The sequence below is a fragment of the Podarcis erhardii genome (genome assembly GCF_964252035.2).
Source record: "Podarcis erhardii genome assembly, chromosome: 14".
NCBI classification, from domain to species: Eukaryota; Metazoa; Chordata; class Lepidosauria; order Squamata; family Lacertidae; genus Podarcis; species Podarcis erhardii.
In genome coordinates, this window is record NC_138503.1 from 29,754,215 (window position 1) to 29,898,393 (window position 144,179).

A 144,179-nucleotide genomic window follows, 5' to 3' on the forward strand; every position below is an offset into this window, starting at 1 on the left:
AGAGTCAGAGACTATAATGGATTAGCTCCTCAAGAGATAGGCAGACATGCAAGTCTTGAAGGCTTTCTTCAAAATGGGAACTGTCATTCCAAACAGAATCCAGTCTCTGTCATTTCCTCCTCTTCTCCCCCTTGGTTTGCAAGGCAATTTGGCCCGCAATTAACAAGTCCCAGACCCTGCCAAACTATCAGTGAAGAGAGGGGAGGTTTTGGCTCCTCCACTGCACACACAATTTAAGTGTGCAGTACTTCAGTTTCTACAGATTCACAGCTCATAAAAGAGGGACAGAAATCCATGATTGCAGTAGCAGGATAGGCAAGAGGCGCCACCTCCAACCCCCCATGCCATTCAGATTTGGGGAACATCAGACACAATTTATTTGCCAATACAGTGGTACCTCAGGTTACATACGCTTCAGGTTACAGACTCCGCTAACCCAGAAATAGTACCTCGGGTTAAGGACTTTGCTTCAGGATGAGAACAGAAATTGTGCTCCGGTGGCACAGTGGCAGCAGGAGGCCCCATTAGCTAAAGTGGTACTTCAGGTTAAGAACAGTTTCAGGTTAAGAATGGACCTCCAGAACAAATTAAGTACTTAACCCGAGGTACCACTCTACTATAGGCCAAGGGAAAATAATACCACAGTGCAAAATGTGAGTAAAGGCATCTGTTTTCTTTACCACTGTCAGGTCTCTAATTCAACCCCTGTGTTAGCAGCACAGGAATGTGGCCTACCTACCTACCTAATACACTCTCACACACATAATCATAGAAATGGAGTTGGAAGGGATCCCCTAGGGCCATCTAGTCCAAGCCCCTGCATTGCAGGAATCACAGTTAACAATAACAACAATAACAATAACAATAATTTATACCCCGCCCATCTGGCTGGGTTTCCCCAGCCACTCTGGGCGGCTTCCAACAGAATATCAAAATACAGTAGTTTATTAAACATTAAAAGCTCCCCTAAACAGGGCTGCCTTCAGATGTCTTCTGAAAGTCTGGTAGTTGTTGTTCTCTTTGACATCTGGTGGGAGGGCGTTCCACAGGGCGGGTGCCACTACCGAGAAGGCCCTCTGCCTGGTTCCCTGTAACTTGGCTTCTTGCAGTGAGGGAACTGCCAAAAGGCCCTCAGCGCTGGACCTCAGTGTCCGGGCAGAACGATGGGGGTGGAGACACTCCTTCAGGTATACTGGACCGAGGCCATTTAGGGCTTTAAAGGTCAGCACCAACACTGGCAGATGATCATCCAACCTCTGTTCAAAAGCCTTTAATGAAGGAGAGCCCACCACCTTCCGAGCAAGTCCATTCCTTTCTTAAACGACTCTTACCACCAGAAAATTCTTCATAATATTGATTCAGAATCTCCTTTCTTGCCATTTGAATCCATTGGTTTAGGTCCTCTACTCTGGAGCAGCAGAAAACAAGCTTGTTCCATCCTCCATCGGACAGCCCTTCAGATATTTGAAAATGGCTCTTCTATCCCCTCTCAGTTTTCCCTTCTCCAGGCTAAACACCCCCAGCTCCCTCAAAACACACACACCATTGAACTCCCACCGTTTTGCCCTACTTTTGTAGCAGGTATTGACGAGCGAGTGTTTCTCCTTCTTACAGTTTTGACTTTCATACTGTAAGGTGTTTTGGTCCCCCCCCCCCACGCCCAGTGTGCTTAAATCTGCTGGAGTTTAAAATTCAGCTCTGTTTGTAGGAATTCAATTATCCCTGAAGATTACACAAAGATTATCAAAGCTGTAAACAGCCGAAGATGCTCTAAGATCAATGAAGCACAACAAAGACCATATTTAACGGGAGGCATAAAAGTACGAACGTGCAGACAGACCCTGACAAGCGAGCAGAGCGCCTCACCATCACCAGGATGAAGGTTAGAGAGTCACAGAGATCTTGGCTGCAACCTAAGCCAGGACAGGGCACAGCACTGCTGCCTGGGAGCCCAGATTTCACCTTCATAGCTGAGCAACAAGTTTGCTCCAAGAAGGGGCACCCATTAGATTATTGTGCTCCTATTATTGAGCCTGAAAGGTGAGGTTCAGAGTTAGAGTTGCGCAGAAGCAGATGAGAGGAAGTGGCAGCTCACTCGAGGGGCAAATGTTAGAGAGGGAACCTGCAAGCAAAGTTTCTGCATTTGAGTTGAGGGAAAGCTCAGCTGGTAGAACATGAGACTCTTAATCTCAGGATTATGGGTTCACATTGGGTGAAAAATTACTGCATTGTTGAATTAGATGACCCTCATGGTCCCTTGCAACGCTATAGATATGTGAATCTGTGATTCATTATCTTCGCCACTGATTCATTAATCACGTTCTAAACCACAGTTATGGGACGCGGGTGGCACTGTGGGTTAAACCACAGAGCCTAGGACTTGCCGATCAGAAGGTCGGCAGTTTGAATCCCCGTGACGGGGTGAGCTCCCATTGCTCGGTCCCTGCTCCTGCCAACCTAGCTGTTCGAAAGCATGTCAAAGTGCAAGTAGCTAAATTGGTACCGCTCCGGCGGGAAGGTAAACGGTGTTTCCATGCACTGCTCTGGTTCGCCAGAAGCGGCTTGGTCATGCTGGCCACACCAGCTCCCTCGGCCAATAAAGCGAGATGAGCGCCGCAACCCCAGAGTCGGTCACGACTGGTCCTAATGGTCAGGGGTCCCTTTACCTTTAAAACACCGTTTCAATACATTTCAAACAGGACTAAAACTCTAACAAGAAGACACTCATGATAAAGACCTATTTGTCCAGCTGGGAGAGGCTCAGCCTACAGCCTCTCCCCTGTCATATCCCAGTTCAGAGGGATGATGGTCTTGGCATCATCCAGTCTTAGACAATGAGACTTATTCCTTTATTGGGATCACCGGGAGGTGCAGGGAACCCCAATTTCAGAGACAGAATCAGTTTTCCTTGCATGTCCTACTAGACATGGCACAGGGTGTTCCAGAAGAGAAGTTCTCATCTCATCGTTCTCATCTCATGTCCCAGGAACTGAGTTGAAACAACCCAAAGTCAGCTTTCCACATTGGAGTCTCAGTATTGCTTCTTCCACCTGTATACAGCAAACTGTTTACAATGGCAGCTTGGGCTGATCGAGTCTTCATATAGGTCCACTTTAGATGTTCTGTTGTGGGGGTGCTACTTATCTGTGAGCAACTCAACAGAGAGACTTGCACAAGAGATCCCCACCCCCATAGTTATGGCATTGTGGGATGGGGTGGGAAACACAGCCATATGAGAATGGCTCATTTTAAGCAAGTCCTGTGTGGATCAGAGAAGGCAACTGGAAGTCTGAGTGTTGGGGAAGGCTTAGAGTCATGGGTTGAGTGATGCTGTGTAATCGATGGCCTCAAAGGATCAAACTATTCAAAAAATGACCCAAACTGCAATTCTGGACTATTTGACAGGCATACGTTCTGCCTTCTGGAGTCAAGAAGCTTTGTTTGCTGGCCCCACAGACTGTGGGGTGGGTAATCTAGTCAGAACACTGCATGGTGCATCTCCCTACTGCCCCTGCACCAATATTTACCGGTACCTGCCGGCTATCCTTCTCCATCCCCAGTGTGATTGCCTCCCCCTAACACTTTTTGCCTTCCAAGTCCTCCCACTCTGAACAGGATCCAGCCAGCTGCTTCTCCTTCTCATAATATATTGTCGCTATAATACCAAGCCTACCAGAACAATGAACTTTACAGGATGGAAATACCGGCCTCCTGTTTTGCAAACTAAACATAATTTGTATTTGCAATCAGATTTGTGGTTGCTGCAGCTGGTGAGTGATGATGGAATCAGAGAGAGGAAAGGCGGGAGAACACTATGCAGGCAGGAGTGTGTGTGTGTGTGTGTGTGTGTGTGTGTGTGTGTGTGTGTAAACACAGCTTCCTGGGTGTAGTCACATCTTTGGGGGTATCTCAGGAGCACAGTATCCAGCAAACTGAACTGTCTGTGTTGAGCCTTAAGGAGAGGAGGGTGCCCAAGGCAAATGGTTGCAAAAAGTATTTGGGATGTATTGACAAAGTGGGGTGAATTGGAAATGGTTTTTCTCTTCCTTTCCCTAGTTCTAGTCCCCACCCCAGCAGGAGGGTGTGAGATGCTGCTGGGAGTTGTTAACTGATAATAAATTAGGCAAGCACCTTTTGCTAGCAATCAATGTAAAATCCCAGAGCCATGGCTTTTATTTCAGTATCTACACTCTGTCTTTCCCAACTTGGTGCCCTCCAGATGTTTTGAATGACAGCTCCCACCAGCCCCAGCGAGCACAGCTGTATGAGGCTGGTGCTAAAGGGAGCTGTAGCCCAAAACATCTGGCTGACACACAAGGCTTGGGAAAGCGGGCTGCACCCAGCCTCCTTTCTCATCTCTTTCCTGACATTGGCATTCCAGTGGTGTTTCCCTCTTTGTTTCCCTGCTAAGTGCCAGAAGTTATTTGGGAAGAGTCTCTTCCTGCTCCAGAAGACTCCTGCCTGCCTGACCCCCTTCCCCTTCCCCAGGCCTGTGGTCTCATTCTATTTCTCCCCCTACCAATGCCTTTCCCCTTTATTTACTTCTGCTTTAATCTGCATATTATCAGCCAGTGCAAAAGTCCTCCAGAGGAATGCCTGACAAATGATGCCGGTTTTTACAAAACCCTCCATACTCTCCTCTCTTGCTGCCTTCTAATTTGTGCTGGCATTATAACTATGCATCAATAGACAGGCAATATTATGTTAAGAACATGATAAAATGCCAGCAGCTTCATAATGGCACCAGCCAAATGGTAATTTCTGCTTCAGAAATTGGTCATTTATTTTGCCTGGTCCGTTCCTATGTTCAAATTAGATGAAGTTTAATATACTGTAAAATTGAATGTATTCTATCCTTTTCAACCAGCCTGGCATGTGTGCTGTGATTTATGGTCCCCACAAACCTTCAAATGTTAAATAACCTCCTTTTTGAGGTGTTGCCTCTCGTGCCAAACACTTTAAGTAACAGGCAGGCACAATTTTATGAGCTTCCTCTGCTCAGCCGCCACTTTCCTTGGCCCACATCTCAAACACCAACACCACCAGAAGCAGCATTTAACACACGAGATGGAGTTTTAAAAGCAGCTATATTAATTGGTACATTAATTTTCTCCTATTAACTGTAATTGGGAGGGAAGCAATTCTTTCCCAAGCAAGGGCTGTGATTTGTGATTTACATATTTAATGGTGTCACGAGAAAATGGAAAGTGCCTGGAATATGTGAGTTCTTTCCCCCAAGAACTGGGGGTGGGAAGTGGGGAGGGATGTGAGGCTTGTAGCACTTTCCCCAGGTGTGCCCTTTGAGCTTTCTTCACTCACTGTAGGTGGCACTACCTGCCCCTGGGCAACCGCTGCACTAGAAGTGCCATCTAGGAGAGGCAAGCGGGAGATTTAAATGGAAGCAAGTAGAAAGAGCATGTATGGGATAAAGTGGTGAGAAATAGCAACAGTGAGCATCCTGTCTCTCTTGCTTCCAGCAGAAGATGGCTGCAAGGAGATGGTGGGGAGGCTCCCTCTTCTTTTGTGGAGATGCTGTGCAGTCAACTCTCTTCTGCTGGACCAGGCAGGTTAGGGCTTGCGCTAAAAGGCTGTCTTTCCTTTCCCAGCAGGATGGGAGAGATTTGGGTGTATGCACAGTCCCTGCCACCCCTGTCAAAACTAACAAACAAACATCCAAGTCCACTTGGAGGAAACCCGAATGAAGCCTATAATTAACCCACCTGGTGTGCAGGAAGGCCTTACATTATGGCCTTCTTAGCAATGTGCTCCTCGACTTATTTTTTTAGCATCCCTTCTTGCCTTCTTGCATTGTGCTGGCTATAGATTGGGCAAAATGTCATTTGGACAAAATGAAGGAAGCCTTCTTGGCCCAAATAGCTTATTTGCCTCTGCTCATCAACCACACTGACGTCCTCTTGGCCCTGGTGGTACTTTTCCCAATCTGTTGTTTCCTTTCCCACTGAGCTGCTCTTATTGTGGTTTGATAAAACACCCAGGCATTTGGGAGAGATTTGTCTGTCTTTCTCTTTCAGTTTCCTTTTTTACCGATCCCCTCATTTCTTTCAAAGCAAAATGTAATGACATTGGATTTTCTTGGCAGTTGACATTTGCATATATTTTGGGTTTGATAGCAGTAAATATTGCCTATTCCCAATTGGTTCAACAACACTTACATCTTGCACCAGGTCCTGGGCACCACTTAAGATTAAGTCCAATGTTGGAAGAAAATGTTCCGTTTAACATTTGTTTAAAAACCTGAGGCATTTTTGTTGGGGGTTGTAGGGAAAGACCTGCCAAAAAAGTTGAAAAACATCTTCATGTATGCGACAACGGTCGCAAGAGTTCTGGTAGCAGAAGGATGGAAGACTGAAGAAACCCCAACTAAAGAATCATGGCAAGAAAAATTGATGGACTATGCAGAACTTGCAAAACTGACATATAAGCTATGGGACAAGGATGAATGGGAACCCTTTACAAAGTATCTGAAGATGCAACAAAGCGAACTGGACTCCTTGGTAGGTTTTGAATAAATATTCACAAACCTTTTATTGATAATAATCAGCTAAATAGTTTGAGGATCTATACAACTTTGTAACATGCAGAAAACAGCATTCTTAGAGAAACCAAAGGCTGGAACTGAGGTAAGTTGGGGGGTGGGGTGGGTGGGTTTTGTGTGGGAGGGGGGAAGGGAGGAAAAATGGGGGTGTGTGGAAACAAGGATGATATGTTTTTGGATAATATGTCGTTATAATTTTGAATATATATATATATATATATATATATATATATATATATATAGGTTAAGACCAATGTCATCCAGTGAGCTTCATGGCTAGAAGAGGATTTGAACTCTGATCCTTCCCAGGGTGGTCCTCAAGAGAGTGAAAAGACCATTGTCCACCCCGCCCCCCGTCTAAAACAGCAGAAAAATAGAACTCCCAGAAGTAGGCATTCAGAACAGTGCAGGAGAGTTACTAAATCAGCATTGCTCACAGGCCTGGGGGAGCGGGGAAAGAAAAGTCTTTGCCTGGCAATGCCATGGTGGCAAAGTGGGCATCAGGAGCAAGAAGGACATCACCACAGTTGGGAAACCATCACTGCAAAGTGTCTCTCCCTGTCTACCACCTGCTTTTTAAAGGTAAAGGGACCCCTGACCATTAGGTCCAGTCGTGGCCGACTTTAGGGTTGCGGCGCTCATCTTGCTTTATTGGCTGAGGGAGCCAGCATACAGCTTCTGGGTCATGTGGCCAGCATGACTAAGCTGCTTCCGGTGAACCAGAGCAGCGCACGGAAACACTGTTTACCTTCCCACCGGAGTGGTACCTATTTATCTACTTGCACTTTGAAGTGCTTTCGAACTGCTAGGTTGGCAGGAGCAGGGACCGAGCAATGGGAGTTCACCCCATCGCAGGGATTCAAACTGCCGACCTTCTGATCTGCAAGTCCTAGGCTCTGTGGTTTAACCCACAGTGCCACCCATGTCCCTCTACCTGCTTTTTAGGGACACCCTAAAAAGAGCCTCAGGTGTAGTTCTCCTTACACAGGGCAAGGCAGTCCATCACATACCTGATTCCTAAGCCAGGCCAGTCTTTAAAGGCAAGCAGAACCAATATCTTAAACTGAGCCATAGTTGATGGTGCTGAACTCAGCTGAAGGAGCCCCTGTGCTGCCCATAAGAACAGCGGAAAAACCTGGTCACAACTGGAACAGGCCAAAGAGGGAACCATTGATACCCTTATCCTCCTCCGTTGTCTAATTCATATTGGGCTAAGTTGGATCTTCCCTTCCCTTCCCTTGTCCTTGCACAGCCATCTCTAATTGACCAGATTTAAATGCCTTGAACTTACAAATTGCAGTATGCAAAATGTCCAGATAGGAATCTCTCTGCATGAGAGATTGAAACAAGACACCTCAGTCCAGCAGGAATTAACATGTGCATCAAGATAAAGACAGCACAGGCGTCAAATGGGGTTTCCGAGAAGACAAGGGGAAAGATGCAATGCCAAGAATTAAGCAATGCTGCAGCCTTCACCAAGCTGATCCCCAACCTGATACCAGTGGATTACTACAACTCCCATCAGCCACAACAAATAGGACTACATGATGCTGCAGCTGATGGGCACACCAGGTTGGGGGAGGCTGAAGTTGGTTTCCAAAGGGGTTCCTCAAAAAGCAAAGGCAGCCAAGTTGCTCCCTCAGAAGGGGTGTGTGTGTGTGTGTGTGTGTGTGTGTGTGTGTGTGTGTGTGAAACAAATCCATCTTCAGACAACATCTTTATTAGGACCATCTGAAATGTCCCAGAATAGTGAGCAAACTCTTTCAGTGACAGTTTCACAGTGATGCCTGCTGAGTGTATCAGTTCTCTGGGCCAGGTACACATTTAGAACAGGGGCCTTTCTCCTCCCTCCCTTGTTTGTTTTGAAAAATTGGATAATTGATTGGTGACCTTTACCTGCTTTTTGTTCTGTTTGTTCAGGCTCCTCATATTTCTGGCTGCCTGATTTGTATTTCTGGCCAGACTTGGCTGTGTAGCATGTGCCTGTATGTTGATTTCCACCTGAGTGCACTAGCAAATGCCCTTTTGGGTGCCCCAACCTGTCCCTGGGGACAGTTCCCCAATATACCATTCCATCCTAGAAACCAGAAACCAAACTCATTTGTGCACCTGAGATGGGCTCCTGTTACTTTATTGGTGCCCCTGGGACTCCCGGAGCTCTGGTTGTTGAGGGGCTCCTCCCTCACTCCTTGTCATAACAACCCAGGAGACCAGCAGTCACCAGGAGCCAGAGTCAGAGGCTACAGTGTTCCTGGCTAATGAGCTGGTTCCTGGCCCTGATCCTGATGCTCACAGCCTGAGGCTAGTAGACAGGACCCCACTTACATCAGACCCCACAGCACCCAGGCCCATAGAACTGGGGTACAGACACCTAGGGGGAACCTTTCCCTGGGCCTCAAGGTGCCAAGTACATCAACACTCCTGTGCCAGTCTAATGGTGCAGGGAACACACCAGACAAGAGGTCCTTGAGCACAGAAGTGACTGTCCTTAAGCCAGACTTTAGTTTGCCAAACGTGGTCAGAGCTTGAGGCTGAGGCTTAGAAGGGCTCAGTTCGCTTCCAACCCTTGTCAGAGGAAGTTGCTCTCTTGGAGCTCTCCAAGGTTCTGCTTTGCTGCTACTGCTGCTGCACTTCCTTGACTTTCTGCTGTTTCACTGGATTAGAACTGGGCACTCCTGTTGCATCCCTCTCATGTCTCCTTCTGCCTCTGCACAGGCAATGCCAGCAGGAACCCAGAACCACACATACCATTCAAAGTTCCAGTCCCAGAGCTTCCTTGGTCTCTCCTGTGTGTTCCCACGCCACCTGAGATTTTGGGCCAGCAGCTGCTTGTTCAACCTCTTCCTAGTTCTGTCCTGATGCTGCTTCTGTGCAGCTCCAGCAAATCTCACAAGATCTGGGGGCCACATATAGAAATGAACCACCAGGCAGGTATGATTCCCCCCACTCCCCTTATGGTGTTGGGCTTGCAGCCCCAGCATGGCTCCCTGGGTTCCCCCCTTCCCCCTCTGACCAGCAGAGTCACCCCTCATTTGTGAAGAGAGTCCACAAGACATTTCAAGAGAGCCAGTCAAGTATTGTGGTTGGACTAGAGTGTTAGACTTGGACCTCAAAGACCAGGTTCAAATCCTCTCCTAGCCATGAAGTTCACTGGATGATGTTGAGTCACTCACTGTCTCTCAGGCTAGCCTACTTCACAGTGTTGTTATAAAGGTAAAGGTAAAGGGACCCCTGACCATTAGGTCCAGTCGTGGCCGACTCTGGGGTTGCGGTGCTCATCTCGCTTTATTGGCCAAGGGAGCCGGCGTACAGCTTCCGGGTCATGTGGCCAGCATGACTAGGCTGCTTCTGCCGAACCAGAGCAGCGCACGGAAATGCCGTTTACCTCCCCGCGTGAGCGGTACCTATTTATCTACTTGCAGTTTGATGTGCTTTCGAACTGCTAGGTTGCAGGAGCAGGGACCAAGCAACGGGAGCTCACCCCGTTGTGGGGATTTGAACCGCTGACCTTCTGATTGGCAAGTCCTAGGCTCTGTGGTTTAACCCACAGCAGGGTAAATGAGGAGTGGGACCTCTAAAGAAAGTGGAGGGTGACTGTCTATAAATATATTGAGAGAAAAAGGAAGTTGTCCCAGAGCTTCCCTGGACAATCCTTCTGCTGCTGGGAAGAAACCAAATGAAATACAACCCAAGGGGAGCTTCTTCCCTAAGAGATATTTGGGGTGTGTGCATGGGATCTTCATTGGCATTATGGCTGGGGAGGAAGTGGGTAAACCTCCCCTCCCCCCTGGATGGTGGTCCCAATACAAATTGCCACCCTGCATCAAAAGGATCCTTTTCAGGTATGCCATGAAATTCATGCCCCTCCTTCTCTTGTTGTTGGTCCCACCAGGTTCCAGGACATCCATCTCCCCCACTCCCCCCACGGCCAGGTATAGGGCTGTCTGTGGGCCCTGAGCTGGAGCTGTGCTGGGTGCCTTCGCAACCATTCCACAGAAACATCTTGCATCCAGTTAGTAAAATATGCAGATTAGCTGCATAACTGAAAAGCTGCACATTAATTAATTCAGGAGGTTCACTGTTCCATAACATTAGAAAACCCACACGGCAAGACGGAGCTCAGAATTAGCTGGTGCCGAGAAGCTGGTGCCTGTGTTGTTCCTTGGGGGAAAGGAGACAGCGCGAATGGACTAAATATTTTACAAAAGATCAAATTTGTCCGTTGCTCATCTTGAAAACTTTCAAGTCTGTTGCAGCAGCTGGTTGAGTTCCTCCGCCCATCACCCCCCCCCCCTTACTGATGGGATAAAACTGCAGAAACCTCATGGGTGGAGAGAGCTGGCTGGGAGGAAGAGGGTTTTGACTGAAGAGCAAGCAGCCACCTCTTGAGGACCAGGAGGCTAAGAGGCACACTCCAGAAAATGATCCAGGGGCAGAGTTGGAAAAGAGTTTCCTCACACACACATACCCCCTAATAATAATAATAATAATAATAATAATAATAATAATAATAATAATAATTTATATCCCTCCCTCCCCAGCCGAAGCCGAGCTCAAAGTGGCTAACATCAAATGTATAACACATTAACATAAAATCAGACAATCAATTAAAATACATCCTCAAATCAGATCAGGATCAGAATAAAATCCAATCAGATGGCAACCCACAGATTAGGGTTGGGGACCTTAAATGCTCACCAGGTCCAACTGTTTGTGCTGAACTTATATGGGCCTGTGAGAAAAATTAGGAGGCCACTTTCATGCAAGTTCTTATGAAAGGGGAGAGGGAGTCAGACTGAACCCCGACCAAAGGCCTGGCAGAACAGCTCCGTCTTGCAGGCCCTGCGGAAGGATGTCAAGTCCCGCAGGGCCCTAGTCTCTTGTGACAGAGCGTTCCACCAGATTGGAGCCACAGCCGAAAAAGCCCTGGCTCTAGTTGAGGCCAGCCTAACCTCTCTGTGGCCTGGGACCTTCAGGATGTTTTTATTTGAAGACCGTAAGTTCCTCTGTGGGACATACCAGGAGAGGCGGTCCTGTAGGTACGAGGGTCCTAGGCCGTATAGGGCTTTAAAGGTTAAAACCAGCACCTTAAACCTGATCCTGTACTCCACCGGGAGCCAGTGCAGCTGGTATAGTACCAGGTGAATGTGATCTCGCAGCGAAGACCACGTAAGGAGTCTCGCTGCAGCATTCCGCACCCGCTGGAGTTTCTGGGTCAGTCTCAAGGGCAGACGCACATAGAGCGAGTTACAATAATCCAGTCTGGAGGTGACCATCGTGTGGATCACAGTGGCTAGGTCAGGGCGAGAGAGGTAAGGAGCCAACTACTTAGCTTGGCAGAGATGAAAAAATGCCGCCTTTGTTGTAGCTGCAATCTGCGCCTCCATGGAAAGGGAGGTGTTGAAGATTACACCCAAACTCTTAACGGACGGTGCTGGCACTAATTGCACCCACGCAAGAGATGGGAGTTGCCCCCCCAATCCCATATCGTCCCTTCCCAGCCAAAGGACCTCTGTCTTTGAAGGATTTAACTTCAACCGGCTCCCACGTAACCATCCAGCCACAGCTTCCAAACATCTGATCAGTGTGTCTGGGGCCGAGTCAGGATGGTCATTCATCAACAGATAGAGTTGGGTGTCATCAGCATACTGATGACAGCTCAGCCCAAAACTCCGGACAAGCTGGGCGAGGGGGTGCATAAAGATGTTGAAAAGCATCGGGGAGAGTATTGCACCCTGAGGCACTCCACACATCAAGGAGTGGCGCAATGCCAGTTCCCCCCCAAGTGCCACCCTCTGTCCCCGACCAGAGAGAAACGAGCGCAGCCATTGAAGGACTGTGCCCTGGATCCCCACGTTGGCCAGGCGGTGGTCCAGGAGTTCGTGATTGACCATGTCGAAGGCTGCTGACAGATCTAGAAGAATCAGCAGCCCCGACCCGCCTCGATCCAGCTGCCTACGGCGATCATCTGTTAGGGCGACCAGAGCCGTTTCGGTCCCATGACCAGCGCGGAAGCCGGACTGGAATGGATCCAGGGCCTGGGACCCCTTTGCTGCCTGTGTTGTCTCCTCCAAGCACTCTCCTGGATGGGTTTTTAAAAATGTTTTCATTGCAATAAAATATCCACGGGGTGATGGCAAGGATGAAGGGCAAGAACCCAGCTGCCTCTGACAGCTCAGCTACTAGAAGGCCAGGAAAAATAGTCTGCTGATAAACGGACATTTGGAGGGGCTGCCCTCAGGCACAGAGGGCCACATCTTGAGCAAGCCAAGGGGAGGCAAACCCAAAGCAACTAGGATGGGTTCAGGGGGTCAGCCAGACCAGTTCTAGGTAAAGCCTCTCTCTCTCTCATACCCCCCAACATGCCACAGAGGAAAATCACAACGTATGACTTTGGGGCTGTGCTCTTGCTGGAGCCAAGTGACTTGCACGAGAGTATACCCCCCCCAAACACACATGTCTTTTGGGACTGCACTCCCACATGAGTTATGTAACTTGCATGATGGCAAGACTCTAGCAGGGGCCAGGTGACTGGTCCATGAGCACAGACCAGAAATGGGCATCTTTGGGGGCTATCCCAGAATCCAGTCAGAAACTGGGATGGCTTCTGTAATTCTGGGATGACCTGTTTAAAGGAGGACATTTGAGGGGTATGCTCTCTTGACCTCTCTGCTAGCAGGCTGAAGGCAAGAGCTGTCCCTAAATTCTCACAAGCAGGAGGAGGCAGGAAGGAGACCCCCCCCAAAAAATATCAATATAACCCTGGGAGTGATGGAGCACAGATGAGGGGCACCGTATGCCCTCCTGAGCCAAGACCTCTTATTAATCGCTGGGCAACTCACTGGCAGGCCCTTCTCTAACAAGAGGAATCAACTTACTTTGTTCTGATCAGTAGCCACACCTTTCACTTTGAGTGCCGAGTTGCCCCTTTGGCCTCACTGAAGTGATCATCGTCGTGAAAATCCACCTGCTGATCATGCAAATACGGCCGATGATCAGCCTGGCACCCCCCCCCCCCAGTGGCCGGCGTTTGCACTTATGCAATCGGTGGTCAGATCTTCACGACTGGCAGGCAGTGAAGGCAATCTGCGGGCAAATCTGTTTTGCAGCCAACCCTCCCTAAAAAAGGTCAACAACTTTGGGTTAACCTAAAAAAAGCTCAACAACTCTGCAATGTGGAGGGCGGTGTGACAAAAACGTTTTTCGCACTGGGTACCACCTGACCTTGCTACGCCTCTGCCCAAATGGCAGAGGGGTTGGCTCCCATCAGACCACCGTCTGGTGCAGGACACACCTATCAGCTGCACTGGCTAGGAGCACCGGTCCATTTTCAGGCCCAGTTTAAAGTGCTGGTATAAACCTGCAACACCCTACCTGCACAGCTTTGAGGCCAGGGGATCTTCTCCTGAACCTAGCCAGATATTAAGATTCGCTGCAGAGGTCCTGCTCCAAGGGCCACAACTCAGTGAAGTAAGGCAGATAACCACCAGGAAGATGGCCTTTTCAGTACTGGATCCCAGTTATGGGACAGCTATCCCAGAGGCTGACCTGGCACCTTCCTTGGAGTCTTGTTGGCTCCAGGTGATAAAGACCTTTCTATTCACTCAGGCCTTTTATAAGGGTGGTATGTATATAGATGCAGGTATCATATTTTAATATAACTTCATCTTGCTGGGTGGTTGACAAAGGTCACAAATAAACAAACAAAAACTGGCCTTTCAGACTGCAGGAAAGGATGCCTGCCTCATAACAGTAACTTGGAGCTGGGCTTCCAACATCGACTTCCTCAGTTCTGTGGAATAGTGTTCCTGATGAGATGTGACAGGCGCCCACTGTCTGTACATTCTGGAAACAAGTGGAGACATTGATGTTTTGACAAGCTTTTCCATGTGGATGAAGGCACCTGCCATACCTGTTCATTTTTTATTGTTTAAAAACCCCATTGGTTATTTTCTCTACTGTTCTTATTGCACATTTGTTAATAGCCTTGAGATACATATAAAAGGGGATCTGTTGTTGTTGTTGTTGTTATCATCAGTGCTTTTTTTCTGGGGGTATGCAGGGGGACGCATACCCCTAAACATTTTGTGAATCTGTTTGGCCTCATTGAGGGGCAGTATTTCAATAAGAGTAGGAAAATGAGAGTACCCCTAAACATTTTTCTAGGAAAAAAAGCACTGATGATGTTGATGATTATATTATCTGCCTGCCTATCTAGGGAAAGAGGGTGAAGATTTCCATCTCTCCTCCTGCCTCATGGCTCCCTGCAACAAGCTTCCTGGTTGCTGGGGTTCCTGAAGGCAATGATAGCCCTAGGTAGTTCAGAGTGTCCTTTAGAAAAAGATGAAGGTATTGTAGGATCCCTTCTGGTGAAACCAAGGTGAAAGCCTTTCTGTTCCCTGAATGTAGGCACAAAACGGTTCTGCTCCTGTTGCTTCTGCTATGGTACTTAGAGCACAGAGAGCAGCTTGTTGGTGTTGCTGTACAGGCTTGCACCTGCTGCATATGCCCCCACCAGGGGCTGCATACATCTGGCCACTCATGTATGGACTCAATGGGTTTTTGAGGCTGGTGTGCCTGTCTGGGACTGCAAAAACTGAGCTGGGGGGGTGTGTGTCTCAGGATTCTGGCAGACCACATCCCATAGAGACAGGGAAGTATTCCATTTGGTGTATCACAAATTGTGCAGATCTGCTCTTTAAGGAAATCTGCTAAGATACTTGACACAACTCCCAGAATTATTTGCTTTTCTTTAATGCTGTACAGCAGCAGACAGCATTTTCCCTTAGGCTCAAGTTCAGGGGAGAGTGGAAATGCCCAATCAATCAATCATCATAGAGTAGGAAGAGACTTCAAAGTTCCTCCAGTCCAACCTTACCTGCTCAGTACTTGTGTATATCTGATGAAGCTGAGTATTATAAAATACAAGACAGACAAAAGGAAGTAGTTCTTTATGCAGTTCAGAGTTAAACTATGGATCTCGTTCCCACAGGAGGCACTGAAGACCAACAGCTTTAAAAGAGGATTAGACAAATTCATGGAGGGGAAGGCTATCCATGGTTATTGAGCCATGATGGCTGTGCTCTGCCTCCATGGTCAGAGGCAGCACTGCTTCTGATTACCAGTTGCTGAAAACCACAGGCAGGAGAAAAGCTCTTGTGCTTAGGTCTTGTTTGCTGGTTTCCCACAGGCAGCACGTTGGCCACTGTGAGAACAGGGATCTGGACTAGTTGGGCCATTGGTCTCATCCAACAGGCTTTTCTTGTGCTCTTAGTTCATGAGATCCACTTCCAACGCATTCCTGATAGAACACCTCTACTTACAACCTCTGAAGAGGGAGAACTGGCCAACTTCCCAGGCCTTCCCTGCTCCACTGCTCCACAGCTTGTACCATTAGGACTTCCTTCCTCATATTTTGCCTCAATCCCCTTCCTAGCAACTGGGACCCTCTAGATCAGGACCTGCCCTCTGGAGCAGTAGAAAACAAATTTGCTCCTTCAATTTCCTGACATCCCTTCAGATTTCTGAAGACGGCTATTGCACCTCTTAATCGCCTCTTTTCTGGGCTAAATATACCAAACTCTTTCAACCTTTTCTCATAGAACTCTGTCTCCAGATGAAAGGGAATAGAGAAGTCTTGTGACTCACTATCCTATTAAGGAGAAGAGGCACTATTTCTGAAAGGAATTCGTCATTTGAAAGCTTGTTAGGCAGGAAGCACGACCAGTCCTGCTCCATTTTTGCAAACTCTAAATCAGGGGTAGCCAACCAAGTGACTTCTAGATGTTTTGGACTACAACTCCCATCATCCCTCATACTTACTGAGGCTGATGGGAGTTGCAGCCAAACCTGCTCTAAATCAGAAGCAGATTTAGGGCAGTGTGAGCCCACACCAGGCGTGCAGCTGAGGAGGGTGCCTTCCTAAAGCCCAGTAAGTGCTTGTCTGGCTTTGAAAAGGAGGTATGATGGTTCTGACAGGGTCCTAAAGTCTTCCTTCCTCCTTTCCAAAGCCGGGCAAACACTTTCAGGCTTTGGGAAGGAGGTGTGAGGGCTCTAGGCCCCCGCCAGAGCCTCATGACTCATTCTCAAAGTCCAGCTTGGCTTAAGCCAGGGCTGCAATGGCTGTGGGGAGGGCATCAAATGGCCTTGCACTGGGTGGCATATTATAAAGGTCTGCCTCTGTTCCAAATGCTGCCATTGTGAAGAATGCCAACTCATGAGGGACTCATACCATTTCCATTCTACGCTTTTGCATTTGGCTCCAAGGCCAGAGATTCCTCCAATCCTGATCTATACTGAGCCCTCAGTTATCTGAGGCTTATACCATAAGCATCCGGCAACGCTCAAATGGAAAGAAAGAGATGGTGGTGATGTATCTGTAACGGATAGGACAAATATCACGGGAAACATCCATCCCAATCCTGAATGAGTGGCTGAGCAAGGACTGTACCTCTTCATAAGTGTGGTTCATGCCATGCATGAATCAATTCAACAGACATTCTGAGTCTTGTGGCCTTTGTCATTCAAGCTCAAATGTACACAGATTTCACTTTCCACTTCTCAGGACTCTGTTGCTGTCTCCCCCAAGGCTGGTGCTCTTTGTGGGGAGTGGGGGAGAAGCTTTCCTTTAATAGCAAGACCCACACTTTATTTTGGGCAGCGGCTCCAACTGTGGGGCACCAGCCTAGGCAGGAGGGGGAAGGGAGCCAGCTTTCTGCTTGGCACACTGATGGCAGAGCCCTGCAAAGCTTTCAAGGGAACAGCAGGTGGGCACAGCCCTCTGTCTGATTATCTAAAAGTACAATGGCCCTTGCATCTTCAAAGGGCACACAAAGAGAAACATTTTCTGCCTTTTCCTTGCTTTCATCTTAATTCTGGTGATTATTTTGTACAGCTGCAAGGATCTGTCTAACTGAAGCTGAAAACCTTACTCAAAATATTTGCCTGTTTGCCTAACACAACGCCACCACATCGTCATTTTTGAACCTCTGGTGACTTTTTAAATGTCTGGTGGAGGCGTGGAGTGGCTGCAAGGAGAGTGAGTGCCCTCAGAGATGCTTCCTGAGCAGGAAGGGCTTTGGCACCAAAACCTTTCTCTTTTGCCTAATGAATATTCCACCCTGCCTTGGTAACACCCACCGCTAATAGTGCTTAATGGTGCCTGTAATTGGTGTCTCAAGTTATTCAAAAGTAAATTTACTAGAAAATAATTAGCAATTTTATAGTTCACTACTTCTTCATTTTGTTGATTAAAAAAAAAGAGAGAGGGAAAAAACCCAGTTGTTTTTTATCAGATGACACAATAGCATGAGGTTGTGAAATAGCTAATCCCAGCTTCCTGAACCGGGATGCCAGACAGAAAACCTCCAAAGCTATTTCCCTTTGTGGTCATTATGCAGCACAACGGGAGGATTTAACAGACCTGACCTTACCCACTTTCCTTTTAGCCAGGAAGTCCAGGTAAAGGCATCGCCACAGCTGCATTCAGATGCCCTGCAAAACCCAGCTGTGGAATATCTTGCATGCCTGAACTTCCATCAGCTTCAAAGTGGACAGTTCATGAAGGACCTGCTAAACCACAATTCCGGAGCTGGTTGGCAGGTGGAGTCACAAGTCACCATTATGGCCATGGCTCCTCCTCACATGGATTTATGAAGCTGAACAGATGGAGAGCAAAAGCAGGCAAGCAGCCACCACCACCTACCCATTGCACTCTGGGAAGCTCAGATCATGCAGAACTGTGGTTAGTGCCAATCATAGCTTGGAGTGAAGTCAGAGTTGAGCCTCACTGAGATGAGGGGCCCTTTCCTGTGCAGGGCAAGGAGACAGGCTGCTTGCAACAGGAGTTGAAGAGGCAAGATAAGGCAGCTGAGAGGCTGGGGTGGCAGGGACTGGGTTCTGATCTCCACTTGGCAATGAAGCTCACAATGCTCCCCCTGGTTTCAAGGGAGTCCCAGTCTTTCATTCTTGCTGCCCTGTCTCACAGGGTTAGTGGCAAGAACGAAGAAGGAAACTTTCCTGAGCACTTTTAGAATGTAAAAAGAGCCTGCTGGATCAGGCCAAATGGGCCTATTTAGTCCAGCACTCTGTTCTCACAGTGACCAACTAGATTCCTGAATGGGAAACACTGTCTCCCCTCCTGTGGTTTCTAGCAACTGGCATTTAGAAGCACTGCAGACTTTGGGAGAAATAAGAGGATGGAGACATATGTGGGATAAGTGCCATGGTTCCTCCTTGGACCTCTCCCTCCTGCCTCTCCCCACACCTGTAGTTCTGCAATCAAGGTCCAGCTCTGTCTAGCAAAGAGGCAACAAGGCTTCCTTCTGTTGACACAAACAGCCCCAGCTAAATTTCAGAGGGTGTGTGTGTCTGTTGTGCTTTGTGCTCTTTCACTACCTCATATTTAATCCTCCTTTCTTCAGGTAAAACAGAGAGTGGCTTTGTCAGGTTTCCTGCTGGCTGATCAAATCCCACCCCTCCCTGGAGACAACAGTGGCAAATGCAGCAAGCCCAGCCCTCCCCCTCCCCCCTGCCCACCTCATAAAGGGAGCAGAGAAAAGCAACTGCCATGACAAGGTTTTTATTGTTTAGTCAGGTTTGGCTCCAGATTCACGCTTGGTATTTCCATATCTCTCAGGTAGAGGGTGATGACACAGAGGGGGGGAGGGGAGGCGTGAAGACAGCGGATGGATGGAAGAGGGAGGCAGCTTAAGCAATTTAGCTCCTGGGCGATGAATGCTCCCATTGTCAATCTCTGAACTCCCCCCTCCCCCAGCTTTCCAGGACAATGACTCATCCAGTCTCTGTGAGTAGAAAATTAAATATAATTTATGCTTTGCTAATTGAAATCAAATACAAAATTCAATCTTCTGTGTGCTGGGAATGCTGACATTTAAAGAGGGGAGGCAAAAGCCCAAATCCAAGGGAGCGCTTTCTGAGCTGGTGGCGAATGAGGAGGTCTTCTTGCGTAGCAAAAGCAGATGGGTGGAGCTGAGGACTTTCACCAGTGTGGCTGATGCCGGCCAACTGCCAGGAAGAATAAATCCCCCAGATGCCATCAGCTCTTTGCACTGGGAGCTCACCAGTATGCTGAGACTCCAGGCCAGCAACTTCTCCACAGAGGTGGAGGGTGGGTCACATGAACGGTAAAAAAACAACACACACGCACACACGTAAATAGCCCCACTTTTTTGTGCTTGGGAAGAACACTGGGATGCTAGTCAGATTTCCTGAATCTCTGGGTGGGCGAGACCCAGGCCTTCCCTTCCCTTTGGCCTTGTGGGGCCGCTCCCGAAGTCAGTCTCAGGGGTTCCACCCATATCAAAAATAAACATCTGAATGTATGGTGCAGGATGCAGGGTGTGTGTGGAATGGCTCTTGCCCTTCACTCGCATCAACTGGGCATTTCCCCAGCACAGTGGCCACCTCCTGGACAGGAAGAAGCTCCTAGCATCTCTTGCCAAGGTCTCAGTCAATCCTTCTTCCCCTCTGGATGCACAAAGAGGATCAGTTGACTCCACCAAGAGTAGCCAAAGAGGGTCTTCCCTTGGCGTGTCCTTTATGCTCAGGATCCTGCTGGTCTGGAAATGTGGGGCGGAAGGAGGCGATTGTCCAGGTGCAAAAGGGATGGTGTTGCCCCCATCTTTGTCCATTGAGCAAATTCCCTTCAATTGTGGTGGCCAGTTCTGGACCCAGATTTCAGGCTAGGCAAGTCCGGCCCTTTCCCCAACTCAGGCAGATTCTGTGTGGAGCAAGGAGGAGAAAGGCAGCAGTTAAAGACAGCCAAGACATAAAATCATAGAACTGTAGAGTCAGAAGGAATCTCAAGGGTCATCCAGGCTAACCTCACACAGTGCAGCAATCACAGCCAAAGAATCCCTGACAGGTGGCCATCCAAACTCTGTTGAAAAACCTCCAGTGAAGGAGAGCGTCCACCACCTCTTGAGCGAGTCCGTTCTACTGTCGAATAGCCCTTACTGTCAGAAAGTTCTTCCTAATGTCAGAAACGTCTTTCTTGTCATTCAGGCCCTAGCCCAGGCTTCCTCAACTTCGGCCCTCCAGATGTTTTGAGACTACAATTCCCATCATCCCTGACCACTGGTCCAGCTAGCTGGGGATCATGGGAGTTGTAGGCAAAAAACATCAGGAGGGCCGAGGTTGAGGAAGCCTGCCCTAGCCTCTGGAGCAGCAGAGAACAAGCTTGCTCCATCTTCTATGTGACAGCCTATCAGGTATTTGAAGATGGCTATCATACCATGCTCTCAGTCTTCTCTTAACCAGGCTGAACATCCCCAACTCCCCCAACCGCTTCTCATAAAGCTTGGTTTCCAGACCCTTTGTCATCTGGGTCACCCTCCTCTGCACACCTTCCAGCTTGTCTATGGCTCCAAAGTCCCACACATGAGGAGCTCTTTGGCTTTGCAAAGAGCTACGGCTACCTTGCTGTAGCTCGTGTGTGTGTTTAGTTTGAATAGCTGTGGCTGGCAGGCCACACCACTTTTTAAGTTATTCTCCTATTTGTTTTTCTTAATGGTCCTGATCTTGGCCTCTTGTAACCTGAATGTTCCCCCTCCATCAGCTGATCTCCAATTGCCATTTCTCACCTAGAGGAAGAACCAAAGAAACTTTGTCACTGTTTTGTTCTGGCTGGTGCAAGATGACAAAGGAGCAGCAAGTGAGTGCCATTGCTCCAATTTTACAGCAAAGTCCCAACTCCCACTTGACTAGCAAACTGCCTTGGTCCTGAGCAGAGGGGGTGGCTACACAACTCCCGTTGTATTTGCCCAACATGCTTGATTTTACCATGGGGTCAGGATTGTGGGGGTAGGGAATCATGCTGAGCTGCATGATGAGGGTGCAGCTGTGCCCAGTGATTCCCCCCCCCCACACTGAATACTGGTTTTTTTTCTCAATGAGGGGCATCCCCCAGCTAGTCAATGAGGAGCTCAAAAAACCTGGTAAGAGTTAAAAATGAGTCCTTCACCTGAATCCATTCATCACTGTGAATTAAATTGCACAACAACATAGCTCTCATTTAGCAGAGGAAATGACAGTTTAATAACATGTGAAACAATTTAAAGTCAGTCCCGGTGCAGATTTCCAATTTTCATGCAATAATAATTTGAGTGGGGGGTGGAGATTGCGGGGTGGGGGGGGGGAGGAAAGAATGTTTTATGTCAGATGCTGTTTTTACTCCTAATCGGGCTAATATGAACCGACATTTACTTGTGTGGAAACAAATGGTCCCATCCTGGAGCCCAGCCTCCTGCCAAAAGTTGACAAATGAATTTAGCACCTTTTTCCTGATCCCAAGCTTGGGGGCCACTTGACTGGGTAATGAAGCGCATGATGTGCTCTCAGCCCCGGGGTGGCTTTGCCTCGTTACGGAGCCATAGCTGCCTTCCGTGGCATTTCCAGTATTTAGCTTGATCAAGAGGGCGTCTGCATGCCAGAATCAAAGCTGAGCCTGGAGTTTGGCAACAGGCATCATGCACGTGCATCTGTGGCAACGAGGCCAGGCTGACAGATGCGGGGAAAGAAAAACAGCTGCGGAAATGGCTCTAACTCTCATTAAAAAAACCAGAGGGGGACTAAAATGGACTGATGTGGAAATGAACTGCCTCAAACTCCCCACCCCCCTAATTCATGAATGGCAGTGGAATGGACTCCTTCGGAAGGTGGTCAACTCTCCTTCCTTGGAGGTTTTTATATGGAGGTTGGATGGCAAGCTGTCATGGATTCTTAATAATAATAATAATAATAATAATAATAATAATAATAATAATATATTTATACCCTGCCCATCTGGCTGGGTTTCCCCAGCCAATCTGAGTGGCTCCCAACAGATTATTATTATTATTATTATTATTATTATTATTATTGCAGCAATAAAACATCAAACATTAACAACTTCCCTAAATAGGGCTGCCTTCAGATGTCTTCTAAAAGTCAGATAGCTGTTTATTTCCTTGACATCTGATGGGAGGGCATTCCACAGGGTGGGCACCACTACCGAGAAGGCCCTATGCCTGGTTCCCTGTAGCCTTACATCTTGCAGTGAGGAACTGCCAGAAGGCCCTCGGAGCTGGAACTCAGTGTCTGGGCTGAACGATGGAGGTAGAGATGCTCCTTCAGGTATACTAGGTCGAGGCCATTTAGGGCTTTAGAGGTCAGCACCAACAATTTGAACTGAGCTCGGAAACATACTGGGAGCCAATGTAGGTCTGTGATTCCTGTATGACAGGGGGTTGGACTTTGGGTCCCTACAGTTCCATAATTCTAAACTTTCTTCTTCACAAAGCTTTGTTTTCATCCCCACTTACATGGGCTGAGGAGAGACCAGGGAGGTAGCTTTGACAGGCAGGAAACTGGGCAGTCTGGCTTGAACTTAGGAAGGCTAAAGGAACCGGCCTTACACTAAGCCAGACCACTGGTCCATCACCATCAAGCTCAGTGTCGTCCACAATGACTAGCAGCAAAGGCTCTCCAGGGTTTCAGGCAGGGTGTCTCTTCCAGCCCTACCTGGAGATGCCACCAATGGCGATTGAACCAGGACCTTCTTCATGCCAAGCAGGTGCTCTACCTCTGAGCTATGGTGCGCCTTCCCCAGAAGTGGTGCAATTTCAACCCTAGCAAAAAAACTTTCTCCAAGGGAAGGAGAAATTCTCCAACTGTGTCCTGGAGCCCCTCCATTTTGTTGCAGTCAATAGAAAGTGAGTCACTGATGGAAGCCCTAAGGCAGGGGTAGCCAGCACAGTGATCCCCTTTAGACATTGCTGGACTCCCAACTCTCATAATCCCCAACCATTGCCCAAGCTGGCCACTGGGGCTGATGGGAACTGGAGTTCAACCACACCTAGAGTCCAACTACACCTGGAGAAACCCCAGGCAGAATCTTAGCGGTTCTTTTCCAATGGGAAAGCCTTCCAGGAACTCAAAGTCCAGTTTTGCGACCCTATCATGCCCTACAGAAGAGTTTCATCACACACACACACACACACACACACACACACACACACACACACACAGACACTGCTGATGACAATTCATTTACCTCTGGATAGGAGACAACTTCTTTCTGCCTGCCACATCATCACTTATCCCCCTCTTCCTGTTCCCATTGGAAATCCTGGCCCGTCATTTGGTAAAACATGACATTGAAGGGCTTGTAAAATTTCCGGAGCCTCTGGATTACATCCCGATCAATTTTGGGGTGAGTTCGGCCCTTGGACTTGCCCAGGCACCGGGGGGCACTGCTGTCCTCCGGCTTCTTCAGGCAAGGGAACCCCTTGGTCTTATTGAAATAGAAATATTTCTCTGACACCACCCTCTTGAGGCCCAGGAAATCCTGCACTTTGGCCATTTCTCCGGCAGGGTCCGTGATGAGCCGTTCCCCGCTGACAAAGTGGATCTGGGAGAGCGGGAAGTACTGGAGCCAGCTTTCCAGGTGCAGAGCATAGATCCCAATGCGGATGGCGCTCCAAGAGGCATCGATCAGCCCGAGAGTCCGGTTCTTGAAAGCCAGCACCTCAAAGGTGGGGATCTCCGGCTTCTTGGAGAGTGTCTGGGTGTAGTCGGAGATGGCCCTGGTGACGGGGTTCCTGACCACCACAATCAGCTTGGTGTCCTTGGCCATGGAATGGATGCGCTTGGGGGCCTCGTTGGTGACAAAATAGCTGGGTGTCTTCTCCATGGTGAGCTGGCCCTCCAGAGTCTTGGGCATCACATCCCTAGAGGGCAAGAGAAAGGAGGAGTTTTGTTGGCCACAGACAAAGGCAGTGCCTGGATGTCCCACCCACCTGCCAAAGGACCAGCATGAGCACATCAGAGTTGGAAGAACTTCAGAAAAGGGCAACTAAAATGATGAAGGGGATGGAATGGCTCCCCTATGAAGAAATGTTGCAGAATTTGGGGCTGTTTAGAGAAAAGACAAGTAAGCGGTGACATCATAGAGGTTTATACAGTTATGCAGGGCATATCTCATGACACTAGAACTCTTGGACATGCAATGAAGCTGAAGGTTCAGGACAGATAAAAGAAAGACCTTCTGACCACAGCACATAGTTAAATTGTAGAACTCAACCTTCCCCAGGAGGCAGTGGTGGCCACTAACTACTTGAATGGTTTTAAAAGAGCATTAGAGCAATTCATGGAGGAGAGGGCTATCAATGGCTACTAGCCATGATGGCCATGCTCTGGGTCCACAATCAGAGGCATTAATGCTTCTGAATCCCAGTTGTTGGAAACCACAGGAGAGGAGAGAGCTCTTGTGCTCAAATTCTGTTTGTGAGTTTCCCACGGGGGCATCTGGTTGGCCACAGTGAGAACAGAATGCTGGACTAGATGGGCCATTGATCCAACAGGCTCTTCTAATGCTCTCAGCCCTTCGCTGCAACAGAACGTAGAGCTTGGCCACCCCTTGCCTTTGAGCTCCAGGGCATGACAAGTGTTAAAAGTGGCCTCAGGAAGCCATTATACAGTCAATTTGCCATAGGCATATGTAGACAAAAGTTAATTGACAATAAACCTGTCCCATACCTGCCTGAGCAGCAAGCCATCTGCTCAATTAAGCCTATTCACTTCAGAGCCTTGTACCAAAGTGGTACATTTAGGATTACACAAGACCTTTTTGTTATGATGACATGCTTTTAAATGTCTCTGCTAATAAAACTTAATACAGACGAAGATCCCCTGCCTCTTGTCCCATAATTAAATTTATTTACTATCTTGCGTGCAAAGGAGGAACGACTTTTCTTTTATCTCTAATTCACATGCTCTGTCAATAATTAACTGCTGCTGGGTTTTGAGGTTCCTCTGCAAAGTGTTTTTTATGAGGCAGGAGGAACTTGCTTGCCACTTCACTAGTCGCAGAGCTGCATGGAGCTCCTTGGCAAGGCGGCTGCCTGCGCACCATGGCAGCTGCAAAGCAAAAGCTGACCCAGCCCACCAGGTAAGGGTAGAGCAGAAGGGGGTCCACCAGCATCCTAGATGCCCCTTTTGGCCCCAGCCCTGGAGCTCTGGAGGGTGCAGCAGACTGAAATGTTTATGATGACACTCTGTGGATTCCCATTTGGATCTAGCCAGCTGCTCAGACACAATTGGGCAGCAATCAGAGAAAATGGCTACTGGCATGGCCAGTTTGGTGTAGTGTCAGACTAGGACTTAGGAGAGACTGGGGTTTGAATCCCCAGCTCATGAAGCTCACTGAGGGCCAGCCACTGCCTCAAAGCCTAGCTTACTTCACAGGATTGTTGTGGGATTAAATGAGGAAGGGGAGAACTCCTTGGAGAAAAAGGTGGAATATACAGTAGTACCTCGGGTTACAGATGCTTCAGGTTACAGACTCGGGTTAAGAACTTTGCTTCAGGATGAGAACAGAAATCGTGCTCCAGCGGCGCAGCGGCAGCAGGAGGCCCCATTAGCTAAAGTGGTGCTTCATGTTAAGAGTGGACTTCCAAAATGAATCAAGTTCTTAACCCGAGGTACCACTGTAAATGGAAATAGATGGACGGGCGGAAGGACAGATGACAGACAGACAGACATCCCCCAGATTCAGCTCTGCTCTGGTAGCTTCTGGGGTTGGTTTTTTTGGGGTGAGAGGTGGGGGTGGGGAGCCTAAGCTGCAGGATAGGAGAACCCTCAGAACTTTCCTGAAAAGTGAGGAGTTATCTGGCTCTGAAATGCCCAGCCTTTTTTTGAGAGGAAGATGGTGTGGAGGCATCCATATGAAAGGCATTTGGCTACCAGGGGCTGCTTCTGCTGTCACCCATCAAGCTCTAGCACCCACCACAGCTGGCTCTTCCATGCTCCCCCCCCCTTTTCCTATCACTGCCTGATCCACCACCTTTTTGTCCACCTCAGTCTGAGGGTCCTTCCTCAGAGTGAGGCATTGTTGATCACATGTCTTTGCGCAGCACCTCTGCCATTTCCGCAGTGGCAAATACTGTTGGAGGTTGAATTAACTGTTTGGTTTTAGATTATTTATATACTGCTGGGAATTTCCAAAAGGAAAATCTCTAAGTGGTCTGGAGACATCACAGCCAGAAAGCAAAACCCCATAAATTAAAACCCCATCAAAAAATTACAGATAAAAATCAATGCCAGTCAATAAATAGCAGAAATCCCATCATTTAAATCAATGCAGTCAAGAACCACAACAAAGTGTGAAACTTTGAACAAGTGCTGTGGCCACCTCGCCTATAATGCCTTTTTTAGAGAAGAACCCTCGGTGTTAGGAGCACTGCAAGCATTTTACTGCAGTGACAAAGTGGCAGTGGTGCTCCTGGGGAGCCTCTGCTGGCCTGGGGCCTTGGTCCCTGGCTGACTGGGATATCAGCAGGGTCAGCAGCAGCAGCAGCAGCAGCAGCAGCAGCAGCAGCAGCAACCTCTAGCTGGGTACAATGGAATAGTGGCAGGCAGCAATGAAAGCATAGGAAGCAATAGGCCAGAGATAGCAGAGGGCACATCTAACAGGTGGTCCTGGAGGAGCCTTGCGAGCTCAGCATTTCCTCCCAGGAAAGCCCCCACTCTTCCTGCAGTCTGTGATGCAAAAAGAGGAAGGAGAGGGAAGGACCCTTGCCAACAGCAAGGGATGATGCTAATGCCAAAGACAAAATCATTTGAGTCAGCCGCTAAGCAACATTACTGTAGGGAAACATGGGCAGCAGCCATGTTTCAGTGAAATTAGCCGGAGGGCTTAGTTCCTTTCTATCACTATTCCTTTTTAATGTTGTGGAGGTCTGGATCCCATATCTGTTTGCAAACAGCAGAGCCACCCAAGTGAGGTCCAGCTTGCTCCCTTCTCCCCTAAATGAAGCCAGTGCTTCCGTGCAAAAGGGAGGGTGCCACCCAGGAGTGCCAGCTTGGCCCCATGACTGTGGGTGCCCAGGACCATGGGTGCCATGCAGTGTGCAGGGCCCTGCCACCAACATTTGTGGGTGCCCAGCCCTTTCATGGGGAATTTTGTGGGTGCTTGGGCACCCAGGGCCCCAGAAAGTTGGCACCTATGCTGCCACCTTTTCCAGAAAGGGAGCCACTGGCAAGGAGTGTGTGTGTGTATGCTGGGGAGGGCATTTTGGGGGCCCATCTCACAGTGTCCCACCAAGTCTGCCTCTCTCTCACTCCTGGGGCCACAGAGGCAGGGCTCATGAATAAAAGGGAGAGGCCAGAGGAGCAGAAAAAACCTCATGCTCTTCCCTTCTCACCGCATCCCTCCTTGTAATTTTCATGAGTTATTGGAGAAGGTCATTGGCTGCTCTGGTTGGCCAAATATTTGATTAGCTGGCACTGCAATCCAAATGCAGGACCTGGTGGGCACTCAAGCCTTCCCCTTGGCAATCAGACCTCCCCACAGCCCTCTAGGTCAGCTGCACCCATTGCTTTGGGCTCTGGGACGCCTGACGGTGGCCCCCAGACGCTGCTGCTCCTCTGCATCAAAATGGGGCCCAGAAGTCTCTTGGTATATTAGGGTGTTCCTGGGGTGCTGGAGTGATAGTGCCTCCATCCTCTATATGCGAAGCTCCAATATCCTCCCTGGATTATGACCCTGCCTCAGGCAGGAAAACTTGATGGGATAATTCCTCTCCTGTCGGAACAGCCCACCTCTCTGTTCCATTTAGGGCACATATTATTTATCTGCAAGCGGGAGGAAATTTGTCTCCCGTCCCTGGTTGCGGCAGTGAAGGCTGGCTCCGAAATGCCTTTGAGGGGGGGAAAGAAGGTGGCTGAATAATGGCTCTTAACTGCTGGCTTCAAACAAGCTCTTAACTCTGAAAGGATACATTTTATAAATTTGTGAATTTGCATGTTGCCAGCCCCCCCCACCCCTTTGTGACTTATTTAAATCCAGATTATCCTGTTTATTCCTTCAGTCACAGCTGTCATTTATCTCTGCGTAGGCTGCTTGTTCATTATACGGGCGGCGGCTTCCTGCAATCCTGCACGGAAAGGCACCTTTTGTTGGTTGTGTTTTAATGCTTTTGCTGCAGAAGTTTAACAGGAACTCCCACAGATCAGGACCACTGAAGCGAAGGTGTCTAATGGGTGCCTCGCCAGGGGTGGCCTCTGAGCAGCAACCGTCTCCTCTGAGTGGCATGGAGCCAGCTGCTTACCAACATAGCATGGGAGAAACATCTGTTTTCATCTTTAAACAAGAAGCTTGTGGCTTCCTCCTCCTCCTTCCCCATTTGTACATTAACACATCCGGCTGTAATTGCTTGGCCTCTCAACTGTGCCCTGTTAGTATCCCAGTCAGACAAGCTAGGAATTTTCAAGGGGATTGAGCCTGCCTGCCTGCCTGCCTGCCTGCCATTAAAGGCAGCAATCTGCATAAAAACCAAAGTCTATTTGCTGTAAGCCCCCAAGTCAAATCTCTTGTTGAATTTGCTCAACAAAAAAAGAAGAAAAAAGAAAGAAAGAAAGAAGGGAAAGGGGGGGGGACCCACCCTTGGTTTCTGCTGGAATTTGCATAGAAGTAATGTCTTGTAAATCTCTTTCTGCTCTCTGAATCCATATTCAAGACCAAAAGCATTAACTTTGAAATGTTGTGCTTAATGCTGAAAATAATTTTAATCTCTCCAAAGCCCCATCACCAAAGTGTGCCCTCCAATCCCTTTGAATAAGCAACGCAGACCCCACAGCTGCCACTCCATAATGGGGGCATATTGCTTTAATTCCCCGGGGGTTTTAACAAACCTTAAACACGGCTTGTAAAGAGCTTTACTGAGGAACATCCTGGTTGCCCATATGCTCCTCATGGAACAGGAACTAGCCCACACCAGGGAAATGTGGAAGCCATCTTCCGCAGGGTGTTGGTGTGTGCTGAAGTTGCTTGACGGGTTGAGGGCAGCAGAGGGGGGCCTGCAGATGTGGCAGGAAGGAGGGGTACAGTCTGGTCTCCAAGGAACTGCCATATGTAGACAGAAGGTGATCCAGGTTATATGGAGGTGACCTCAACACTGGAGGGCAGCAGAGGATGCCTTGTGTGAACCAGACCAATAGTTCAGTATTGTCTGCACTGACTGGCAGCAGCTCTCTGGGGTTTCAGAGAGGAATCTTCCTTGGAGATGCCATTGGGGATTGAATCTGGGACCTCCTGCACACAAAGAAGAGGCTATTCCTGCTACAGGTGAGAGCAAGGAACATCCCACAATGGAGAGAGGCTTTTGCAGTTCAACCACCACCCCTTGCAAGAGGGGCTGCCCTGTAAGTGAAAAGTCATTTCCCCTCTAGGTCTCTTTTGCTCTGCTTAAGGGAAGCATTCCTATGTTGGAAAGAAGTCTGTCCTGCTGCTCAGCAGGTGCTTCCAAGGAAGTTGACACAAAATAATAATCAATGCCTAACATTAAAACATTAAAGTATTTTTAAAACAGCACCATAATAACAAAAACAGCAGTAAGAGCAGCAATAAAGACCGAGAAACTACAGGAATAAAATTAACCATCCATGAAAAGCTATGGGGATTATCATTGTCTTCTTCACTATCCTCCCAAAGGCAGTCCATCACAGGGAACAGCACTTCTGAAGTCAGAGGAACCGAAAGCAAGATTCCTGCCACAGACCTTAAAATCTGGGCAGGGTCACACAGGAGTTCCAAACTGTGGAGGGCAGTTGTGCTTCCAAAACCCAAAGTAGGTAGTTCATGTCCCCTGAAACAGAATCAGTGGTGTACCATGTGTCGCCAGTGCCCAAGGCCGCACCGGGTGGAAATGGATGGAGTATGCATGCACATTCAACTGCCTAATGGTGTCAACACCACCCAGAAGACTGCAGTCACAGAGATAAGAAGAGTTGTTCCATTGCCAGGAGAGATCACTTCCTGGTTCACATGGAGAAGCTGTTTTCACCAGAGCCCAGTGATAGAAACATTCAGCTGTATTGAATGCATTGGGTGTTGAAATTTTGTGCACCTAACAATTTTGCACCTGAGGCAACTGCACCTGTGCCCCTCTCCCAGCTATGCCACTGCATAGAATAGAACATGGGTAGGCAAACTAAGGCCTGGGGGCTGGATCTGGCCCAATTGCCTTCTAAATCCGGCCCGCGGACGGTCTGGGAATCAGCATGTTTTTACATGAGTAGAATGTGTCCTTTTATTTAAAATGCATCTCTGGGTTATTTGTGGGACCTGCCTGGTGATTTTACATGAGTAGAATGTGTGCTTTTATTTAAAATGCATCTCTGGGTTATTTGTGGGGCATAGGAATTCGTTCATCCCCCCAAATATATATATATATATAGTCTGGCCCCCCACAAGGTCTGAGGGACAGTGGACTGGCCCCCTGCTGAAAAAGTTTGCTGACCTCTGGAATAGGACCTTACAACAAAATCATACATATCTTTACTCAGAAGTGATTCCCTTTCATATTGATGGGACACCCCTCCTAGGAAATCCTGTTTAGGAGTGCAGCCTCCAATCAGCCAAGGTCTCCTTGTCACTGCCACTCAGAACAAGCACCGCCTTATCCTCCTCCCCAAGCTCAGCAGTTGCAGCACTGGTGGGGGAAATAGGGACATTCCGGGATCAAATCTGTGTGCGGGTTTGATTTCTTTGGGAGGGCAAATATCCAATTTTCCCAGTTTTGAAAGGTGTCCACAGGCCTCTAAAGGCATGCACACCCACCCACCCACCCACCCACCTACCCACCATATCCAGCTGAAGGCAGGAATCTAAGCCTGGAGACCCTGCCCTGAGCAAGGGTTCCTTTTCAAACAAGGCAGCAGGGCAGCTTCTTTCTCTGTGACCACCTGAAACTTGCATTTGGTATCCTTCAGAAAAGTGTGGATGCTTCTCCTCGCCCCCCCCCCCAGCCCTTAATACCATGTCAATGGAATGTGTTTGTGAGTATTACCATAACAACCAAGGTGCCAACGTCAGCTACAACCTGATAGGATCAGGAGAAGCAGAGGATGGAAAGAAAGGAGTGAAGTTGCTACAGCAACCAGACCTTGGATTTGGAGACTGTGTCAACAGACAAGTTACAGAGGAAATCAAATGGTATCTCCACCCGCCACTATGTGAACAGCAGAGTTGCTGATCAGGCATTCAAAGAACATGGGCAGAGGGTGAAGAGGGTGCATGCGCTGTGGTGTGTTTTTGGCACCTCCCCACAATGGCCGGCTCCTGGCCTGCAATGACTTCCCCAAATTGAGCAGGAAAGGCTGAGGGCAGCTCACCAGTATATCCACCTGAAAATGCTTAGAAGCCCTGGCCAGGGTGGGGCTCATAATGCAAGGTTCCTGATTGTGTGCCGGTGTGCATGGGGCGTGTGTCTATACCTGCATTTGGCTTTCTCCAGACCTGCACTCTTGAATCCATTCATTCCCCTGCCCAAATATTATTCTTCCCCATACAACTTCCCCATCCCTGCCTCAACTCTGAGCAGATAGGTAGCCGTGTTGGTCTGCCATGGTCAAAACAAAATAAAAAAATTCCTTCCAGTAGCACCTTAAAGACCAACTGAGTTAGTTCTAGGTATGAGCTTTCGTGTGCATGCACACTTCTTCAGATACACAGTGTATCTGAAGAAGTGTGCATGCACACGAAAGCTCATACCTAGAACTAACTCAGTTGGTCTTTAAGGTGCTACTGGAAGGAATTTTTTTATTTTGTTTCAACTCTGAGCCTTTGTAATAGATGGATTTCCCTTAGCAATAAAGGCTGCACCCCATCCTCTAGGATAGCCCTGGAGCATGGTAGGCAAACTAAGGCCGGGGGGGGGCGGATCCGGCCCAATTGCCTTCTAAATCCAGCCTGCGGATGGTCCGGGAATCAGCATGTTTTTACATGAGTAGAATGTGTGTTTTTATTTAAAATGCATCTCTGGGTTATTTGTGGGGCCTGCTTGGTGTTTTTACATGGGTAGAATGTGTGCTTTTATTTAAAATGCATCTCTGGGATATTTGTGGGGCATAGGAATTTGTTCATTTTACTCCCTCCAAAATATAGTCTGGCCCCCCACAAGGTCTGAGGGACAGAGGACCGGCCCCCTGCTGAAAAAGTTTGCTGACCCCTGCCCTGGAGTATCCTTAGTGCTGGTGAGTTCCAGACAGGCATTTTCTGCAAGACCAGGATCAGGAATAGGCTCTAAAGTGCTTGAAGGCAGCCTGAACAATGTGCCCGATTGAGGACATCTAAAGTATCCTCCATCCCTTTTAATCTGGCTATGTGACAGAGACAGCATCCCCAGTCCAACACCCTATAACCTCTCACTAAGCGAGACAAAGAGGTCATTCCCAACCCCTCCCAATGGATGCCCGACTTTCCCAATCACTCTGGCTGCATCTTTCCCTCTCCCTGCCTGTTGCTTCTGCCAGCAAGGCAGGGGGACGATCTCAGCACAGCAATTCACCCAGATTGCAAAGAGGCCACTCAGAACTCCCCTGGGGTGGGGAAGGAGTTCATCAGTGGAGAGGAAATAAGGAGAGTGCATGTGTGTGAGAGAGACAGAGATGTGACCAGCCAATCTTAAGAAGTATCAGAGATAACAATCATCAGGGCCGCAGCAGACACTGTGGCTCCCTGTGAGGCAGCGCAAGGCCCAAAGGCTGCTCTCCACAGACAGAGCTCAAGAGGTCTCTGCTGCATGGCAGGAGGAAATAAAGGAATGTCTGGGAATCGGAAGGGGGCGTCTGGGTCAAGGAACTTTCCCCCCACCTGTCTCCTCTTCCCCTTACTTTGCTCCCAGGGATGTGGGTGGTGCTTTGGTCTAAATCACTGAGCCTCTTGAGCTTACTGATCAGAAGGTCAGCAGTTTGAATCCCCATGAGGGGTGAGCTCCCATTGCTCTGTCCCAGCTCCTGCCAACCTAGCAGTTTGAAAGCACACCAGTGCAAGTAGATAAATAGGTACTGCTGCGGTGGGAAGGTAAATGGTGTTTTTGTGCACTCTTGCACTCATCACAGTCCTCCGTGCACCAGTAGCAGTTTAGTCATGCTAGCCACATGACTTGGAAAACTGTCTGTGGACAAACGTCAGCTCCCTTGGCCTGAAAGTGAGATGAACGCCACAACCCCATAGTCACCTTTGACAGGACTTAACCATCCAGGGGTCCTTCACCTTTACCTTACTTTGCTTCCATCTCCAAGAGGAGAGAGGAGGTAAAGACTGTCCCCCACCCCAGTCAACAAGTCGAGTGAGGGATGGAATCAAACTCTGTGTTTGTGTGTGTGTTAGGGTTGCCATATTTCAAAAAGTGTTGAGCTTTTTTTTTTTTTACACTGCCAACGTGTGCCACCATATTTCTGGATTTTCCCGGACATTTCAGTGATTACTGCCCAGATGCTACTTAAGAATATCAGCTGTGCCCAGGAAATTCCAGATGTATGGCAACCCTAGGTGTGTTTGTGGGGGGTGGGGTGCATTCCCAAGCAAACCCTCCTCCCAGAAATCTGCTCCAGAAATCTGCTCCCAGAAATGATGCAGTGGTCATCTGAAATGTAGCCCTAGTTCTGGGCACCACCATCCATGTTCAGAGGAAAGTGCATAAATGGCCCAAAAGGATTTAGCAGAGCTGCTGACAAATGCCCCTCAAAATAATTTCAAAGTGGTCTTTTTTTAAACAAACCTTCAAGAACTTCCCCATTTGAGGGAAAGTGGAGACAAGCATGCTGAGTGCTACCTGTACCCCCTTTCGGGAGAACACCACAGTAGATCATCAGGGGGAGCACCCCAGGTTTAATCCCCATGGGTGTCATCTCCAGGCTGGTTGGGAAAAGACTCCTAGCTGAGAAACTTGATTGTAGGACAACCCTAAAGGCTCTCTATTCAGTCAGTTTTGGACACTTAGCTCTGTTCTCTCTCTCTCTCTCTCTCTCTCTCTCTCTCTCTCTCTCTCTCTCTCTGTGTGTGTGTGTGTTTATGTCTTGTGCTTGGGTCCTGCTAGCAGGTTTCGGACTGTATGAAAAATTGCCTGACCCAGCAGGCATCTTCTGTTCTTATATTTTGCTGGTGTGTTATATTTTTTTTTACATGCCTCACACTTTACATTACGAATTTATGATTTTTTTGTCTTTAATATTCTGGGTTTGAGTATGTTCTATTCTGCCTCAGAAGGGACCCTCTAAACAGTGAGATACAAAGTAAATCCAATAAGGAGGGTATTATGCTGAAAGTGGTTCACAGAAGACAGTAAGTCGAATAGCCATAACAGCTGAAAAAAGAGAAAGATGTCCTGCCATGTACCATTGACATTTCAACCATTACAATTCATTTAAAACATAACAACAGTTTAAACAAGGATGAAGCGATATCCTCAACACCAATAATATCAACATTATATCCACAAGGAGCAATTCATTTAGTGGTTCCTATTAAGAGACTGAACAATCAGACAACTCACCTACGCCAAACTACCAGCAAAAGAGACCCTCCTGCGGTTTCCAGCAACTGGGATTCAGAAGAATTGCTGCCTCCAGCTATGGAGGCAGAGCAAAGCCATCATGGCGAGGAGCCATCAGTAGCCCTCTCCCCCTAGTTCTAGTCTTTTGTGAGAGGGAGAAAAACTTTACTTCTATCCCCTTTCTCCATGCTTTGCATAATTTTATAAACAGAAGTTTACAGCCTCTCCCCACTAGGAATGCTGGAAAATTCCAAGAGAAATGGAAATGGGGGAAGGAATTGCAGGTGCTCACTTATTTTTTCCCCCATGCCCAGAATGGAAATTGATCCAGTGAGTAAGATTGGGATTTGCTGTTTTTCTTGTTTTCATTTTGTAAATCATACGCAATTTATGAAGTTTCCCCTCCCACATTTGCACTGTGTTTCCTTTGTGCCGAAATGGATAGTGTGGAGTGTAACAATAATGTAATTAGTAACATGAAATTCTACAACAACAGACAGCAAGATGAATAAAGTACATTTTGTCAGAAGCTGGACTGCAGAGGAAGAGAAACAGCGCTGCTTGCGATGGAGATGGATTTGAATGGAAACTGATACCTTCTCCCATCTCAATTTCTGACCCCACATTTTTACATCTGAGCAATGCAGGAGCCTCCCATTTCTGCCATCTCAGCCAGGCAGGCCTGCCCTGGGAGGTAGCCAAGAATGGCTCTGCAAAGCAGTACCCCCTGCAAGTGCCTCAAAGGCTTTGGGGGAAGAGAAAGACACTGTGGGGAGGGGAAAAGCAATAAAGCTCCAGGGGATTGGTAACTGCCAACCACTGTAGCTGTTGCACAAGCTTCCTCAAACTCAGCCCTCCCTACAACTCCCATGATCCCTAGCTAGCAACACCAATGGTCAGGGATGATGGGAATTGTAGTCTCAAAACATCTGGAGTTTGAGGAAGCCTGCTGTTGCAGCATAAGAATGTAAGACCCCTGCAGGGGGATCAGGACAAAGAGGGACCCCCAGTCGTCTGCTCTCACAGTGGCCAACCAGATGCCCCAAAGGGAAGCCCAAGCAGGATCTGAGAACAACAGCCTTCTTCTACTCTTGTTCTCCAGCATTCCAAAGCAGACTGGCTCTGTCCATGGAGGTTCCATTTAGGAATAATAAGAAACTAAGAAGAGCTCTGCAGCAGCTCAATCAGGCCAAAGGGTGTGCGTCTCATCCAGCATAGTCTTCTGCTCACAGTGGCCATCCAAAAGAAGCTCACAAACAGGGCCTGAGCACAAACAGCAGCAACTCTCCCCACTTGCAATACCCAGCAAGTGGTATTATTCAAAGGCATTCCCCGTTTCCAACAGCGGAGGTAGAGTACAGCCATCAGGCATGCCTCCCCTCAGTGAACAGAAAGAGAGGAGTTAGGGGAAGTCGCTCTTGGCCTCAAATAAGCTGTGCGGATCAGCTTGCATTGTGACTAAGGGTGTGTGTGGAATGCAGGGAATCCGGGCTAAGAGTTTTTAAAGCCCGTTCTCTTCTTTTGTTAAAGCTCTAAGGAGCTTTGAGAAGCCTTCCTGCTATCATTTGCCTGCATCGGTTTTGGATGGGGTGGGGCTGGGACTGAGCAGTGTGCCTTGAGTGGGGTATTCTCTGCCCTTTAATGCCATCTCTAAAGGGCCTGGAGGAAAATGCCTTGACCGTCTTGATCCCTTTGCTCCCTGGATTCTCCCTTCTGGGCCATTTCCCAGCTACTCATAACACAAGGACATAAGAAGAGCCCTGCCAGATCATGTCAACCGAAGCTCATCCTGTACTCACAGAGGCCAGCCAGATGCCCATTATAAGAAACCCTTAAGCAGGATCTGAGACCTCTCCATGAATTTGTCTAATCTTCTTTCAAAGCCATCCAAGTGGATGGCAGCCATCACTGCCACCTGTGGGAGCGAGTTCCATAGATTAACTCTGCACTATGTGAAGAAGGCCTTTTTCATCCCAGATGCTCCCTGCAAGCCCAAGTCCAGTCCTTGGCACAGAGGGGCATAGGGTCTCTTTGGAGCTAAGTTGAGGGTTTATGCTAAAGGAAGAGTGAACTGGGTAGGGGTCACAGGAGGGGAACCTGGGATTTCAGGGAGCAGAGAGGGAGAAACAAAGATGGAATCCCTTTTCCTTCCTGGGTAACGGATGCCAGGAATCACAAACCTCCAAGAGAGCTGCTTTCCTCTGTGGATCCTGCAGAAGTGTCAAGGGGTTTGCTAATACCCAATATTAATATTATGGGTTTCAATTGCCGGTGTGAATCTGCAAAGTGAGCCAGCAAAGGGAAACCAGGCGGCTTCAGCCAAACCAAGGGAAATAAAAAATTGACTCATCTGTGCAATTTAGGGCTATCTCACCCTGCACCCCCCTCCCCAAAAAAGAGAGCAGTTGGTGTTTCTGAAGAAGAGAGGAGGCTGTCAAAATGGAATGTTTAAAATATAATGCAGTAGGTCTCTGTGATGACGAGTTCAGTTTCATCACTGGGGGAATTTACTCCCACCCAAAAGAGCAGATGAGAAATAATGGCCCTCTAAATGAAACCCCCACCCCCCACTGGATCAGCTTAAAAAGCTTTTAGGAGGAAAAAAGGTAAATAAATTCCACTGCTGAGCTGTGGATGTTATCCTAACCCAGCACGAATAGCCAGAGCGATAGTAATGGGGGAGTCATCAACAGCTAAGAAGATTGCAACTCTTAAGGGAGAGTGGCAGCTATGATTGAGCTGGAGGAGAGGCGGGGTGGGTGGGGGGACTACATGCACACGCACATCCTGCTCCCCCCCTCATTGTCTTCCTATTTCAGGAGGAATTTAGGCAGGGGTGCTAAATAGAAATGTCCTATTTAATGGCAAAGGGGAGGAAGCATCACCCCGGTCCTGGTTTCAAAATCAAATCTGATGGGCCCTGTTCATGCATTATTCATAGGTTGGGCATCATTGTGTAGTCCATGGAGTGGGTCCTGATGTTGCATGCAGTTGTCTGTACAAGAAAGACCAACCTGGGAGCACCTGGGAGTGTCAGTTCGGAGGGGATCCCTGCATCCGGGATGCCCACAGAGCCAGGTGCCACAATGATGTGGGAGTCCCTACTTGGGAGCAGGTGCCTGCATGTTGTACTTTCTTTTCTGATCATCTGCACACAGCACAAGGTTGTTGAAGGAAGATGTGATTTGGAGGCTGGTCTATGCAGTTATGCCACATGGTTGAGCACAGTGTGAGTAGGACTGCTGTGACATCATGACACTGGTGCCAGGATCCCTGACTGGCTGGATCACACAGCCAACAAGAAGGGCAAAACTCTTAAGAACAGCAGCAGCAGCAGCAGCAGCAGCAAGGTGGGCGTAGTGGTGAAGTTGGGTGAAACAGGATGAAAATGGCAACGTTTGGAAAAGTCATCTGGATAATGTTTTGACGACCCAGAACTCTCCCTTTAACCACCTACAAGGTTCTGCCTGCAAAAATGTAGCTTGGTCCTCCTAGCAGCTAGAAAGAGAGTCACTCACAGTGGTGGGTTTTGCGCCACAAAGCTCAAACAGCAGAATGACACAGCCCTTATAAAATATGTTAGGCTTGCAGAGAGAAAAAGGGGGAGCATGTGGTCCTTTCCCTTTGGCCTTGAAGGGAATTCCCAGCCATTTCAGTGATTGCAGGTAGGTGGAATACAGAATCATAGAATTCTGCAGTTGGCAAACACCCCAAGGGCCATTTAGTTCAGCCCCCTGCAATCAGGGAATCATAGCTAAAAAATCCCATCAACCTCAGTTTAAAAACCTTCAAGGAAGGAGAGCCCACCACTTTCTAAGTTAGTCCATTCCACTGCCGAGCAACTTTTACCCTCATAATGTTCTTCCTAATGTTAAGTCAGAATCTCATTTATTGTAGTTTGAATCCATTGGTTCAGGTCCTCCTCTTTGCCTGCTCTGGTCTCTTGCCAGCCCACAGACCAGATGCATACCCCTCAAGTGTACTGATTAAATTGGGAAATCCAATTTTTGGGGGGCCATGCTCTCACATGGGTCATGCAAGTCATGCAGGAGCATGGCCCAAAAAGACAGGTGTCCAGGTTTTCAACTGCAACATGTTGGAAGGTACGCAGATGGACCAAACCAGCCTACCCAGAGCACCCAGGAGGCTTCATGAAGAGAACTGAGAAATGGTCTGGTTCTGCAATGCTCTTTTCCTGGGAAACATCCCTTCTTGGGCACTTGCCCTGCACCAACTAAGAGTAGGTTCCCTGCTCCCTTCACACCAGAAACTGCTCTTGTGGTGGGAAAATGGATCAGCATTGCTCAGCTTGCCAGTGCCTCTTCACCACCACCAATGCCATCTGTGCATACAAAAGATCCCAGCTTCAGCACCCAATGGCACCTCCAGGTAGACCTGGGTAAAATCCCTTCCATGAACCCCTGCAGAGCCATTGCTGCCAGTCAGTGTAGACAATACTGAGCTAGATGGAGCAAGGCAAGTTCCTATGCTCTCTTTTCTGCAGCTGCTAAGTCTAGTGTGGCCTCCCACTGAGTTGCTTGCCCCCACTCAAACAGTCTGCCCTTTGACCTTGTCATGGGCCAAGCAGGATCAGAGCCTGCCCTGAATCTTCCAACATTCAGCTTCATTGGATGTCATGTGGTAGTAAGCTCAGTATCATGAGAGAGAGAGAGAGAGAGAGAGAGAGAGAGAGAGAGAGTTCTGCTACCAGCAGCCTGGTGGTCAGATGTGCTTTAGAGAACCTTCCTTCTCCTCCCCATTCTGAGTACTAGCTATGAACAAGCAAAGGTTGCCACCCTGAGCCAGGCCACTGGCCCATGTGGTTGACAATAAATCTTAACAACAACAACCCCTTTGCCCAGCACTGACTGCTCTGAGTTACGTCAGCTCTCTAGGGTGGGAAGAACTTGTAAATCCTCCTATCGCCTAAGGCAGTCAGTTGACCCTAAGGACACCACAACTCCCACCCACCTAATATTGAGCCAGAAGGAGGCAGCTGTCACCCAGGCTAGCACCCAAGGGCAGTCCTGCTGTTTGTGCCTTCCCTGCCTTGCTCGTGCCAGGGCTGAATTTCATTCATTATGCATGCAACTATGGTAATTCCCCCCTCCCCCCGCATCTGCCTGTGTAGCATCCAGCATCCTTATTATTCCAAGTATTCCCCCCCCCCCATCATTTACTGGCTGGCCTTATTATGGTCCCTGCACCCTCCCTGTTCTGTAGGGTGCTTAATTGCAACAGAGGTGCAATCAGAGCCAGCCATGTGGCGGGTAATTGACTGAATTCTAATAAACACCAGCCCAGCACAGCCACAGTGGCAGGCAGAGCCGATTGGAGGGGGCAAGGGGAGAGCTGCCTGCCCCCAGGCCCACGGGCAGTGCCTGGCTGGGAGTGCCAGCAAAACAGACCCGCTCACGCACTGGCATACCGGGTGACAGTTTGGGCATTAACATAGATAGAGTGCTATTTATATCAGTTTGTACATTTAATCAGATTTTTTGCAGTTTTCAGCAAGATGTGGACTCCATCCCTGTCCAAGGCATTTGGTTCAAATCAGTTGAGACAGAGAATAATCAAGATTTATGATGCTCATTCTGAGTCCGGATCACACAGTCAGTGCAGCTGGAACGGCTCCGGTGCTGCCTCTCCCAGAGCCTGGCCGGCTGGCGAAGACTTCGCTCTCCCTCGTGCGGGAGATTTAATGTCCATCTTGCAAACTGTCAAAACACGTCAGCTGCTGCAGATAAGGGCAAAACAACACACACACACACACAGTTTCTGATCGGCACTTTCCCTCTGACTAAGGTGGGCATCTATGCCCAGGAGCCATTTACCTCCATGCATCTAACAGAGGCTGAGAGGGCAATAGAGTCTTCCTGGAGGTGATGCTTTTAAGAAGCAAAGCAGGTGGGAAGGATCCAGCCCACCTGACGTCATCACAGGAATGCTGCTTCACAAATCATCAGGGTACCTGTCCATCTGACTCAGTATTGTCTACACAGGCTGGCAGCAAAGCCTATCCAGTGTTCCAGGCTGGGGACTTCCCCAACCCAACCTGGAAATGCCAGTGGGGACTTTCCATATGCAAAGCCCTTGCTGTATCATTGAGCCATGCCTCCTTCTACCACAAGTAGCTATAGTAGCCTCTGCTAGTTGTGAGCCAAAACTGTGCAGGCCATCACAGGCTGATAGCAATGGCCGGAGGGAAGGGGAGGTGCTGCAGGTCTCCACTTCAAGATGCTCATTGCCACCCAGAAAGGCCAGGATTGTCCTGGTGGGGGAGAAGGAAGAGAAGCTCAGTGAAGCCACTTTTCAGACTGGGCCACATAAATTCCATTGAATTTCCTTTTAACAACTGTGGTGGTAGTGGGTTTTATGGTTGTTTTCACCATGAGGTCCCTGGGAAGGATGTAACAATTTTAAAAGACAATATTAAAACAAGGGGTGGGCCTTTCCATCTCTCTCTCTCTCTCTCTCTCTCTCTCTGGTGTCCAAGGCCAGAGGAAAGAGATGTGTCTTCAGCAAATGACAAAAAATGACACACAGAAAGTGCCCGATATCTCTCTGTGAGTAGGAAATTCCACAGCTCAGGGTCTCACACAGATAATGTCATTTCCTGGGCCACTCCCAAAAAACTTATGAGGATGCAACTACAACCATCCTCATGAAAACAAAGCCCCTAAACAGGGCCGCCTTTAGCATATGTGCTGCCGGGGTGCAAAGATCCGCCCAGTGCCCCCCCAATTTAGTTTAGCCCCCAAATTAACTTTTATTGTGCTTATGAACTGTAAGTGATGGAATTATAACACAATTTGCAATGTTTCACTCGGGGTCAGTGGCACCTTTGACACAACTGATCTCGCGCCGCCTGCCTGCCTGCCACGAGATCAGTCGTGTCAAAGGTGCCGCTGACCCCGCTGCCGCATAGCAGCTCAATACAATACGTAACATAATATTTTGGTGTAAGAGTTACGGTAATTTCGCGTGCACGGCGTCATTGAGAATGACAAGCGCCACCATTGTGAATGACAAGTACTGCCGCCGGCGCTGGCGCAGCGCGGCTTTGTTAAATAAGTGCACAAAGTCAAAAGTCCTTTAGTGAAACAGTAGGTATACATTTCGGTAATACCTAGGTATATACGTATTTTGTTTTTTTGCTTGATCAAAATTATTTATTATTTCATAACAGGTAGATAGTTAAGAGCTTAGGTGGCTTCAATGGTGGGTGCCTGGTGCCCCCCATAATTTGGCAACCAGGTGCCCCGCACCCCTTGCACCCCCGGGTAAAGAAGGCCCTGCCCCTAAACCTCAGAAAGACCCAGTGGTGGCAATTTTATTTATTTATATAATCTAGACATTTATATACCACTTAATGGTTTGCATTTCTAAGCAGTGGACATACAAACAATCCACAGCAAATGGCACAATAAAACAATAAGAAATTATCATAAAACTGAATGGGGCACCACCCCACCAGTCCCAGTGTCTTCTCAGCCAGCCCCTACCTGCCTTCTGACTCCTATCTAAAGGATGGTGGTCCTGGCTGTCAGCTTTCTCCTCCTCAGTCTCAGCAGCGGGGAGGAGGATGAGGATGCAGACAACATCCACTCATCATTGGTTCTGGTTCCACCTACTACTGGGCCCCATGCTTCCTGACTTCCTAGTTCCAGTGGGCACCAGCTACCACTGGAGAAACCCATGCAAGAAATCCCTGGGCCCTGCCCTGGGGTGGATTTCTAGTATCACTGGGTGGAAAAGGGCTCAGCATCCTTTGGAGAGGCAGCCAGATGGATGCACTACCTGGACTGTCTTGGGCACAGTCATCTTAATTTCCTTCCTTAGGAATGTAGAAAGCTGCTTTGTACAGAGTCAGAACCTTGGACCACATAACTCAATGCTACTTACACAAAGTGACAGTGGCTGCCCAGGGTTTTAGATGGGGCATCTTTCCCCACCCTGCCTGGAGATGCCATTGGGGACTGAGCTGTGGTGGTGTAGTGGTTAGAGTGTCAGATTAGGACCTTGGGAGATGGGTTCAAATCCCCACTCAGCCATGAATGAAGCTCACCTTGGGCCAGCCACCACCTCTCAGGCTAACCTACCACACAGATCTATGGGGATTCATGGAAGAGAGGGAGAACCATGTTCACCACCTTGGAGCTCCATGGGTAAAAGGTGGGATATAAATGCAATAATAATAATAATAAATGCTAAGCAGGTGCTGTACCATAAAGCTATGGACCTTCCCACAAATCCTGCCCACCCTTGATGCTGGTGTGCGAAGCTGCTTGGAATGAAAGAGGGTTCAACTCACAGCTTCCAATGTGTGAAACCCAAGAGCAATTCTCCATCAAGTCAATAAGGTAAACAGAGCCCAATTTGGGTAAACAGAATTAGTGGTGCTGAAGAGCTGTGGGCATTGCTGCACATACTGATTAGCATAAATGCTCAACACAAACCAATTAACACTCTCCAGTCAGCTTATCCCATGTCACTTTGCACAAACACAAAGCCCGACACTAAACACACATTGATTTCTTCGTAAAGCCCAGCCTCACGCGATCCCAAACTCAGCAAAACTGAAGGCAATTACTCCTTCCAAAGCTCACATTTCCTGAGAAGCTGATGAAGGTGTGCTGAGTGAAGACCCAACCTGCCTCGAGGGGGTGGGCTGCAGCACCCCCCTCCTCAAAAAGGATGTTCAGAAAAGGGCAACCCAAATCATCAAGGGGCGGCAGCGACTCCCCTATGACGGAAGGTTGCAGTGTTTGGGACTTTTTCGTTTAGAGAATGGACAAGTAAGGCAACATGGTAGAAGTTTATAAAATTATGTACGGCATACCTGCATAGAGTCTGACACAGCAGAGTCTTCTTATGTTCTCTCTTCCTAAGGCTAGTGGTAAATCACCTTCAAAAGCCCAGCTCCAGAAGACACATGTTACTTTCTGGTCAGGGACCTTGCTAAAGAGCCTGTTGGCATTCCAAACAAGGCAGCACTGGCTGGGAGCCTTATTGAAAGGGGTTGCTGAAATCATCTCCCCCACCCCCACCCTACGGATGGCTCTCAGCAATGGTCGCATTAAAGAATGTGGGTCCCTCAAAATGACTCATGTTCAGGTGCCCAACACCTTGAAGTCCCTGCTCCCTCTCACTAAATCAAGCAGCCCGGAACAGCTGCAGTGGTTGTTTGTTTAAGGACCCTATGTTCCAAAAGATGATCCTAGGGCATTTTTACACAAACCCATTAGCACAGAGCCTCCAAGTGTCCCTGTTTTCTAGGTATAGTCCCAAATTGACAGAAGCCATCCTGGTTTCTGATTTGATCCTGGAATGTCCCACTTTTCCTTAGGACATCCCTATTTTCATTGGAGAGATGATGGAGGATATGATGGTAGGACATCAATTATTGCCCAATAGCTTGTTAGAGGAGGAGAACTTCCTGAGACCAGAGTATGGTACTGAGGGTAGCCTGGTGGAGTAAAAGATGATCAGCACTAGTTGGTTGCTGGAAAAGACAACAGTGGCCTGGAGAGCAGCATTGCTCTCCTGTCTCCACAGCTTCTTCCACACATTTAGTCTGGAATACGAATAATTCATTCACTCAATTTTTATGGAGAATCCAGATGCTGTTACTGCCAGGTTATTGCATTCCACTCTGCTTGTGTTGTCTTTTTTTATATATAAAAAATCTAATTTGTCGTGGTCTTTTTTGTGTGTGTGTTGAAATGCAGCTGCAGCACCAGCCTGCCCACTATGGCCTGCAAAGTAGTACTGAGGCTTTCCAGGGCTACTGTCCCTTTAGTTTTCTATCCCTTGATTTGTTTCAGCCTCTTAACTCATGACATTCCTGAACCAGCCCCTTATTCAGTAAATTCCTGGGATGGTGGCTCTAATTACTAGATGCCTCTTGCGTGGGCAGAGCAATGACTTACTTTTTAGGACTAAGCAGAAATCCTCCATCTGCTTTTGTGGTTCCATTCATGGACCATGAGAGGGGAGGGCATTTTTTGCTATTTTTGGTGGGTGGCGGTATCAAAGTCACCGTTGCTCCCCTGGCACCTTGGTTGCTGCTGGCTGACATGTTTAAATCTCTACAATGGCTCAGGAATGCATCATCCACAAGGAGTTGGGGAAGTGGCAGTGATCCTCACCCTCAAAATCCAACCCCACCCTTGAAATATGAAAGTGGGGAGGCTGCTTTGCACTCCCCTTTCACCATGACCCACCCCCTTTCAGGATTCTGAAAGTTCAACCCAACACTATTTTATTTTATTTGTAAGGATCAGAACTGTACAACTGCAATTAATTTTAAAAATGCAAAGAGGAAACTAGAATTTAAAGCTGCCATTGCCATGATCCCCCCCCGGGAAGGAACAGGAACTGACTGAGAGCTCGCCCACACTTACCTTTGCTTTGCATTTCTATGCACAAGTCCTGGCTTTCCAGGTCTGAGTCCTGGGTTTTGTTTTGTTTTCTCCCAATGCTTTCCCTGCAAAAACCCTCTCTTTACCACTGAATCAGAGCAAACAGCAATCCGTGAAAAACCTGAATTGCTATTTGCTCTAATTCGATGGTAAAGATCAGATTTTCCTGGAGAAAGCAGTGAGGCAAAAAAAGGTGTCAATCTGTGCCTAGAAAATGTAGGGCAAAAGAAAAGTGTGAATGAGCTGGGATTAAGTGCTGGATGCAAGAGCACTGCAAGTGAACAGGAAGCACTAAAGTAGCAGAGCTGATTTCAGAGAAAATGGAGACGAGAGGGCAATGAATACACAGGGACAGTTGCAAGGAGAAGCAGGATGCGAGATTACTCCTACATTGCAGTAGGTGGATCAGATGACCCTTTGGTTCCCTTCCAGCTTGACAGTTCTATGATTCTGTGGGAAAGATGGTGGGGTCTTGCTCATGGAGAAAGGGTGCTGCTGGATTTGTAAGAGGAATTAACACTCTATTAGGGGCTTTCTGAACTGCTGTTTTAATTCTGCTTCCAGCTGTGTGTGGAAGAGCAACACTTTTATCGGTGCTAATGGGCCCTCCAACATTTCTCCAATGAAAATAGGGACACCCAGTGTGTGTTTTTTCTAGAAAAAGAGGTGCCAGAACTCACATGAACACCTCCCTTGTTCTAAGAGTGTGCAATGGCACCCACCTAAGAGGTGCTGGAACTGAGTTCCAGTGAGTTCCAGCTGCAAAAAGCCCTGAGGTTTGGGTCAAACCTGGTGGGGCAGTGCCTCAGCTGTTCCCCTTTCAGAGGAGGGGCAGGACAGTGAGATGCATGAGTGGGAGCCGAGAGAGCCATCTGCTAACATGCCTAATTGCATGAGCTAATTCCAATGCCATCCAGGTGTTGCCGCCATCAACAAGGTTAATAAAAGATGAGGGGGGCACAGCTGGCACTGCGGCTTGCAAGTTGGACAGGTCAGGAGAGCCAGCTTGGAGCAAGGCGCAGACAGTTTGGCTCCAGCCCTCAGCAAGCACTGATTAAAAATAAATCTCCTTTTCGTTTTGGAATCTGCCCGTCAGCGCCTCCTTGTAGGTGGAATCCATTAAAAAATTATCCTTTGCAAAAGTGCTCAAGTATTTTTGACTGTTAGCAGCAGCACAGCCTGCATCAAGGAAGGTGGAGGGGGAGAGTCAGGGGAGCTAATTGGTGCCAACCTGCCTCCATTGTGGGCCAGCATCAATAAGCAAGGCTGTGCCAACAGGCCGCTGACTCAGGCAGAGCCCATTCAAGCTCTCCTGCTGTGGTCGGGAAGGAACGACTTCTGTGCTTCATGCTAATGAAAGGTAATTGAAGCTCCAGTCATGACTGCATCTTGCCAAGCAAAGTCTGGCTGCTGCAAACTCAGGGTGGGCCAGTGAGTAACTAGCTAGCAAGGTCTCATTATCTCCGCAGAACCAAGCCGTGGAGGGGAGGGGGAGGGAGGAGGAGGAGGACGAAGGGAGAGAGAATTCCTCTCCATAAAAATTAACACTTTAGCAGGGAGCCAAATGGTGACAGCTAATGCACTTTTGAGCGAGATCTAAATTTTATTCATAAGCTTCAGTGTCAGGCCTAAAATAACATTTTTACAGACACTCTGAGCATAAACAGCCCCGCTGACTCCAAATCAGGGAATCTGGGCCTGGGAATGAGGCAACTCAGTCATTTGGAACAAGGAGAGGCGCGTTTTGAGCCATTGCTCCCGATAACAAAGGAGGCCGATGTGCTCCTCACACCATCTGCTTGCCTGCAAGGGAGCCCGTCTGCTGGAGGGATGGCAGTCCAGGGCTCCAGCCGAGGAGGAGGAGGAGGCGGCAGCAGCAGCAGCACACTAAGACTTACACAGGGTCCTCAAAGGGAGCTAAGCCCACAGCAGGTCCTGAGACTTTGATGTCCAGAGGGGCACCAGCCAGCAATCCAGCCATGGCATCATCCCCACAGCTCTGGCCAAAGGAGGAAGCCATAGGCAGGAGAGCAGTCGCATCGTCTGGAGCTGCCTTCGCGCATCAGGAACTCTAAAGCAGCACTCTAAAGCCTTCAGACTACAATTCCCTGCCAGCACAGTCATTGGCCATGCTGACTAGGACTGATGATAGCCATAGTACAAAATGTGTGCAGGGCACTAAGCTGGGCATGGCTGCTCTCCAGGCTTCCAGGTGAGGGATGCTCAGAGTCCATTCCAGCTGCTCCCCAGCCCTGGTCCATAGCTTAACCAGGAATAGGTCTTCACCTCTCGGTGACTTCACCTTTCGGTGTCTTGGCCCCACAGCAGTGCTTCCCTAAGACCATTTGTGGAGCCAATACCCTCAGCACACTGGCTTGAGTAAACCAAGAGTGCCCAGGATGGAGGGGGAGCCTTTGGAAAGACTTGGGTCCCACTTATTTTAACTCTGGTCACTGCTTCCACATTCACAGATTTATTTTAAATCTATTTATTTAGAGCAGCTGGCCAATCTCTGTCATAACAAAAAGGTTCAAGGGGCAGGGAAGTGTTCTCGACACATAGGAGACACCTCTCCTGGGAAACAAGGCATCCCAGGGCTTCTTTGTAAGAAATTTTGAGCCCTCCCATTTGGCAGCTTTTATGCCACTCAAGTCTGGAATGGATCAAGCTGGGGAGGGACGCACACAAACAAAGAAAACCCAAACAAACGTGGGAGCAGAGACAGGCAGAAGGGAAGCCCAGCAGCACCCGCAGCACCCAGCTCTTCCTGCCAAACTAAATCTGTCTCCCAAGGAAGCCTGGGTCACCCTACCAAGCTGCCACCTACAGTTGCCATTGGGATGTTTCCCAGAAAGGGCGGCGATGGGTGGGCAGCCACAAGCCTTCAATCAATATTTACTCAACATGTAGGCTACCCTTTGGAGACCCTTAATTGCAAATTAATCATCATTAACTGACAGTAATTGAATTTGCTTAAAGGCAAGTCTCCCGCTTGCTCCCATCAGCAAACAAGGCACTCGGGATGCTGCTGCTGCTGCTCTCAAGGGTCTGCAGAGGGACATGGTGCCTTCTGCTGAGTCAGACAATTGGTCCATCCACTTCAGTAATGTCTACACTGACTGGCAGCAATGGCTGTCCTGGGGTTCAAGAATGGTTCGCTTCAAGCCCTACCTAGATATGCCGCCAGTGAGGACTGAATGGGGGGCCTTCTGCATGCAAAGCATTTGCTCTGGCATTGAGCCACAGCCCTTCCCCAAACATGGAAAGTCAGCAGGACCTGGACCAGGCAGACACCCAGCTGAGCTCAGCTTGGACTAAGCTTGAACCCTCGCCTTGTGGCTCCCTCTCTTGCTCCAAAGCATCCCAGGGAACTCAGAGCACCAAATGAGGAGGAGGAGGAGGAGGAAGGAGGGCACATTTTTTCCCATGGTAAGGCTGCCTGCAGAAGGAGCAAGATGGGACTCTTGATCTGGAGACACAGCAGATCAGGGCTCTGTGTGAGCTGACGACTGAAGCCATGAAGATGCAGAGAGTTCCTGTCTCATGTCAGCACTGTTGGGCAGAGGCACTGAAATGGCACTTTAGCCAACCACCCACCCACACTGATAGGGAACTTGTTTTTCCTGCCATGCCCAAGAAACAGAATGTCAGTATCACCAGTCCTCATGGCAGGTTTGGCATATAGAATCACAGAATTGTAGAGTTGGGAGGGACCTCAAGGGCCATCTAGTCCAACCCCCTGCAAGACAGGAATCACAACTATAGAATCCCTGACAGATGACCATTCTGTGGGGAAATCTGTAGTTAAAATGACAATTAGGTTGGCTAAATACAAAGCAGTTGAGACTTGCAGAGTTCCTGTATTCCTGGTGAAGACAGGTCTGTGTGATGTCATATCCCCTACTTCCTGTGGCAAAAAATGGGACAAATGATCTTAATCTTCTCTCCTTCCTCTTTGCCTCACTTCCTCTTTTTCTTTCAAGCCAGCAATGTGAGCAGACATCCATGCCTGGGGTTCAGAGCCCAGACTCTATTTTGGAAACTTATTTTGTATTTTGCAAATAAGAGGGATTTTTACCTGTATACTACTTTAATATATATGCTGCCTGCATTGGGATGTAAGTAAACCTTTTAGTTTTTACTAAAATGTGTGGTTCGTTCTTAGCAACGGGGACAGAAAGGGGAAAGGTCAGCAGACCACAAATAAATAGGGATAATTCCTAGCTTCCAGTAAGCTGCAAAAGCGCATAAGTGTTTTTACTCTGCTAAAAGGGCTTCAGAGCCTGCTTACTCTTGCATTTCTACCACGCATGTGGGACAGGAGGTTTAAATTTTAATTTACAGATTTAATCCTCGATCCATCTCCATCATATCTGACCTCTGTTTAAAAGCCTTCAATGAAGGAGGGTCTACCACCTTCTGAGGGCATCCATTCCACCAGCAAACAGCTCTTACCATCAGAAAGTTCTTCCTAATATTTGATCAGAATCTACTTCCTTGTCATTTGAATCCATTGATTTGGGTCTTACCCTCTGGAGCAGCAGGAAAAAAGCTTGCTCCATCCTTGAAGGGACAGCCCTTCAGATATATGAAGGCTGCTGTTGTATCGCCTCTCTGTCTTCTCATTCCCAGGCTGAGCTTCTGCAACTCCCTCAACCATTCCTCATAAGGCTTGGTTTCCAGAAATGAGAGATCCTGTCTCCTCTAAGTTCAGTGCAGGGGTAGCTGTCAACATCTAGCCCTCCAGGTGCTGCTGTTGGACTCCAATGCTTAGAAGCCCCAGGAGCCAGCATGCACAATGGTCAGGGATGAGGATGGGAGTGGTAGTTGCAATAACATTGGGGCGGGGGGGGGGGATCAGACTGGCTACCCCTGATTTGGGACAAATACCTTTGGGGACACCTTTGGGGGAAATGATAGAAAGCAGGGAGATGCGCAGTTCTGCTTCACAAAATAGTCAAGGAGCAAACACGGCCTTACAGAGGTCCAAGCAGCAGCCAAGGCTCCTTGGGGCTGGTAGGGAGGAAAGGAGGAAAGCCAATTGTAGATGGCACCAGAGCAAAAACAAGCAAATCATGTGTGTCAAAATGAGATAAATCTCATTTCTTCTTTTGATGGAGTTACAAGCTTGGTGGATCAGGGAAATGCATTAGTGTATCTTGATTTTGTCTTTTGACAAAGTCCCCCATAATATTCTTGTGAGGAAGCTGGTAAAATGTGGGTTGAATGAGGTAACTGTTAGGCAGATTAGCTGGTTGATTGACTGAACTCAAAGAGTACTTATTAATGGTTCCTCATTATCCTGGAAAAAAAGTAACAAGTGGAGTGTTGCAGGGTTCTGTCTTGGGCCCATTGTTGTTCACTGTATTTATAAATGACTGGATCGAGGAATTGAGGGGATGCTCATCAAATCTGCAGGTGACACCAAACTGGGAGGGGTAGCTAATGCCACAGAAGACAGAATTGGGATTCAAAATGACCTTAACAGATTGGAGACCTGGGCCCAAACTAAATGAAATTAGTTGTGATTCCTGCACTACAGGGGTTCAACCAGACAACCTTTAGGGACCAGCCACCAGTGGCTCCAAGTGTTTTAGAAGTGAAGAGCCAGGTGTGGGCAAGATCCCCAAAACACAGGTTGGAAGAGCTTCCAACTCTTCTCTTCTGAGCCAAGGACTAAGAGGCTGAAAAGCCATTTCATCTCGGCCAGCCAACCACTCAACCGTTCTGCTGATGATCTGGATCCTATCCTTGGCTATAGGCAGCAGAAAGTCTACTCTCTCTCTCTTCTGCGTCCCTGGATGGTGCCCTTCCACCTTTGCTTAGGAGCTGCTGGGACAATGAATGATTTACAGCTGAGCTGGGAATGGAGCCTCAGAGGATCTTCATAAATTCTCCCCACCACCACCACCACTGGAGTGACTGCCATAAGTCATCGGGGAGGGTGTCATCTCTATGTCTTCTCCTTTGTTGTGATCCACACAGAGCCCCAGCGGTTGTGTGATGTGGGCGAGGAGGGCAGCTCCTTCTGTGTCTGCCTTTCTCCATGGGGCTTGACAATGTCATTTCAAAGGGAGCAACCACTGTTTAAAGATGAGGCCGCATGTTTTTCGCCAGCTCTCGCTCTCCCTGGCAAGCTTGTTTTATTTTTCTGAAGGGAAGTGACGGCTGGGAGATATCAGCATGCAGGCCTCTGCACATGTTGAGCTAGGGAGGGAAGGGGGGGTGTACAGGGGCGAAAGGGGAAACTGGTTTGCATGCAGCAATGGCAGCTGGAGCCAGCCGGAAAGCAATCGCCTCCTCTGCCTTTTGTAATGTCAACAAAAGAGCCCAGCTGCAGGGCAGCTCGAGACAAACTGCTGCTCCTGGGAGGTGTGGAGCACCCAGCCAGCCCCTGAGCCTCCAGCAAGCCAGAGGGACATAGAATAATAGAACTGTAGAGTTGGAAGGGACTCCAAGGATCATCTAGCCCAACCCCTTGCAATGCAGGAATCACAGCTAATCTGACATACACCCTTCTTACGCGCAATCATCCTAGAAGGTCAAGCTCCCAAACTGGGTAATTAGAATCATAGAATCATAGAGTTGGAAGAGACCACAAGGGCCATCGAGTCCAACCCCCTGCCAAGCAGGAAACACCATCAGAGCACTCCTGACATATGGTTGTCAAGCCTCTGCTTAAAGACCTCCAAAGAAGGAGACTCCACCACACTCCTTGGCAGCATATTCCACTGTCGAACAGCTCTTACTGTCAGGAAGTTCTTCCTAATGTTTAGGTGGAATCTTTTTTCTTGTAGTTTGGAACCATTGCTCCATGTCCGCTTCTCTGGAGCAGCAGAAAACAACCTTTCTCCCTCCTCTATGTGACATCCTTTTATATATTTGAACATGGCTATCATATCACCCCTTAACCTCCTCTTCTCCAGGCTAAACATGCCCAGCTCCCTTAGCCGTTCTTCATAAGGCATCGTTTCCAGGCCTTTGACCATTTTGGTTGCCCTCCTCTGGACATGTTCCAGTTTGTCCGTGTCCTTCTTGAACTGTGGTGCCCAGAACTGGACACAGTACTCCAGGTGAGGTCTGACCAGAGCAGAATACAGTGGCACTATTACTTCCCTTGATCTAGATGCAATACTCCTATTGATGCAGCCCAGAATTGCATTGGCTTTTTTAGCTGCCGTGTTAACCAGGGGTCTGATACAAGGGCAGGGAAACATTTTCGTCCCAGGGGCCGCAAACCTTCCTGGGGTACTTTCTTGGGACCAATCTCTATGCTCCATCCAGGCAAGGAAGAGCAGTCTGGATGCCCCCTGAGGATGTGTAGGAAATCAGAGGGCAACTTCTGAGAATTCCCACATCATGACTGGCTGTTGATACAGAGTTGCCTGGAGCCTCCAGGTACCTCTGCAGACGGGCAGGTCAAGTGGACCTGGGGAAGCAATAGTCCTACCAAGTAGAGGGGTGTGAAAAAAGCAACTTGCCTCCCTGGTCCTGGACAGAGCAACCTTGGGAAAAGCAAACCACTGGCTTTTAGACTCTTATAATCTAGGTGATGGGGGTGGGGGTGAAGAGAAAGCCCAGAGAGCAAAAAATGGCTTCTAGGTACCAAGTGTCTTCTTTAAAGAGATACCCAGGTGCCCTCCTGAACCATTTTCTTGCCCGTCACCTCTGTCTTGGAGAGGCAGCTACAAGGGAGCCAAATCTCTTCAAATCACTGCAGAGATTCCCTTTGCCTACCTGGGCATGGAAGCTGCAGTTTACCTGGGAGCAAGAGCAGGGCGCTGGGGTGAGCCACAGCTCAAGTGCCAATGACAAATTAGACCTTCCCCCCAAGATGAAGCAATCACAGATTTACGGTTTCATCTGCAAGGGCCTCAACACCTCCTTCTGTGCAGTTATGTGGCCATTATGAGGGCGATTTAGCAATAAAATGTGACTGACTTCATTAAGGGCAAAGAAAAAGAGCACGGCGGCTCTTAAATCACAGGCAGGCCACACACAGGAGGAGCGGGACACCCACGCTGGCTTTGCGCAAGGACCCTGGTGCTGCAAGGGTGTGGGATGTGTGTGCGCGCAATGATAATGCTGCATTTTAAAACAAAAATAAAACAGTTCCTGAATTCTGCTCCCTAGTTCAGACCCCAAAGGAGGAAAAGTTTCTTCCTGGGCAGAGGACTGCCTCAGGCTCTGGTGTATGCTGGATTTGAAATGGCTACCAATGGCTACTAACCACAATGGCTATGTTTTGCTCCCGCAGTCAGAGGCACCGATGCTTCTGAATGCCAGTTGCTGGAAAGCACAGGAGGAGAGAGGCCCCTTGTGCTTGGGTCCTGCTTGTTGGGGCATCTGGTTCTTCACTGTGAGAACAGGAAGCTGGACCAGATAGCCCACTGACCTGATCCATCAGGCTCTTCTTATGTTCTTAAGGCTGGGGGCAGGGAGTGGTCACTGTCAGTATTGTGCTAAGGCCACCCCTCCCCACCCCAAGCCCCGAGCAGGAGGAGAGCAAAATCTGAAGGCTTGGCAAATGGGGCAAGGGGCACAAGATCACAGCACAGGAGGCCACAATAGTGTCCTGCTTGTGGGCTTCTTCCCATTGGGGCATCTGACTGGCCACTGTGAGAACAGGATGTTGGACTGAATGGGTCCCCTTTGGTCTGATTCAGCAGGGCTCTTGATGCCTGTAGATTCAGTGGTTACCAGATGACCCCTGATAAATGCTTCATGGAGCGGCTCAGCCACCAGCAGAGAGGGAATCTGTTTTCCATCTCCCAGCCACTGCTGCCTCTTAATTTTGTTGTTGAAGGGTTCACACCAGCGGTTTGGGGTTAGGCATTTCTTCACTGGGGGTTGCCCTCCCCCTGCCACTGGTGCAGAATTCAAGGCCACCAACAGCCAGGGCTGCATCCAGTAATGTCTCTTTATAGCTGTGGCATGTGCTGGGGGGGGGGGCAGGGGCAGGGAAGGTAGTTGGCAGGCTGTGCCAGCAAAGGCAGGGACTGACTTTCTGTTCTTGGATATATTTAGACACATGCTAAATGGGAAAACCTAGAAAGTTTAGGCAGAGCTTATAGGTGGAGGACAGCTGGATGAATGGCTCTCCTGCAGAGATGGCAGACCGGCAGGCCAGCAGGAGGCTTGGACCAATGGAAGGTTTCCCCTTTCACAGAGGCAGGTTCTCTTTGCAGAGGGATTTGAGGTTGGTCCCCTGGGCACTTTGTGTGGCTTCCTTTCTCCCCTCTCACCACGGGGGGGACGGGGGGGGGACTCAAGAGGTGAAGCAGGTCCTCCAAATGCTTCGCCACAAATCCAGTCTGAAGTCTGTGGGAATGTTCTGGGGTGCAGGAGAGGATATATTGACTAATTATATCCTTATCCAACTTGTGCTAACAAGTTCCCAAAATATCAGCAGAGTTTATAGACATTCCCCTTTAAGTTCGCAACGGTAACGCTTGCACAGGTTCGCTAGAACCTCTATAATAATTACTCTGGTAATTTCCCCTTTGTTCCCTCTTAAAATACAAGACACGACACAGTCTTTATAAAAGTATAAAAGAGTTTACTCACGTTCTGTTCACAATATGATCCCAGAAGGTAGGCAGGCTTAAAAAGGTTACATGCACTTAGAATCTATCTTGTAGCAAGATAGTACTGTCCTCTCTTGGCTGGGAGCCAAGAGGGCATGTTGCTCCTTCAGAAGATGAAGATGGCAAGAGGCAAGAGGCAAGAGGCAAGAGAGAGAGTGGCTGCCTGCCCTGTGCTTTTATCATTACCTGCACAGGTGAGGCCACACCCACCTCTGGTCACATGCGGAGGAAGTCCGTCCCCAGGAAGTTTACCTGCTTGCTGGACAGACATCCCTCCCCATGTTCTAACATGTACACTCTAGGAATGTTGTCATTGACTGCTCCTGTGTTTACATCCCACATACCCCTTCTCAGGCAATACAACATACACAAAACATAAACAACTTTATTCAACCACCCAGAGTCCCAGCTTGACACGTAGATTCTGGAAACTCTCTCTTGGTAGGGGTTTCGTCAGGATGTCAGCAGTCATCTCTTGGGTGCTGCAGTAGGATAGTTCCACAAGTCCATCCTGGATCATCTGGCGTATGTAGTGGTATTTAACCCCAATGTGTTTTGTTCTGGCCAGGAACTTCTCACTCTGCGTCAGCTTCAGGCAACTTTGATTGTCCTCTAGCAAGCTGACAGGCCCTTTTCTCACCAACCCAAAGTCCTTTATGAGTTGATCAAGCCAGGCGATCTCTCTGCAGGCTTCTGTTGCTGCAACGTATTCTGATTCTGTGGAAGATAATGCTACACAGCTCTGTTTATAACTGCCCCATGAAACAGGTCCATCACCAAACATGAAAACATGACCACTTGTTGATTTATAATCAGCATTATCCCCAGCCCAATCCGCATCAGTATACCCAACCAACTTAGGATCTCTGACGGCTGGTAACCTTAATTTACAATTCATGGTACCCTTCAAATATCGCACCACCCTCTTTACACCTGCCCAATCATGCTCAGTGGGAGAATTCACTTTTCTGCTAAGAATCCCCACAGCATTTGCTAAGTCAGGTCTACATGTGGTAACTAAATACAAAAGTTTACCAATCGCCGACCTGTAGTCATTGTTGTCTGGCAACTGCTTCGAATCCTCCTGATTCTTCAGGAAGTCAGTAGCCATCGGTGTAGCAACTGGATGTGCGTCTTGCATCTGCATGTGCTCAATTAGCTCGTGGATCTTCTGTCTTTGGCTGAGAAGAAATGAGCCGTCCTCTTCTCTTTCCACCTGGATCCCGAGGTAGTACTGGACATCTCCTAGCTCCTTGACCTCCACCTCTTTGCTAAGGTGTTTTACTATCTGTGTATAGTCTTTCTCACTTGCTGTGGCAATAATCAGGTCATCAACAAATGCTAAGATATATGAGAATTGTCCATTATTTGACTTACTGTACAAGCACTTGTCAGCGTCGCCTTGCTTGTACCCAAGTTGCGTCAGCATTTTATGCAACTTCTGGTTCCAGGCTCTAGCAGCCTGTTTAAGTCCATAAAGTCCTTTCTGCAGTTTGCACACTAAATGTGCCTCATGTGGTTTCACAAAACCTTTGGGCTGTTTCATATAAATTTCTTCAGAAATCTGCCCATGTAGAAAAGCGGTAGCAATGTCTATGTGTTTCACTCTCATTTTCTTGGAGGCTGCAATGCTTAGAAGCATTCTTACGCTGCTGTACCTCACGGTTGGTGCAAAAACTTCATCATAATCTTCACCAAAACGCTGTGAAAATCCCTGTGCTACAAGTCTAGCTTTGTAGCGCTGCACTTCTCCTTCTGACCCCTTCTTAACCTTGAAAACCCATTTACTGCCAATGGCCTTCTTACCGGGAGGCAGCTCAGTGAGTGTCCAGGTCTTGTTCTGATGCAGTGCATCCATCTCCTCCTGCGCGGCCTTCCTCCAGAGACTGGCTTCTGCAGCTGGCATCTCCTGTATCTCTTCCCAAGTGGAAGGTTCCTGTGGAAACGCCGACCCTGCAAAGTAGGACAACCGTAATGGTGGGACACCTTTGTTGGTTCTGGACGAGCGCCTGACCTCTGGTTCTGCGACCGCATCAGCTTCCTCATCCTCCTCCAACGCAGGCATGTCCCCATCTGAGTCCTCCTCTTCGTCTCTGGTGTCACCAGGGTTCTGGTCCTCTGCGTCTTCTGGTGCGTCGCCTGTAGGGGGCGCTGTAACACTTGAAGGCAGATTAGTACTTTGTGGGGTCTCAAAAGGGAAATATACAAACTCTTGAGTCCTTTCTGACTCATCGGAAGAATCCACAACAGTGTTCTTAGTGTCTACTTTTCCATATTCATCAAAATAAACCGCATGGTATGCATTTGTCTTACCGGTTTGTAAGTCCATAATTCTATATCCTTTGCCTCCAGAGGCGTATCCCACCAGGATACCTGCTTTTGCCCTGGAGTCAAGCTTGTGTCTGTGTTCCTTGGGCACGTGGAAGTAACACGGACTTCCAAACACACGTATGTGCGACAGATTGGGAGCTTTCCCATGCCAAAGTTCAAATGGTGTGCGCTCTGCACCTTTAGTTGGCAGTCTATTCTGCAAATAGACCGACGTGTACACTCCTTCGGCCCACAGCTTCTGTGGCAAACATGCATCCTTTAGCATGTACCTTGTCATGTCCATAATGGACCTAAACTTTCTCTCAGCTATGGCATTCTGCTGTGGTGTGTAAGGAATTGTGGTTACGTGTGCAATTCCTTCCTTGGCCAGGAGAGCCTGCATTTCATTTGAGCAGTACTCACCTCCATTGTCGCTCATTAGCACAGCTGGAGCTCTTTGGAATTTATTCTTGACCATGGCAATGTATTCCTGGAGCTTGTCCACTGTCTCACTCTTCTCTTTGAGGAAATACACAACACAAAATCTTGAAAAGTCATCCAGAAATATTAAAATATATCTATTCTTTCCCAGTGAGGGAACACTCATGGGTCCACATATGTCAGTGTGCACTATGTCAAGCACTTTGTTGCTTCTTTGTTCTGCACAACGTGGAAATGAAGGTTTTACAGCCTTCTCAGTAATACAGCTTATGCACTTTGCTGGAGCTTTGTTGCTCTGCTTTACCTGCAAACCTCTTACAAGATCTCTTTTCTGTAGATCCAGAATGACGTTGGTGTCTCTATGTCCAAGCCTTCTGTGCCATAGGTCCAGATCTGCTTCATCCTTCTGGCTGGAATGTGCCACCTTTGCAGACTGATTCTCTGAAAAATCAAGCTCATATACACCATTGATTAGCTCTGCTTGAGCAAACACTTTGCCATTTCTAGTCACCTTGCATTCTCCATTTCCAAATGTGATCTGGAAACCTTTCTTGTCCAATGTGGACACGCTGATTAAATTGCAGCTCAGCTCTGGTACATACAAAACTCTAGAGATTGTGTTCTCAATGCATTCATTGTTTATATTGCATTTCAGACTCATGGAACCTGCACCTTTTGCTTTAACAATGTTCCCATCTGCAATTTCAATTTCAGATCCTTCTTCATCATTTATCTCATTAAAATAGTCCTTTTTATATGAAAAATGCGAGCTGGCACCTGAATCAATTATCCATTTATTACGTCTATTTTCACGATTCTGGACAGTTAAATTCCTTTCTTGCAGTAGCCATGTGCATTCACATTTCCCCTTCTTTTCTCCTTTTGGCTGAAAGGGGTGGGGTTTCTTGGCTTTAGGAGCCTTGCAATTCTTTGCAATGTGTCCTTCTTTGTTACAATTGAAACAAATCACTTTCTTAGGCATCTCTTTGGACTTTGTACATTGCCTAGATGCATAACTGCTGTCCTTGCTTCTAGCATTTCTCACTGGAGATTCAGCTCTATCTCTGCATTCTTCTTTTAAATAACCAATCAAGTCTTTAAAAGTCAGACCTTGTCTATGATCCATCAAACTTACAAATGCGCTAAAGCGTGGTCCAAGTGATGATAACAAAAATGCTATCTTTGTATCTTCATCAAAAGCTTTGGGAGTCAAATCAATTCTTTGAATAATCTCAGTAAACTTGTTGATGTGCTCTGTGAATTCCTGTTTTGAATTCATCCTCACTCTGGTTAATTTACACACCAAGTTTCTGAAGCAGTTTATGCTAGATTCTCCATACACGCGCTCAATATCTCTTAAGATTTGAGATGCATCATCTGTACTATTTATTAATGATAGCTGCTCATCACGAAGTCCACTCAAAATTATGTGTCTAGCTTCGCTGTTCATGCGTTTCCAAGCACTTATCTTGGCTAAAGCTTCCTCAGACGATCCCGTAGGTTGAGGGTTTAAAGCTTCCAAAATGTGCTTATAATCTAAACATGCTATCAAGCGCTGCTTCCAGTGTATGAAATTGTGTTCATTCAGCACAGGCATTCCTAGCTTTGCATCACTATCAAAAGCTGCTCTAGCCATCTTAAAATCCAAAAATTTGAAAATTCTTCAAAATTTCAAAATTTCTCAAAATTTTAAAATCAAAATCTCAAAAATCTCAAAATTCAAAACAATTCTTCACTGCCTTGGGTCACTGTGAACTCTGAGGGAAGGGGGGTGCTTAATCCCCACTGCACAATGGAACAAAGGACCATGTGCTTACCAGGAAGTTAACTCAGAAAAATACTACTCAATTCAAAAAATCACAATCCAACGCAATCCTTCAAAAATACGCAGAAATATGCAATACTGGGGCCAATAACCCTTTGTGGGAATGTTCTGGGGTGCAGGAGAGGATATATTGACTAATTATATCCTTATCCAACTTGTGCTAACAAGTTCCCAAAATATCAGCAGAGTTTATAGACATTCCCCTTTAAGTTCGCAACGGTAACGCTTGCACAGGTTCGCTAGAACCTCTATAATAATTACTCTGGTAATTTCCCCTTTGTTCCCTCTTAAAATACAAGACACGACACAGTCTTTATAAAAGTATAAAAGAGTTTACTCACGTTCTGTTCACAATATGATCCCAGAAGGTAGGCAGGCTTAAAAAGGTTACATGCACTTAGAATCTATCTTGTAGCAAGATAGTACTGTCCTCTCTTGGCTGGGAGCCAAGAGGGCATGTTGCTCCTTCAGAAGATGAAGATGGCAAGAGGCAAGAGGCAAGAGGCAAGAGAGAGAGTGGCTGCCTGCCCTGTGCTTTTATCATTACCTGCACAGGTGAGGCCACACCCACCTCTGGTCACATGCGGAGGAAGTCCGTCCCCAGGAAGTTTACCTGCTTGCTGGACAGACATCCCTCCCCATGTTCTAACATGTACACTCTAGGAATGTTGTCATTGACTGCTCCTGTGTTTACATCCCACAAAGTCATGGCCCACCACCAACTCAGGAGATGGAACCCCGATGGCAAAACACTGCCCCTGTCCATGCTGACAGAAACAACAGAAGGTTGTGTCAAACCAAGGACCTGATGCTCTCTGTGTAGCTGACGCAGCTTCATAACTGGGACAGAGCCAGAAAGGGAAGGGGGATGCAGCTGGGGAGACCCAGCAAATGTAGTAGGCAGAGCCCACAGGAGGAGAACAGTTGGGCGAGAAGCTTTCCTGCAGAGATGGCAGGCTGGCAAACCACTGTGCACCCAGCAGTTTCAGCTGAGAAGTGGCTGTTGAGGCTGCCTCCTTTTTGCAATCCCCGCTGGCTTCCCTGCTGTGCTTGGAATGTGGGGGTGTCAGGATTTCCACCTGGCATTCCTGGAAGCAGATACCAAATGGGCTGGAGAAGGGATGCCATCTGCCCAGCAGCACCCTTGCCGCCTCCTCCTCCCCCCCATTCAGGGTTCATTAATAAAAAGAGCCAAGGATAGAGGTGGTTGCCAAGTGGGGAGAGGCTCCAGCATCTCTAACCCATCAGCTCCCAAAATGACACCCAAGAACCCTTCCCAGGCAGCAAAGACAGGTTGAATCAATATGCACAATAGGCTCTGCCCAGCTCCTTCTGCCCCATCCTCTCCTGCACTGCTAAGGGTAATCTGGACAGAACTGCCACCTTCTCTCTCTGCATTGCAGGGGGTTGGACTGGATGACTTCTTGGGTCCCTTCCAACTCTACAATTCAGCTGGGCTCAGCTGCCAGCATCCTGAACACTCCTCCATGATTATCTAAAAGGGGGCAGGAAGGGAACTTGAGATGGGGGAGGCAGAAGACACCTGCCCTTCTCAAATAGCAGATGCACATCTTGAGACAAGGGAAACTCCTCCCTCTTGCTCCCCAGGCTGGGAGAGGGGAGATGTTGCAATGAGCAGCAAACCCCACAAGAGCAGTGGAGTGGAGGACAGGTCCCAAAGGAGCAAAGTGAACTCTCAGGGCAGGATGACACCAAGGAAACTCAAGAGAGAGAGAGAAAGAAAGAGACCCTCCCTCTGATCCAGAGTGTGTGTCTGTGTGGAGGTGGCAAGATGAGTGAGAGCCAATCCTGTCTTGCCAAGGCATCCAAGGCAGGAGACAGTGGTGTAGCGTGGGTTGCCAGCACCCAGGGCTGTGCAGAGGGGAGTGGAAGGGAGGAAAATGCAGGGAGCACCCATGCACATTCAACTGCCTAATGGTATATGCATCACTCAGGAGATTGCCGCCATAGAGATAAGAAAGGAAGAGTCATTCTGTTGTCTGGAGAGGTCACTTCCTGGTTTGCATGGAAAAGTCGTTTTCAATGGAGCCCAGTGATGGAAGCACACAGCTGTAATGAGGCAGCACTGGGGGTTGAAATTTTGTGCCCCCAACAATTTTGTGCTTGGGGCAACCACCCGTGTGGCTCCCCCATGCTATGCCACTGGCAGCAGCAGAAAAAGCCTGCCCAGGCCATTATTTTCACACCTGGATGCTTGTGATGGGGATGTTGAAGGAAAAGGGCTACTTGCTTCTTTGTCCCCTCCCATCCCCTCTGTCTTAAGCCTGGTTTCTTGAAGAAGGGTGGCAGCTCAGTGGCAGAGCATTTGCTCTGCATGCAGGAATCCCAGCTCCAACCCCTGACAGCATCTCCAGGTGGGGCAAGGAGAGGAAACCCTGGAGAGCTGCTGCCAGTCCTAAGAACATAAGGCAGGATCTCCTGGATAAAGTCAAAGGGGACTAAGCAGATGCCTCTTCCAGGAAGCCCACAAGCAGAACCTGAGTGCAGCAGCAGCAGCAGCAGCAGCAGCAGCAGCAGCACTCTCCCCACTTGTGATCCCCAGCAACTGCCATTCAGGGACACCATGCCTCTTACAGCAGAGGGAGGACACGGCCATGGGGGCTACTCAGCGTAGATGATGCAATGAATGTTCTGACTCGGTACAAGGCAGCTTCTCGGCTGCTGCTCTGTTCAGTGCCCATCTGTGCCGAGAGCACAACCAGGCACACAGAAGCAAGCAGCCCCCAGCCTCTTCCCCGCCTCTCCTCCGCATTAAGAGCTGTGAAATCCTAAATGTGCTTGTTAAATGGAGAGCCTTCTCTGCACTCGGGCAGCTCCGCTGTTATCTCAGATAAGTCAGAGCCAAAATCAATTTTGCTTGACAGGTGATGCACTTCAAGTAAACCTGCTCTACAGGCCTCGGGGCGCTGCTGACTAGCTGAAGCAACTTGGCTTCTGTGAAGAGAATATAGAGTGGGATGGGCTGCTGCGGGCACGGAGGCAGTGAGCAGGGTTGGAGGGGGCAAAGGGAGCCTTGAGCGAGCAGCAGAGCACCTAGAACCAGCCAACACTCTGCGAAAAAAGAGGAGGGGAGTGGGCGCTGTGGACTGTGCCCTGCTCTCCCAACCCAGGAGCGTGACCTGGCCCTTCTGCTGCAGAGAGAAATGTTGAATCCAATCTGCAGGCAAAGGGCAGGGCTGGTGCAACAGGAATGCAGCTGGCTTGCGCAGCCACATAGGGTGTGTGTATGCATGAATAAGGTAGTTCTTTCAGATTATGGGGGGAGGAGAATGCACCAGAGGGTAGAGGGGTTCCCCAGAGAACACCCCACTTGAATTCTGCCTAGGGCCCCCTTTACAGCTGCTTGCAAGCTCCTGGTTTTTATCAGGGTTAAATACCAGTGGCAAGGAGAACACAGGCTGGAAATGAGGCCTGAGCACTGAGCCCAGCAAAAGGGTCTGTGTCATTTTCCTGCCCTTAGAATCCGCTTGCACATTGCTGCCTGGGGATCAGGGGATGCTACTGGAGGGCTCAGTTTTCCCTACATTTTTCAAATCAATAGTGCCTCTGTTCCTGCAGTGAGGCTCCTACAAAACCAGGAGTCTGCAATTGCATGTGCTCCAGTGAGTCTTCTGCTGCCCCTGGTGAGGATTAGGAGGCCACAGCCCTCGGCAGTGCAAGGCAGAAATGGCAAACTTTGCTGGCGATTTGCAGGGGAAGTGCTCTCTTTGGAGCTGCACTTCCAAGGCACTCCATGGAGCAGGGGTGGGGATCCCCTCCATCACTGTGCTGTGCTCCAGAAGGGCTCCATGCTAGAAGCAAAGGAGGGGAGTTGGCAACGCTCACTGCCCCCCTTGCACTCCCCTCTTGAGGCACAGAGCAAAGTGAGGGAGATGTCTTAGTAACACAAAATGTTGTTCAGCTACCAAGGCTCCTGCACAACACCTTTGCATGACATGGGCCTGATTCAGCTCTTGCCTAGGGAAGGATCCTGCCCACTCAGAGCCTCAAAGCAGCAGGTGCAGGGACAGTGCTATGGAAGGAGCAACAGTCACCAACTGTCAGGTTTCCCTGTCGGATCCCCTGGATCTCCACTAGGGATGGGCAGCAGAGCCGGCTCCGCCATTAGGCAGACTGAGGTGGCTGCCTCAGGTGGCAGAAGCCTGCAAAGCATCAGCCCCGCAGGCCCCGCACCTGCTCTGCAACTGGTGCAGAAGCAGCACTAGTATCAGCTGAAATTGCATCCAAAATCCCACGGGATCCTGCAGTGCTCAGAGATCCAGTGGCGTAGCGTGGGTTGTCAGCACCCGGGGCAAGGCAAGTAATTTGTGCCCCCTAACCCATGGATTTGCGCCCCCTAACCCGTGGATTTGCGCCCCCTAACCCTAACCCCCAGATGTTGCGCCCGGTGCGGCCGGCCCCCCCTGCACCCCCCACGCTACGCCACTGCAGAGATCTCATGCAATTTAGGTGAGATCTCACTAAAATAGGTGGGATCTCACCCCAAATCGGTGTCAATGGAGGCAACACTTCTCCACCAGCAGCGGAGACAGCAGGGTGGGTGGAGAAATGGCGCTGGCCCCAGCAGGTATGGTGGCAGTGGCAGGGCAATGTGGCACTTTCATCTCAAGTGACATGCCATCACTGGTGGGCAGGGCTTGTCTTCCAGAACCCTCTGCAACCAGATCAGCCCCACCATGAGGCAGGGAGAGTCTGGGGTGTGACTGAAAAGCAGCAAGTAGTTACAGTATTTATATCTTACTGTTAATTGTTTTTTATATCCTACTGTTAATTGAAGGGACGCGGGTGGCGCTGTGGGTTAAACCACAGAGCCTAGGACTTGCCGATCAGAAGGTCGGCGGTTCGAAACCCCATTACGGGGTGAGCTCCCATTGTTCGGTTCCTGCTCCTGCCACCCTAGCAGTTCGGAAGCACGTCATGTGCAAGTAGATAAATAGGTACCGCTCTGGTGGGAAGGTAAATGGCATTTCCTTGTGCTGCTCTGGTTCACCAGAAGTGGCTTAGTCATGCTGGCCACATGACCTGGAAGCTGTCTGCGGACAAACGCCCGCTCCCTTGGCCTATAGAGCGAGAGGAACGCGCAACCCCAGAATCGGTCACAGCTGGACCTAATGGTCAGGGGTCCCTTTACCCTTTACCTTTACTAGATTTCTTAGTCACCTACTGCAAACAAGTCCTCAGGTGACTTGCAGAAAACGCAAAGCATACAAAATGTAAAAGGAAATAATATTCTCAACACAGAATCCGAAAAAATGACAACATCTTATAATGTGGCAAAGACAAGTGTAGTCAACAGATACGAAACACAGCTTGATATCCATCACTCAGATACCATCAGATACCGCCAAATGCCTTCAATGCCTGGGAGGAGAGAAAAGTCTTATCCTGGTGTTACAAAGACGATAAGTTGGCACCAGGCAGACCTCTCACTGGGAAGGACATTCCACCAATGTGGTTCAGAGACAACTGAAAAGACCCTTGAATTTTTACTGCCAGGAAGGGGAGAGGTGCTTGCAGGATTTTCTGCCTCAGGGGCCAAAAGAACTTGGCTGGCCACTTTGGGTACTAACATGCACCTTGATCAGGGGGCTGGGGATCATTTGCAGCTCTGCTTCAGGCAGCACAGTGTCTTGGGTTGGCCCTGGCACTGCCCATTTGACACATGAAGCTCTCTCCTCCCTGGTCCTTGTCCTGATTAGCCTAACTTAGCCAAATGCTGGATGCTCTGCTCTCCAGACAGCAGCTGGGTGACTTTGCCATGGGGCAACCCAGTCCCTTTTCAGGTGATCAGACTCTATATGAAAAAAGGTAGGCACCCATTGGGGTGAGGCATTGCTTGGAATCAAATGTGCTTCTCTGAACACCTAAAAAGGAGCAGAGTGATAGCAGCTTCTCTTAGGGTTACCCCGCAGCAGATGCTCTACAATAGCAGAATGGCTCTGAAAGTGTGTGTGTGTGTGTGTGTGTGTGTGTGTGTGTGTGTGTGTGAGAGAGAGAGAGAGAGAGAGAGAGAGAGAGAGAGAGAGAGAGAGAGATACTATCATCCTGGCACCAATTTGCATCAGTGAGAGCAACCATTTGAATCAGCGGCATGCAGGTTTTTATCAGCAGTTATTGAGAGGGGACGCGGGTGGCGCTGTGGTCTAAACCACTGAGCCTAGGGCTTGCCGACAGTTCAAATCCCTGCGACGGGGTGAGCTCCCGTTGCTCGGTCCCTGCTCCTGCCAACCTAGCAGTTCGAAAGCATGTCCCGCTCTGGTGGGAAGCTAAATGGCGTTTTTGTGCACAGCTCTGGTTTCGCCAGAAGCAGCTTAGTCATGCTGGCCACATGACCCGGAAAAACTGTCTGCGGACAAACGTTGGCTCCCTCGGCCAGTAAAGCAAGATGAGCGCTGCAACCCCAGAGTCGTTCATGACTGGACTTAACTGTCAGGGGTGCTTTACCTTTACCTTTTTATTGCAAGGTGGGCAATGATGGGTCCAAAGAGTCAGAGGTGGTGGTAGAGAGAAGTTTAATGGTTCCCTCTAGAGCACCAGGAGGCTCCCACCTCAGTGGAAGGAAGTGCTGTCACATGGAAGATGGAACAAGCTTGTTTTCTGCTGCTCCAGAGGGGAGTACCCAAACCAGTGGATTCAAACTGCAAGAAAGGATATTCCAGCTCAACATTAGGAAGAACATTCTGACAAGGAGAGCTGTTCAACAAGGGAATGGACTCCCTTGGAAGGTGGTAGGCTCTTCTTTCACTGGACATTTTAAAGCAAAGGATGGATGGCCATCTGCCAGGGCTTCTTTAGCTATGATGCCTGCCTTACAGGGGGTTGGACTAGATGACTCTTGGGGATCCCAACTCAGCAACTCAATTATTCAATGTGGCAAAAGGGTTTGGCAAAGGCAGCCAAAGGCTTACGAGGGGTCTGTGGTGGCAGCGGCAGCAGCTAAGCCCACCCCCCACCCCACCAGAGCCCTCTGAGGAAGAAACCCTTCTTCATATCAAGGGCAAAAGGAGCCCCAAACCTTTACAAGCCAATTTGCCAATGACACCTCTGCCTCCCGCAGCCGTAAATCCTACCGGCACTGCGGGGGAACAGCTGGCTTTGCCAGTCAGATTTGTAAGTCACTTTTATAGTAGCCACAACTCTGATATATCTGTTTTACTGCGGCTCCATTTCCACCTCCTTAAGGCAGGCCTGACTCAGCACTTCCCACCTGGAACGTTGCTGCTGCTGCTGCTGCTGCTAGGACTTTATGGCTCAGGAATTAACCCTGGCAGCAGAGATGGGAGTGGGGAGGTGGTGGGGAGAAGGAAGGAAGGAGGAGGAAGGAGCCTGGATTCCATCCCTATCCCCCATAATAGTCCACTGTGGCTCACACAAACTGCCACTCATTGCACCCTGCCCCACAGAGGCCACTCCAGTGGCAGGTGAGCAAGGCAGGAGTGGGAGGCTCTTTCTTCACTGCCCCCATCTGCTCATTCACCCTGTCGGAGTCCAGGCACAGTTGCCTCCATCCCAGCTTTGGGCTGCGGCCTCTGTCTCCCACTTGACCCTTCTTCCCAGAGTCCACCTAGGCAGATACTGTCATTATGCAGTTTAGTCAGTAGGTGGCACTAGGCTGAGTTGCTCCTGAGTTGTTGGAGGGGTGTGTGTGTTGCTGTTCTCTCTCTTTTTGGAACCTTTATTTTATATCTTGTTGTGATTTATGTTGAAATTCATAGAATCGTAGAACTGGAGAGTTGGAAGGGCCCTGGGAGTTATCTAGTCCAACCCCTTGCAATGTAGGAATCTCAACCAGGTCATATATGACAGGTGGTCATCCAACCTCTGCTTAAAAAGCTCCAAGGAAGGAGAGTCCACAACCTCCTGAGGGAGACCATTCCACTGCCAAACAGCTCTTAGTGTCAGAAAGTTTTTCCTGATGTTTCGTCAGAATCTCATTTCTTGTAAATGGAATCCTTTGGTTTGGATCCTAGCTTACAGAGCAGGAGAAAACAAACTTGCTCCATCTTCCATGTGACAGCCCTTAAGATATTTGAAGATGGCTATCATGTCTCCTCTCAGTCTCCTCTTTTCCAGGCTAAACATACCCAGCTCCTTCAACCTTATAAGGCTTGGGCTCCAGACCATTGATCACCTTGGTTGCCCTCCTCTGAACACATTCCAGCTTGTTCGGTTTGGTGTATTTTTTTAATGTCTTATTTATTGTTTATGACTGCTGGTTACATATTTTTTTCATGTTGTGACCCACTTTGAGTATGGTTTGAACTGTGAGACCAGGGAAAAGAGGCGGCGGAAGAAGACTGGAAAAAGTTTAAAGACTATTTGCAAAATATTGTAAAATTAAGGAATGTTAGAATGATGTTGGAGAGAAATTAAGTGGTTTTCAGCTGTGATGTTTAACAGATATGGAAAATAAGGTTTTGAAATAATTAAAAGAATTAGTGGAGGATTTGCTGAACAAACAATTTGAATTGGGATATAAGAAAGGGAGGTGTGAGGAGGTCGGGAAAATAAGTTAAAAGAAAATAAGTGAACGGAAACTTTATGTGTTTTTAAATTGTTTTTATTTCTGTATTTCTGTATTTTTGTTTTTTTCTTATTGTTTTATCTTTGGAAACTTTAATAAATATTTCTTTTTTAAAAAAAACTGTGGAAAGGCACCATACAAATAAAATTATGTGTATATGTCTATATGTATGTTAGGACCCCCGGGGTGGTCATGCCGAGCAAGCCCCAGCCTTTACTCCAGGGTCCATGACTGCCCCCATAAGCAACTCTTTTACACCTGGCTCTGGTTGCTGGACTTTGGGGTTGTAGCAAGAAACAAAGTAGATCCTGCGAGGCAAGAGCCTCCCCACTACTGGCTTCGAAGGCAGCCCAGTCAGGAGACTGGATATGGACTTCATACCCAAAAAGTGTCCCATTTTAAGTGGGACACTCCAGATCACAGAAGCCAATCCCAGCTTCTGTTTGGATCATGAAATGTCTCATTTTTTGGTCCGGTACTCAGGCGTGAGTCCTCATGCGAGAACACCAGACCAAAAGATGTTCACTCTGGCACGAGTCAGCAGGGTCACTCCAGCTCTGACTTGCCCCAGAGTGCTGGACCAAAAGGTACTCTGGTGTGACCATGCTGAGGAGCACCAGAACTCCTTCTGCTCTGGCACTCTGGCTCAAGTCAGCAGGGTTGCACCAATAAGCCTTCCTTCCAGCTCCCTGAGATGACGCTGCAGACAATCGGCAGAGCAGCGGACTGAAATGCGCCCCCTCCTGACAGTATGATTTGGGGAATGAAAATGTTGGGAGGTATGTAACTTTATTGTCTCTTCTTAAAGGAGAACAGAACAGACTGGCCACCCTCTGCACGCAATGCAGATACTCTGTAAATGAGCTACACTGGACTTCCTTTTAGGAAGGTGCCTTATATTGAGTGAGGCCATTGCTCCATCCAGCTCACTACTGTCTGCATTGAATGACAGTGGCTCTGCAGGGCTCCAGGCAGGGGACACATAGCCCTGCCCAGAGGCTGAAGCTAGGATCTTCCGCATGCAGTGTGTGTTCTCTGCCTGTGAGAAAACAACCCTTCTGTTGGCTGAAGGAGGGTGTGTGCCTGCCCCACCCGGCCCCCATCTAGCTGACAGGGCAACTCTCCAGGCTGGTGGGGGTGGGGCAAGAAAGGCCCCATTTTAGCCAAGTGTAAGTCTCCTCCTTAATGTGCTTCCTGGAGGGCAGGTGTTTGGCAAGAGCACTGCCCATTAAAGAAATCAATGGCCTTCGACTTTCCTTCCTGTGGCCCACCCTCCAGGGGGATTTGACAATGATGGAAAACAGATTTGTGTTAAATACTGCCAATAGGGCTTCATTGTTCAAGGTTACACAGGCTCTGCGGGAGCACCAGCGGCTTCTAATCCACTGTATGCACGGGAAAGGCTGCTTTGCACCATCAATTATGGCGGGGGTGGGGGCGAGGGGGGAGACTCAGAAGCTGGAAGAAAGACCAGATGGATATCTGTAGAGTCCAGCTCTCACTCCATGCAGGAGGCTGGGTGTGTTGAGGGTGGGGTGGTCTGCAGTACCTCACTGGGACCCAGTCCACCTGGGGAGGCACAAGACCTATGCAGGGTGCTCATGGATGACACCAAAGCTCATCCTTCTGCAGCCCATCCTCGAGATCAGCATATTTCAGATCAGAATTTATCACCACCTGTTCCGGAAAAGCTGATGGGTGTCAGGCCATTTCTCTCTGTGTGTTCAGTGAAGTCCAAATTACAGGGTTTGGATTGACCAATTTAGCCTGGATTTTCAATAGTCTCCACCTCCAAATTTCTCAGTTTGCTAAGTGCCCTAAATGCCAGGTCTGGTCTCAGATAAAAAAACCAAAACACCTGATCCTGTTTTGAAAAACAAAGCTAAAATGGGAGAGAGTGGATTTGGCTTTCCTATATGCAAATAGCAGCTGTGAGGTGGGGAGTGGGGATGGGGATGCCCACAAAGAACACCAGAAGACCTCTGTAGTGCTGGATTGGGCCAAAGGGAGGGCATCAAGTCTAGCATCCTGTCCTCACAATGGCCAGACATATGCCCTAAAGGGAAATCTGCAAGGGGAGCAGGATGGCAATAGCAACCCTCTCCTGACTGGTAGAATAGAACCATCATGACTAGTAGTAGGAGGAAAAGGTGCTTTGCAAGCCCTCCTCTGTTTCAAGACTGCTACCACCTTGGACTGGCTCCATAAGGGGAATGAGATGGGGACAGGACAAAGGGGTGCTTCAAAGGCTAATGCAACTCAGGACAGGCCCATTGAAATTAATGGACATGATTAACTTAGGTCTATTCATTTCAACAGGTCTAGTAAAGTTATATACAATCCCAAATCTCCAGACAATGGCAAAATGCAGCTGTTCCAGGAGTTGGTGACAAGGAGAACTTCACAGCTTCGTAGGCAAGATGCAAACGCTCACATTGCAGGCTGGCTCAGGACCACGCCAGAGAAGGTGCTCAGGACCTGGCTCTCAGCAGGACAGTTGCTGCCCCCACAGGACTCTTCTGTACAAGCCAGAAAGGTCACCCAGGCACCACTGTAACAGCCACAGCTTCTTCTGGTTCTTCAATGGAACAGAGAGCTGGGTGTTCAGCCATGAGAGAGTGTCACTGCACCATGCTCTTAAAGGCTTTTTTTTTTTTTTTTTTTTTAGAAGCTCAAAACTCGAGGAGCGATATTTGCACCAAACTCCATTTACACAATCCAGAGAGAAATGGGATGGGTGCAGGATCCACCTGGCTGCAATTTTTCCAAACAATTATTAAATGTTGCATTTTAAATTGCTGTGACCAGCCCTGGGACCTCAGGGTGAAGGGCAGGAAATAAACTAAATTATCAATATCATTAATATTAATAATAGCAATACATTTACTTTACTTATTATTTATTTATAGTTTATACTGTATATGTTTAGATGGCCCTTCAGCCAAAGTTTCTCAAGGTGGGATACCAGGAATACAAAACAAAAAATGAAAACATACCAGGAATGCAAGTTTCTCAAGGTGCGATAGATACCAGGAATACGAGAAAAGACAACTAAAATCAACAACACAAACCCTGCAGAGAAGGCACACAACTGCTCCCTTGTTCACATCACAGGCAGTGTCTCCTCTCTGGCCAATGGCATCTCTGCCCACCCACATGAGTCTCTCCAAGGCCTTACAGAAACTGGCTGCCGGTGCCCTTTCAGGCTCAGTTCTCAAGTTGGAATAGAGAAAGTAACACGGAAAGCCGTTTTATGGGACATAGAAAGTCAGACCGTGGATCCTTCTTGGCAGGGAACTGCCATCAGCTCAGAGGCGAGAGGTGGAAGGGCAGTTGTGTTATAGGGAACCTCCGAAAATCTTGCGAAGCAGTTCCTGCTCTGGCGAGGAGCAAAGCCCCACCTCCAGTGGAGAGGAGGTGCAGGGACCAGGGGATGCTAGGGAGAGCCTCAACACCGAGCCTGAGCAAACCGGGGGGGATGGAAGAACCCCTTTGCCAGCGCCCATTCTGCACAGTAGGTTTTGGTGCAGGGAGGGGCGGAACAAGGCTGAGGGTCACGCGACTGTTATGCTGGGGGAGGTACAAAGACTGACCACTCCCAGATTCTGCTAGCGATTGAGCCAGACATGAACTTACGACGCTCTTCACTGTAAATAGTTTTCACTAAGAATAAAACCTGGAAAAGACAGGTCTTGCCTGTTTGCTGTCGAGCAACCACACCAGCACCTGACACTTCTAGTTCAGTATTTAGGAACAGAGGAAGCTTGGTCCATCTGGCTCAGTGTTGTCAACACTGACTGACAGTGGCTCTCCAGGGGTTCAGGCAAGAGAAATTCTGAGCTTTCCCTAGAGATGCTGGGGATTGAGCCTGGGACATTCAAGGCAGGTGCTCTCCTTCCCTTTAGGAACATAGAAATCTGCCTTATATATCAACCATTGTCCCATCTAGCTCAGTATGGTCTACACTTGCCTGGCAGTATTTCTCCAGGGTTTCAGGCCCTTGCATCCCTGTGGATTTAGCTTGGCACCTTCTGCATGCAGAGCAGGTGTTCTCTTGCTGAACTCCACTGTCTCTTCCAAAACCCTTTGTCCTCTAAGCGATCACAAAAAGCCTTGTCCCCATCCAAGCCACTGTGTCTGCTTTGCCAGGGCCTTTGTGCTGGAGCTCATAGAGTCCAAGTTGAAAGCACTGGCTGCAGCAGCCCAGCACCAAAGCCTCATTAGCTCTTGGGTGGAAAATGGGAGCCAGTGGCAAAAGGATGCAGAGCCAGATAAGAGCAAGCTGTGGCAGCCAAGACCAGCAGGAAGCCAGATGCCCCCAGTCTCACTGCAAGCTACCAATGAGGGAGAGATCAGGGTTATAGTAACAGGACCAAAGAGTGGGGTTTGGTGGAGGTGGGGGTGGGAGATTCTCTTGCCCACCACCCAAGGAAACCTCTTAGGGCATAGCTTCTTAATCCCCTCTGTGCTACCAGATCCATTATTTATTTGCTCTGTTCCCATGAATAATGCAGGCATCTCTATAACAAGCAGCAGCTGCTCAGAATAAGGAAACAGAACAAGGAGGATTCAGAGCAAACTTAGGTAACAGATCCCTTTGAGCCTAGCTTCAGCTCTAGTGTTTGTGCATGCGTACGCATTCCTGCACTCACATGGGATTCTAACTGAAGAGAAATCCCCCTTTGACAGAGACACCTGCCCACGCACGAGATTACCCATGGCTAGTGTCATCCTGGTGGCCAAATTACTACCTAATGAATGTAAGAAGAGCCTGCTGGATCAGGCCAAAGGGGGCCATCGAGTCCTACATCCTGTACTCACAGTGGCCAACTAGATGTTGCTTTCTTAAACACCAGAAGCAGGACTTGACCACAGCAGCAGCACTTTCTCCACACTCAGAAACTTGGATTCAGAAGAATCATGCCTCTAACTTTGGAGTAACCCTTGATAGACTCCTCCTCCTCCTCCTCCTCCAAGGTTTTTGTGGGATATTTAAAATGCAGTCAAAAGCAACCATTCATGTTTTGCTAGAAAGGCACATGATAGGAGTTAAAACTCACAGAGTTTTCCTGTAAACTTGCTAGAGAAAACTCTGTGAGAGATACTCCCACTGTGACCTGACAGTTGGAGGGCATGGCTATATATTGTCCTACCTTCCTGGACAACACCCTCTTACCCTTTCCATCTTTTTCCACTCTGCCAGCAATGGAAGAACACCAAGCTCAGTCCACTATTTTAAACTAGACTTAAGTATGTCTTTGTAACCAAATTACCATTTTACGCTTGCCTGAAAAAAACTGCTGTATCTGTTTCTCTTCAACAAGTATTCTGAGTGAGTAAATGTCATTTTTACCTTTTACAAGTCTGTTTGTGCGATTATTGCTTTAAGGGGGAAATAGCAGAAGAATCCAGTCTGCCTTAAAACATTCTGGATTACTAAAACTAGCCTAAGTTCCCTTTTAAGCTGAAAAGGAATGGCACTTTGCTGAACTCACAAATGTGAGACAGGAAGGATATTTATATCGAATAAATATATCCACTCCTAACATCTATTCTATTCACATCCCAACAGATTTGTCTAATCCTCTTTTAAAGCCATCCCAGTTGGGGGGCAACAACTGACAAGCTTCCCTTTGCTCTCTTCTTCTTGGTCTGTGGGGCCTGGGCTGTGAAGGCTGGTTGGGGAAAGGACCTAGCCTTTGCTAGCAGGGATACAGAAATACAGCATGGTGTGTGCTATAGAATTGTAGGCTGGAAGGGACCCCAAAGGCCATCTTGTACAACCCTCTGCAATGCAGACTAAAGAATCCCAGACACATGGCTATCCAACCTCTGCTTAAAAACCTCCAAGGAAGGAGAGCCCACGACTTTCCAAGGGAGTCCATTCCACCGTCAAACAACTATTAGCATCAAGAGATTATCCCTAATGTTCAGCTGGAATCTCCTTCCTTGGCACTGAATCCATTGGTTCAGATTCTGCCCTCTGGAGCTGTAGAAAACAAGCTTGCTCCATCTTCCAGGGGACAGCCCTTCATCACCTCTCAGTCTTCCCAACTCCCAGTTAAACACCCCCAACTTCCTTGTATTTTGGGAAATAGAAAAGACAAAGGTAGCAGCAGCGCCCTTTCTGCATCTGACCTGCCTGCTGCACCTCCAAGCCTTCAGCTCAGAATATATTTAGTATTTAGTACAGGAATCTGTAGCAGGCAGCTCAGTGGAAGCTCAATGGCCAGGATGTCTTTCCAGGAGATTTGGGGAACTCCAGAGAGGGAATGAAACCTTCCCCATTCTGAACCCTCAACCCTTGACCATCTCTAGCCTTTTAGCCTGCTAGCAAGACACAGATGTAGCCAAGAGGCAGGCAGACAACATTTAACAGTTAAGAACAAACTGAGGGTACTGGAAAGAGTTGTTCTGTGAATGGGGGTGGGGCGCAGATAGACGGGGAAGCCTTTCCTGAGTGCTGGGGTGGAGGTTGTCTCCACTGCAGCTTAGAATCCTCAGGGTGATATTATTTAGGACCAGATGAAGCATTTCCACAGCCACTCCAATCCCCAAGGATGGTTTGCACTGGGAAGGTGGCAGGAGCCTTTAATAGGGGGTAGGGAATTCTGCCCCACAGGGTGAGCCAGTGACTTTGACCACCCCCATCCCCCGCAAAACTCCCATGGCTTCTGCGCTGGCTGCGGATGGAGTGGTCTTTCTTCCTCTCTGCCCAGCCCTGGAGCTGAGAGAGCTGCCAGGAGATGCTCAGGATGATCTACGAGCACCATTGCAACCACCTGGGGGAACAGAACGGCCTGGAAGCGCAAGGACGGCTCTGCCACTTAGCTTATCACGTTCAGAGCCCAGTGGGAGAATTCAGGCAGTGGAATCCAATACTTTGAAGCCCCGTTAACTTCAGCTGGCTTCCTTCTCTCTTAGGCAAACCTTGCAGACTTGGAACTTCAAGTTCCTTGGCTTGAGGGGAAGGGGGCAGTGAGAGAGAAGGAGGGGGAGATTATTGGGGTGTCTCATGCTTTTCAAAATCCTGCATCTTTATATATTTGTTCTTGTTAGAGTCTTGTCTCTGAGGAACCTTTCATTATTGATTGCATTTATATCCAATCTTCTTCCTCCAAGGAATTCAAGATGCCATAAACGGTTCTCTCCTTCCTCATTTACCGGTAATCTCCACAACAACCCTGCGAGGAAGGTTAGGCTGACAGTGACTGGCCCTTGGTCACTCAGTGAGCTTTATAGCCAAGTGAGGAGTCGAACCCTGTTCTCCCAGGTCCTAGTCTGACACTTTAACCACCAGGTGGTTGAATAAAATATTGTGGGGCCCCCACATAGTCGCATGATGCAGTGCACAAACACCATTTGAATGGGAATGCCCAGCAACTTTGTGGTGGCCCAACCCCCTCAAATATTTTATTGTGGGGGCCAATAGGAGCTGGTTCCTATGTTAACCACTATGCCAAACTGGTGCTTAAGAGAGATGTGAGTTGGTGAGGCGGACAGAAGGCATTTTGCTGCTGGATGCAACGGACAAGAGGGCCCCCCCTTCCATCACCCCACAGGCAACTTGGCTGGCAGTTGAATCTTTATTCAAGGGAGGGGGGTTGTTTTTTGACAGAACAGCACCCGCCCCCTCCCCAGGGGGTAAGAGTGTGAAACTTGTGGCCAGTCCCTCCCTACCACTTTCTGTCACCTGAGAAGAGCTGGCCCAATACATTTTGGTACATTTTGAGGTGACTCACAAAATGGCACCCCCTCTCCCACCAGGGAAGAAGCAGTGAGTGAAGTTCAACATCAGGAACAAAGACAAGGAATCAGATCAACTTTACCTGATGGCTAAACTGGGAATCAAAAGCCATCAGAGGGGAGGAAGTGGCCTGCTCTGAATCATGCCAGGTGAGGGGCACAGACTAGGAGACCCAAGAAGGCAGGCCCCCCATTCCTCCCTAGGGATGGGAGGCAACAAGCAGTGCCTCCTATTCACTGAGAAGCCACTGTCGTGGTGGCATGGTGGTGGTGGTGGGGCAGGGGCTGCCAAGGAAGAGGCAAATCTGGCCTCCAAGGAGTGTGCCACTGCCGCCGCAGCAGGAAAAACATTCCTTGGAGACCTGATCTGCTTCCCCTGTGCCCGAGGCATTTGCTTCACTTTGCCTCATGGGTGGGCTGGCCCTGCACCTGAGTCAGCTGCCTGACTTTGCTTGATGTATTTGAGTTTAAACGATTCTGCAGAAAAGTTCCCTTTTTGTGGAGAAACAGAGCGATTCCTGGCAACACATCTGCACTTGCTCCTAGCCACCAAGACCTTCATTTCTGCTATCCCAGAAGTCTTGATGGGCCACATGTGAGGAAGAGGACACCAGGGCCAAACCAGAACTGTCCTCCCTCTACCCTTCCCTGTGCTTAAGGTAGCCTAAGGTGCATATTGATAAGCCTCATCCCTCCCCTTCAAAAGGTGCTGCATGGGGGAGAATGATTCACACAGATGCAGCACAATGCAAATGAAGAAGAGGCAAAGGAGCGGGGTGAAGCTGTGCTGGGAGGAGAGAAATGGTGGCACCTTAGAATATGCCCAAGATGTTTCCAACATGACATCCCTCAGGGGGCGAGAGAAACCTGCTCTCTCTTGTTCTAACTTGCAGAACTCACTCCCTGCGAAAGCGAGATTGAAATGCACCCGGGATATGTGGCAATTCTGTTTCCAGCCCAAGGCCTGGGTTGGGGCTTTGCCTTTCCATTAGCCCCAAACAAAATGGACCCCCGGAAGCCCTTGGAGGCCTTCCCCTGTCTCCAAGGCTCCTTCTCTGACAAACCTTCTTTGCAAACTGGAATAGAGGAGGGCAGGAGCAGCTCCAGGGAAGGGCAGCAAAGTGCACAAGCTCTGCAAAGACCCAGTGTGGTTGGCACTGGCCGCATTGCAGGCTGGCACTGGCCCCAGCGTTTCAGCCGCGCAAAGGCTCAGAGTCACTTTGGGGTGCTCGGCTCAGCTCCAGGCTGCGATGTTCAGCGGCGTATTAAGGGCCCATTAGCATTAAGCCAACTGATGAGAATCAGCTCAGAGACTGCTCCTGTCTTTATCTCCTGCAGGCTAGATTACCCTAAGACTTTGCAGCTTGCCAGGAGGACCAGCATCTCCAGCTTTGCCTTTATTAAAACTGAAAGGGGGAAGTGCATGTTGATTATACTCTGCATCAGGGGCAGAGACCCACTGGCCCAGGGGCCAGCTCTGATCCCCCACACATTTTCTGATAGCCCCCCAGCACTCTACCCAACTTACTGGTGGCAGCATTGGCAGCAGCTGCCATTGCATCAGCAGGGAAGGGGCATCTGCAGTGGCATCAAAGGAAAGAAGCAGCCATAAGATGCTTCCCCCAGTGCCATGACCCAACGTATCACTAGCAGAGCTGCATAGAGTCCAATGGCTATGGCCAACACTCAGGAAATACTATGTCCTGGAGTACTGTGTCCAGTTCTGGGCACCACAGTTCAAGAAGGACACTGACAAACTGGAACGTGTCCAGAGGAGGGCAACCAAAATGGTCAAAGGCCTAGAAACGATGCCTTATGAGGAACGGCTAAGGGAGCTGGGCATGTTTAGCCTGGAGAAGAGGAGGTTAAGGGGTGATATGATAGCCATGTTCAAATATATAAAAGGATGTCACATAGAGGAGGGAGAAAGGTTGTTTTCTGCTGCTCCAGAGAAGCGGACACGGAGCAATGGATCCAAACTACAAGAAAGAAGATTCCACCTAAACATTAGGAAGAACTTCCTGACAGTAAGAGCTGTTCGACAGTGGAATATGCTGCCAAGGAGTGTGGTGGAGTCTCCTTCTTTGGAGGTCTTTAAGCAGAGGCTTGACAACCATATGTCAGGAGTGCTCTGATGGTGTTTCCTGCTTGGCAGGGGGTTGGACTCGATGGCCCTTGTGGTCTCTTCCAACTCTATGATTCTATGATTCTATGGAATATTGCAGCAGATCAGCAGTTGGAAGTTCAGTGTCTGATCAAATGGTTCAGTTTGGGGACCAGATCCAAAGTCTGGGACCCGAATACAGTCATATCTTGGGTTGAAGTAGCTTCGGGTTGAGCGTTTTCAGGTTGTGCTCCACGGCGACCTGGAGGTAACGAAAAGTGTTACTTCCGTGTTTCGCCACTTGCACATGCACAGACGCTCAAAATGACATCACGCACATGCACAGAAGCGATGAATCGTGACCCTTGCACATGCAGATGTGGGTTGCGTTCGCTTCAGGATGCGAACGGGGCTCCGGAACGGATCCCGTTCGCATCCAGAGGTACCACTGTATTCTCAGCAACCACTAAAACAGATGGGGCATAATCCATCACACACTTGGTATTTTTGGCAGCCATTCTGAGCTCAAGAGCATGTTCAGAGTTTCATAAGGACATCAGAACAGCTTCCTGGTTCAGGCCAATGGCCCATCTAGTTCAGCATCCTATTCTGACCGTGGCCAACCCTGTGGGAAACCAACAAGCAGAATATACACACAAGAGTCACATCTCCACTAGGTTCAGAATTGGAGGTTAAAAACCTTAACCCTCCACTTGAGAGTAAATTGAACTTGCTGGGAACTTCAAGCAACCTGGAGCATGAGAGGGGCCTTGTACCAGCAAGACGACTATATGGGTTCCTACTGAACTCACTGTGGGGCTTCCACTGAGGGGAAGAAGAATGCTGGCTCTCCTTCCAAAGTTTCTGGAAGAATATGATGGACAGGAAGCATTTAGCGCTGCATAAATTCTGAGCAGTGTTGTTCTTGGGGCCCAGGACTCACCCAGCAGGTTACATCTGCTCAGAAACCATTCTTGGGTTCATTCAGTGGGAGCTGGCAAACCGGCGCGTGAATGACAGAACCGAGATGAGTTGAAAAGGAACGGAGGAGATTTAATAAAGGAACATTTTCAAATGCATAATTTACACACACATGGAAGATGTATCGTGATGAGGCCAAATATCTCATGTCAAGCAAATCACTTGGCAGCGTCAGCCGTCATGCCTTCAAAACGGAAGATGGCAGGAGCGATACCCAGAACAGGGAGAAGATGAGGAGAAGGGCTGCCGGGGAGCGTGTTCACATTTCAAGGGCTGGCCTGAGCTGCTGGAAAGGGGAGGACAGGCTCCCTACATAGACATACACAAAGAGAACTTCTGGGATCTGACCCTTCCTCAAGCTCTTTGTCCACGAGAGAGATTTAGCCAAAGTCCCTGCCATGTGCAACTTGACTGATTTGCTCAAATCTTTTGGAGCGATTGTTTGCATTACAGGGGAGGTTTTCAGGCAGGGTAGCAACTTGTTACTTGGATGAGGGGGCCTCCAACCATAGTGGCAGAGCTTAACCACCAATAACCATCTCTTCCACAAATTCGTCTATTCCTCTTTTAAAACCATGCAAGTTGGTGGCCATTACTGCCTCCTGTGAGAGCAAGTTCCATAGTTTAATTAAGTGCTGCATGAACCAATGGGTTCAAATGACAGTAAAGGAAATTCCAACTTAACATTAGGAAGAACATTCTGACAGTAAGGGTTGTTCGACAAGGGAACAGACTCCCTTGGGAGGTTATGGACTCTCCTTCATTATTACTTTTTAAGCACAGGGGGTTGGTCTAGATGACCCTTCAGGTCCCTTCCAATTCTACAATGCTATGATTCTATTACTATCTCTCAGACCTGCGCTTGACTTCCTGCTGTCTTTGCAACAAATCCAGCTTTTTGCTTTCCAGATCTCTCCTTCCCCAGTCACCACTCTAATAAATTTCTAGCTTGTTTCTACAATCATTAGAATTGTTAGTGCCAAGTGCTCTAAAGGGATGGTAAATTGAGCTAACAAGTCAGTTCCAAGGAGACAAAACAGCCAAGATAATGGTGGCCAATCCTGAGTGTGTTGTGAGTAAATTGAGGCCGATTTGACAAGGACCCTGGAGAGGGACCTGCCTGGTTATGAGAAGGGCTCACTGTTTCCAGGAGATCCTCACAAGGAAATCAAAGGAATCAGTCTGAATCCAGGGTGCCCTCCAAGTTGAGAGGCAGGCAGACACTGCACTGGAGCCCTGTGGTGGGGAGGGAGTCTGAATGCCCAAAGCCTGGGCATAATAAAAAAATTAAGGTCTTATATATATAATAAATGCTCATAAATATACCAATCTAGCATGTACATAGATATGTGGACCATATCTGGAGCAGCACAGGAAGACCGCCCTGAAACCATTTTAACTCCCAAACTGACCAAATGTTTTCTCTGCAAGGAGGGAGAGGGTGAGGGAACCTTCCCGTTGTCTCAGGAATTGGGAAATCACCATCTCAAAGGAATGGCCAGACTACCAGGAAAGTCAATCAGATAAGGCATTATCAGATAACCTGGCAGACAGAAAAAACAGCAGCATTCAAATTCCTGTTGTAGACTAACTTATCTGTGATGTAGGTATGATCTTTGTGGGGGGTGGTCTTGGGTTACACCCCTTCTGTGATGTATGTATGATGTATGGAGGGGTGGGCTTGAGGTCCAGGGCAGGGAATTTAAAATGTCTATATAAGGGAAGGTACACCTTGGTTCTAGGTCCTCCTCCTTTCCTGCGTGTGAGGAGAGCACCCTGTTGCAACAGTTCAATAAAGATCAGGCTTACTAGCTGCTTTGCTTCTCAATACTCTCTGGTTGGCCTCTGTTATTTTCTCCTACCGATGGAGAACCTACCACGGACTCTCTAAGGGCTCTTGTGTCCCCCATAAGGAAATAAGGGCAGATTTTGTTTATTACAGAAGAGGTATGGGTGCAGCCAGGATTTTTGTTAGGGGAGGGCAGGACTTTGTTGGTGGGGCAGGATTTTTGTTAGGAGGTGCAGAACCGATGTGAATTGTCAGTTAAGTATTTTTTTTATTGTTTTACTTGATCTGGGGGGCGGGGGGAGAAGCTGCCCCCCTGCCCCCTCAGCTATGAACCATGAGAAGAGGTGCCTTCAGTGCTTGAGTTTCCCATGAAGGACATTGGGTTTACCCTCACACCATCCGTATGGTGTTATAAAAGAGCTCTGCCCCACCACCAGTCTAAATTACCACCAGGCACATGTACACAAGTCACACAGTAACAAGAGGAGGAGAATTCTCTCATTTTGCACAAGGAATCATAGAATTGTAGAGCTGGAAGAAACCCGAAGGTTTCATCTAGTCCAACCCTCTGCAATGCAGGAATCTCAGCTGAAGCATCCATGACAGATGGGCATCTAACCTCTGCTTAAAAACCTCCAAGGAAGGAGAGTCCACCATCTCCTGAAGGGGTCCGTTCTACTATTGAACAGCTCTGTCTCATCTCTGTGTGCAGCCAATGCAAAGACAGATTTCTGGCACATGAGAGCTGCTGTAGAGTAGAGCTGCATCATCTGTGAACAGGTGTGTGAATCTGAACTTATTTCTATGGTTTATCTCTGTAGATCATAGCATAAGTGAAAAGATTGACATAACTTAAATATGACATGAGATTCTCCATTGTGAACCACACTTGACCCTGTTACCAGCTTCATCTCAAAATGGGTCCTGAAGGCAAGGGAGATATTCTGAGTTCCTCACATCTTATAAAGGTCAACATGCAAATTTTGTTGCCAAATACAGTCTATTCAAACTTCTAAATGGGGGCCCTCAGGGTAATGGTCAGGCGGACAGCAGACAAAGCGATGACCAGTTTTAGTCTATAGCTTACTAAGGTCACAGTCTTTCACCCTTTTATTAAGCAAAACACCAGAGTGGGAAGCAATCAGCGTGTCCAGTTTTAGTCATTTTCTCACTAGGAAATTAAACTCTTAATTTGCAAGATGGGCAGGGTTAGAAATGGGCAGGAATTGCTTATTTCAGAGCCCCTTCCTTCCCCACTAAGATGGAAAAAATATTAGAAAACTCCCTGATTTTCAGTAGTGAGTTGGCTGTCAGTAGCTATCCTAGCTCCAATGAGGAACTGTCTCTTTCTCAGCGCTCTCAAGAAACAGCATGAACACACTTTGCTTTAAGGACAGGTATATTCTTCCCTTTCTATTTCTTGATCTTAGCACAGGTCCTGCTGGCAAAATGGTCCCTGTAGGCTTTTTAAAACAGGGAATCTTTCACTCTACAAATCAAGGTGTGTGTGCATTGTAGGAGTGCAACCTGCTTAAATTGTGATTTCACTATCTGAAGCAGCATTTCTATATTCTGTCAGCTCTATTTCGTATAATAAATCAAGATTTCTTTATTCCTTTGGTGTGATAAAATCTTGTGGGAATAAGGTTAAGGGTTAAACGTGTATTCATAACAAGCGCATGTCATAACTCGAGGAAAAGACCCCCAACCTCTTTTTGCTGTGTGCGCAACCCTGCTCTCAGAGCAACTGTACACACAGACTGAGAAACACTTTTCATTGTCGTAGACGCGTTTCACAGAGTGGCACTGAAATGACAGATGATGGTGGCAGCCCCTTATTCTCTGATGCCACAGCCAAGTCAGGTGGAGTTGAGGGTTTAAGCTTTGGGACATCTGGGAGGACAAAGCTGCCCATCTCAGGCTCCAGGATAAAGCTTTCGTGATATATAAAGCTTCTCCTTGTTGCTTATTTTTAAAGAACACTTTGTGGGTTGTTGTTTTTTCATTCCAGAATTTGGCATGGAACCAGCAAGGCTTGGGGAGATCTTAAGCAGGGCAAATGTTAAGATAAACCATTAGGCAGAGAGAAGCTTCTAAATCCAGGGTGGGAGGTTTACGCTCTCGAAATGGCATGCGGGCAGCAGTGGAGGGGGGGGTGGGGGGCGGGCCTGTCAGGTGCAAAACACACTCAGGGAAACTCAAACGAAACAATAGCCAGGATGGAAGGAACCTTTCCAAGAGTCCGCAGTGGCAAACCGTTTCAATCAACACCCTTCAACGTGTGAAAAGAACTGAAAGTGGGCTGTGTAATTATTAATTAGAAGGATGGGAGGCCGAGGGGGAGTGGGGAACCTGCTACTAGTTTGCACAAAAGCAACACTGGAACGAAGGCACCATCAAAGGCGTGGAGAACAAAGGGCTCCACTTGATTGCTCAGCGCTGGAGCAGGCAGGACGAGGCGGAGGAGGCAGGGTGTTTAATGAACAAGTGAGGGATGGCTTAAAAGCATGCAAGAGAGTAATTAAGTGGATCCATGTCCACATTAACAAGCTATCAGTTAAAAGGGGGCTGGCGAACACAGGTCCAATTCAGTCGGCTTTCCAAAGCTGAATTCCAGAGAAAGTTGCTCAAACAAGGAAGAGGTTGTGGCGGACTCCGCCTTTTATCAGGATGGATGAAAGAAAGTCCTTCACTCAGAGCATCATTAAACTATGGAACTCTGCGTTTGAAAAAGGATCAGGAAATTGCATGGTACAAGTAAAGGGACCCCTGATCATTAGGTCCAGTCGTGACTGACTCTGGGGTTGTGGCGCTCATCTCGCTTTATTGGCCGAGGGAGCCAGCGTACAGCTTCCGGGTCATGTGGCCAGCATGACTAAGCCGCTTCTGGCAAACCAGAGCAGCGCACGGAAATGCCGTTTACCTTTCCGCTGGAGCGGTACCTATTTATCTACTTGCACTTTGATGTGCTTTTGAACTGCTAGGTTGGCAGGAGCAGGGACCGAGCAACGGGAGCTCACCCCGTCACAGGGATTCGAACCACCGACCTTCTGATTGGCAAGTTCTAGGCTCTGTGGTTTAACCCACAGCGCCACCCGCGTCCCTTAAAATGCATGGAGGTGAGGGTTATTGATGCGATATAATAATAATAATAATAATAATAATAATAATAATAATAATAATTTATTATTTGTACCCCGCCCATCTGGCTGGGTTTCCCCAGCCACTCTGGGCGGCTCTGCTCTGCCCCTGTAGTCGGAGGCAACAATCCCAGTTGCTGGAAACCACAGGAGGGAGAGTGCTCTCTGTTGGGTATTTGCAGTATGGTAGCGCTGCAGAGAGCTTGCTGGGGAGACCATGCATTAAAAAGAAAGGGACTCAAAAATAACTTAAACAAGGTTTTAATTACAAAAACAAAAACTCCTTATACACTAAATACATTAACAACAAACCAGACCCAACCACCAACCCAACCCCCAGGGTAATGGGAGAGCTAGGTGCTGCTCCTTATATACTACATGCAAATGCTGACACACCTTAATCAATGCACCTCAGCAGCACCTGCTATGTTTCACAGCTGTAAAGCTGGGTCTCGTTATCTTGCTCTGGCCCTTGCTCTGGCCCCTTAAAGACATACACATTAGGTGGAACAATGATGAACCTTTACATTTAAAGAAACCATTCAACATTTCCCCTGCGGTTCATCATTGTGGAACAAAAACATAAGTGCTCAAATCCTGCTTGCAGGTTTCCCATAATAGGCATCTATTTGGTCACTGTCAGAACAGGAGGCCAAACTAGATGGGCTCCCTTTGGCCTGATGCAGCAGGTGCTGGTTTAGATTGCTGCAATGTGTTGTTTGTGGGGCTGCCTTTAAAGATTGTCCAGAAACGGCAGCTTCCTATGGATGTCGCTGCAAGCAAAAGTGCAAGAAGCACTTTCTTCCCCAAATAAGTCATTTCACACACAAAATACTTGTGCATGAAGCTCAAGCCTTGGGTAGCTTGAGAAAACTAGATGCCAGGCAGAGAAATAAGCTTCTCTGGCCCTTTCCCCCCTGACACTGGATTTGCTTCATCCTCTAGAGAAAAAACTCACATTTTACTACAAAATGGCCACAACACCCCCATGAAGCAGTCTATTCCTGCAGACAGGGTTGGCAGCAGCTTGAGTCACTGCAACAGGCTTAAGGGGAGATTGGTGCTGGATCAGGGGCAGGAACAAATCTTTAACAGGGGGCAGAAAGGAGGACCAGCTCTAAGAACTCAGCCTCAGCATTTTCCTGCTTTGGAATCCATAATCCATCACAGTCATATCAATTCCATCAATACATTGGATCTTTTGAAAAATGGCTGCAGCAGGATGTGCATAACTTTCAGCAAAAACAGCACCTGAAAGACTAACACATTTATTTTGAAGCAAGCTTTAGCAGACTCCTGATGAAGTGGACTGTAGTACATGAATGTTTGTGCTGTAATGAATTTGCTAATGTTTAAGTGGGGGCCAGGGCTCTTTGCTGCTTTTGCAGCTAGTGGCTAACAGTCATTGACACCTCTCTGGAAATGATGACTTTAAGACAATTGTCACTGCTAGCATTATAATATCACACAGCACAGATGCAAATTGTGTTTGGGCTGCAACATAAATTTTGTATTCTGTAAACCTGCCATTGTATATATAATGATATTGTGCTCTGCTTGTGGATTGAAGCAAATACATAAATAATTTTTTTAGCCATCAAAAGAAAAGGAAGGAAACCAGTCAAAAGGGGCAGAATGTGGAGAAAGAGGCAGCCATGGAGAGCCACTGACCCAAGAAGAGAATTTGGAGCCTGGGGGGAACTCAGTGCAAGACTTGCTGTACCACTGCAGAAGGAAGATGAGGAGCCAGGGGGAGAAGAAGCACAGGCCCCCAAGCCAGCAGCCTGGAGAGAAACAAGGGCAAAATTGCTGCCTGAAAAGTCTCTGTGGGTCAGATCTTCCCACTCAGCCCCAGTGCCCAGGAAAACCTGGGCCAAACAAAGAAGCAGTTTGGGTTTCAGCACCCACCTGGCAGGATGCAACCTCTGGGTGCCCCATGATGAGGGAGGAGGGCCCTGACAACCCTGCCCCCAAAGAGGAAACGTGAGAGGGGGTACAGATTTGCATATGGCTTGCATGTGCTCATTTATATGTACAGATGCACAAGTAGAACTAAAGACTAGGATTCAAACAGAGATGATAGCGAGACAGAGACGCAACACAGTGGAAGCAAAGTGTTTGCTCACTTTGCTTTCCCTGGGGATGGGCAACTCCCAAGCAGCCCTCCTGCTCTCCCTTCTGATGGCTCTTGGACCAGAGGACTGCCCTCTGCAAAGCAGGGAACATGGCTACCTTTGCCCATGGCTCAGTCCTGGTCTAGATTAGTTAATAGCTCTATGGATGCCTGAGAGTGATGTGGGGAATCTCCAGCAGCAGAGTTGGTCCCCAACCACTTCACCCCCATATTACAACATTACATTATCTTTTCTGCCATCCTTCTAGAACCTCCTCCTCTTTTGGGGTTCCCATCACTCAGCCCTGTACTTGGACTCCTGGGAAAGGCAGGCAGGCAGGCAGGTGTGTGTGTGTGTGAGAGTGAGTGTGTTTGTGTAAGGAAGGACTAAGGCTGTGCAAAATGGCTGTGCCTTTATGCTCCTGCAGGAAAGAAGTAGATGCTTCTAATACAGTCTCCCCTTCTCACGGCCCTCCCCTCCCCCGTCCCAATCTCCTCTCCCCTCCCCACCTCTCCTTCCTCCTTCTGCTCTGTGTCAGGTGGGCGGTTTGCCTTATACTATTTTCTCCACAAGCACCTGCAGGCTTTCCCAATTAGGCATTTGTTCTGTGCCTGGTTGTTTTTTTTTTAAAGGCTACTCCCCCTCCCCCTTTTCACACACTAAAAAAAGCTCAGGGTGAAGAACATACCCTACAACATATCTCTGATGAAAATAGGGACGTCCTATTTCTTCTTCTTCTTCTTCTTCTTCTTCTTCTTCTTCTTCTTCTTCTTCTTCTTCTTCTTCCCTCACCCATCTGACTGGGTTTCCCCAGCCACTCTGGGCAGCTTCCAACATATATAAAAACATCAAAAAACCTTCCCTACACAAGGCTGCCTTCACATATCTGCTAAAGGTTGTGTAGTTACTTATCTCCTTGGCTCAGGGGTCACACAACTCCATACCCTCCAACATTTCTCCAATGAAAATAGGGACATTCTAAGGAAAAGTGGGTAGCGCTGTGGGTTAAACCACAGAGCCTAGGACTTGCTGATCAGAAGGTTCGTGGTTCGAATCTCCGCGACAGGGTGAGCTCCCATTGCTCAGTCCCTGCTCCTGCCAACCTAGCAGTTTGAAAGCACATCAAAGTGCAAGTAGATAAATAGGTACCGCTCTGGCGGGAAGGTAAATGGTGTTTCCGTGTGCTGCTGTGGTTCTCCAGAAGCGGCTTAGTCATGCTGTCCACATGACCTGGAAGCTGTACGCCGGCTCCCTCGGCCAATAAAGTGAGATCTAGTCCAGCACCCTGTTCTCACAATGGCCAACCAGATGCTTGTAGGAAACCCACAAGCAGAGTTCAAGGACAGGAGCATGGATAGGCAAACTGAGGCCTGGGGGCCATATGCAGCCCAATTGCCTTCTAAATCCGGCCTGTGGATGGTCCGGGAATCAGCGTGTTTTTACATGAGTAGAATGTGTCCTTTTATTTAAAATGCATCTCTGGGTTCTTTGTGGGGCATAGGAATTTGTTCATCCTCCCCCCCAAAAAATATAGTTCGGCCCCCCACAAGATCTGAGGGACAGTGGACTGGCCCCCTGCTGAAAAAGTTTGCTGATCCCTGGACAAGAGCAACTCTCCCTTCCTGCAGTTTCCAGGAGAATTGCGGCCTCCATACAGGTTCCATGATAAGTCTGCTTCCTAAAGTGATCACGTGGCACAAAACTAAACTACACCCAATGTGGGACAAAGCACCCTTGAAACCAGTGGCGTGTGGTCAGTGGACATGGGGAACTAGGTTGGTCCCCAAAATGTTCCCCTGTCACCTTCTTCCCAAAGACTAGGAAGCTTCTGCCTGGCTTAGGAAGAGAGGCACAATGCTCCAACAGGTTGAGCAGTCCTTCCGCCACCTTCCCCAAACCTGCCTGTCTTTGGGAAGGAGGCAGGAGGGCTGCAGCATTTTATCAAAGGCTTGGTACCTCTTTCCTTTAAGCCTAGGGAGCTTCCACCCAGCTTAAGGAGGGAGGCATGATGCTCACATGTGCGGTGTTATAATGTCATGTGTGTGATGTAATCCCCATCACCCTCACAAGCCAGCGCTTCTGTCCCAAACTGTGCCCCTACACAAAATATCACCACACGCCACTGCTTGATGAAACCATCATCTTTTTTCTCGGGTCCCCAGAGGTGAACAAAGCTGTCCATTGGATTGCCTGGATTGCAACTCCCTCATGCCCCCTGTGGGGGTGAGGGGGGAAGGAGAGTTTGTCCCATGTCAGGCCCTTCCTTCTCCAGCCACCTTCCACACATCCAATAGGGTACTCCCTTGGCACTGAGAAATTAAGTAGGGCCCCAGCAGTCCTGCATTTGTAAACAGGTCGCATTTCCCAGCCTGCCAATTCTTCCCTACAACTGGATCTATTTGGTCATGTTATTATAGATTGCAAACTCCCTTTAAAGGTCAGATAACACAATACAATTGAATCATATTAGGGGGCAAAGCGTATCTCCACTTGGTATTTTACTGCAAAACCCTATAAAGCAGGTGAGTGGCTGCGGCGGAACATACATCGTATAATAAAGTCGGCGTAATTGTCTCAAGAAACAAACAATCAGTTTATGAGAAAAGCCGGCTGTAATTGCAAGCTCCCCCCCCCCCGCCACCTGCACAGCTGCTTTTGGCACCAGGGGGCCGAGAGGGAGAATATTGAACGCAGGAGGTGATATTCCACAGCATGCATCCTGCAGAATTTAGGTACAGTGCCGAAACGCCTAGCAGAAGGACTAGCCGGGAAATAAACAACTTCCAAGAGCATTGTTGTGAGACAAATATTCAATATGCAGTTTAATGTATGGATTGCTGTTAGCGGTTAATTTAAGACAATGGGGACAGGGGCTCCTTCTCTTTCCACGCAGGCAGCTATTAAGGAAATGCAGAATTGATTGCAGGAATGATTGAAGATTTCGGAGGAGGGCAATTCCCAAGCCGGCCATGCCCTGCGTGGCACTCCTGAAAATTTGTCTGTAATCTGCTCTAGCAAATCCTTTTTATCACGTTTATTTCCTTCCTGTGTTCCCATCGCTTTGATTAATTGCTTAACTTGGACGTCTTTCTCATCCCATTCTACAGTCTAATTTTTCATCTGGCTGTTAAACGGTTTTCCATCCTAAATGGACATCATTTCTTTGTGGGCTTTGTCACTCTGTTAGATTATTAACAGGAGCTTCCAATCAGCTAAAACCTAGTCCTAAAGATGGTACTGTTTTGTATCTGGGGGAGTCTGCAGGAGGCCAACCTAATTTGTCACTGCAATGTCTGTTACAGAAGGGCTTGCACTCCTTCTGTGTATGCGGTCGGGCTCTTCCCAGATGCAGGGGACCACAAACTACAAAGCACAGCCAAGCAAGGGTCCCACTCTGGAAATTCTCAAGCTGGGCCACAAGAGAGGAACAAGGAACACATGTCTACACCATGATTATTGGCCTCAACCTGCACAATCGCTCAGTCGGTAAAGTGGGAGACCCTTAATCTCAGGGTTGTGACTTTGAGCCTTATGTTGGATAAAAGATTCCTGCATTGCACAGGGTTGGACTAGATAATCCTTGTGTTCTCTTCCAACTCTACAATTCTATGCTTCTGCAATTAAAGGCATAGCTCATATTCACACACTGCTCCCCTTGGCAGACACGGGTGTACATACAAGGCCAACAGCCCTGCACAGAAGGCCCCAGGTTCACTTCCCAACAGCATCTCCAGGAAGGATTGGGAAAGATCCCTAGATTTTAATTGGATATGCAGTAATAAAAATATATAGAATAAGTAGCTGCAGAAAGGAAGGGAGGGAAGTCAAAGGGAAAGCAAATTGGATTCGTAAAGATTTTGTTTAAAATATTTGTAAAATGTGAAAATGAAAAATTCAATTATGAAAAAGGAAAGTTTTCCTATATGAAACCCTGGAGAGCTGTTGCTGCTGACAGTCAGTGTAGACAATACTGAGCTAGATGGACTAATGGTCTGACGTCCTATACTCCTGGCACAGTCAAACCATTTTACACAGGGAAATGTGGCTAGCCTAAAGTACAGTGGTACCTCGGGTTAAGTACTTAATTCGTTCTGGAGGTCCGTTCTTAACCTGAAACTGTTCTTAACCTGAAGCACCACTTTAGCTAATGGGGCCTCCTGCTGCCACCGCGCCACCAGAACATGATTTATGTTCTCATCCTGAAGCAAAGTTCTTAACCTGAAGCACTATTTCTGGGTTAGCGGAGTCTATAACCTGAAGCATATGTAACCTGAGGTACTACTGTAAATCAAAGCATTCTGCATGCATTCACTTAGTGATCTCCACAGCAACCTTCTAAGAAGTGTTCTCAAATTGCAGACAGGGACTCGGGCGGAGATTGTGGCTGGTCAAGGCTCAGCTTCGTACATTTTTAGTGTATTTTTGGTTTCTGTGGAAGCCGCCCAGAGTGGCTGGGGAAACCCAGCCAGGTGGGCGGGGTACAAATAAATTATTATTATTATTATTATTATTATTATTATTATTATTATTATTATTATGTCTCCCAGGACACTGACTCTGCCAGGTGAGCCACCTCAACAATTGTAAATGGCACGCCTATGGTGGCACCTTCACTGCCACACCTTTCCACTCACAATTTTGAAGGTTCACCCAATAACCTCCATGGTGTGCTAGCAGAACAATGCAATGTGAAACTGCTTTCCTATCTAGATGTGAAAAATACGGGGGTCAGTCTATTGGATCACCCAACATCTTATCCTTTTCTATGAAGCACCAGATGCTTGGGGACCTGAAGCTTTTCCCCGACAGGGTCAGGTGCAGCTTTGGGGCAGTAGATTCCCCTTGAGCAAACAATGCAGGGGTGAGGGGGAAGGCTTTAAATAAAATAAATAGATGAGGCCACTGTCAGTTTCGACCAAAGGCTCATTCATATGCCCCACCGCTTCCCCCACCAAACTTGAGGTTTATTGTTGAATTGGACGAATCAGCAATTGGGTTTCCAGTGATATTTTCCAGCTGCAAAATGGCTTGGACCCACGCTTTCTAGGCACAAGACAAGTGGAAGTGTGGATGAGCCCTAAATTCCTCTTTTAAATTGTAAAGTAGCCTTCACAAACATGATTCCCTCCAGATGCTTTGGACTACAACTCCCATGAGCCCCCACCCGGTGTGGTCATTTTGGACTACAACTTCCATCAGTCCCAATCAGCACAGTTGTTTAGCACTGTGTGAAACAGGGATTATTAATGGGTTGCCTAAAGCTGTTCGGTGCCCGCTGATGTCACAGATCTCCTAAAATGGTAAGTGGAAAAGGAAAGGCTGTTCGTAGCTGGCGGGAAAAGACCTTTCATTGGCCTTGCAATGCCATTAAACCCAAGGAGAAGGTGAGGAGGGGGAATGGGCATTATTCCCTAGCCTGGGTGGAAGTCATGTTGCCCTTTGTGAAATCACATTGTCTTGTTGCAAACCCTACTGGAGACATATGAGGAAAGCAGGTGGCGCCAAAGAGATGTTTGCATTAAATGACACTTCCTCCCCTCCCTTTCTCATGCAATACCAAATGCAGAGGGGAACAACTCAAGGTTGCCTTTCACAAGACTGTCTACATTACAAACCAACACTTTGCTTTCTAATGTTCATGATGAATTAAAATAAATTTCGTTGTAGTGTAGATTCAAGGATTTCATAAATAGAACACCTCCCGTCCACATACACCTTAATTTGCTGACACCCCTTTGGATTCTTTTTAATTCCCATAATAAACTAAAATAAATCAAACTTAATTAATTCATTATTACTGCACACACACATACACAACCCAACATTGATTGGCTTCTTAAAGACCACATGCATGAATTAGGCTAATTTGCATTATTACAACACAGCACCCCGACAGTGATTAGCTTCGTAAAGATCACGAACACATAAATTAAGCTAATTTGTGATTTTCCAGTTCAGAATTATCCGATAAAAACCCATATCAGCTCCAGCTTCTGAGATGGCCACCTCAGCCTCATCCACCTACTAATAAAAACGTGTCCACATGGTCCAGAACAGCAACATGGCAGATAGTACAGAATGCCACCGAGAGGCCATAGAATCATAGAACTGTAGAGCTGGAAAGTACATTGAGGGTCATCCGACCCCCTGCAATGTAGGAACCACAGCTAAAGAATCCTTGACCATCCAATCACTGCTCAAAAAACTCCAGTGAAGGAGAGCCTGCCACCTTCCGAGGGAGTCTGTTTCACTGACTCTCAGGAAGTTCTTCCTAAAGCTTAGTCAGTATCTCCTTTCATATAATGTGAACCCATTGGTTGGGGCCATACCCTCTGGACCAGCAGAAAATGAGCTTGCTCCTTCTACCATGTGACAGGTACAGGGGAACCATCAGGGCAGCATCCATTCTACAGTATAAGCCTACAGCCCAGGTGACCAGTTTCCCATCCGTAACTAGACCTGGATTGAAATGTACCCAAATGTTCCGAATCAAGTTCTTAGCCACTTCAGACAATACTTTTTGATCAAGCTAAATATGAAAATAACAGAACAAAGTCCCAAGAGATACTCTGCCGGGGGGCTACCTCACAGCAGAGAGTCCCCGGGGCCCTGGAGAGTCAAAGGCTGTACGTGTTTTCCTGGAGGTTCTGCAAGACATTCACCTCCAGTAGCTAAGATAAACAACTCTCCCTCACCCCACTGTAGTTGCTTAAAAAATAATTGGCTGAAGTTGAGTTGTGGGTTCAGCTCAGTTCCCTGCTCTGAGCGCTCAAAGAAAAGCACTTGCAGTCTCAGGGGAAAACGCCTACATGCAAATCCACATCTCAGAGGTCCGGTGGCTAAAAGCAGTCTCTAGAGAAAGACATTTAGAACATTTAGAAGGTGCCCTTTTCCAGCCAGCTGTTTCTGTGCCCCAAATCGCACACACACCGCAATGACTTCTCGCCATCTGTCTTCAATTTGCCTGGGGAAGTTTTGCTTGTGCCTTGCAGGGTGGAGCCCATCAGCAGCATGAAGGAAAGGGTGCTGCGACCTCATGTGTAAGGCTGCATGCACACCATACATTTAAAGTGGTCCCCCCAAGACTCCTGGGAGTCATAGTTTGTTAAGGGTGCTAGGAGCGTATTTTAAAATGCAGCCAAAACCAATGATTCATGCTAGATAGGCACATGATAGGAGCTGAATCTCTCAGAGGTTTCCTGTGCCCTGACAGTGGGATAGTGCAGCTATATATATTCCCATACCTGCCTGGGCAAACACTCTCTTTCTTCTCTTCATCTTCAACTCATCACCAAGCCAGAAATGTGAGGAACATCTGCTGTGTCTCAGCTCCGATGCTCAGACACCATTTTAAACGAGACTAAAGGATGTCTTTGGAACTGAATTGCCATGTTAAGCCTGCCTAAACAAAGCTGCTGTATCTGCTACAAATATTCTAAGTGAGCAAATGTTATTTTTACCTCTTACAAGACTGTTGGAATGATTATTGTTTAAAGGGGGAGAAAAGGGGGAAATATTGGGGGAAACCAGTCTGCCCTAAAGCATCCTGGATTACTAAAAAGCTAAAACTAGCCTACCTAAGCTTCCCTTTGAAGCCGCAAAGCAATGGCACTAACAAACGTGAGCAAGGAAGGATAATATCTGATAAATATGCCCTCTCCTAGCATCTATTCATATCCCTATGAACTGTATCTCTCAGGAATAAGCTACAGTTCCCAGGATTCATTTTTGAGGAGTGTATGAGTGTTCTTTCAATATAAGGAGTGTACACAGACTAAGTTCCTAAAACTGAATATAGGCTAGTTAGAAAAATAATGTTCATGTTGATTTTAGGGCACCCTCCATAGCTGTGCTTAGCTGGACTCTTTTTGGGGGGTGGGGCAGCAGCCTCCAGGGCTCACACACTGGAGTATTGTTTGCTTAGAGTAGGAGTGCCCCCCCCCCACTGTGGCTCTTCAGGGGCTCTTGAATTAAAACTCGCATCAGCCCCCCAAAGTCAACAGAGCCAGTGGGCAGGGCTGACTGATGCAACAGCCTGGCATCACCTGAAGGGACACAACTGCACTGCCACATTACCACATATAGTACACTACCATCACAGTCATATAAAGGAGCTCAAAGCAGCTTACTAAGATCTGGAGTAAGACAGTCCCCGTCTTCAGGCTTGGAGTCTAAAAGGCATGACACATGAGAAAAAAGGGATCTGGTGGGTGGAGGAAAAAAGTAGCTCAGGCTCTTGTTCTTAAAACCGCAGCTCTTGACTGGCTGGGGTGGAAACAGTTCGGGTTATTTTATATACCCATTAGCGTTTATAGCCTTACTCATGCCCAAGTTTTGTGTCCTGTAACAGCGAAGCAAAAACAGGCACACAAATCCTGAATCAATCCTTGAGTTATGCTGGATACTAAAATCCCCATCCTCCCATGGCTTGCATTAGCCCAAATGGAAAGGTCTTGCAAGACTCCCAGAGGGCATGCAGGCTCAGGCTTAGGTGAGCTTTGATGGAGGAAGGATGGGGGGGGGGACCACCCTCAAGCTACCCACCCCTGCACACACTGGCTGCTTTCTCCCCCTTGGGCAAAGATGGCACTGCCCAGAGGGTACTCCTGTTCAATCCATCTTGAAGAGTTGCTTTTCTGGACCCAAGAGCCTTCTCAGAGGTAAGAGCCGTTCAGCAGTGGACCGGACCCCTTGGGAGGTTGTGTACTCTCTTTCTTGAAAGTTTTCAAGGCTGCTTTAGTTGTGATTCCAGCATTGCAGGGGGTTGGATTACATGACCCTTGGAGTCCCTTGCAACTCGACAGTTCTATCATGCCTATACCTCTCACTTGCTTTACCTAAAAACCATTTGAGAAAATACAGTATCTTGAAATACAGTGGTACCTCGGGTTAAGAACTTAATTCGTTCTGGTGGTCCATTCTTAACCTGAAACTGTTCTTAACCTGAGGTACCACTTTAGCTAATGGGGGCCTCCTGCTGCAGCTGCGCCACCAGTGCACAATTTAGGTTCTCGTCCTGAGGTAAAGTTCTTAACCCAAGGTACTATTTCTGGGTTAGCAGCGTCTGTAACCTGAAGCGTCTGTAACCTGAAGCGTCTGTAACCTGAGGTACCACTGTAGAAGCCTGCGGTTGGCCGACTTTGTGCTATTTCAAGATTTGTCTCACCAATGTGCCTTCACTGGCTTGGGTCCAAGCGACAGGTTTGGAAGGAGAGAAGAACAGGAATAGCAAGAGTGCATTTGGCTGGCAATGCCCAGTGGGCTTGTGGAGCATTCCTGACCTGCTCTCAGGAAGTCTCATAGCTTTGGCTTCAAAGTCTGTGGGAGATCCAGGAGAGGATAGTAACAATATTTACTTAAGTATTCATATAGTGCTCTTCATAACTTTTTTGTTTAATTAGCAAAAAATATTTTTTTGTTGATTTATGGCATGCATCAGAGCAGAGAGTACTTCTTCGTCCAAGACCCTCCTCCCATATTTAACTCTCCTGCTACACACCTTTATTGGCCCTCCCTCCTCCTTCTCCCATTAAGCACTGGTGAAGAAGCCTGCAAGCTGCCTCCACCTCAGGGCCTCCTCTCCCCACTTTTAAAAAAGTGTAACGTGAAGCCAAATGAAATAATGAGAGAAGCTCATTTTAATGCCACAGAGGGAATTGTTTTATTACTAAAGCAGCAAATAGAACTAATTGAATCCGCAGTTTAAGAAGAAGAGGAAGAAGAGAGAAGAGGGGGGGTGGGGGTGAGGAATGAGGATGGAGGGGGCAGCAGTGCCAGGGGAGGGGGGGACAAAGTGGGTCCTGAATATTCATCGGCCGAGAAGCTGCAAATCTCGGGATGCAAAACATCTTCATAAATGGGAATGTTGCCAGAGGCGAACCATGCCGAATCCGCAGAGGAAGCAAGTCTGTCACAACTAAGGCACTGTTAAGAGGAATGTGCAATGGTGGGGGGAGCCCTTTCCCACCGGCACAGCGATGCCAAGCTGCAGGGAGTTCATGCCCTTGACTTGGAGATGTGGAAAGGCCATTGATCAGTGGTAGAACATCAGTGTTGCACACAGAAGGTCCCAAATTCAATCCCTGATGGCATCTCCAGTTCGGGCTGAAAGACACTTCTGCCTGAGACCCTAGCTCAGTATTGTCTACACTGACTGGTAGCAATGACATTCAAGGGTTTCAGACAGTGGGATCTCTCTCAGTCCTGCCTGGAGGTGCCATTGGGGTTTGAACCTCAGTGCATGTCAAGTGGATGCTATACCCACTGAGCTACGGTGACCCTCCTTGGGCCCACAGAATGCCTAGGTCTTAGGATCTCCTTGGAAGGTGAGGTGAGCAGCAACAGGTGAGAGACCTGCACAGCTGGGCTGGCACAAGGCATTTTGGCACCTGAGGCAAACTACAAAATGGTGCCCACTTGCCGTCAGGGAAGAAAAATATATCTACTTCAGGATCTGCTGTCCTTGTGAATCCTGCTGCCTGAGGCAGTCACTTCACCCTGCCTCATGGGTGGGCCGGCACTGCTGCACAGGGGGTGTCAGCATGAGGTCAGGATTCACCCACTCAAATGGGACAATTAGGAAATGCCACAAGAACATAGATCCCAAGAGCAGAGCCACACTGCCCAACTTCCTTTGGCCAAGCCACCGCAACTCACCATGGAGGAGAGGAAGGAAGAACCAGGACTTCCCGTGACATGCCACAGATTTTGCCACAAAATGTTTTAGCTGTCCACAAGAGCTTGGGCATTTTGTGGCAGTCTGATAGAAAAGAAAAGCAGGCTCTGAAACCCCAGAAGCTGTGCTCAAATGAAGAAGAAAGACCACCTGCCCTGTGCCTTGCCTGCGTATTTTCAGAGGTGCCTGACTGGTGACTCTTGGAAACAGAACCTGGACTGGGTCACAGGTGAGCTACAAAGAGGAAAGCAGCTCTACAGAAGAGTCAGTGGCATGGCTTGCCAGGGGCTGGACAAGGCTCCAGTGGGCAGAGGCATTGCAGGCAGGCAGCAACAACAGCTTAAGAGAGTCTTTAAAAGTGAATTCTTACCTCAACAGCATCACAAAATTGTAGAGTTGGAAGGGACCAAGATGGTCATCTTGTCCAATCTCCTGCAATGCAGGAATCTTTTGCCCGAGGTAGGGTTTGAACCCACAACCCTGAGATTAAGAATCTCATGCTCTACCAACTGAGCTGTTTACACACAGGCTTGGAGAGTGACTGTTTTTGCAGCCTGGACAGTCCTTTTCATCCAAATGGATCCTCACTCTCTTTTCTTTCTTTTTTTAGCCTCTCCAACTCTTGGCTTTCATCTCAGTGTAGGCAGACCTTTGGTCTCATGCAGCTAATGTTAGTGCTTATATGTCAATCCATAAGGTAAGGTAAGGTAAAGGACCCCTGGATGGTTAAGTCCAGTCAAATGTGACTATGAGGTGCAGCGCTCTTCTCGCTTTTCAGGCCGAGGGAGTCAATGTTTGTCCACAGACAGGTTTCCAGGTCATGTGGCCAGCATGACTAAACTGCTACTGGCGCATGGAGGACTGTGACAAAATGCACAGAAATGCTGTTTACCTTCCCGCTGCAGTGGTACCTATTTATCTACTTGCACTGGTATGCTTTTGAACTGCTAGGTTGGCAGAAGCTGGGACAGAGCAACGGGAACTCACCCCATCGCACGAACTGCCAACCTTTTGATCAGCAAGCCCAAGAGGCTCATTGGTTTAGACCACAGAGCTGACCGCATCCCTGCAAGTCAGTCTACAGATCATTCCCAAACCCATGAAGGTTGCCTGGCAAGGATTCTTACTTACTGTAAGTGACCAAGACAGTACAGATTGGTACTTATGGGCCTACTCAGGTCCTTAAAGAAATTGCCTAGCAAATCCATGTCTGCCCTAGAGCAAAGGTGGTGAACCCAGGGGCTGAATGCAACCTTCCAGACCTCTCTACCTGGCCCTTGGAACTCTCCCCAGGCCCCACCCTTCATTGGCCCTGTTTTGCACCCTGCTTGAGTGTTTTTGCCTGGCTGGAATGCTGCCCATGAATTTCAGTGAAGCCTCTTGCTTCCCTGGATCGAGGCTAGAAATGGGTGTGTGGGTGTTGGTGGGTGTGTAAACTAGGGTTGCCATACGTCCAGAATTTCCCAGACATAGCCAGGATTTGGTCATTGAAAACAGTGTCTGGGAGCTGAATTGCCTAGGGAAATCCGGACGTATGGCAACCCATGTCGGAAATGTAGAATACGGCAAATTTCATTAAGAATAGCTCTAAAACTCCACCCACTTTTTTATCTGGCACTGCCCACCACTGGAGTGTGGCCCTTGGAAGCTTGCCCAGAAGGAAATGTGCCCCTTGGGTTGGGAAAGTTTTCCCAACCCTGCCCCAGAGGGAGTACTGAGCCTCTGCTTTTGGCCTTTTGTAACCAAACTCCCCTCTTCATTTGCTGGTGGGCAGGGAAATAAAAAGGGGCCTGTCCCTGGGTGCTCTAGGACTTCACACCTGGGGTCTGGAGACCACCAAGATTTTAGCACCCGACAAAATTACTTCCTGCCACCTCCACCTGAGGCTGACCTGGTGGGTGGAGGAATCCAGCCGACCTCATCATTCTGCAGCTGAGCGTTTAATGGCTCCATCCTTTCAGCGCTGCACGCAATTCAATTAAACTTGCCCTGGCTCTTCCCTGACTCACCACCATTTCCAATGGCAACACAAATATTAATTACAACACAAAAACCTGCATTAATGTAACACCGAGGTTATTCATTAAACGCCGAAGAGTCAAGCAATAAACATGCACAGGGGCTCAAACATGTTAACAAAGAGGAATTGGTGCTCCAGGAGGTCGGAGTGGCAGAAGAGCGTCGCCTGCATTGAGGAATCTTTGAATGCAAGGAGGGATCAGGAGCCTTGCAGGAACAGGGTGAGTACCTAGGAGAGCGAGGGGCAGCCAGGCCAGCACAGCCATTATGGCACACAAGGAAGCAGTGGCGTTCAGTCCAGCCCCCCTCCTCACTTCTTTGCCTTCCAGCACCCAGGGAAAAGGCTTCCTGATAGCACACTATGACTGGGCTCACATAAACATTTCACAGAATCATAGAACTAAGAGGCTGAAGGAACCCCAGAGATCATCTAGGCCAACCCTCTGCAGCACAGGTATTTCACATCCCATCTTTCAAACCTTCCACATGTTTTAGCCAAGGGGAACCAAACCAGTGCAGGAAAGAACAGATTCTCTCCCTCCTCCCTTTAAAAAGTATTGTGTCACACTTCTGAACTTGCTGTGTTTGCAAGTGCATCTTGTAACCAATGCTATACACCCATTCCCCATCCCGGAGTCTTCACAGCTCCTGCCTTCAGAGGCTCGTATTATTCTATTTTACTGATTGGGAAGCATTTCTGTCCCACTGCTCCATGCTGGGACATGAGAAAACAAAACAGCAACTTATTGCCAACGCAGCAATATAAATAAATACAGATCAGAAAATATATGAAGCAGAACAGCAGGCGGTAATGAACAAATGCCAGGGTAAAGAAATATGTTTTTACATTGGCAGTGGAACATAAGATTGTAAAACAAGCCTGCTGGATCAGGCCAATGGCTCATCTAGTCCAACATCCTGTTCTCACAGTGGCCAAACAGATGCCCCAATGGGAAACCTGCAAGGAGGATTCAAGCACCAGATCACTCTCCCCTCCTGTGATTTCCAGCAACTGGTATTCAGAAGCAATGATGCCTCCAACTGTGAAGGCAGAGCATAACCACCATGGCTAATAGCTCACCAGGGCTGATGCAGACAAGAAAAGATGCCATGCTATAACTGGGGTGCCTGGGCAGTGATGGGAGATGTGTCACCATTAAGAAAAAGAGGTCAGAATAGGCCAGTATATATGTGGACTCTCCCTGGATGAAGTGACTTTTCTTCTTTCAGTTCTCAGAGTTCTCAAGCTAGCTCAAATATGTCATCTGAACTAGCCAGATGTTTAACTGATAATCAAATACCACCAGCCCATCATCTAAGAAACAAGAATTTAGAGCCGTCTTGCCCCAAAATGACAACTACACATTCAGTTTTGGCTACTGTAACCTTGGTTTACGGAGCCAATAGGTGCCTAGCTTATATCTCTGAGTTTCTAACACTGCCTGGGGGCCAGATAAGAAGGCTTGGAGGGCCAGCGTTGGCACCCAGGCCCAGGGCTCCTCACTCCTCATCCAGACATTATATCACTGCTTTTTAAAAGTGATGCCTCAGCTCTGGAATTGCTGCCGAGACCCCAGGGACAGTTCAGTTCACGTCACCCAGCAATGATGTGAGACCTACTTCTGTGGACCAAAAAGAGTGCAAAGCAGCCCTTGGTATGAAACTTTAACAAACCTTAATGGAGAGCCTAACAACATTTGCTCTAACATCATCTGTACAATTTAGGAGCAATAAAGCATCAGGCCCAAGTCTGCACAAATAAGCTTTCAGCTCAGGTTGCAAAGTTCAGCCCATTAAACAAGGCCAGCCATCACCTCCCTGCAATGAGTAATGATGCCGAATAGCATTTAGAGAGATAAAAACCCTTTTTGCATAGGAATGAGCTGCGTGACTCGCTGGATCTTCCAGCTCTGTGGCCGGAGGTGCTGCTTTGCCAACGAAGTCGTGGCTCCAGGCACTCCTCTCTGGCGCTTTGATTTGTTCAGACTTCCAGAGGATTTTGAGCTGAGTAAGGAACCTTGGCTCCTCTTCATCTAGGTGTGCGCAGAGGGTGCCCATAGCATCAGACATGCCCCTTTTCATCCGCAAAGGGGCTGGCTGATGAAGTTCAGGCACTGTACAGCTCCACAGACCCCCCTCTCCCCGTTTCCATCCAAAGGCAACTGCTGGGAATTATCATGACTGTGTGTTCATGCATGCACACACAAACCAGCATACATTTTCCCACTGTACATCTGACAAAGAAAGAGAAGACCGGTACAAAAGCTTCCTTTGACAACCAAGCAAACTGACACTGTGACAAGTTTTCAGAAATGCCAAATTTTCAGAGCAAGGCAGCAATGCATTAGTAATGGCACTGGGCTGAAATTGCTGAGAATGTTCTCAAAATACAGTCATGTAAACAGAAATAATAACAGTCCTTCTCTTCCAGCCATTTACCTGCAGTGGCAGTGAGAACGCCTGCCTCTTCACTTATGCTCCTCTCTCAGTGAAGTCATAATGTAGCATAAAGCTGACTGGCTACATACCCTCATGACATCGGCCCTTTCATGGTGTGATCCCCAATTGGCTGGGATCAGCCAAGTGACTATTCCTGGGAACATGAAAGCAACACCAGCAGCAAAAAGCATCAATGAAGGTTTGATTATCCAGATTCAAGGCCTTTTCAGGAAAACTTCTTCCCCCTACCCTGCACTATTTCCAGTCAAACACAAGAGAATATTTGGTGCAGTCCTAGTAATTAACACATCAGTCTCCAAGATAATAGTGACAAGACAAATTGGCTCCTGTGATCTTATGCAAATAGGAAAACAAATCGTTAAACACTTTAGGACAGAGTGCTCTGGGCCCTTTGTTTGTTTATAGAGATTTGCTTGATCTTATTGTTTTAAAAGTTGTATTAGGTCATCCTTCCTCAGCCTAGCGCCTTCCAGATATTTTTGACTACAATTCCCATCAGTCCCAGCTAGCCTGGCCATAAGATGGTTTGGTGGTTGGGAACACGCCCATGGTGGTTGGGGGCTGATGGGACTTGTAGTTCAAAACATATGGAGGACAGCAGGTTGGAGAAGGCTGTACTAGGCCAGACACAGCTTTGGAGATGGAACCCAATGCAAAAGGTACCATAGACACTAGACTTTAACCTTGGACCAGCTCTCAGACCTGCCAAGGCCTCCTGGGATTCTTGACTCCACTTCCAAACTGCTCCAGCAAAGTGGATTTCACAAGCTGACAACTCTATTTCTTCTGGAAGGGGCACTTCTTGTGTGACATCATCATAAAGTATTGCACTTGGGCAAAAAAAATGAGAGGCACAAATACAAGATGGGTGACACCTGGCTTGAGAGCAGTACATGTGAAAAGGATCTAGGAGTCTTGGTTGACCACAAACTTGACATGAGCAAACAGTGTGACGCGGCAGCTAAAAAGCCAATGCAATTCTGGGCTGCATCAATAGGAGTATTGCATCTAGATCAAGGGAAGTAATAGTGCCACTGTATTCTGCTTTGGTCAGACCTCACCTGGAGTACTGTGTCCAGTTCTGGGCACCACAGTTCAAGAAGGACACTGACAAACTGGAACGTGTCCAGAGGAGGGCAACCAAAATGGTCAAAGGCCTGGAAACGATGCCTTATGAAGAACGGCTAAGGGAGCTGGGCATGTTTAGCCTGGAGAAGAGGAGGTTAAGGGGTGATATGATAGCCATATTCAAATATATAAAAGGATGTCACATAGAGGAGGGAGAAAGGTTGTTTTCTGCTGCTCCAGAGAAGCGGACACGGAGCAATGGTTCCAAACTACAAGAAAAAAGATTCCACCTAAACATTAGGAAGAACTTCCTGACAGTAAGAGCTGTTCGACAGTGGAATTTGCTGCCAAGGAGTGTGGTGGAGTCTCCTTCTTTGGAGGTCTTTAAGCAGAGGCTTGACAACCATATGTTAGGAGTGCTCTGATGGTGTTTCCTGCTTGGCTGGGGGTTGGACTCGATGGCCCTTGTGGTCTCTTCCAACTCTATGATTCTATGATTCTATGATTCTATACCTATGCAGGGAGCAGCAGGACAGACAGAGAGCCCAATTTTAGCAAAAGCCAATTTCATTTTACTTTTAAAAAAATGTTGGGGTTGCATGACTCTCTAATAGCACAGACATAAGAGGAGGAAGTGGTGGCAACTCCATCGCTACCTTCCTCTAGTCTTCTCACATACCCAGAAACGGACCAGCGGCCAGCAAGGACAGGAGCATTCAAGGCAGTTGATGATATCACCAAAAACACCTACAAATCCAGTCACTCTTAAGTATGAGAGAGAGCTAGCATGGTGCTCAGTGGGGGATCATGGGCCAGTCACAGCCTCTCAACATAACCTACTTCACAGGGTTGTTGTGAGGATAAAATAGAGGGGAGATAAGTATGTACACCACTTTGTTGGAGGAAAGGTGGGATGTAAATGTAGTAGTAGTAATAGTAATTCTAGAAGAATCAGGTGGTTCCTGGAAGACCAAGCAGGAATCTGTTCAATTCAATGGGATTGGATTGAGTGCAGTGTGATTTTTCTCACTCTGCATGGGAAAGGCACCCTCTTGAAATAGCAAACATCAAATCAGAGGGAGATTTGATGTGGAGATTCCTTTCTTATGGAGATAAGAAAGGAATAGGGAGGAGAAAGTGTTGGCAAACACACCAAGACATCCAGCGGAGTAGCAGAGGCTTCCCTAGACTAAGGATGGATAGGGACAGAGATTTCCTTGTAGCATTTCTGACTTACTTACCTAAAACTATTGAGCCTGGAAGCAGGGTGCAATTCAAGCAGGGCATTTCCCCTGTGGGTGGCAGCAAGGATCTGCACAGCAGTTACAGCAACTGTTCTCTGGGTCGGTGCTGGAATGGGGCTTGCCTGGGATTGTGAGATGAAGACACTCTCAGCCCAAGTGAGCCTCCCACATCCACACTGTGAGCTGAAGCCTTTAGCCTGATATCGATCCTTTCTCAAAATGGATGGGGAAGCCATGGCCCTGTTTGGTGACCCAGTCCTATACTTCATCTCCTTCCCCAGTCTGGGTCCTTTCCTGTAGGCCTCTTCAGCCAACAGCACACCCTAAGGCACCCGGTAAAACACCTAATGAAAATAAGTGGCTGAGGCATGTTAAACGTACGTGCTGAGAGGTCCTGAATGAGGCTGGGATTCATTTAGTTCAAATAAATAGTTGGGAAATTAGCCAAAAGGGGAGAGAGCTGACTTTGCATGCAAAAGAGGGCAGGGTCGATGCCTGGCTATATCCTCTGAGGGAACAGCCCATCGTCAATCAGAGACCTCCTCCAGGAGAGCCAGAGAACCATCTGGAAGCTACTTTTTTGGGGGGGGGGGAGCTTACACAGCTTAAACGGAGCTGGAGAGACACACCAAACTCTTCCATGGAAGGACTGGTGGACTCCCCAGGGAGGAGGTTGCACCAAGCAGACAGGTGGAACTGGGGGGCCTCTTTAGGAAGCTGGGATTGAGGCAGGGACTATTTCATTCCCGGAAGGGGCCTCCCTGATCTCGGCAAACAGATCTCTCTCCTCTGTTCTATGACTTTGCCTGCCAGGGGCATGATGAGGGGTCAACACTGTGCCTAGGTGCTGGAGACCACCAGCCCTAACCCATTAGCGGATTCACTGCTTACTTAAATGGACCAGCTGTTAACTCTTCCATCCTCATCACAAAACACACCCTGCACACCACTTCCATATGACCACACACCCTTCAGTCACCCCTTCCCCCGAAGAACGCACACAAAAGCACAAGTGAGCCCACACCTTTTGTTGGCGGTGGAGGTAGAACTCCAGACATGGAAGAGGGTAATATATTACCCAAGAATGTAGACTTTATGCTATCTTACTCAGTTGAGTATCTTGACCAACAGAGAAGAAGATGCCATTTTTATCCCTTTCTGCACATGGCACCCTCCATATTTAGGACTACAACTCCCATCAGACCCAGCCAGCATAGCCTAGTTGGGGAAGGATGGTCAGGTGCAGAGGTGGGAGCCTCAGGCCTGAGGGCCAAATGTTGGCCTCTATCTGGTCCTTGGGACTCTGCCAAGACCACACCCCTTCTCCTAGCCACCCCCTCTTTTGCCAGGCCACACCCCTCACTAGCCCCTGCTTCACATCACCCTTGAGTGTTTTGCCAGGCTGAAATGTGCCAGATTGGACTCTGACCTTGCCTCTTGCTTGCCTGTATGAAGGACAGAGAGGGTATGTGTGAAGAAACTATCCTCCTGTACAAAGGTAAAATTTACATCGGTTGCTTCACCCACTTTTGCATTGGGGCCCACCCATCACTGGCATGTGGCCCTCAGAATGTTGCTCAGAAGAGAATGTGGCCCTTGGGCTGAAAAGGGTTCCCCACCCCTTATCTGGTGGGATTCCAACTCTCTTTGTCTGGCTTGACTTTGTGGGTGCCTTTGCTGCTCACCTCTCCGCCCCCTCCCAACCCACCCTCAAAACTGCACATGCACCACAGCCTTGAAGGCACACATGGCTTTAACGCCTACAATGAATTTTAGGTACACTCTTCTCCTGTTTATGTAGCAAAATAAATTCTTCAGAGAAGCTGGCACACTTCATGGGAGAGCTTGTGGAGGTAAATACCTTCATTTGCATAAAATGTGCCTGGCGATTGTAATGCTGAAGTCATAAAGAGCTGAGGGGTTTATGATCCATACTTTGATGCTTGCAGGATGTAAAATCTGACATGACGGAGGGAGGAGAGAGAGACAACATTTACCAAACTGGTTCTAAGGAAAGGGGAAAATGGAAGATTTACAGAAATAGCCAATTCTTTTTATATAACTACAAATTCTGTCTCCATCTTTCAAAAGAGTTTTCCTTTTTTTAAAAAAGGAAGGGGGTCCTTTCTACCACTTTTGAGATAAATTACATTGAAAGGAAACAGGAGCATTAAGCATGGAACAGGACTGAAATGAAGAGTTCCCAGGATGAAGACTGTGGGAAGGAGAAGGGTCTGCAATGGGCAGGTTTGCCCCCAGGAGCATGACAGCCTTCTGGCACCTGACAGAAGCCAAGAGGAAAGGTGTGCAGGAGGATCCCAGCAATATCACAGAATCATAGAACTGTATGATTCTATGGAAGAGTTGGAAGAGACCCCAATAGTCATCTTGTTCGATCCCCTGGAATGCAGGAATCACAGCTAAACTATATCTGACTGATGGCCACCCAACCTCTCTTGACAAACCTCCAAGGAAGGAGAGTCCACACCTTCCAAGGGAGTCCACTCCACTGGTGAACAGCTCCTACCATCAGAAAGTTCTTTCTAAGGTTTAGTCATAATGACCTTTCTTGCCATTAGTTTGGGTCCTACCAGCAGAAAACAAGCTTGCCCCATCTTCCATGTGAAGGCCTTTCAGATATTTGAAGACGGGTATCGTATTGCCTTTTAATCCTCTCATCTCCAGGCTAAACATTCCCAGCTCCCTCAGCTATTCCTCATATGTCCAGCATTCTGTCCTTACAGTGGTCAACCAGATGTCTCTTTCAACCAGATCCCACAAGTGGAATCCAAGCACTCTCCCCATCTGCAATTCCCAGCAATGGGTATTCAGAGGCATTTACTTCTTCCACATGTTTTGGGTGACAGCTCTCACTACCACACACTGGCTCACTTAGATGAAGGAAAGATGTTTCCAGTAGGGTGACCAGAAGTGGCTAAGGGGGCAGAACCTTCTCTCCACTGATTTCCTCATTCCACAGCAGTGGGTTTAGACCTGCATGGGAAATATGCAAGATCATGCATAGCTCTAGATTATTCCCACTTTGCAGATGAGGAACAGAAGCTGGGAGAATGATAGATAGACTGATCTAGCCAGGGGCAATGGCCAAGAATGGGGTTCAAGTCTCCCAGATCAAAGCCTACCTCTGCATCCACCTCACTAGCTCTCATGGGGTGTGGAGTGGGGCGGAAGCAGGTATCTCAAGCCTTTATGTGGAAAGGGCTGCAGGTACCCCATTGGCACACAATGCTAAAGATTTCCAGCATGCAAAAGGGCCAACCTGTCTCCTGCATGGCTGGAATGAGGCAGAGGCAATGGACTATGGGACCCATCAGTAGAGGAGGTCCCCAGGTGGCACCATCCTCAGGCACCTCCTTTCAGTGGGTTGGGAAATCTCTTTCAACCTGAGGGCCAAATTTCCTCATGGGCACAATCCAGGGGCCACATGCCAGTGTTGGCAGGGTAACAGGTGTGACTATACTGTAGCTGCAGTTCATCCATGCAGGGCACAGAGCTCCCTTAAGTGTACATCTCTCTACCCAGGCAAGCAGGATTGTGACAATCCAAGGACACATTCCAGCCAGGCAGGGACACTGGAGGAGCACGTGGGGCAGGACCAGGGATTGGACATGGTCTGGGAAAAGTCCACAGGGCTACAGAGAGGGCCTGGAGGGCTGCACTACGGCCACCTTGCCCACCCCTTGAAGATCTAAGGCAAGAGGCAAGTTCCCAGCTTCTTACAGCCTAATCTTTACAGCAGCAGGCAGAAAGGGCTTGGATAACAGGATGAAGGTTAAAACTTTGGATAGTGGAAATAAATTGCCAATGAAACTTTGGGGGTCATTGGGGACTCCATGCAATACATTACAAAGAGGATAGAAAAGCAGATTTCAAAGAAGATTTTAAATTACGGTGGCCCGCTGCCTATTTATGTAGTGCCAGCAAAATTATAATATCCACAGTGAATGCTCGAGGAAGTTTGATGGTGTGTGTCCCTCCGCTGGATTCGGTGCTAAAAGCTTAGCCGTTCATTCATACTCATACCCTTCTCAATTCATTGAAACCACTTCAAGCAAAAATCATTTGAAAGAAATTACCACTGCACCATGAGCAGTGAAAAATGTCCCACATGAGCCCCACCAGCCCCAAAAGCAATAAAATTTCTGCTGAAGTGCACAGTATAATAACTCAGGGAAAAAAGGGGGAAGGTCCCCATGACAACAAGAGGAAGGAAGAAAGCCACAGAGCAACGCAGGAGTTTCAGTCCTCCCTCCATACAAGGTGTCACCAATTTGTGTTGCCGTGTGCCGCCGCCACAGCTCTCATTTGGAGCCTTCAAGGCCTTCGCCTCCAGTTCTCCTAGGAAGCAAGTCATTTGGCTGTTCCCAGGGAGCAGTGAATGCTGCTCTTTCTCAAGCAGACATGGGGCATGGGAGGGGCCCTGCTTTTTGCATATCTATAGACCCGTTAATTGACCTAACTGCGCCCACTACTGACTTTCCCCGTTGCCTAAACCAGAGAATAGTCTTTTTATTTAGTGCATGACTATTCCACCCTTCCTCCTGTGGGAGCCTATGGATGATGGAGTAGGAGGTGCAAGGGGCATGAAAATGGGTGCCTGCTTCACACTCAAGGTGCCTCTCACAGTCACAAAAAAGGGAGCAGGAAATCCAAATTGGACATGCAGCTCAGCCCACATGTGAAACTTCAGATTTCCCATTGGGTGAATCTCCTTTTGGCCAGTTAGGAGCTCATTGAACTATCTCTACTGCAGTCCCAAGACCTTGGCCACTGCCCATAAGTGTCTTTGGCATGACATATGCCGTACTGGGAAAACGAATAAGCCCTCAGATTACTTAACTCAGAAATTAAGGCAGCCAGGGCCAGCTGGCTGGGGCTGATGAGTGTTGTAGTTAAAAACCTCTGGCTCCAGGTAGGGGACAGGTGCAATTCTGGCCCGACTGCACTGGCTGCCAATTAGTTTCAGGGTCCAATTCAAAGTGCTGGTTCTGACCTGTAAAGTCTTAAATAGCTCAGGGCTGCAATACCTTAAGGACCACCTGTCTCTATATGAATTGACTAGGATCCTGCTGAGATCATAATCTGAGACCCTTCTTTGTGTGCCTCCTCTGGAGGTCTGGAGGGTGGCAACACGAGAACGGGCCTTTTCTGCAATGGCTCCCCACTTGTGGAATGCTCTTCCTTGTAAGACTCAACAGCCACCTTTGTTACATATGTGTAGGTGCCAGGCAAAAGCATTCCTCTTCTCCCAGACCTTTGGCTAATTAAACAATCTATGACCTTTTAAACTGTATGGAGGGATTATTGTTTTTGTTTGCTATTATGTTATTGTATTTTTTTGTCTTTTTATATTGCAAACTACCCCGTGGTCTTCAGATGAAAGGTGGTAGAGAAACTTTAATCATCATCATCTGTTGGCATTGTGTCTGGGTTGCCCATCATAAGCAAGGCACAAGGGGAACAACCTTTCCCTGCAGCTGGTGTTCTTCAAAGTATGGGCCCTGGCAAGGTCATGGCCAATAGGTTGGAAGTTTGGTTGCAACTCAGCTTGCAGAAGAGGGCATGGCATGGGGTTAAGACAGATAAAGCGAGCGACCTCCACATTCCCAGAATATCCTTGTACAGTGGTACCTCAGGTTACATACACTTCAGGTTACATATGCTTCAGGTTACAGACTCCACTAACGCAGAAATAGTACCTCAGGTTAAGAACTTTGCTTCAGGATGAGAACAGAAATCGTGTGGCAGTAGTGCAGCGGCAGTGGGAGGCTCCATTAGCTAAAGTGGTGCTTCAGGTTAAGAACAGTTTCAGGTTAAGAACGGACCTCCAGAATGAATTAAGTACTTAACCCGAGCTACCACTGTACCTTTAACCTGTCACCTGTCTCTACAGACTTGCTGTTTAGAATGATACAGTATATCTTAAATTGCATCATGCTTACAACCTCCTCCTCCTGCTTCTCTCTTGGACCCAAAGATGGGTTGGTCCTTAGATGAGGAGACCTCACTGAAAGGAGCCCCACCCTAGCATCACCTTGAAGAAAAAAAGTGGGATCAAAAGGTAATAAGAAAGAGCAGGGATGCACATGTGTTTCCATGGATCTTTGGGGCAGTTTGTTTTCCTCCACAGCCCAAGACATCCTAAGCGCAATGGATCCATGATGCACCTGAAAGCCCCCCCCCCCGAGATACAGAACAGCACACAGCAGGAGCCAAGAAAATCAATAGCCCTTCCCAAAGATATAAGAAGCGAGCGGATATAGAACACACCTTCCCCCTCCAGACACACAAGAAGCATCCGCCAAAACGCAGGAACTGCCAAGGGGTTGGAATGGTTTATATCACCAGGCAGGAAGAAAAACACACTGCCCCAGTTCAGATGCTTTCAAAATCTCTCCAATGTTAACAGGAAGGAGCAGGCGTTGCGGATGCCAGCTCTTCTGGCTGCTGAGAGCCCAAAGGCTTCCAAGTCTGTCCTGCAGCCCAACCCATCAAAGGGGGCCTGCAGAAAATGGACTCCATTTCGCAACCACACCCACTGCATTTCTATGTTTATGACTATATTCAAAGTAAATTATCCAGTCAATGAATGAGAGGAGAGAGTCATTCAGTGAGCCAAGCACACAGAGTCTGCAAAGCAGCATTTCAGGCACTAAGGACTGGTTGAAGCAAGCTTTCAGATCGCACAGGGTTATTCTTTAAGACTGAAGGCTTGGAGGAAAGAGATGTCCTTGTGCCAGGCAGGGGTGGCACTTGCCCATTTTGTACGATGAACTTCTGTAGTTGTTTTTGATAAAGCAAAGGATATAAGGTGTGGGGTTTTTTTAGCCGGCTTACATTAACAAGAAGAACTTTCCATCTGTTCTAATTTAAACAAATAGATTAATACAAGAAGTCCATATGTCCAAATAGGCATCTCAATGAGAGTGATGATTATAAGCTGTAGAAGGGGCAGTGAGATTTTCTGACCCCTGAGTAGGAGATGGTGAAGAGTGTGTCTTTCTGGCCTCACAGCCAGTTTCTCGGTCACCATAAAGGCAAGCAAAATATATATTTATTTTTGTTGTCCTCATACCACAAGGATGTAATTTAAATGCAGGTGAACACCCCCAAATACTAGGGATTTCTGCAAAACAAATCATTAATTTCTTAATAGAAAGAAGAAGATGCCACAGGACATGCCCACATCAGAGAGCATTATGTCACCAGTGTCTATCAGAAGTAGCCAATTCCTTCCTGTAGAGACAGTGTGGAGCCCAACATACCCAAAGTATCAGGATGGACTCTGCTGCTACGTGTGCAGAGCTTTCATTCACGAAGCTGCTTTGCTCTACTGGGTGGTGTCAACCATGAGGCAAAAGGAACCATCACACAGCACAACCTTCTGTGCAGATAATTCAGGACTGTCATCAGTCAGCAAGCACTTGGGCCTCCAAAACAGAGAGTTGTGTAGGCAGCTGAACTGATTGTCTTTTATTCTGCTCTTGAGTCATCCCCCCTCTGCCTATTGCAACCTTCCTCTGCTAATTCACGTTCTCCACCTGGAAGCAACCTCAAGTGACTCCTACCATGCACACTTTCCCCTCGTCACCAAAATCTGAGCTGTGGGTAAAACAAATGCATGAAAACAGGCCACTGTAACAGACACCAAAACTGATTGCCGCAGCCAACCCCACTATTCTTGGGGTGCTCAATATGCAAGCTGGTAGCACACAAACACCTTGAGATGATTTTGAGTAACAAAACACTCTAGACGGGAAGCGTTGCAGCCAACTAAGTCCTACTCAGAGTAGACCCATTGAAATGTGTCTGTCTCAACGTAGCTGTGTGTCAGTGGTGCAGCCCGCCCACCTGCATGTAAGGTTGATCCATTGCTCACACGTCCTTAGACTGACATAACCTGACAGGTAACTTTAGGATTAGTAATTTAAAAAACTGAAAAAGCAGTAGCTTGAAAGGCATCTGTTGCAAGTTTGCATCAGAAGAAGAGGACTTACACATTTAACTAGCTTTGAATTAAAAGGTTGTGCATCTTGAAAAGCTGTTTTGTGATACTATAGGCTGCGCAAATGTGAAAGAAAGAGCTAACATTTACCTCCTTTTTCAAATAAACCAGGTAAATGTATCTGTGCCATCATTTGGATGGTGTCTGCCAGTGTGTGCCTTTGCCTGTCCTTTCATTGGGGTGAAATGGGGTGGGGTGAGGGGCCCTGTGAAGTCTACTATGGGGCAGCACTTTCTTGCAACAGCCTTACTCAGTGTAACAACCTTCTAAGCAGGTTGTCTGGTGACAAGGAGGGTGGCGGGTGGCGAGGAGAGAACTATTGGAGGATACAGCCAGTTCTCCTTTATCACATACACTAAGAAGCAGCCTGTTAATATGCATGGGTGGCACCCCAGCTTAAATCCCTGGCCCAGGCATGACACTTTGGCACAGCAAGCCCAAGGCTCCCACAACCCTTGGGAAAGCATTGCCTGCCGAGAAAGGGACTCCATTGATTTCTCTGCAACGTGCAAGCAAAGCCATACAGACACAATCAGATATCTTGGACTCGGAAACACCCAATTATAATTGGCTCTGAACTGAACCGGATTAGCCACACACAGAGCAAATGACAGAGAATGTGGGATCAACAGCCTGGAGGAAGCTTGGTGTTCTCGTTGCCCAGGCGGGGATGGGGGAGGGGAGGAGGAGGAGGGGCCGGCTGCAGAGCCGATCAGGCAGCTTGTGGCTCCTCCATCCACTCCGTTGCGCAAGGAAAGCAAGGGTCCTTCTGTGCCCCAGATCGGTGGAACTGTGGAAGGGGTCTGGGGGCCGGAGTTGCAAACTACCATTCCGAAGAGATTCGCGCACGCCCGACAGAAAGACACGAGCCTCCCCTTTACATCTAAGGCGATGTGCAGGGAGAAAACCCTCCTGGAAACACCAACGGGAGCATCGTGTCACTGTAACGCTTCTTCCGGGGCACCCACCAATTGCTCCTGTTCTCGGATGCCCCAGAGGAAGACTTCAAGCTGCCCACGAGAAGCGGGAGCTCAGGCACAGCTGCACCCGCGGTGGGTCTGGGTGCCCTGGACCCCTCTGGGGCATTCCCACGCACGCACCCCCAGCTGCTATTGCTGCTGCTGTTCGGGCACCATAATCGGTCTAAAACCTTTTTTCAGGAGAAGGAAGCTATCGCCGATCGAGCCCCCCAGGCGCCCCGCATTTCTGGCACTCGCAAAGCAGGAAGGCCCCAGAGCAAAGCCGCCTCTGTGGTCCCCGCCCGCAACAAACTGGCTGCCTCGCACTGGCCCTTCCAGCCCATCTATTCATTATATTTCTTAATGAACTGCATGCACTTTGCGTAAGTTTTATAGTGCCTTTTTATTTAAGCTTTCAAATTTGTTGCGAGTCACATGAAGACCTTTGTGCGTAACAAGAGACTAACGAACTAAAGGTGATAATAATAATTTACACCTCAGCAAAAACACATGAGGGGGCCTCTCAATAAAATGAAGCCTTGGCTATTTGAGGACGCCCCATCCGAGAGGGTCCCCATCCCTCCTCCTGCCCGCTCCTCTCACCTTTACAGCGCAGGCAAGTGGCTGCGGGGATCTCCTTTCCCATCAGCAACCCGGTTCTCCTCGGACTCCTCGGCACCTGAACAAGGCAGGCTTAGCGCTCAGGCACATAAACCTGAGGAGCGGCTGAAGCCTTCAAATCTCCCTCAGAAAACTTGCCTAGGGGCGTAGAGTCCCTGCTCGACAGGGCGACACCTCGCACGGAGCTCATAACTCTGCCCTCAGCCTGCCTTGAGGAATTTCTGCTTTCTGCCCCAGGAAGGGATTCAGAAGAGCCGGTTTTGGAGAGCGCGCCTTGGACAGCATTTTACTGCAAAACCGGGTGGTGGTGGTAATACTCTGAGCGTTTCAACACAAATTTCTTATCCCAGGGGATCAGGATTGAGTTTTCAGGGGTTCCCCTCAATTGCACAGGGGCAGGGGGCCGCTTTCCAACCCCAAATTCGACCAGGTCTAGGACTTTGCTGCTCAGGGGTGAGTGGGAGGGTGGAACGTAGAATGACTTTGTTTGGGGACATCTCCGAAATATTGTGAACAGCTTTGAATAGCTGGACAGTCTTCTTAAAATGAAAGGAACACGCGCAAGCGGCTCTCAGGAGGAGAGCTGAGCTGAGCTGAGCTCCCCTGTGGCACTACAAGGACTCCTGACTCCCTAACTGCGTTTTGACAAGCAAGGAGCCACCTGCGGCTCATGGGCAGAGAGAGTCGCTCCGGTCTTTTGGCCCCTCACAAGCTTTGCACTCGGCTCTCGGCTCTCCCAAGCATTGCTGGTCCCTTCTCCACAACAGGGCGGCTTTCAGGACCACGGACAGCTCTGCGCAAACAAGCTCCGCGCCTCGCTTGCTTTGACACCCTTCCGCGGCGGGAGCAGCTCTCAGACCACATCCCCTAGCCTCTCGGAGAGGTGGTCTTTTCCCAGCCTAGGTTCCTGGCTTGCAGGGTGACACGTCTAAGCAAGTGGAGGTGAGAGGCTGCCCTAAAGCGCCGGGAGAGAACGAACTTTCTCCCTTGGGATTCCCAAGCCAAGGGTGTAGGGCAACACGTGGCGGCAAAAGCCCCGCCACTCGCGAAGGTGAACTGCCCCAAGGAGAAATCGAACCCTCGGAGGTGACTTTCCTGTCCCGGAGGGACGGAGCCCGCCACCCACCAAGGGCTAAGCTTGGTTCCGAAGGGGGCAAGCTCCAAGCATCCTGGCCCAGGGACCTTTCGGCGACATGGGCCCCGCTTTCTGGCCACCAACAGGAGGCTCAAGGCCGGCCGCCGGAAAGTCCTAGCCATTACTCCGTGCCAGAGCAGAAAGGCCCCATTTCAATCCGCGGTAGCATCTCCGGGTCAGGCTGCAAAAAGGACCCTGTCTGGATCACTGAAGAGCCGCCGCCAGCCCGTGTGGACAATACTGAGTGAGGTGGACCCCAATGCTCGCTCTTCCTCGGTGTCAGCGCAACCTCTGGGCGCCTTTACCCGGCGAGTGCCCCCTTCCCGCGCCCGCGCGCTGCTCACCTGTACCAGTCGAGGCCCTTATCGTAGTTGCGGTCGAAGAAGTGGGGTTCAGTGCCCACGGCGCGGACGTCGGGGTGCGCTCGGAGCGCCTCCAGCAGGGCGCGGGTGCCCCCCTTCTTCACGCCGATAATGAGCGCCTGCGGCAGCCGCTTCTCCCCGTAGTCCGGCGTGGCGGTGGCAGCGGCGGCGGCAGCTTCGGAGCCCGCGGCGGCAGCAACGCTGGCGCTGCTACTGCTGCTGTCGCCGCCAACACCGAGGTCCCGGTCCGGGGCGCTGCTGGGGCTGCTGGCTGAGGGTGGGTCTGTCTCGGTCCAGGCGCGGCTGGGCTCGGAGACAGAGGGCGGCGAAGGGGTACGTAGCCACGCGGGGCTCCCGTTGCGCGGCGGAGGGGTATCGGCGGCAGAGGGGCTGAGCGGGGAGCCCTGCGGGGCAAGCGGGGACGAGGGGAGGGCGCCGGGGCCGCCCATGAGGCTGTAGCAGGCGTAGGTGAGGCAGAGCGAGAGGCTGCACATGCAGAGCAGCTTGCGGGCGGGGGGGCCCTTAGGCGGGGGGGCCATGCCGCCTGCCCGTGCCCAGCCCCGGCCGCATCCTGTCAGCCGCCCGCCGGCCGCCGCCCCCCCGGCCGCACGGCCCGCCGCCGCCGCTGCTCCTGCTGCTGCTCCTGCCGGCCCCCGGCCCCCCAGCCGCCGCCTCTGCTCGGGGGGAGCCCCGCATGGCACAGCCGCCCGGGCGGGCCCCGCGTCTGCCCAGCCGAGGCTGCTGCTGCTCCTGCTGCTCCCGCTCCTCCTGCTGCTGCTGCTTCCGAGCTAGGGAGTCCCCGGCGAAAGTTTGTGCTGGGTGCTGAGCAGGAGGCGGGGCGGCGGCGGGGCGGGGCGGGACGAGGGAGGGAGGGATGGACGGAGGATGGACGCGGCGAGGGCTGTCTGCTGGGGCGGGGACGAAGCAGCGGGCCGGGCAGCTACAAGCTCCGGCAGCCCACCCAGAGAGCCCCTGACCTGATAGGGTCTACCGGAGCTTTCTCGGCCAGCCCGGTCCCATGAGGTGCCTACGGAGATGGAGGCTCAAGGACAGCCAGCCGCCTCCGCCTCCGAAGCCGGACGCAGTGAGGGGGTTCAGAGCTGTTTGCCTCTAGAATGGGGTACACCCGGTCCCAAAGCGCCCAGCTTCTGCCTTTCGATTCGCTGGTTGGGTCGGGACACGTGGCTTCCTCTCTGCCCCAGCTTCCCCCTTGGGAACATCAGTGGCCTACCTGGCCGGGGTGCTCTGTGTGTGTTTGTGTGACGGAATTAGCGATGTCACCTCCGTGTGATGCGCCTATCTGATCCTTGGGCCGGACATTCCGTGATCAATGCTCTGGCCATGCTGCGTCGGAAGTGGCATTTGGACATGCCCCACCCCTGCTCAGCGCTCTCGCTCTTGACCGCTACTCTCCTCCGGGCCGAGGCAGGTTGCAGAGCCCGTAAGTTGAGAAGGGAAGCCAGAGACCCGAGTTCACGCGTCACTTGGGAAGAGGCTCCTTGCACGGAGGAGGCTTTCCTTCGGCAGGGCTTGTTAGGTCCTGCTCGCCTAGCCAGGCGGCCGCGACGGCACTCGCGGGCTGACTCTGAGCATCTGACAGGCGCGTTGTTTGGAGAAGGGAAAGGTGGCGCGTCCTGATCCGAGGCGTCCATAAACCCTTCCCAGGATTCCTGTCCGGCCTGGCTGCCCAAGAGCAGCAGCAGCAGCGAGATTTCAGCTCGCTGCTGCTCTCCGCTGGACAAGCGGTTCTGCTCGCAGCTCCAGTCCAGATAAAGATTATTCCTTTCTAATATATTTTTATGGCCCACATGAGACCGCTGAAATGGAGAGCCTGGGCGTTCCTGTAAATCATTTTCTGTAACTGGTGGATTCCCCCCTCGGCTCCCTTACGGGCGTTAGGCAAACGCGAGACTGGGACTGACAGGCCGAGCAAGGAGGCTCTTCTCCGGCTTTGACAAGTCCTGGAAGAAGCAAAGCAAGCCTGGCTCAAACTGGTGTTTTTGCAGAGGTTATTCCTGGGAAATGTGTGGTGTATGGGTGTGCGCGCGCGTGTGTTTGTATCTTTCTCTTGCCCCTCTTTCTCTCTGCAGGACTGCCTTGCAAAGGGACGGCACTGCTCCAGCTCCCTTAGCACAGATTAATTACTCCCTTGATACCCTTTTCCTGTTCTATTGTGCCAGCCTGCACATTACAAGCCAAACACTCATTTAGCCCAGCATCCTCTTTTCACTGTAGCCAGCCAAGTGCCACCTTCCACTGGGAAGTCCCCAAGGAGGATTTGAGTGCAACAGCAGCAGCAGGAGGACTCTCCCCACTTAGGATTCCCACTCAGAGGCATATTGCCTCTGATAGGGGAAAAAGTCATTGTGGCTTGGAGCCATCAATAGCCTTCTCCTCCAGGAATTCTTCTCATCCTCTTTTGAAGCCATCCAAGTTGATGGCCATCACTGCCTCCTGGGAAAGTGGTTTCCATAGTTTAACAACACGTTGCATGAACAAGGACTTTCTTTTATCTTCCCTGAATCTCTCAACATTCAGCTTCATTGGATGCCTACGAGGTCTGGTGTCTGAGAGGAGGAGAATAGCTTTTCACTATACATTTTTGTTGAAATATTCAGGGCGGCAGGAGAGGATATATTGTTTAATTATATCCTTCCCAACTTGTGTTAACAAGTTCTACAATTTAGCAGAGTAACATTCCCCTTTTAAACTTTCACAGCGGATAGGTTTGCCAGGCTTGTATAAGCCTCTAAAATAAGTTTCCTGGTAATTCACCTTTATTCCCTCTTAAAAAGAATAGACACAACACAGTCTTTTATAAAAGTATAAAAAGTTTACTCACACATCCTGTTCACAGATGGATCCCAGAAGGCAGACTTAGGTTACAAAATATATACACATGGAATCTATCCCATAAGGAGATAGCTCCTTTGTCCTCTCTTAGAAAGCGTCTCAGGCTAAGGAGATGTTGCTTCTTTGAGGAATGGAGTCAGAGAGAGAGATGGCTCCCCTGTGCTATTTTGTTACCTGCATAGGTGAGGTCACGCCCACATCTGGTCACATGTAGAGGAAGTTTGTCCCAGCCCAGGAGGAAACAGGAAGTTTCGACTGGCTGGTCCAGACATCCCCTTTTTTATGTCCACTCTAGGAATATTGTATTTGACTGCTTTGTGTTTCACACCCCACCATTTTCACCACACCATGGAAGGCTGCAGAGTTGTTGGCATATGTCACAATAGACAGTGGTGTGTGCCTCCAGGTGTGAAGTCAAATGACTGTGTTAGCAGCACCAAAGTGACCTTTCTGGGGCACATGCCTCGGCAATGTGTTTGGGGGTCCTAGGCTCCCCAGATGACACAACTCCCCACTCAGTCTCACTGATGTGGTCCAAAAGAAAGCAGAGCAATACATTTGGCACCAGCTTGGCTGCAGGAGTCGCTGGAAGGAGGCGTACAAGGTGCCATCCAACTGTCTTGAGGAATCCACTCTGGATTTGTCCTTAGCCCTTTCTTCTCCCAAAGATATCCCACAAGGCAGCAGGACTTTAGGATCAGAGTTGTCCTTCTCCTAGATGGGCTACCTTCCCAGGTTGATGAGCCCCATCTGCCCCTCACCTCCCTCTACAGAATGTGCAGAAAATGCCTTCTTGACCATTGGATCCACTATTGGTTTTGTCTGCTCAACCCACCAGAGCCTGTCTTTGCATGCAGGGGAAGTCCCTAACTCACCAAGGGTTTGAGACCCATCGGCTACCCTCAGCTGGTTTCAGTTGAAGCCATTCCTAGTGTGTGGCCACTGTCACATGCTGACAGCTTCTGGGAGCCACAGGTGAGAGCCATGGGCATGGCTAGGATTTTTTTGTTGGGGGGACAGGACTTTTGTTAGATGGGCAGAACTGATGTGAATGGTCAGTTAGTTATTTCTATTGTTTTACTTGACCTAGGGGGGCAGCTGCCCCCTGCCTCCCGGATATGCTCATAGTGAGACCTGAGTGCAGGGAGGGAACCAAACATGGACAAACTACACCAGAAGGAGTACAATGTGCCCCCCCCCGCGAGAGGTACTACCCCTCTGCTGCAGGACAGTCTCATTATTCTCAGGTTGCTGCACAGCTGGTGAGTGGGGCATCAGTGGCGGCGCACCCATCAGTGATTCACACACTGCAGGCACCAAGGAAGGGGGAACATTCATGTGTGAACCAAACTCTGGGGGTGCCTTCTGTTTGTCTGTAAAGAATAAGCCCTCCTAGAAATGTCAGGTGTTTTCCCACAGAGGGTGTTGCTCATTTGGCCCCAAACTCATTTGTCAACCACTTTTCCGGGCCTGAACAACAAGGATGGCCTTGGGCATTCAAAGATTGCTGAGGCCTATTTCAGATTCAAGAACTGCCGGAGCCCCAGCCTTGCTCAGATCCTCCACAGCTGGCAATGCTGTGGGATGGGAGGGAGGGGTGTGGCTCCCAGTCCAGAAGAAAGGCAATGGGGTCAAGCCATGGCAAGGTGTGGTGAGCAACTATGGTTTGGAGGAGCCATAGCAAAGCTCTGCCAGCCGTGGCTTTCTCCCCCACCCCTGCTCATGGCCATTCACAGCTTCACATGCAAATGGGCAAAACATCTTCCATTTCCATGCCTCAAGGCTGCCATTTCCCAGCTCCCTTTCATGGTGAAATGATAAGAGTGGCCCTGCTTGGCATTTCCTCCTCCATGATATGTTGAGCGACAGATCGTAAACCTGAAAGAACATCTCTATTACGGAAGAAAGCGAGAAGCACCCGCTACCTGGAAATGAAGAGGAATCAGGCTAGGCTTGGTGCCTGGTGTTTTGTGATTCCCAGATCCATCTCACAGGGAGCTGGAAGCCAAGACCCTTCCTAATAAGCTCAACTAGGCCCATTCTGGCTCAATCCAGGCCCTCCTCACTTGGAAAGGTAGAAAAGAGACCGCTATCAGAGAGAGAAAGAGAGAGCGAGGGAAGGCGGGCTGTGATGGAGAGCCCCTGCCTGGCATAATACGATGGAAATAGATAGTGTAAGTTATTCCATCTCCTGCCTCAGAGATATCAGGGCGAGAGGAGGCAGGTCATTTGCAGAGAGGGCTTGGCTCCCAGGCCTCCTTCAGCTAAGTGGATTTTGAAAGTTTAAATGTGGCATAAATCAGGAAAATAGGAAGATCTTCACACTCCAATAAGAAGCTATTACTCACCAGCCCAACGCATCGCAGCTCCTGGCCTGAACTTGCCAGCGCGTGGCAGCTGTCTGGGGTCAGGGAGGGCTGAGAAGCAGGCAGGAGCTGAGTGGAGAATTGCTATCTGGGAGGCTTCAGGGCAGCCCTCACAGGCTGATGTTTTGCTTTGCCCCGTCCCCCAAATCATCCCATGTTCCTTCCCAAAAAGAAAAGACTTCCTTTGAAATGTCACACAGCAAAGCAAAACGTGAGATGTATAGAACAGGAAGAAAACATGGCAACTGCAAAAACTAAAGACTACTGTTGCACACCACCCCAGTCTCTGGTGGTAAGAGATTCCAGGGGTTCCAGGTTCAGTTTCCTTTGAATTAAGGTCAGCAGAGACTGTGGTGTCTTCAGGATATGTGAATTTGTTTATATATATATATAATACCCAAGCACAAGATGGAGGGGCTCACTGCATTAATTCCCCAACAGATCCCCCCTTCTTTCTCCCCCCATCTCCTCGATTCTCTCCCTGCAACCTCACAAAGCTCATGACATCAGTGTCTCACACCAAATGTAACTGACCTGTAGAAAAGATTATATGAATTGAAAACAGAGATGTTGTATATACTGTACCTTTGTTACCCAAGAAAATATTTCAATGAAAACAAATTGCATTGAAGTATTTGTTGCCTGCATTGAAATGTAAGTAAACTTCTTTGTTTTTACTAAAATATGTGGTTCATTCTTAGCAATGGGGGCAGAGAGGGGAAAGACCAGCAGGCCACAAAAAGCGGGGATAGGAGATGTAATTACCTCATTCCTAGTTTACAGTAAAAACTTATGCAAAAGTGCATAAGTGTTTTTATTCTACTAAAAAGGGCTTCACAGCCTACTTACCCTCATATTTCTCACACACACATGGGACAGGAGGTTTATATTTTAATTTACAGTTTTAATCCTCAATCCATCTCCTCCTCGTGGTAAGCGCACAATCAGCACCCGCATGGAGGAGACTTCCTGTGGTTTCTGATATTCAGAAGTATTGCCACACCTGGCTGTGGAGGCAGAGCATAGCCATCTGCCCAGACACTGAGGTCTAGCACCAAGGGCCTTCTGGCAGTTCCCTCAGTTCAAGAAGTGAGGTTACAGGGAGAGGATCTAATAGCTATTGATAGCCCTCTCCTCCATGAATTTGTCCAACCCGCTTTTACAGCCATTTAGGTTGGTAGCCATCATTGCCTCCTTTGAGTGCATGCCCCACAGTTTCAGTGCTAAATTGAATAAAATATTGGGGGGGCGCAAGGTAAGCCCACCTGTATAATTGATCACACAACACAGTGAATGCACACCATTTGAATGGCAATGCCAATCAACTGGGGGGGGGATCAAATATTTTATTGGGGGGGCAAAGACTCCTCAGCCCCTAGGAATTGGCTCCTATGTACTGCATGAAGAAGAACTTTTCTTTTGTCTGCCCTCAATCTTCCGACATTCAGTTTTGTTGGATGTCCACAAGTTCTAATGTTAAGGCACTTGACACACACACACACCCCAGAGACATGAAGTATGGCTGTAAATTTTTCTTGATTTTATAATTTTCTCTTTTCGTAAACTGGTCTGAGGGCTTTTCTTATACAGTGGTACCTCGGGTTAAGTACTTAATTCGTTCTGGAGGTCCGTTATTAACCTGAAACTGTTCTTAACCTGAAGGACCACTTTAGCTAATGGGGCCTCCTGCTGCTGCTGCACGATTTCTGTTCTCATCCTGAAGCAAAGTTCTTAACCCAAGGTAATATTTCTGGGTTAGCAGAGTCTGTAACCTGAAGTGTATGTAACCCGAGGTACCACTGTAATCAAGTGGTGTATAAATTTCGTGAAAGAAACAGACAAATGAGGAGGGGGCAATAGGGTGGGAGATGAGCCATGCCATGGCACTGCCTAAAGGAGGGGAGGCATTTTTGGACGGCAGGCATGCCAAGCGTTGCGATCTGATTAATTTTTCCTTAATGCAGCGATGGCTGGCTGCTCTTTTCACCATCCCGATAAATATACAGAAGCCTTTCCCAGCTCCAGCAACGGGAGGGAGCCTCACTAAGTCTTGTTTCTGCCTTTGATTTATGACACGGCTGGTAATTTAAACATCTCTGGAGGTCTCTGCCTTTCCTGAGTGATGCTGGAGTTACTGCCTTGATGTGGAAGGAGAGGGAACCACTTTGCCTCGCGCAGAAAACAAGGCAGCAATCCAGAATGCGAGGGGCGGCTGGGCGGGGGTCTGTGAGCTGGCAGAAGCAACCAACACATGACGTTAATCACATTTTAAGATGGGGAGGGGTGTGTGTGATCATGCTCAGCACTACCAGATTTGATTTGAAGGGAAAGCAGCAATAAAGGACCCGATCCAGCTCTGGAGTGCGGGGCCAGATTTTGCTTTTCCTACAAAGTAAAAAATTAAGCATGCTTTTAAAAAATAAAATAAAAAACAGTATTAACAATACATGTTGGGTTGGGGCTACAGAGGAAAATGAACATAAGAAGAGCCTGCTAGACAAGACCAATGACCCATCTAGTCCAGCATCTTGTTCTCACAGTGGCCAGTCAGATGCCTATGGGGAACCAGCAAGCAAGATTTGAGCACTAGAGCACTCTCCCCTCCTGCAGTTTCTGTGGGAATGTTCAGGGAGGCAGGAGAGGATATACTGTTTATTAATACAGTATCCTTCTTAACTTGCACTAGCAAATTCTATAACTTAGCAGAGTTTTAACATTCCCCTTTAAACGCATAGCGGGTAGCTGGTTGCAAGCTTGTTTAAGCTTCTCAATATAGATTCCTGGTAAGATCCCTCTTAGAAGAATAAACACGCCACAATCTTATTTAAGAGATATAAAAGTAGTTTACTCACAGCGTCATCAGTTCACAGATGGATCCCTGAAGGCACACTTAGTTACAGATACATGTGATCCCATCCCATATGGATATATTCTCTTTGTCCTCTGTTGGCTGAAAGCTGAAAGCCAACAGAGCATCTCTGGCTAAAAAGTTGCTCCAACGAAGAGAGGAAGTCAAAAAGAGAGAAAGATGGCTGCATGCCTTGTGCTTTTGTTACCTGCACAGGTAAGGTCACACCCACCCCTAGACACATGCAAGAGGAAGGATGCTCCAGGACAGGAGGAAACAGGATGTTTTCGACTGGCTGGAAGAAACATCCCCTTTTCATGTTCACTCTAGGAAAACAAGGAATGTTGTACAGTGGTACCTCTGGATGTGAACGGGATCCGTTCCGGAGCCCCATTCACATCCTGAAGTGAACACAACCCGCGTCTGCTTGTCTGCACATGCGCGGGTCATGATTTGCTGCTTCCGTACATGCGCGTGACATCATTTTGAGTGTATGCGCATGTGCGAGCGGTGAAACCCAGAAGTAACATGTTCCGTTACTTCCGAGTTGCCGCGGAGCGTAACCTGAAAACGCTCAACCCGAAACTACTTCAACCCGAGGTATAACTGTACTTGACTGCTACTTATGTATCACATCACACAGTTTCCAGCAGCTGGTCAAACCCTAATAGCTACTGATAACCTTACCTGCCATGAATTTGTCTAATCTTCATTGAAAGCCATCTAGGTTGGTTGACATCATGGCCTCCAGTGGGAGTGAGTTCCACAGTTTAACAATGCACTGCATCACAAGCTGGCTGTTCCTTTCTGCACAGTCATCCTGCAGCCTGGCAATCTGGGTGGAGTCCCTCCCCCAGTTGTGCGTTAGTTAACAAAAGACAATAGCAGAGTTGGGAGGGGAGGTTGCCAAGGTTACAGGGGGCATGATGTCACCACAGGAAAAAATAGCCTTTTGTGTGAGGCACGGGTTGCAATTTTAGCAAGGGTTTTTGGAAGAAGAGTGGGGCAATAAGTCATGCAGGCTGAGGGATGGACACACCATGTGGAGGAGACCCAGAGATGGCATTTCGGCTGCTTTTGAATCCAGTGCTGTAGAGAGCATGACTCTCTTGAGATGTGATGCTTGGAACCTTCTCTCCATCCAGACTCAGGGGTAAATATGTGTAAATAAACCATATTTCATAAAGACACTACAGTCTCCACTGTGCCTCATTTTCCCCAAGGCAAACACAAACCCTGGTTGACTGCCAAGACCCCTGGAATCTCACGCTGCTCAGCAGAGATTGGGGTGGCTGGTAACAATATGTTCTCAATACCCCCTGAATAATACCAGCACCACAGAGACACAATGTTATTTCTGTTCAGGCTATGAGATGCGGATGTGACCTTCATTACGATGATTTTTTGCCAGTCACTTTAAGAGCCTCTCAGGACAACAGAGCTGGATACAGGCATTCTGAATGAATGAATGAATGAATGAATGATGAATGAACGAATGAATGAATTATCCTAGCAGGATGTGACTGGGAAGTTTCACCAAGAGGGAGGATTTACTTTAAAAAGTGCCCTATATTGAACAAATGTTTGCTGAACATATTATGATTCACATGATAGATACCCACAATTATGGAGAACAATGTTTAAAGCTTTGTAAAAAGGGCAGCTCTAGAACAGAGGAGCATCAGAATATATCAGGCATGCCCAAAGTCTGTCTCGGGGGCCTAATCCGGCCCACCGGTCAATTAAATCTGGCCCCTGTGGCAGTATATGTCCTGGGGTAAAATCCTTAAAAGAAACTCAACAACTTTCAAATTTGGTCAGCATGTTCGCTTCATCAAATCTGGTCCTCTTTGAAAAATGTTTGGGCACCCCTGGAATAGATGAAGAGCCTGCTGGATGAGGCCAGGGACCTATCTAGTCCAGCATTCTGTTCTCACAGTGGCTGGCCCAGGTCAGGCCAATATATTTTTGTGCCTGAAGTGAACTATAATATGATTTGTTCCTCCCCACCAACGAAGAAGGGGTAAATGAAGATCTACATGAGTAACAAGAGGGGAATAAAGATCTCCATTGGGATCTGCTGCCCCCACGGATCCTGTTGCCTGAGGTGGTCACCTCACCTTGCCTCATGAGTGGGCCAGCCCTGAGACAACCAGACACCTGTGGGAATCTGGCAACCCAAACAGAAGAGCACTCTCCCCTTCTGCCATTTCCAACAACTGGTATTCAGAACAGTGGCGTAGCGTGGGTTGTCAGCACCCGGGGCAAGGCAAGTAATTTGCGCCCCCTAACCCGTGGATTTGCGCCCCCTAACCCGTGGATTTGCCCTAACCCCAGATGTTGCGCCCGGTGCGGCCGGCCCCCCCTGCACCCCCCACGCTACGCCACTGATTCAGAAGCATTGCTGTCTCCAGCTGTGGAGGCAGAGCAGAGCCATCGTGGTTAAAAGCCTTCAATGCCCCACACCCTTCATGAATGTGTCCAATCCTGTTCTAAAGCCGTCTAGGTTGGCGGCCATCACTGCCTCCTGTTGGAGCGAGTTCTATAGTTAGCTACGCTCTGCAAAGTGTCCCAACTGGGAAAATTTGTTTCAGGATGAATTAATGAGAGATAGAAAAGAAATGGTTGCACTACTAACAGGGTTTATTCTTGGCTAATTGGGAGGGAAACATGAGAGATCTCATAAATGAATCACAGCTCTGGACTCTGAGGAACCCCACAAGGAGGGAGGGGAGCGGGGTTTTGGCAAATGATTATAGTACAGCATCAGATTCTGCTCCCTCTTCTCTTTTCCAAAGAAAAGAAATCTAGCAAAGGGTCTTTCTCCAGCAGAGACCAGAAACAACATCAGAAGAGCAAGAGATGTAAGAAGAGGACTTTGATTTACAATTTTTCTGACTTTTTTTTTTTTTTTTTTGCCAAGCAGCCCTAGGAAGCCTTGAGCAGTCCTGGACCAAAGCATGATCAGTTGCCATGTTTATTTTAAATTTAAGACTGAGAAAATAATTCACAGACTCTGTGAATGAGCTGCACGCCTGCAGCTACTCCCTAGAGCTGTTCCTCCTGGACTTGTGGTTGGATGCATAAAATACCCTTTCTGAAGGATGTGGATGAAGCTAAAAGGGGTTAGAGAAGATTTGCAGTCAACCTATTTCTTTAATTTTAAGGGTGTTTTTAGTGTTGTGTAACAATGTGTTTTAACATAAATGTTGTATTTTAATTGTTGTAAGTTGCCCTGGGACCTCAGGGTGATGGTTGAGTAATAAATTGTAATTATAAATCAAAGGGGAGCTTGATAGGTTTGTGCATGGAGCTTCTGGGGCACCACAACTAGGCAGTCAGATTGCTCAGCTGGGTAGAGCATGGGGCCAATGACACCAAGGTCGTAGGTTCGGTCCCTGTATGAGACAGCTGCATATTCCTGCATTTCAGGGTGTTGGACTAGATGATCCTCAGAGTCCCTTCCAAGGCTACAGTTCTAGAATTCTATTATTCTAATAGAAGGTAAGAGGTGGGGATGTGCCAGATTTTGGTGCCAAAGATTTGCAGGGGGCCTCCCTTCCTCAGCGAGGCTAACAGGATCTGGGTGTAGCACTGTTTTGGACCCATTGTTGAAATATGCTGGCATCTCTTTAAGGCTCTTTGTTCTCTAGTTGCTGTTGCTTCTATAAAACAAAGAAGACTCATGACATTGGCTCAAGTGACATCTCAGTAACATTTGATATGGTGCCACATGGCGATACATCAGCGTTCCCCAATGTGAACTGTTGGCAAGGATGGGAAAAGTGTTAAAGCCTAGAGAGAATGATCAGAGATCAGCTACTCCACCTGGCAGGCAAGGAATGCATTGAACAACAAAAGTTTTTTCCCCCTTCCTCTTAGGACCAATTATTTTTAGCTAGTGCTGTGCCAAAAATTTCTCCTGCTTTTTAAATTCATTTTGACCATTCTCTATCAATTTATGAGAGAGAGAAAAAAATTACACTTGGAAATTATGAAAGGAGGCAGGGTTTTCTTTGTGTGTGAAATACTCATGGATTGGGGTGCAGGGTTTTTGTCGTGCTTGCCATACTTTCAAGGTGGCTGTTTTGTGAGGTTCCTCTCCTTCGTCCTGCAGAGCATCTCTTTCCAGTGGGCTGCCATCTGCAGCCTTCCTGACGGTGGACATTTCCTGAAAAAACTCATGACCTCCTCAGTTGGGCTTTTCTGTTGGGATAGGAAGGTGGGGAGGCTGCCCACCAGTAGCCGTGATGGCTATGCTCTGCCTCCACTGTTGGAGGTAGTAGTGCTTCTGAATAAGATTGGTTACTGGAAACTGCAGAGGGGAGAGGGCACCTGTGCTGAGTCCTGCTTGCTTCTCTCCAGCTTCCCCTTTTGCACAAGAAGAGATCAGGAAGCCAATTAGCCTGAGCACATCAGAGGAGCCGGGTCCCCTGGGCTCGCCACAAGCACACTCCAAACCTCAAGGACAAATTAAAGAATGGTTTTTATTAAAATCCATGAACCAAGAAGCGAAAAGTCCCCCTGAACGTTAAGAAAATAAGCATTAAAGAACTAGCGAACCTCTGGAACATCTGGGGGAGATGGCAGTGCTGTGCCAAAATCTGACCTTCAGCATCTCAGACGTTTTCTTCTCCTGCAAAAGAGGCTCCAATATTTCTGCTTCATTCTAAGGGCACTTTAGGATTTTATTGCGTGTGGGGGTCTTTCAGCTCACCTTGCCCTTTTGAGGTGGCTGAGGGCGGAGGGATGCTTTTAATTTCCACTTATCAGATTTCCCTGCCCTCTTGCAGCCTGCCTGGGCTCCCTGCACTTCCTGATCTGATTGGAAAGCCTCCCTGTGGGAGGAGTTGGCTTACCATGTCTGCTTGCCTCACCTCGGAAAAAAGATATTGTAGAGTTGGGAAAGGTTCGGGGGGGGGGGGAGAGCAACCAGAATGATTAAGGACATGGAGTGACTCTCCTGCGAGGAAAGTTTTGGGCCTCTTAGTTCAGAGAAAAGGCAAGGAAGAGGTTACATGGTAAAATCATGCATGGCATGGAGAAAATGACTAGGGGAAAGTTTTCCTCCCTCTCTCCTAACGCTAGAACTCATGGGCATCCAATGTAGCCGAATGTTGGAAGATTCAGAACAGATAAAAGAAAGCACTTAATTTATGCAGCACATGGTTAAACTATGAAAGTTGGTGGCCATGACAGGAAGCAGTCATGGATGGCCATCAACTTGGATGACTCTAAAACAGGACCAGTCAAATTCATGGAGCAGAGGACTATCCAAGGCTACTAGCCATGATGGTTGCACTCTGGCTACATAGTTGGAGCCAGTAATGTTTCCGGATACCAGTGAAAGGAGCTGATGGCCAGCAAGGTGAGCTCTGTCAGGGCAAGCTGACCTCACACGGTAGTGGCCTCAATTGTAGTATTGCTGGTCTTCTGCAGAAGGAAGGCTATATTATTATTACAGCAGCTCCATCATGTGACAGCTACACCAAGTTACTTAAGCCTTCCAAATTAGGCAACAGGAATACACACACACACATTCTTATTATTAAAAAAATGTGAACAACGTGATACTCTGGAATGCTAACGAAGCCAGCTTGAGAAAAGCCCCTGCCACTGGCAAAGGCCCCATTCCATATGGTCTGACATAAAAATTATGCAAATCCATGCAAATGCAACTTGGCACCAAGAGGATACGATAGAACCAGTGGCACCGTATGGCAGTCATTTCAAAACGTTGTTTTGCCTTTGCTCATTAAATTACTCCTTAAAAGGCTGCTCAGATCCATCCACTCAAGGACTTTCCTTTCCCACCAAACAGGCCCTGCTGCCCGCTTGGGGCTGGCGGGGTGGGGGAGGGGCTACAGCCTGCTGGGGAGGTGTGTGTTTGTTTTGGGTGGGGAAATGCCAAACTGAATGCAAAAAGGGTTGCCTGCAGGTCCTTCTTGCTTTCATTCCATTTCCACTCTTTCTTTCCACTCTCAACCACATAGGGCCAGACCCAATGAAGCTGAACATTTGAAGATTTGGAATAGGCAGAAGAAAGCCCTTCTGAATGCAGTGCATAGTTGTACTATGGAACTCACTCCCACAGGAGGCAGGGATGGCCATCCACTTGGATGGCTTTAAAAGAGGACTCTCCTTCCTTTGAGGTTTTTAAGCAGAGGTTGGATGGCCATCTGTTATGGATGCTTTTAGCTGACGTTCCTGTATTGCAGGACATTGGACAAGATGTCCCTTGGGGTCCTGTCCAACTCTACAATTCTATGATTCTATGAAAGGACCATTGGTAGGCATCCTCAGTCAGTCAGTCAGGGCCCCACTCTCTTCAACCTGGGGGAAAGAAGCTGGAAAGGCAGAGAGCAGGTCTTGAAGGATGCACAGCCAAGATGGTCCCTCAAGATAGTCTCTATTGCATGTGGAAACCTGGAAGAGTGAGGATTTGTGTGCATGAGGTGGGCATAAGCCAGTTTGTTAGTTTGTGTACATTCAAGAATATTTGTGTACATTCAAGGGTATAACACATAAGAAAAATATTTTGTGAGTCTCAGATCCTTAGTTGTGGAGAATCTCCATGTGGAGCCCTGTATTGTGCCTTAGCTACTGAACCTACCCCATGGCATAAGAGACAGGTAGACTCACACTTCTTTTTCACCTGTGTTTGCTCCCCATAAGTGGGAAATGACTACGGCTTTGAGCACGTGCTTTGAAGGCAGAAGGTCCCAGGTTCAATCCCCAATAGCATCTGGAGTGTGACGCACAGGAATAAAAACCCAAGACATTTTGGCACCTGAGGCGAACCACACAATGGCACCCCCCTGCCAGGGAAGAAGGGATGATTGAAGTTCTTCATTAGGAACAAGGGTGGAAGAAAGATTTGCAGCCCCTGTGGATACTCCCTCCTGAGGCAGTTTCTCCACCACACCTCATGGGTGAATTGGCCTTTATAAAAACCCACTAAGCAGTGGGCTCTGGGTTTCTCCTTCTTCCTTGGTTTCTTTCCTGGCTTCATCTCCAGCACCTGAACCTGCTCCCCAGCTGCATTTCTATCTGCTCTAGATAGGATGTGGGTTTTAAGGGTTCCTCCAGGCATCCTTTTTAATTCACTTTCATGAGGAGTTGTGCTCATGATGCTACTGAGGTGGTCGCACGCAATCCCACTTTCAATACACTTTGCACCTACAAATGTTTTGGAGGAATCACACCGCTTCACCTCTAACCAGGGTACAGTGGTACCTCGGGTTAATAACTTAATTCATTCTGGAGGTCCGTTCTTAACCTGAAACTGTTCTTAACCTGAAGCACCACTTTAGCTAATGGGGTCACCCGCTGCCACCATGATTTCTGTTCTCATCCTGAAGCAAAGTTCTTAACCCGAGGTACTATTTCTGGGTTAGTGGAGTCTCTAACCTGAAGCGTCTGTAACCTGAGGTACCACTATATATTCCATAACTTTCTGCTGAAATCCTGTAACTGTCCATACCACAATTTTCTTTTTTTGGGGGGGGATTGTTCCACTTCTGTAGCACTACAGCCCCTCTGCACAGCAATCACATTTCGGCATAGTTAGATAAGCATCACAGAAGCAGCTAAAACAGAATAAACCCACCACCAATACACTATTACTGTACTGTGTCAAGAACATGTTGTGGGATTCACCCTCAGTAAGAGCCCTAGCATTCTTCTTGACCTATGCTGGGCACAGAGGGGATGTCGGTTTCATGGTGCCCCGTTGAGTCTAAGTACCCACTTTTTAATACAGCGATATAAGGGTTGACTGTGATTCCAGCATTGCAGAGGGTTAGACCAGTTGACTCTTGGGGTCTCTTCCAACTCTAAAATTCCATGATTCTATTCTTCTCCTCAGAGGTCCCCTCATTCCCTGTTGCTTTGAAAGTCTCATTATCCTTCCTAAAATGTGTGGTGTTTTCATTGAACCCAGAGTGCAGGCTCATCTCATCTCCGAGGTGCTTCATGTATTTTATTATTATTTTTTTATGCTAGTACAATTCTGATTCTGTATTCTCTCCTTGACATTTCCTCTAAAAACTAGTTCACACCGAAACATCTAATCTAATCCAGGAGTTCCGCCTTGATCAAATATGCATGTACTACACTCGGCTCACAGGGGCTGACAGGCTGATCCAGCCATCCTGCTCCACTTGCTGAGTGCCTGCTTACACCAGCGTAACACCAGCACAATATTGTTATGATTACTTGGCACTTCCAGCAGCAAAAGGGAATAGCGAAAAATAAACCCACAGCAGGTAATGTAACAAGACCAGCAGGCCTCAAAAACTACATTGTAGAGATGGAAAATCTTCTGAAAAGGGCCACCGAAATGATCAAGGGGACAGAGTGATTCCCCTATGAAGACAAGCTGCAGCGTTTGGGACCTTTTTAGTTTAGAGAACAGGCGAGTAAGAAGTAACGTGATAGAAGTTCATAAAATTACACATGGTATGGAGAAAGGGGATTGATAAGGACTTTCCTTTCCCTCTCCTAGCACTAGAACTTGTGGACATCCAATGAAGCTGAATGTTGGAAGATTTAGGACGGATAAAAGAAAAGACAGTATTTCACATGGTGCAAAGTTAATCTATGGAACTCACTTCCCCAGGAGGCAGGAATGGCCACCAATTTGGATGGCCTTAAAAAAGAATTAGAAAAATTCATGGAGGTAAGGGCTATTAATGTCTACTTGCCATGATGGCTATGCTCTGCCTCCACAGCTGGAGGCAGCAGTGCTTCTAAATATCACATGCCCTCCAACATTTATCCCATGAAAACAGGGACCTCCTAAGGAAAACTGGGACATTCTGGGATAAAATCAGAAACCGGGATGGCTTCTGTAAATCTAGGACTATCCCTAGAAAATAGGGACACTTGGAGAGTTTGCCATCCTATACCTTTGCATTTGGATTTGAGTTTTGTTGTCATGCGTTTCAACCCAGCTTCCCGTTCTTTCAAGAGCATTTTGCATTTCATTCCTGACTTATTCAGTCTTAGCTGTCTCAGTCTTTTGCCACCTGCAAATCTGTTAAGGCTTCTCTTCACCCCTTCATTTAAATCATTGATAAAAACGTTGATAAGTACCAGGCCCAGTACCGAGCCCTGGGGACCCCACTCAGAGCTGCTTCTATAGTGTGATGATTGAACAGAGCTTCTTTGAGCATTTTTGGAACAGAGGAATATAGACCACTAGACCATCCAGCTTTGTGTTTTCTGCACTGGCCTAACATATCACTGCTATTTCCCCAGGCAAGAACAAGCTTTAGAAGATCTCTGAAGAGGAAGCAGTGTCCAGAGAGCTTGATCTGCTCTCCTTCTTATACTTTTCAGTTTTCATTCAGCAGGTTCTTTATTGGTTGGGTTGTTTGACTTTTAAGGCACCTCCAAGGTACATAAAGCATTTAACTGCTGAGAGTTCGGACCCATTTACTTTGATCCCCTCGGAAATTATACTGCTCTCCTAGCCCTCCTCTGTTTAGCTTGTCTCTGTTTCCTTGATGTTGACAGAGGGACTGGGTTATTTAGACTTGGGATGGGCTGGCCGTGGGGTGGGGGAAGCAGGGGAGGAAGCTGTCCTCCTTGATGTGGCATGGATCAATTTCAGGAGTCAATACAAAAAACCTGTCAGCCAACAAAAGAGAAGAGATGGATTGTAGACAATTAATGTAACATGAACAACACAGTTCTGGGTATTCCAGGTGGAGGACACTCCCTACAGAGTAGCAGGAAGTGATGTCATCTTTGTGAGAATGTTCTGGGGTGCAGGAGAGGATATATTGACTAATTATATCCTTATCCAACTTGTGCTAACAAGTTCCCAAAATATCAGCAGAGTTTATAGACATTCCCCTTTAAGTTCGCAACGGTAACGCTTGCACAGGTTCGCTAGAACCTCTATAATAATTACTCTGGTAATTTCCCCTTTGTTCCCTCTTAAAATACAAGACACGACACAGTCTTTATAAAAGTATAAAAGAGTTTACTCACGTTCTGTTCACAATATGATCCCAGAAGGTAGGCAGGCTTAAAAAGGTTACATGCAGTTAGAATCTATCTTGTAGCGAGATATTACTGTCCTCTCTTGGCTGGGAGCCAAGAGGGCATGTTGCTCCTTCAGAAGATGAAGATGGCAGAGAGGCAAGAGGCAAGAGGCAAGAGGCAAGAGGCAAGAGGCAAGAGGGAGAGTGGCTGCCTGCCCTGTGCTTTTATCATTACCTGCACAGGTGAGGCCACACCCACCTCTGGTCACATGCGGAGGAAGTCCGTCCCCAGGAAGTTTACCTGCTTGCTGGACAGACATCCCTCCCCATGTTCTAACATGTACACTCTAGGAATGTTGTCATTGACTGCTCCTGTGTTTACATCCCACATACCCCTTCTCAGGCAATACAACATACACAAAACATAAACAACTTTATTCAACCACCCAGAGTCCCAGCTTGACACGTAGATTCTGGAAACTCTCTCTTGGTAGGGGTTTCGTCAGGATGTCAGCAGTCATCTCTTGGGTGCTGCAGTAGGATAGTTCCACAAGTCCATCCTGGATCATCTGGCGTATGTAGTGGTATTTAACCCCAATGTGTTTTGTTCTGGCCAGGAACTTCTCACTCTGCGTCAGCTTCAGGCAACTTTGATTGTCCTCTAGCAAGCTGACAGGCCCTTTTCTCACCAACCCAAAGTCCTTTATGAGTTGATCAAGCCAGGCGATCTCTCTGCAGGCTTCTGTTGCTGCAACGTATTCTGATTCTGTGGAAGATAATGCTACACAGCTCTGTTTATAACTGCCCCATGAAACAGGTCCATCACCAAACATGAAAACATGACCACTTGTTGATTTATAATCAGCATTATCCCCAGCCCAATCCGCATCAGTATACCCAACCAACTTAGGATCTCTGACGGCTGGTAACCTTAATTTACAATTCATGGTACCCTTCAAATATCGCACCACCCTCTTTACACCTGCCCAATCATGCTCAGTGGGAGAATTCACTTTTCTGCTAAGAATCCCCACAGCATTAGCTAAGTCAGGTCTACATGTGGTAACTAAATACAAAAGTTTACCAATCGCCGACCTGTAGTCATTGTTGTCTGGCAACTGCTTCGAATCCTCCTGATTCTTCAGGAAGTCAGTAGCCATCGGTGTAGCGACTGGATGTGCGTCTTGCATCTGCATGTGCTCAATCAGCTCGTGGATCTTCTGTCTTTGGCTGAGAAGAAATGAGCCGTCCTCTTCTCTTTCCACCTGGATCCCGAGGTAGTACTGGACATCTCCTAGCTCCTTGACCTCCACCTCTTTGCTAAGGTGTTTTACTATCTGTGTATAGTCTTTCTCACTTGCTGTGGCAATAATCAGGTCATCAACAAATGCTAAGATATATGAGAATTGTCCATTATTTGACTTACTGTACAAGCACTTGTCAGCGTCGCCTTGCTTGTACCCAAGTTGCGTCAGCATTTTATGCAACTTCTGGTTCCAGGCTCTAGCAGCCTGTTTAAGTCCATAAAGTCCTTTCTGCAGTTTGCACACTAAATGTGCCTCATGTGGTTTCACAAAACCTTTAGGCTGCTTCATGTAAATTTCTTCAGAAATCTGCCCATGTAGAAAAGCGGTAGCAATGTCTATGTGTTTCACTCTCATTTTCTTGGAGGCTGCAATGCTTAAAAGCATTCTTACGCTGCTGTACCTCACGGTTGGTGCAAAAACTTCATCATAGTCTTCACCAAAACGCTGTGAAAATCCCTGTGCTACAAGTCTAGCTTTGTAGCGCTGCACTTCTCCTTCTGACCCCTTCTTAACCTTGAAAACCCATTTACTGCCAATGGCCTTCTTACCGGGAGGCAGCTCAGTGAGTGTCCAGGTCTTGTTCTGATGCAGTGCATCCATCTCCTCCTGCGCGGCCTTCCTCCAGAGACTGGCTTCTGCAGCTGGCATCTCCTGTATCTCTTCCCAAGTGGAAGGTTCTTGTGGAAACGCCGACCCTGCAAAGTAGGACAACCGTAATGGTGGGACACCTTTGTTGGTTCTGGACGAGCGCCTGACCTCTGGTTCTGCGACCGCATCAGCTTCCTCATCCTCCTCCAACGCAGGCATGTCCCCATCTGAGTCCTCATCTTCGTCTCTGGTGCCGCCAGGGTTCTGGTTCTCTGCATCTTCTGGTGTGTCGCCTGTAGGGGGCGCTGTAACACTTGAAGGCAGATTATTACTTTGTGGGGTCTCAAAAGGGAAATATACAAATTCTTGAGTCCTTTCTGACTCATCAGAAGAATCCACAACAGTGTTCTTAGTGTCTACTCTTCCATATTCATCAAAATAAACCGCATGGTATGCATTTGTCTTACCAGTTTGTAAGTCCATAATTCTATATCCTTTGCCTCCAGAGGCGTATCCCACAAGGATACCTGCTTTTGCCCTGGAGTCAAGCTTGTGTCTGTGTTCCTTGGGCACGTGGAAGTAACACGGACTTCCAAACACACGTATGTGCGACAGATTGGGAGCTTTCCCATGCCAAAGTTCAAATGGTGTGCGCTCTGCACCTTTAGTTGGCAGTCTATTCTGCAAATAGACCGATGTGTACACTCCTTCGGCCCACAGCTTCTGTGGCAAACATGCATCCTTTAGCATGCACCTTGTCATGTCCATAATGGACCTAAACTTTCTCTCAGCTATGGCATTCTGCTGTGGTGTGTAAGGAATTGTGGTTACATGTGCAATTCCTTCCTTGGCCAGGAGAGCCTGCATTTCATTTGAGCAGTACTCACCTCCATTGTCGCTCATTAGCACAGCTGGAGCTCTTTGGAATTTATTCTTGACCATGGCAATGTATTCCTGGAGCTTGTCCACTGTCTCACTCTTCTCTTTGAGGAAATACACAACACAAAATCTTGAAAAGTCATCCAGAAATATTAAAATATATCTATTCTTTCCCAGTGAGGGAACACTCATGGGTCCACATATGTCAGTGTGCACTATGTCAAGCACTTTGTTGCTTCTTTGTTCTGCACAACGTGGAAATGAAGGTTTTACAGCCTTCTCAGTAATACAGCTTATGCACTTTGCTGGAGCTTTGTTGCTCTGCTTTACCTGCAAACCTCTTACAAGATCTCTTTTCTGTAGATCCAGAATGACGTTGGTGTCTCTATGTCCAAGCCTTCTGTGCCACAGGTCCAGATCTGCTTCATCCTTCTGGCTGGAATGTGCCACTTTTGCAGACTGATTCTCTGAAAGATCAAGCTCATATACACCATTGATTAGCTCTGCTTGAGCAAACACTTTGCCATTTCTAGTCACCTTGCATTCTCCATTTCCAAATGTGATCTGGAAACCTTTCTTGTCCAAAGTGGACACGCTGATTAAATTGCAGCTCAGCTCTGGAACATACAAAACTCTAGAGATTGTGTTCTCAATGCATTCATTGTTTATATTGCATTTCAGACTCATGGAACCTGCACCTTTTGCTTTAACAATGTTGCCATCTGCAATTTCAATTTCAGATCCTTCTTCATCATTTATCTCATTAAAATAGTCCTTTTTATATGAAAAATGTGAACTGGCACCTGAATCTAAAATCCATTTATTACGTCTATTTTCACGATTCTGGACAGCTAAATTCCTTTCTTGCAGTAGCCATGTGCATTCGCATTTCCCCTTCTTTTCCCCTTTTGGCTGAAAGGGGTGGGGTTTCTTGGCTTTAGGAGCCTTGCAATTCTTTGCAATGTGTCCTTCTTTGTTACAATTGAAACAAATCACTTTCTTAGGCATCTCTTTGGACTTTGTACATTGCCTAGATGCATAACTGCTGTCCTTGCTTCTAGCATTTCTCACTGGAGATTCAGCTCTATCTCTGCATTCTTCTTTTAAATAACCAATCAAGTCTTTAAAAGTCAGACCTTGTCTATGATCCATCAAACTTACAAATGCGCTAAAGCGTGGTCCAAGTGATGATAACAAAAATGCTATCTTTGTATCTTCATCAAAAGCTTTGGGAGTCAAATCAATTCTTTGAATAATCTCAGTAAACTTGTTGATGTGCTCTGTGAATTCCTCTTTTGAATTCATCCTCACTCTGGTTAATTTACACACCAAGTTTCTGAAGCAGTTTATGCTAGATTCTCCATACACGCGCTCAATATCTCTTAAGATTTGAGATGCATCATCTGTACTATTTATTAATGATAGCTGCTCATCACGAAGTCCACTCAAAATTATGTGTCTAGCTTCGCTGTTCATGCGTTTCCAAGCACTTATCTTGGCTAAAGCTTCCTCAGACGATCCCGTAGGTTGAGGGTTTAAAGCTTCCAAAATGTGCTTATAATCTAAACATGCTATCAAGCGCTGCTTCCAGTGTATGAAATTGTGTTCATTCAGCACAGGCATTCCTAGCTTTGCATCACTATCAAAAGCTGCTCTAGCCATCTTAAAATCCAAAAATTTGAAAATTCTTCAAAATTTCAAAATTTCTCAAAATTTTAAAATCAAAATCTCAAAAATCTCAAAATACAAAACAATTCTTCACTGCCTTGGGTCACTGTGAACTCTGAGGGAAGGGGGGGGGTGCTTAATCCCCACTGCACAATGGAACAAAGGACCATGTGCTTACCAGGAAGTTAACTCAGAAAAATACTACTCAACTCAAAATCACAATCCAACGCAATCCTTCAAAAATACGCAGAAATATGCAATACTGGGGCCAATAACCCTTTGTGAGAATGTTCTGGGGTGCAGGAGAGGATATATTGACTAATTATATCCTTATCCAACTTGTGCTAACAAGTTCCCAAAATATCAGCAGAGTTTATAGACATTCCCCTTTAAGTTCGCAACGGTAACGCTTGCACAGGTTCGCTAGAACCTCTATAATAATTACTCTGGTAATTTCCCCTTTGTTCCCTCTTAAAATACAAGACACGACACAGTCTTTATAAAAGTATAAAAGAGTTTACTCACGTTCTGTTCACAATATGATCCCAGAAGGTAGGCAGGCTTAAAAAGGTTACATGCAGTTAGAATCTATCTTGTAGCGAGATATTACTGTCCTCTCTTGGCTGGGAGCCAAGAGGGCATGTTGCTCCTTCAGAAGATGAAGATGGCAGAGAGGCAAGAGGCAAGAGGCAAGAGGCAAGAGGCAAGAGGCAAGAGGCAAGAGGGAGAGTGGCTGCCTGCCCTGTGCTTTTATCATTACCTGCACAGGTGAGGCCACACCCACCTCTGGTCACATGCGGAGGAAGTCCGTCCCCAGGAAGTTTACCTGCTTGCTGGACAGACATCCCTCCCCATGTTCTAACATGTACACTCTAGGAATGTTGTCATTGACTGCTCCTGTGTTTACATCCCACAATCTTGACGCTTGGAGGCTAGGGTGGTGACATGTTGTTGCTCTCTCTGCACCCTAAGAGCCCAGGGAAGGCTGCAAGATTTGAAAATACAACTGTAAGGTGATTTCAAACACTAGAATAGGATAGGTCCTAATATATATATATATCAGGTGTGGAAGGCCAGGGTAAAGAAATGCGTCTTCAGCTCAGCATGAAAGCTGGATGCTGGAGGTGTCAGGTGCATCTCTGTGGGGAGGGAATTCCACAACGTTGATGCTGCCACAGAGAAGCCCCTCTCTCACAAAGTTTTGAGGGTGGCGGAGCTACTGAGAGGTTTCCCCTCTGCTCATCTCAGTACCCAAGAGAGTCTGTAGGGAAGGAGACAGGTTCTCAGATATTTGGGGCCTTGGTCATTTAGTGCTTTAGATACCAAGTTGAATACCTTGAATTAGGCCCCCAAATGACATGGACAGCTGTTGGAAAACAGATGTTATATGAATGTAATCCTAGCCATTATTTTGGTTAATGTGCTTTGGACTTGTTGACGTTTCCGAGTCATCTTCAAGGGCCGCCCCACATAGAGTGCATTGCAGTAACCCAATAGAAAGTGAGCAAGCTCCAGCAAATGTCAAGATAACATGATCTTCCTTTTTCCACTCTTTGGAAGCATACTGGGCTGCTGGCAGCTTTGCACTAGTCTGGGAATGCTCTCCACTAGTTAGATATGTGATAATGCATTGGAGGCAACTACGGAGCGTGAATCCAACAATCCTCAGATTGACTGATGTATGTCAGCTCAGATCATAACAAAGGGAAAACACTTCTCAGTACAACAAAGCTGAGCATGTCTTGGAAGAGCAGTTAATTAAAGACAGCACCTCTCAACACCTTTCCTCTTAGCCAGTTTTGGTACAAGAATTGAATCGTTATTATTTTCATTATGCTCAGTCTGTATCAGTGCCAAAGGCACACAGGAAAGTTCTTTGGGGCAGACAGGCCAGGTGATGGAGAACGCAAGCCAGTTGATTAAAAAGTATCCTAATAGGAAGCCCTCAAGTAGGATCCAAGCACAAGAACACTCTCTCTTGCTGCTGCTTCCAGCGACTGGTATTCAGAAGCATTACTGCCTCCAACTAGGGTGGCAAAGCAGAACCATCAAGCCTAGTAGCCATCATTAGCTCTCTCATCCACAAATTTGTCCAATTGTCTTTTAAAGCCATCCAAGTTGGTAGCCATCCCTGCCTCTTGAGGGAGCGAGTTCTAGCTATGCACCACGTGAAAAAAGCCCTGTCTTTTGTCTGTCCTGAATCACCCCAAATTTAGCTTCGCCGGATGTCTGCAAGTTCTAGTCTTATGAGTGCCCTAACTTTATAACAGTGGTGTGTGTTGTGTGTGTGTGTGTGTGTGTGTGTGTGTGTGTGTGTGTGTGTGTACATGGGTGATTGGTAGACTCTGAGTTACAGAAAAATAGTTTGTTTCTCTCTCTCTTGGAAATGACTCATGCAGCCTAATCCTCTGTATATTTTAATATATGTATGTATTGTAAGAAGTTGCTGAGCTGCTCTTTAACATAAGCTCCCCAGAGGACCAGCATCTAGTTACAACAGCCTCTCACAATCAGCTCCCCCGAAGATCTTTTCAATTCCGCATCCCCAGAATCCCACTGGCAGTGCTGGCTGGCTGGGGCTGATGGTGGAAGTTGCGGTCTGAAATATCCAGTAGAATTCAAGCAGTCACTTTTTATATTGTATGCCTCTCAGGGTGGGTTGTCCTCTGCTTTTTTACCATAAGTAACATTCCCTCTAAGCGACCGGCCTGCCTCAGGTATGCTGGGCGACACTATCCCACAGCCTGTTCTGAAGGTGCCATCTTAGCCCCAAGCAGCAAAATGTCTTGCACCAGCCCATCGAACGAGCATGCTTTACAAGGGAGTAAATGCCTTAGACTGCAGAACCACTTTCTATTCTGGCAGCACCAGACCCATCTGGAGCAGCTTAATTTGTAAGAATTCACCGTAAGGAGGTGAGGATACAGCAGCAGGATCTCTTTATCACTCACTGTAGGCATGAAATACTTCCCTGCCTCTGAATTCTGCTATAGGAAAAGCAATTTATCACTCTACGTGCCCCCTCCCCCGACTAGTTCTGCTGCTGAGGCACTAAATAGCCAGCTGCCAGGGCCCCCGTTGCTGTCTGGCTGAAGGTAATATGATAGATACCAGGGTAATAATCAATCGATACTTTTGCTTAGGCCCTTGTCTATCAGTCTGGCATTGTGTGGACTAATTAGATGATAAAATGTGATGAATGTGTATTAAAGTCAACTTCTCCCTGTTAGCACTCCAGGGACCCTTTCCATTTTCTCGCTGACCTTTTAGATCTCAGCTCCATTGTACGTGAATGCAATTAAATCCATTTGTCAGATATTTGCATTGCTCTGGCTTGTTCAGAATTCAGTTAGTCAGTGTCACTTCCCCGTCCTTGTGAGCCTCTGGAACAACAGAAACAGCAGCTACTTAGTCTTTTATATATTTAAAGAGCCGTCTTAAAATTGCAAGCCCCACTCATTGTTGGCTAGCCTGCTCCTCCCTCCCTATAGCTCACTTGCCCCTTGGAGGGAGACATCCCCCACCCCATTAAACCCAATGCTTTCTCCAATCCAGTCTTCTCCTTCCTCTCTGGCTGCTGGAACCAGATAATGCTGCTAAAAGGAACAGAATACATTGTTGGGGTCATTTTTTGCATTTGCAAGAGGGGGAACTCAGGGGAAGGGTCCTCCTTTGCATGCAGAAGCTCCCAGGCTCACTCCCCGTTAGAAGCCCTTCCAGGTAAGACTGGGAATGTCTCTCACCTGAACCCCTGGAGAGCCATTGCAGCCAGTCAGCGGAAGAGTCCTTCTTGACTTCAAAGTGACAACATCTGTCAGTGCAAAAGAGGCCAGATGTTAATCATGTTAAGCAGCCCACCTTGCCTTGTGACTCTGGTGACATTGCTGCTGGGACGGCTTCTGAGCTGTTCTGAGCATGTGGCTGGCAGCTAACTCAGCCACACTGCAGAGCAGTGGGGGAGCTCAGAGACAGAGCACCTGCTCAGCATGCAGAAGGCCCCAGTTCCAGTCTCGGAAATATGCCCTCCCTGGATGAGATCCTAGAAAGCTGCTGCCAAGTCAGTGAAAGCAAAAGTGAGCTGGGTGGACCAATGGTCTGGCTTGGTATAAGGCAGCTTCTGATATCCCTGCATAAGGAAAACTGGGGTTGGGGACATGCACTAGAAGTTTATGGATGCACAGAGAAAAATCAAAATGCAAGAATTGGCAGTCAACCTGTTAAACTGACAATGTGGCACAATGGTTAGAGGGTTGGACTATGACCTGGGAGACCAGGGTTCAAATCCCCACTCAGCCATGAAGTTCACTGGTTGACCTTTGGCCAGTCATTGCCTCTCAGCCTAACCTACCTCACAGGGTTATTGTGAGGATGCAATGTGGAGAGGGAGAGAACCATGTACACAAGCCTGAGCTCCTTGGAAGAAAAGATGGTATAAAAATGTAGTATATAAATAAATTAGAAAGTGCTTCAGTAGGCAATGGCTTCACTGAGATGTCCTGCCAAACTATGGCTGTGTTATGTCAACTCACAGTTTATGAGGACTGCCAAGCCAGGATATCAAGCAACAGGTCAAAGCTGCCATTGCAGACCTCAATTCTCACTAACTGTGGTTTGCTGCTACCTCTGAATTAAGAGACTTCCTTTCTTGCCATTGCTTCACCTCAGGAGTCTTTTATGCTACAGTGAAGGCAAGCATGAGCAAGCTATGGGGGTTTGCAGCCAAAATAGCAATGCATTCTTAATGTTTAGTAACTCTAGGGACTAAGAACCAGAGAGCTAAAATTTCTAGATAAACAGCTTGCAAAGAAAAACAATGTAATTGGCAGAGACAGAGCTCTGTGTGATGTGAGTTCTTTGGCGGGAAAAAGACAAAAAGGTTTTAATCTTTTCTACTCCCTCCTGCCTCAGAACTCATTTTCTTTTTTTCAGTATGCTTCTGAGGCAGATGGATGTCTGGTCTCCGCTCCAGCGAACACTCCATTTTGAACTCTATTTTGTAATCTAGAAGTAGAATTTGCCTGCCTTGTTTTTGTTACTGTTACTGGGAGAAATCAAGTGCAAGACTTTATGTAAGTAAACACAATTTTTATGCTTACTTTACAGTCCGTTGCATAAGAGGGGGAAACGGGAAAATCCAGTCTGCTACCTTAGCCTGGATAAATACAAGAAGGCTGTACATCCTAGACTCAAAGTTTCCACTTTAATGATGCAAGGGATGGTGTTTTAAACTCTGCTAACTAAGCATATTAAGTCTAAACACTAAACTGATTACTTTAAGCATTCTGCTCACACATGTAACAGGGAGGATAAACGGTAAAATAATATATTCTGTCCTACCTACAAAATCCATCCAACACAAATTTCTAGAGCTGAGTGCTGAATGGATAGAAACTGGGAGCAGACATGAAAACAAGTGGTACTAGCAACAAAAGTTAAAAAGAGTATGCAAAAATGAATTAAAAATTTGGTGAAATTATAGGGTTACAATATGTTAAGATTTAGAGTTAAGATAAATGAAAGAGGGTAAGGATTTGCTGATTTGAATATTTTAATTGGGAATACAAAAAGGGGAGGTGTGAGGAAGTCAAAGAAACAAGTTAATGAGTTCAAAGTTATAAAAAATGGATTTGTTTTAACTTTCTATTTTCCTATTTTTCTTGTTTTTTGTATCTTGTATTCTTCTGTTTCTTGTTTTACTATGCATTTTTGTATTTTTGATTCTGTAAAATTTTAATAAATATTATTTTTTTTAAAAAAAAGAAACTGGGAGCAGACAGACTACTGGAAACCATGCCTTGCCTACAGGACATTTGCAAGCTCAGACCATGGGGTGGTTTCTTAGCTGTGGCTGGGGCAAACAATGTTTTCATGTGTTGACCCATTGAAGTTAATGGGCCTGTTAGTTATGTGCATGAAAGGTGTGAGCTCTAATCATTTTCTTTAAAAACAAACAAACAAACAAACAAACAAACAAACAAATAGAACCTATATGGTCAAAGAGCATGTATTACTTCTTGGTGTAGTTTACCAGGGGCAGCCTCTGGCCTCCTTTCAATAGCCCTCTGTGAGCGATCAGTTCAGATCCATAGCAAGAGCCATCTGCACCCCTCTGGCAGGCTGTTGGGGGCAGAGAAGAGGGGAAAGTGGGTGGCTTATAAGCATGAAGTCCTTGACAGATTAATCCCAAGAGAAAGCAATCCTTGAAGAACTATGGCTGTAGGCAGACAGTCATTCATTCATTCATTTATATACCGCCTTTCCTCCAGACCTAGACTCAAACAACACAGATAAAATACAAAAGGCTAAAAAAATATAAAAGACAGTTGTTGCAAAATAATTCAGCTGTAATGGAATTAAAACAATGCAAAAACAAATATATAAAATACAGATGGTAAAAAACAGCACAGCACTACTAAAATCCATTTTCTTAAACAGACACGCACGCACGCACAGTTTCCAAAAGCCTGTCATCATTTGCCAGAGGAAGGACAGCAAGAAGAGAGGCTTCTCTGGGAAGGGAGTTCCAAATCCTGGGAGCAGCCACCGAAAAGGCCCTCTCCTGCTTCCCCACCAAGTGCACCTGTGATGGTGGCAGGACCAAGAGAAAGGCCTCCCCCCAAGATCTGTGCCTAGGAAGGTTCATATGGGAGAATACAGTCTTTCAGATAGCCTGGGCCTAAGCCATATAGAGCTTTATAGTTCATAACCAGCACTTGGCATTATGCCCAGAAACAGACAGGTAGCTAGTAGACCTGCTGTAGGAAGGGGCAAGAAGAGGAAGCTGTCCTTTGTCTCCAGCCTCCCTCTGGATTTGTCAACACTTCTCTTCATTGTGCACTCACTGCATTTCCAGTCCTGGGTTTTTAATCCATGTTGACATGATGCTATCCAAAAAGCAGGCGTATCCTGTACTTTGTTATAAGATGCTCCTCTCTGATGCCTCGTTTCTCAAACCGACTGGAGTCTTTAAGCCATTCCTGATCCATCTCCATGCAAGTTGGGAACACCTTTGCAGAGGGCAAAGGCATACCTGCTCATCAATGCTGTGAACAGAAATGAATCTGACACTAATTAAGCCCTGCTGATGTGAACAGCGGGTGGCAGGGAGAGAGCTGGGAAATCCACCAACAAAAACAACAAATTCACTGTGCTTTAAGGTGATAATGTGAACACACACACACATACAATCTTAGCCCAAATAGGAACACTT

At 48.0% G+C, this 144,179-nt stretch overlaps 1 protein-coding gene and 2 long non-coding RNA genes across 3 annotated transcripts; 2 read left to right on the top strand and 1 right to left on the bottom strand.

The window, feature by feature from the left end:
• Positions 1-19,120: 19,120 nt before the first annotated feature.
• LOC309329618 (heparan sulfate glucosamine 3-O-sulfotransferase 4-like) lies at positions 19,121-115,069 on the bottom strand. The gene is made up of 3 exons (XM_081840572.1): positions 114,451-115,069; positions 23,610-24,285; positions 19,121-20,297 (listed from the first exon to the last, which is right to left on the bottom strand). Exons 1-2 carry the CDS (start codon positions 115,005-115,007, stop codon positions 23,649-23,651), a joined length of 1,194 nt encoding a protein of 397 aa, XP_081696698.1. The 5' UTR covers positions 115,008-115,069; the 3' UTR covers positions 19,121-20,297; positions 23,610-23,648.
• LOC309329627 lies at positions 19,222-24,064 on the top strand. Its single transcript, XR_014151207.1, has 3 exons — positions 19,222-19,361; positions 21,135-21,230; positions 23,930-24,064. It is a non-coding gene; the product is annotated as an uncharacterized lncRNA (long non-coding RNA).
• LOC309329629 lies at positions 30,076-31,782 on the top strand. The gene is made up of 2 exons (XR_014151209.1): positions 30,076-30,196; positions 31,282-31,782. It is a non-coding gene; the product is annotated as an uncharacterized lncRNA (long non-coding RNA).
• Positions 115,070-144,179: the final 29,110 nt, after the last annotated feature.

What these genes read in the sequence shown, in the direction of transcription:
- LOC309329618 (XM_081840572.1), bottom strand. Translation starts at nt 115,007, where the DNA reads ATGGCCCCCCCGCCTAAGGGCCCCCCCGCCCGCAAGCTGCTCTGCATG. An exon ending in AAGGGCCTCGACTGGTACAG is followed by an intron (nt 24,286 to 114,450) that starts GTGAGCAGCGCG and finishes CTTGCCCTCTAG; the next exon opens with GGATGTGATGCCCAAGACTC.